General features: G+C 33.8%; 2 protein-coding genes across 3 annotated transcripts; one reads left to right on the forward strand and one right to left on the reverse strand.

Moving 5' to 3' along the window:
- Positions 1-18,763: 18,763 nt before the first annotated feature.
- On the reverse strand, positions 18,764-22,874 carry Fdx1 (Ferredoxin 1). The gene is made up of 5 exons (XM_069834417.1): positions 22,476-22,874; positions 22,350-22,401; positions 21,428-21,534; positions 21,103-21,243; positions 18,764-19,074 (listed from the first exon to the last, which is right to left on the reverse strand). The coding sequence occupies exons 1-5, from the start codon at positions 22,609-22,611 to the stop codon at positions 18,971-18,973; spliced, it is 540 nt and encodes a 179-aa protein (XP_069690518.1). The 5' UTR covers positions 22,612-22,874; the 3' UTR covers positions 18,764-18,970.
- Positions 22,875-36,936: 14,062 nt separating this feature from the next.
- On the forward strand, positions 36,937-113,397 carry LOC138705782 (ubiquitin-associated domain-containing protein 2-like). Of its 2 annotated transcripts, XM_069834418.1 has the most exons (8): positions 36,937-37,141; positions 37,694-37,824; positions 74,734-74,816; positions 78,915-79,064; positions 84,149-84,317; positions 86,802-87,026; positions 100,452-100,569; positions 111,780-113,397. In XM_069834418.1, exons 1-8 carry the CDS (start codon positions 37,102-37,104, stop codon positions 111,917-111,919), a joined length of 1,056 nt encoding a protein of 351 aa, XP_069690519.1. In that variant the 5' UTR covers positions 36,937-37,101; the 3' UTR covers positions 111,920-113,397. The 2 variants fall into 2 exon arrangements, with proteins under 2 accessions (XP_069690519.1, XP_069690520.1); XM_069834419.1 differs by lacking the exon at positions 78,915-79,064.
- Positions 113,398-144,179: the final 30,782 nt, after the last annotated feature.

Raw genomic sequence — 144,179 nt, forward strand, 5'->3', positions numbered from 1 at the left:
TCACAGTATCATAATATGAACACATTATGTAGCTAGTGAGTCTACTGGCGACATGGATGCCACTTATGACTTGAAAAATTCGGTAATTTTTTTTTTCAGTTTTACGTTTGATCTATTCATAAATTAGTGTCGTTTTGTATTTAATTTGTAGGCTAAAGTTGACAATGTCAGAAGAACTAGTAGTAGAGGAGGAGAGCCAGCAAAAATTACTGCAGTTGATGAATTGGTATTAGATTATTAGGAAAAAAATTCTGCATGTGTTGCTGGTCTAGGGCAGAAAAACCAGATGGCATTGGAAAATAATCAACATCCCGATTTGTAGAGCAATTTGTATTTGAAGCTTTGCTGATAATGCATGACTTCTATTTGTTTGTCTTGTTATGGCAGATCCCACTATATTTAACAACTCTCCAAGCTTTTCAGCACTTTATTTAAACCGTTCATTATATTTAAACAATGCTCTCGTAAATGAATAATAAGTGTTCTTTCTCGATATAGTTTTAGCTCTTCTCACAACAACTTCTTCACTACTTCAATCGGAATCACTAAACCACATATATTAAAAAAATAACTACAATATTTTGTTTTATCTGAGAAAGATTGCCACTGGTAACTGATAATATATAAATCACCAATCTTTAGAGTCTTGTAGGAATATTCCTGTTGAATACTAGTATAATCAACTAGATTAGCATTTTGAGAAACAGAATCACTTATGAACTGGTGAAATCGATCAATATTACTAGTCTGTGAACTGGTAACTACTACTTTACCCTTGTAGTTTCTAGAAACACAAACTTGTAAAATAAACTAATATTACTACTGTACAGACTAGTATTACTAGTTCGTGAGTTTTGAGAAACAGGCCCCAGGTGACACTCCTAATAGCATGATATATACAAGTACCAAATACAAAGGATTGTCAGTGATGCGCGCTACATGGGAAGCCTATCTGCAGCAACTCAACATCAACACCAAGCTAGAAAACCTAAATGACCAGCACGTTAATGCTGTACGAAATTACGAAACTATAAGAACTCGTTGCTTGTCGGAACTGCAAGTGAGCAGAGATGAGGCTACAGGATCCATGAAGCAATCAAGGCAACATCTTCGGCACCGTGAATTTAAAATCTGGTGTGCATACCCCCAGAAAGGAAAAGGAGTTGTATTGTTTGAAGAAGTACCTGCAGCCAACTCGTGGATCATCAAGCATGAAGGATTATCAAGTTCTGAGTGGAGAGAAATGCTAAAAATGATTGCGATGGTGGCACCAGTATGTTCTCTCCCTAGTCGCTCTACAGGCACAACCCACTGTAGGCAATGCAGTGAGTATGAAGCTTTACCACATGTGTTTGGGAGTTGCCCAAAGGGAGAAGTACTTAGAATAAAACGTCACAACATCATACATTCTATGATCGCAGATGCACTTCGATCCAAAAATCTAGATGTTCACGAGGAAGTTCATTGTATTGCTGATGGTGGGAGCAATAGTAGAATCGATATCATAGCTATAAATAGGAATAAACAGACAGCCGAAATAAATGATCCTATGATCAGATTTGAAATCTCAGCCACTCAACCATCTGAACTGAATGAAGAGAAAAAGAAAATCTACGAGCCTATGATTCAGTACCTATCAGCGAAATACAACATTGAAAAAATCACAGTTACCAGTCTCTTCTTCGGAGCGAGAGGCACCATTCCGAAAGCCTTTGTAAAGTGGAGGGAAAAAATACAAGCTGATGAGAGATCTTCAAGATGCCATCGTCACCACCATTATAAAATTTTATGTAGCGATATTTCGTCAGCATCTTTATGGCGTACAATCAATTTAAATTATCCTTGGTTCCATTTTTTTCTATGTCTCAATCACTTTTGTCTGAAACCTGTTTATATAATTTTTCATTTTAAATTTTATCGTGAGCTATTCTGTGTCGCAGGGTAAACCCAAAATATTGGGTCAGACCAATAAATTAAATTAAATAGAAACAATAGATGATAATTTGTGAAACAGTTATATGAAATCCTTCCAAGAAATGGTAGCAGTGTAGGCTATTTGTTACTTGCGAAGGTTTAAATCAATAAGTAAATTTCTCAAATGCATACGAGTACTTACCTGCCTTTATATTATCGTGTTTCTTTTTCCTTATTAGTCCATATTGGACTCCAATAAAAATATGATAGAAATACTGTTCTTGTCTTATATTATTTAATACAGGTCTCCAACAACAACTGTAAAACAGTTTTGCAGAAAGTCAATGAATTGATGTCAGAGCTTGATACGAAAATAGAAACTCTTGATATCAATTCAAGATTTGTTAATGACACTGTAAGTAATTTTCATGATCTTCCTATCTCTATCAGTATTGTTTCATTATAGGTTTCTCATGATTTGTTGTTTTAGAATATTTAATATTATTATTCCTTGCAATGATACTATGCTCTTAAAGTTCCTTCACATAGGAAGCTGATGTTAACCTAAGATTAAACTATTCATATCATAAACTTACCTGACAAGAAAAACTACTGTAGTATTAAAACTTGAATATAATAATACGTGCTGCTGTCAGAATGTAGCCTATATGTAAGTTCTGTTCTTCATTCTTAGTTATGATACTGTTAACAATGAGAAAATAAACAGTCTTTGTAATTCAGCATGAGTTTTCAAAAAATTTGTAGTACAATTCAGTCACTGTTCGATGTATAAATTCATTTCATGCCTTAAAATGCACAAATAAAATATAAAATTTGGATTGGCTACTTTAAAATTAATTATGAAATAGAGGTTTCTGAGTAATGTGGAGGAAATTTCTCCTTTCTCCAGATAAATACCGTATTATTCTTTCGGGAAAATGTTAACCAGCTGTCCATTACACTCGTAAGCAATAAATTGTTCTAGTTCATACCTGATGATTATTTTTTCTTCACGGTGTGAAATATCGTTCACACTAGAAATATATAAGTGAATTCATCTATGTTTACCATAATATCATCTCAAATGTACTCATTTACTCAAATAATAAATATTCGTTTGATTTTACATTTTAGCTTCGTTTGGCTGAGAAAATATGCAGTTTGTATAATGAACTCTTACACATTATGAATTTAAACAAGATACAGGATGATGACGTTGTAAGTATTATCAGTGGTTCATGTAGATGAAGTATTTTTTTATATTCGCGATTCTAGCATATTTCAGATGTAAAATGAGAGAAATTTGAAAGCAAAGAAAGAAAAGACTAAGTATATTAATCTTTTAAAATCATGTAGTATCACTCTAATAGCTTTGTCAGAATTTGAATTTTGATTACAACAAAGAATATAAGACTATACAAAGTGTAAAAATACAAGCCTTTGGCAGATGTCAAACTGCTCTGAAAATAATTGCATGTCTCTACAATTTCCATCATAATTTCTAAATTCATGTTGATTTTCAGATAAGCCAATATACATATACGTACACTTGTATCAAACTTTAAATCCATTTTGATCGCATCCTCCTTCAGAAAATAGAAATACAACATAGCATACAGAACAGAAAACACACTACAAAGACATCTCAACACACAAACAACACAAACAAATAAATACAATCACACAAGCGTATACAAACTCACATGCAATAGTTGCGACAGTTTCTACATTGGACAGACAGGCAGATCATTTCAAACTCGATACAAAGAACACATTAAAGCAATAACCAGAGGACACAGTACATCTACATATGCCGAACACATAACTAATGCCAACCATACATACAATAACATAAACACAGACATGGAAATCCTACACATACAACTCAAAAACCAAAAACTCAACACACTAGAACAATATGAAATATACAGGCACATCAAAACACACCCTAATCAAATTCTCAACACACAGATCAATTTCAGAACACACACTATTTGACACAACTCTTCACTACACGAACGCACCCACACAACAAGCAGAGATGTCGAAATGCTGCCAAGAACCAGAAGGCTCTGATGATGTGGCAAGTAACACCGAAACAGCTGTAAGCCACACATGCTTACATAATTAACACGAGTAAGTTCGCCAGTTAATCAATTATTTAAACTTCAAATATTAGTCTTTATGACTTACCATACATTTTTTTCCCTCCGCACCTGTCTTATGTATTTTCTGAGACATAGGATGTACGGAATATATCGAAATACAATAAATTTAGATATTGTTTTTTAATTTTTGTGTGACTCACATTTAGTAATTTACAATTCACGTTAATTTTCAGATAAGCCAATATACCAGTACATATGTACTTGTATCAAACTTTAAATATCAGTTTTTATGACTTATTGTAAGTCATAAAGACTGATATTTAAAGTTCTCAAACTTACACTTGAGTTCATATTCTGTGTAATGCACAAGGTCCAGAAAATGTCGTTGGCCTCGGTAGCATACTTGATATAGCACTGGTCTTCTATGCTCTAGTTTACGGGTTCGATCCCAGCCCAGGTCAATGGCATTTAAGTGTGTTTAAATGCGACAGACTCATATCAGTAGATTAACTGGCATGTAAAAGAACTCCTGCAGGTAACCTCTGCAGTTGTGAGCGTCGTTAAATAAACCATAGGCTAATCCGGATGAATGTCAATCTAGGAGGCGAAAATAATAACAAGAAAGATGATGAGGATGATGGTAACAATAAATAATCATGATCATAAGCTACAGTACCGGTATTCAATATTTAGACAGAATAGCAAATATACAAGCTGCATTTAGATTGGCAACAGGCCATGACTGTTTGGCCAAGCATCTGCATAGAATTGGAATATATCAGTCTCCTAACTGTCCATTGTGCAACTCAAATCAAGAAATGGATTCAGAACATCTCAAAATCTGTGCATCAGTGGCTAACCATGACAATATCTTTGAAATATATTGGAGTGCAAGAGGTCAAATGACTTTATTGTCAAATACCTGGCATTAGAAAACAACAAGCACTAAAATTACTAACTGAATGATGGAAGATGATCTTCGAAAGCAATGGCCAATGTTACGATACTGGTGTGGCATGTCAAAAGTGTCAATTTAAAGAACATTATTTTAAGCTACGGGTAATTGTTTAAAGATAAATTTACATATTTTACATTGATAATTGAATAGATCCAGTGGTGTACTGGTATCGGAAATAAAATAAAAGAAAAACTGAAAAATAAAAAAAATATGTTATATCGGTACAGTATATAATTAAATTAAGGAATGTAGGACAGTTAGGGGTCCTTAGGGAGCAGATTTCCAAGATCTAGCATCGGCTAATTACGAGCCTCCATTGTCTACTTCTGATTGTTCTCAGTTTATATGGTGCAAATAATTACCCATTGCTTTCTACATTGATGATAAGGAAGATGACAGTCGACTATGGAGAGATCATGGAATAACAGCAAGGAAAACTAGATCACTCTGAATACACCTACTCAATAACTGTATTTGCTTTCACTTTTATGTAACCCAGAAAGTTAATGTTGATGATGAATCTCTCTAGGAAATTAATAATATTGTGTCACTTGTTCAATTTGGTGTCTATTTTTCTAAACAGAAAATAAAACTGAAATAGAGAGGAAGAGAAGGCCTAATGGCTTTATCTCTACCAGGTTAAATAAATAAATAAAATAAGTAAATTATTTAACAACCATTGTTCAATTGAACAAATAAATGACAAGTTAGGAGATGAATTTAACAAGAAGTATAAATTTTGTCATCTAATTCTGGAGTTTTATTTGTTGAAATTAAGTTCATGTAACTTCAATGTTTTTTTTTCCCGAATTGCAGTTTACCTAAATCAATTCTGCAACATCAAAGAGACTCACATCAGAAGTCATGAAGAGTGATTTACAAAGATCAAAGGAAATGCTTGAGAGAGCTGTAAGTAATTCCTGTCTTCGGTTTTAATGAGTGCCAGACCTGATAACTCAGATGCTGGCACCAAGAGTAGGAATGGTCTAAACTTATTTTTATCATTGGACATTTCACTGAGGAATCTCATAGATTTGATATCTTATGAATATGATATAATGTAATAGTTTCTGTAGCTTTCTGCACTATTAATACGGACGATTGTGAGTTATGAAAAGTTGGCAAACGAACTTTACTACAATTTCCATATATCGGTAATGTAACAATGCTGAAAAGAAATTCAAAGTCCATCTAAGCTATGGTGAAATTCAAAAGTTATGTAAAAGTTTAAAAAGAGTAAAATTGACTCTAAACAAAAAAAAATTTAAATTATGTTTGCAACTAAGATATCAAGATCAGGAATTATAAATAACTTAGTAATACTTTGTAAATTAGTGAATAAAGGAAATGCTATAAGCATTTGTATCCTCTTAAGGGAGATGTCGATCAAAATGGTCAAAAATTCACAAGAATATTTCATTGTCTCATTTAATAGTACATAATATTAGGCCTACATAGATTCAAGAATCTTCCCTCAAAGTTTGAGGGCCAAATTCGGCTCTGATTATGGATATGGACAATTTTAAGACATACAAAGAGCATAAGGTAGGCTTACTGAAGACAATGTTTAACTTTGTCCGCATTTTCTCATAACTTACATTTTTCAATACTTAGGTACTGTTTTCTCAGGAACCATTTGAGGTAACTGAATGGAACTTTGCATTCTAGCTTTTATTGAGCAAATTCACTGTGTCTTGCTAAAGTATTGTGAAATATGCTCTCTTTTATTTATTACTTTACAAAAAAAAAAAACTGATTTGAAATCTAATTTCTTTTTCCAAAATTAAAAATGTTTATGAAAGATAAAAGGAGAGGAATATGGAAAAGTCTCTGCATAATATGTTATATTTGTGTATTCTTAATGCGCAAAAAAAAAAATTGAAGTTGTTTCATTAACCAATTTCCACAAAAAAGTATATATGCATAATAATGCATGATTTTTTTAATTAAAAAAAAAAAACAAAAAAACTAGATGCATAAAAAATCTAAAAAAATCACAGATCATTACCACATAATCACAAATTAGTATGAAAAATTTCATAATTATAGGTGTAACACATTAGAAGATCTTGCATATTGACCTATGTCTCCTCTTAATATCTGTTAAAAGAAACAGGTCTCCGGTAACTGTTAGTTATGGGGAACTTGAACCAGGGGCGGTTATTCAGGTGAAGTGTCACTTCACGTATTTACGTGTAAAACACAATTTTATCTCATATTAATAATTAATTCTAGTTATTACCGATACTGTATTTCTAAAATAAAAAAAGTTTTCTTTTCAGCCATTATAAACACTGTTTAGTTGTATAAATAGTACCTGTAACAGTCCGCTGAATAGAATGTCAACTGTTACTAGTGCCGAGCAGTGACTATTGGAACTTACAATACTGTAAAGGTGAAATTATTTGGGCTCCCATTCTCATGCAGCACTTGGTTTCCATGGTAACATGACGTCACACACTAAAGAAAGATTGTATGAGTGAAGTGCGTTTCTGAGTCTTTAAGTTACAGAGAACTGTCAGACTTGTTGTAGATAGAGTAACCAGTTGGCAGATCTAACGGTAGAGAAGGGTTGCAGCTGGTCTCCAAGGCCGGGGGCTATTATTTAAGAGTTGTGAAATTTTAGAGACTGTACTACCTGACTCGAGAAAAGTATCCTCATTCCCTGTTTCCAAGTAGTCACCCCTGCAGTGGTAAACTAGCTGGCTTTATGTTATTTTATCAGGAATACACCCCATATACATTCACAAAGTTTAAAAGTTGTTTTTCCGCAGTGTGTATTATTTCTTCTCATGAGCTCATGACCTTGCCAGTTTTGTTCCAGCTCTTGTATTTGAAAGTTTAATGCGCGCGTATATGTACACATGTAGTTTAATACTGTGTACATATATATTAACTTATTATTTAATGTATTTACTGTATATTAGTGATGTGTATATAGTGTATTAATCCTACATCATAGTGTATATTATATGTTTAATCACTATAGTGCTATTATACAAATACTTAGGTACTAGTACAAAGAAATGTTGATAAATGAGTGTGAAATATGTATTCCGAAAATGACACAGTTTGTAATTTATTAGAAATGCCGTTTTGTAGACTTAAATATGAGGATAAAAAAGATGTTTTAAATTCTGGACGACCTACAGTTCCATTTCTTATTTGTTTTAAGAAGTGCTAAGAAAATCGAGAAGTTGTATAAAATAACTTTAAAAAATTCTTCTGATGTAAGAAGCTTTTCTGTTTGAAAAGATTCAAAATTTCACTTGGAATGCTACATCACAGGAGAGACTTTCATCATTAGCCCCATAGCTTTGCATAGAAATAATTATGCTGTTCACTCTGAGTTAAAGTCAGACATTTTATGAAGACATCTTCGACAGGTTTGCTGCTTTAAAATGTAGGAGGATTGACTTGGTATGCAAGAATTTGGGTGAGTCCTGAAATAAATTACTTTTCCTGTTTGCATGTGTTTTAGAACTACTAAAATTGTACGTAGTTTACAAATAGTAGGCCTACTCATTATATTGGTAAAACTGTTCATGTATTTGTGTATGTGAACAGCACTTCACCTATTTTTTTTTACAGCGAGCCGCTACTGACTTCAACAGCAGAAATAACAAATTATTTTATATCAGTAGAGGTAGTGTTAAAAATATGATTTAATTCCATTAGTTGTCAGTAGTCATCATTATTTAAATTTTATTTTTAACCTTCTAACCCTTGAATGCATTTATGACTCTACTACCATATTTACCTTTTGAATGAGATAACTACATGCCAGAATTCTGATTGTCTACCACATTCTGAAGTTGAGTTGAGAAATATGAATCTTACTATTCTGCAGTTTTTTGTAGTTACTGACAGTTTCCATATACAAATGACAATAAAATTTATCATCACAATTTTCATATAAACTCCACCCTACTTGCTGAGTTGTATGTAATATGACATGTTTCTCAGAATCTTGTACGGTGGTTGTACTTACATACTTGGAACATGTATAGGGTCAAAACATGATTTTCAACTTGCTTGCAATTAATTGCTTCTCATTTAAGACAGATTGAATAACCAATACAATACTTTTTGAATGCAACCCAAATGTTATATTTAACTATTAGGCCTACTCCTCAGTAATGTTTTGTTTTTCTTCTTTTCAGAACCTTGCAATCACAGAGAGTGAACTGAAATTATAGTGTAGAAATTAAAAAATACATATTCATATTCATATTTATTGTCATCAAACGTCTTTCAGGTAATGGCTTCCCTCACATTTCTGCATACGGTCCATTTCATCATCCTATATCCTTTATATTTCTCTTATCATCTATGACTCCCCTAGTCTGCCAAATATCTCAAGTTTAACCCTGCTTCTGCCTATCTCTTCTTTCAGATGTACAGTATTTACAACTCTTGACCTTCTATCTCTTCCCTCAATCTAATTTCCAAATACTATGCACTACTGTCCACCTTACTCTTATATAGTAACATTCGCATCTACATCTATTCCTCCACTTCTACTACTATCATTTTCATCTTTCGTTACTGTTATCCCTACTTTTATGTTTAACGTTCAAACCTTTTTATCTCTGACTAGTATTTACTAATATTTCTATTATCTCATCTACTTCATCTTATTATCTAATGTTTGTGCTACCTCCTTGCAATTTCTTGTTCGATTCACTTGTCACTTTTTCACTTTATTGGATAATTTTTAAGGTACACTCTCACTACTTGCACATACTCTCTTCTACTCTTATTAGTCTCGCTACCATATTGCTTTTCATCTCTCTAATTTACTCGTTCATCTTCTATTAACACTTCATTTCTTGATCCTCTATATTATTTGCAGTTCCACTTCAGTTAACTTATTGATCTAATACTCACATTCTTGACCACATCTAATGCCTCAGACTAAGTCAGATCTTTCCTCTAGTTCGCTTTTACACTTCACACGTCTTAGTTTGCACTTCCTTGTCTCTTTAGCACATAATTCGCTGAATTTTTATACAAGTTTCATCTATTTCTTCGCACGTCTTTTTTAGTTCCCTCTCAAAAACCTCCATGATTGCTGGACTTTGACCCTCTGCGCTCTCGTTGTCAATTGTATTCTCGACTTCTTTCTTCTCTTTCCCGCAGTCCCTTTCATAACTTGCACTCGGACCTGCACTCGCAAAGACTCCTTTCCTTATACTCTCCGTATTCCCCTTCGATGATTCTCCTATTATTCCGAACCCTGGACTCCTCTCCTTCTCTTTCCTTCTTCTTACCTCTATTATCCACTCACATGATTCATAGCCATCAGTAGCGCCCCCTCTTCACTAGACTCATTCATCATTACACAACTTAAACCTTTCTTTATCTTATCATTCGCATATTTCTTTACCGCTGTAGCCTTTATGCCACTCTTCTTAGAAGTGTACTTCTCCCTGTCTGCTAGCTTGGTAGAATTATGCTTGGTGATCCGTTTTTTGCTCCCTGGTTCAATGTCTTCTTTCTGTGTGTGTCGACTTCTTGCTCCGACTCCTGATTCATCATTTTCCGCCACATGCTTCTCATTTTCTACATTAGCTCCAATGTTCTCTTTCGACGTCGGTTGCTCTGTTCGCTTGATTTCCTTCTCTACTCCTGCTTTCAATTCCCGCTGCGCGTGTTTGTCAGTCTGCCTCTGATGTTTCTGTGCTATGTTATTTAATCCAAATTCTGGATGATTTATGTTCTTCTCGCAAAACTCCAGGTCATAGTATCTCCCGTTGACTTTCAGTTCGTCTCCTTATATCTTAGCAAAATGTCCCTTATTTCTAGCAGCTTTCATGAACGGTATCAGTGATTTGCGTCTTCTTCTTGTTTCATAGTTTACGTCTTTTTCAATCCTTATTTTCGTCATTCTTAATTTTCTTAAGTTCCTTAAGATAATTTCTCTTGTTCTCATGCTTACGAATGATATTAAAATAGGTCTAAATCTTCCTTTCCCAATTCTATAAGTCTGTTCAATATGGCCCACTCTCACATTGATACCAAAAATCTTATCGCACACGTTACATACAGTCTCATATGTATCCATTTCATATTCATGACCCTCTTCTTCCACCCCGAAGAATATTAAATTCTTCTTTCTTTGCTTATCTTCATAATATTTGATTTTCTCTTTCATTTGCTCATTATCCCATACCAGATAATCAATCTTCGCACTGATGTTATCTATTCTGCACTTCAAGCTTTCTGATGCTATATCCACTTATTTCTTCGAGTTTCCTGTACTGTTCTGCATTTGTAGTCCTCCATTCCTAGCTTCATTTCTCCCCTTCTTTATCACTTCTCGTTGTAGCACTTTTTCCATTTTCTATTGTACCTTCTGCTCTATCACTCGCTCATAGGTCAATGCCTCTATGTGCTGTTCAGTCTCCGCTCCTTCAGCACACGTCCTTACTCGGCTAAAACTCACTGATGACTGTGATTTAAAAAAAAAAAGAATACATAAAAATTAAAGATAATATACATTGAACTAGTTTCTAGTTTCTACTTTATTTATGATAAAAATGATTATGTATTATGGATAAAGTGTAAAATTATACAGTGGAAAAGATAAAGAGTGTGGCAAAACATCCTCCCTAATTTAAAGTTTAAATAAAAAACAGATGGATCAAAATAAGGACACTGTATTAATATGAATTGTATCTAAACAGTGGGAAATTTAGATTTACATGCGTTGCCATAGCGATATCAAATGCCATGCGCAAAACAACAAGAATTGAATAGGACATTGAATACACAGAACTGACATTCAATTAGTGCAAATTGTAATCTGTAACGAATTCCAACTATGCCGTGTACGGTTGAAGAACATGCTCACGCTGTGGTATCGTTTCTGGTAAGTGGTAATTCCATTGTCGCTGCTCAGATGTTTCCCGGACGCTTAATTCCTTCACGTGGCGACGTCCCCTGGCCGGCACGATCACCAGATCTTGCACCCTGTAATTTTTTTCTATGGGGGCAACTTAAGGCTGAAGTGTTCACACATCGGCCGAGGACTTTGCCAGACCCAAGAAATGCAATATGGGAAGAAATTGGTCTTATTCCTCAAGAAATGCTAGTTAGAGTGATTCAGAATTTCCGAAGTCGCATTCAACAATTCATTGATAGTGAAGGACACCACTTGAGAGACACGTTATTAAAAAAAATGAAAAATTCCCTCTGTTAAAATACCACTCATATGAATAAAGTTTCCTTATTTTGATCCATCTGTTTTTTATTTAAACTTTAAATTAGGGAGGATGTTTTGCCGCACCCTTTAGTATCTGGCCTAACGCCATTTTATACACTATAAATTTAATTTGAAATCACTGAAATTTAGACTCAAATCTCCAAAGAGAAAAGCTGATGGCCTAATCATCCAGCTAATGAAGTAAGTTATTTTATGGTGTGGCGAATCCTAGTAATAAAATTCAGGAGTCAGGAGGAAATGTAATTTTAACAATATTTATTATAATTTGGAGATTGTAGAAAAATCTTGTATGCAATGCGTGAGAAGAGTGTGTATATTATGCAATTAACGTCTTGTCCACTAAGTGTTAATCTTCTCATCCAGTGCGTAAATCATACACATTTCGCACCTATTTACATGAATAGCTATTATTACTAAAATATGGATATGACACTGATGAGATAGTCTGTAATGTGACACATTCTTTATTTTCTCTATGTGACTTGACAGCAAAACACTATGCTGTAGTTTTCCAACAACTTAGTGAACAACTAGCAGCAAATATCACTGAAGTATGTTATTATACTAGTACGACCTTGTTTAATTGAACAGACATTCTTCTTTCATAGTTAGTTAAAAAGTTATCTTCGTGGAGTTAATATTTGCAATGGACCACGTAGGACAAAATTTACAAAAATTCAAATTACGTGACTAGCATGTTACCTTCCTGTTTCATAATGCTATAATTTTCAATTGAGAGATGCTTAATAGACTCGTGTTTTGTTAGAGAAGTTAATTGTGGCTAGTGACAGAGAAGAAAATAAAACAAAAGATTTTGTTTAAAATCCTTGTCTAATATTAGATAATTCAACAAGAGTCGATATTATTGTTGGCTAAAATGTAAAGCATGTGCATCTGTCATTAGCTAGAAGTATGGCCAACCACAAGAATTGGGATGTAATAATTAATCTAGCGAACATACACTGTGCTACAAGAGAAAAAGTTTCATAACTAGTGATTAAGGCTGGCAGAAAAATAGATAACATGAACAGGGTTACTTTTTTATACTATAAATATTTATAAAAATAACTTTACACTTCTACAATATTGCTTTTACATTTCATATAACTAATTTCCTTCTAGATTTTTTTAATACATTAGGCCCGTCATTTCTCTAGACGGAGCTCAGCCTTAGGCTTATTGTGCTAACTATATTGTATTAATATCGATTCATTAATCCTGTATCCTTAATTAAGGTATACAGTCCAGTCATGGAAGTCGGTTCAAGGTCCTCTTGTTTTATGGATGCTTTTCCAGAGAAAAGATATCTTCTGCAAATCAAAGCATTGCAGTAGCATATAATGTGATGGGCTGTTTCAGTATTCTTTCCACATAATCTACAGTGTAAATAGTCCTGAAACAGACCCATCCTATTGAGATGCTTTTCCACAGGAGCATGGCCTGTGAGAAAAGCTGATTACTCTCAACTGAAATCTGTTACAATAAAGTAATATTCCAGCTCTTTTCGTACATAGACTGATAATGAATTATTCCCCATGTTTAATTCCTAGTGTTTTGGTCCAGGTTTTGTGATGTTGAGTCTTGGACTACTTTTTAATCGCCTCTCTAACAGATCACCTACGTATACCAAGAGCTGTCTCTGATCCAATATATTTTCTCTTGTAAGCTTATCATTTTTTCATTGCCCTGATACCAAGATGAGTTTTACCTCATTCTGTTCTGCTAGGATCGAGAGTATATTGAGGCAATTTAGTACCAGTTGTGAAGTGACAGTAGGACTACTAAGAGCCATAAGGGCAGCCTGACTATCAGAGAATATAAGGATCTGCTTCCCAAAGTAAGCCCTTCTTTTATTTTCATGAATACATTGGATAATATTGTATTTTACGTTTGGAAGACAGTAGCATATTTACCCAAGGAGAAACTCAAGCTCATCCTTCGTCTGATCCATTCCTTCAAGATTTATAATCCATTGTAGAGCTTCCTGTTTTCTTACAGAACTTTATGACTCATTATTGCTCTCACATTCACCATAACCTGAGTTAAGTTGATCCAATTCACAGTACATTACTGTATGAGTCATTAAAATGTTAAATTCTCATAGTATTCATTTTCACATTTTGAACAACCTTTCCCCACAACCTACTCCACTGAAGTTCTGTAATCACTTCTGATTACAATTATTCATGTGAGATCTCTTGCTAATCACAGCTTCTTGGTTTTATGAGACCTAATTGTAAATATCACGTACAATAAAAAGGCAAAAATTTCTCACTTAATTATTAAACGAAAGTATGTTACCGTAAAATGGGGTGAATAGAAAGGCAAAAATTTCTCACAAATTAAGAGCCATTAACTAATTATTAAATGAAAGTTTGTTACCGTAAAATGGGGTGAATAGGGACGAATTTTTACTATTTTTTTTTCTTTGTGTCAAAGAGCAAATATAATAATAAGAGTGTTTATTTGGTCACTCGTTATGAATAAAAACATAAACACTCTTATTATTATACCGTATCTACTCTGTCACAAAAAAATAAAAAAAAATAGTAAAAATTCATCCCTATTCACCTCATTTTATGGTATAGGCCTATATAATGTAACAATTAATAATAAAATGAATCCTCAAACTTGCTATTATACAGGTTGGATGGTAACCTCTGCACCAAAATTCAAGACGTGATTCTTACTTACTACTACTTATTAAGGAACCCGGAGGTTCATTGCCGTCCTCACATAAGCCCGCCATTGATCCCTATCCTGAGCAAGATTAATCCAGTCTCTACCATCATATCCCACCTCCCTCAAATCCATTTTAATATTATCTTCCCATCTACTTCTCGGCCTTATTTGAAGGATTCGTAACAAGCTGTTTTTTACGGTGATGGGTTGTTAGCCCTTCGCCCAACCCCCAAGCTGGAGGACTACCCGTTATCGGCTGTCCACAACTGCTTATGGTCAATTCCACTGTGACGGGTGTTACTTTCAGAAAGAGATTCTTCGAAATTTAATTGGAATACAATAATTAATAAAATATTTTTACTAGTTCTTTTATACTCCAATGAATCTCCAGTTCTTGCTTGTCAGACACAACTAATTATTTTTTTTTTCTAAACATTATTTGTCAGGTGATATAAGTGAAATAAACAATGTGACGGGTGTAACATGAAAAAGACATGCATAAATTAATGATACAGTTTAACTGATAACTCTGTGAAGTTCACAGTTTGAATTAATTGTGTTACCTATTTTCAGTGAGAGGAAAGTTCAAGGAATCGAGTGATATAATGGATGTAATTAAAATATTAAGTCCTACACTTACAATTTAATTAACCTTATGTGATGGCTGTTACTTAATAATGTGACAGGTGTTACTTGTCTGAAGAAATTTCACATTTGGTTTTTTTTTTGGTTCAAATCATAGAACATATATTTTCTGTAGTTCACTACATAGACTTATGAGTACTGGTAGCCTAATATCAATGGTAGACATATGTTTTCAAAGTGTGCAATTTTTTTTTCTTTCACTTAGTAAATTACAAATATGATGTTGACAGCTTCAAAATTGTACTTCTGACGCTCTAAAGTAAATTAATACAAATATTTAATAGAAACAATAAAAAATACAGCCATAAAATCAAAATAGTGTGGCTAGAAGTACAGATTCGCTTTTGATATTAAACTGTTGTTCCTAACATAAATTTACTTTTTAGTATATATGCTCACTTCAACAAATGCTAAATATAAATTTATATTTCTCACAATGGAATTTAATAAATTTTACTAAAACTGTAATTGCTAAACAAAATACAACAACTTAAGCAGCATCATACTCAGAGCTGTCTCAATTTTTACTATTTGGACAGCTTTTCCTAGTGACTGGAATTTCGTTTCACTGAAAACACTAGTGTTTATTAATGCAGCTTTTCTTGCCCTTTAGTTTCAAACTTTCAGTTTTGTTTTCTTACTGTGAGCAGTAAATTCTTTTCTTGATAGCTTCTTTGTTCTCCTAAGCTTCCTCCCCCCCCCCTTCTCTCTCTCTCTCTCTCTCTCTCTCTCTCTCCTTCTGCAAATTGTCTTCATATCTGTGTTGTTTGGGTAAAGAGAGATGTCATAAAATGAGCTTGGTGATAAATGAAATTTAAACTTGGAACTCTTACTGAAAATACTCTTCTACACAAAACACAACAACTGCTAGTATTCTTTTGATTTTTGCACACTAACTTGTATAATTTAACTTGTGTGTTTATCTGGGGAACAAAATTCCATCTGCACAAAAAATTACTTATCCCCCTTTACTCGAACACCACAGAATTTTATCTTTATTTAATTTTCTTCGCCTAGGGCATTCAGGTTGCCTCTCAGCTGCTGATTTCCCCATTCTGCAATTAAATATATATGGTATCCAGCTATCTCAAAACGTTAAAATAAATAATTGCATGGTTAACATGCAGCTTCGTATATCCTAAAAGTGCTGCAGCTTAATCTGCATTTATTTTTAGGTTATGCTAGTGGTTAATATCTTCAGTAATTCATTCCTTGTTAAGTAAGCAAGAAATAATGTTACAGAATAGAAAAGTACTATGATTAACTAAAATAGAACATAAGTACATTTACCTTTGTAGCCTATAATTTTTATGTAAATCAGAACTCTCGACTAAACATTCAGCTTAATGTAAATTTGGTGGGAAATCTTTCAGACAAGTAAGATTTTGGAGGAAACAGGTATTGACGACTGTTGATAACTTAAAATTCAGATTTACCAACATTTGAAACCTATTTAATAATGTGTTGTGGGAACTACCTGCAATAAATCGAAATACAGAATTCCTGTGTTCTCCGTGCTCTAATTTTGTAACACCCGTCACATTAAAACACTTATTTTTAGTTTTAAAAAAATTTAAAAAATACTGTACTTTTGGCATCATATTTTGACTTTGCTTTCAAAAATTGGTGCCTTCAGGACAAAAACTGAGAGCAAGAGAGTAACTTTAAGCATATTCTGTGATGGGTGTTACATAAAAACACTTATTTTAAAAATAGCAAATTTTTAAACTCACTGACATTCATAAAAGTAAATTGACACTGATTTTAAAGTCTTCTCTTTCTGTTAATAGAATTACAACAGAGAACAGCCTTGTTTATTAATTTTAAGTTATGGTTTGGCAACAAACTGCCAAAGTAAATTTGACAGATCAAAAGTACACACTAAAAATATTCACTTCGGATGTATGTAAAACAAAGATGAATTAAATAAATCGAACTTTTCTGTTAATTTCTGAAAATATGAACTTTCCTGAAGAAAATGATATAAAGAACATAGACTGAACACGAAATTTAATTTTTAACTTCAATGTCCAACCTATCGTGGAATTGACCTTATTCAATATATTCGCACAAGACGTGATTCTACATGTTAAATATAACAAAACTTTTATTACACTTTTCTTTCAATGAAACACCATTAAGCAGGAAAAAAATAGTCTTTGCCCGATGTTTGCAGCACTTTATTGCCATAATGGCCCAAGAGAAATGGCTGATTGCTATACAAACACATAGGTAAAAATAATCTGAACAGTTAATGTCTTGAATTTTTTTTGGTGCAAATTAAACCGTTTGGCCATAAATTTAAATTAAATAATAGCGAAAATTGTTGAAATAAATCTTGCAACGCATTGCACATCGTGTGGTACAGACAGTACAGTAGAGGAGGAGGGGAAGGTAAGGAGTGCAGGCCATGCTTGCTTAGTTATTGCAGCAGCCATGATGTTGCCAAATCTTTCATAGAAACATAATGATTTCCTCTAAAACAGTAGATGTTAAGAGAAAAATCTTGTATAAATTTTTTAAATCTCTTCTCATGATCTATTACCAGTTTCATTTTGGTGCAGAGGCTACCATCTACCCTGTATATAAATGACTCATTATAGATGTTCCAGTCGTCCTCGGTAGCATAGTTGGTATAGCGCTGGCCTTTTATGCTCGAGGTTGCGGCTTCGATCCCGGACGAGGTTGATGGCATTTAATTGTGTTTAAATGCGACAGCCTCATGTCAGTAGATTTACTGGCATGTAAAAGAACTCCTGCGGGACAAAATTCCAGCACATTGGCGACGCTGATATAACCTCTGCAGATGCGTCGTTAAATAAACCATAATTTCACATTTTTTAGATGTTCCAGTTTCTTTCTAGCAGCAATAATAGGTCAGTATAAGATCTTTATTTCTGCTATGTTGTTTCTAACCCAAAACTATAATAAAAAATCATTAAGCATAAGTTAGGAACCTGAGGTGGCCTTAATTCAGTAATGATAAATTCTCTTACGAAATGTTAATTTAATTATCTTCAGAAATATCTTTTAGAATCATTTAATAAAACAATGTGGAATACATATAAAACATATTAATTATATACTACTATTAATAGATAAATATTGTTACTCCATTCAAATGGACTAACAACTGGGTTAGCCCATAGTGTTGGAAACTAAATACATGATCTAATATTATCCCGTTAAAAAGAAACTTATCATACTCAACGCAGAAGAATATGCAACTGAGTAGCAATTATTTTAATTAAACTTCGTTCCACAAAATATAAATGTACAAATAATCTCAGCTTCGCATTTACTAGGTACAAATATTACATTAATGAGCATAAAGTTGGAAAATGTTCCTATTCAACAACCGATTCTATCACAAAACATTATAACAAAATGGCATACTTCCAATAGGAACCTGTCTAGGGAACTACATGTCTTAAGTCAGTGTGGTGCTGGTTTATGGCCATCAACATAGAAGTTTCTAGTAGCTTGTGGCAGCTGCAATTCCATTCCCTCATATTCCTTCTTCAGAATGATCTGACAACCTGTAAAAGTAAAAGTTAATCTTTTCTCAATGACCACACTTTTGTATAAGGGCTGTTGAGAAAAGACCTGTGCTAACTTTGTTGCTTACACAATATTTAAAGCAAAGTTATTTTTCACTACGATTTTCTTAAAGTACTCCATTCCAACTTGTGCCACTACCTCTATCTCTGTACAAACGCATGTACAAGGCCATCTTTGAACAATATTTCTGCATTTCCTCGTATGTTCTTAATGTAACTTGAGTTGAAATGTCGTTGGATAATGAAAGCTAAAAATGAAAGAAGATTTGGGCCATTATGTGATGTAATAATTTTCAAGTTTGATTTTGTCAGAAACACTGCCAAAAGTATGTTTTCTTACGAATATGGTTTTCCAGTTTCTCCAGCACAGGTATATAGTCGCTTCAGAAGATGGTAGTATGTTCTGTGTCTTACCCGACCTGAACAGAGGAGATCTTCTTGACCTTTCCAGTCACTCCACAACTTTAGCTTTCTTTGTGTCTTTGTATTGTGACAATAGACTTTTCCATTGAGAACTGTAGGATCACATTAATATAGTCGTGTTTCATCATGATTCATCAGTAATCATCGATTTCACCAGGTTCAATTATCTTGTTTTAACTTGTTAGCACAATTCAACTCGCACCAATTTTTATTCTGACATGAGTAACTGAAGTAATCATTCTGCACAGACAGAGTTCATGCTTTGAAGTTCTAACATAATCTACACATTAGAATGCTACCAGTCCTTATAAGCTGTGGCAAGGATTTTTTTTAAGTTCCAATGCATCATTTTTCTCACTTGAGACTAAATCTTAATGCAACTTGCTATTTTTCAGCTTTGATTTGCGATTAATAGCTAAGATGATTATGTTTTCTAATGCTGGACACTTGGCGATGAAGCCATTCATCCTCTTGGCCAGGGTTGAAAAACAGGAAGAAAGGGATGGAAGGATGGGGAAAGAGTTTGTTCCCCATCCACAAGGTCGGAGTCTTCAATGACGTTTCTGTGACGTTTGGCAAACACCCATACAATGACGCAGGGGTTGCAGGGAAGGGATGAGTTACGTGTTTCAGCTTATGACGTGTGCTTCAATTGTAGCACAGTTCTGCATCTCTGCTCTTGGCATTCCAGTATTTTTCGTAGATGGTTTCCTTCCGGAGGCTTGGACATCTGGTGAGGTGTTCACAATCCATCTCTTCATTTAGCCCGCACAATGGACATACAGAGAGATAAGATGTATTTGTAAGTAATAGAATGGCTAAAGTATATGCATTGATGGACGCTCCCATATGTAGTTGTTAAACAGAGACAATAGAGTTTTGAATGTGTAATACTTTTCAACTTAATGTATATATGGTAAGGGAAAAATTAGAGCAATCCTTCATTGAACAGCCTTCATGCATATGAAAACGAAGCTTCACCAATCAAGGATACAGATTTATTTTTGTATTACTGAAGTCGCAGTAGGTACTTTCTCTTTACGTATTATGAGAAAGTATACAAACACAACACTGACTGAAATGTTACGTCTTAAAGAGTATGTTAAACTATCTGTAAAAATTGAATACACAATGCATACTCCCAGTCGGGGCAAGTTATCTGGTTGAGGTTTTTTCAGGGGTTTCCCCTCAACCCAATACGAGCAAATGCTGGGTAACTTTCGGTGCTGGACCCTGGACTCATTTTACTGGCATTATCACCTTCGTATCATTCAGACGCTAAATAACCTAGATGTTGATACAGCGTCGTAAAATAACCCAATAAAATAAAAAAAAAATAAAACAATGCATACAATAAGTTATATGAATCAGATGAATTACTCAAATTACACAATTATACATGCAAGTATAATATTAGTACAACATAATGCCCATTACGTCAAAATATATTAAAAAGAAATAGAAAATTGTATAGCTCAATGTTTCAGTGAAACTGTTATCCTACTGGTATCCTAGTACAGAGCCTATTAAATGAGTCTTGACATCAAAATGACAATTCGTTATCTCAAACTGACTGCTTCTCACCTAGTCGTGAATTTTCCTTGAGAAAAGGGGCTAAATCCAAGAGATCATCTTCCTTCTCTTCTGGAGCAGGCAATTTTTCTAAAAAATCTCCAAGAACATAAACATGGCATGTGGTACATGCCAACGATGCTTCACATGCTCCTATCAGAAAAAAAAAAAAAAAAAAGCTTCATATATACATAGATCTATATACTATTTCAAAGTACTATATTAAAACTTTCTGTACCTTTGTAGTTCATATTACAACTAAGCATAATGAAATTCATTCTCAGCAGCCCTACTACGTTCACAGAATGCTCGTATAAAACAGATAAGTTATACACACCTTCCATTTCAATTCCATACCGATGTGCTAAGTAGAGAACATTATCACCAACTTTGCCTTTAACTGGTATTCTATTACCATCTTTATCAATATATGTAATATTAACCCTGGAAAGGAAATTAAACAAGTACATAAATGTGTAAGGATGATTTTGTATTCTGGTACAATATTGTACATTTCCTTTGCAGTCATTTAATACTACAGACTCGACATCACTCTTGCAACGGCTCAACTGCCTTAAATATAGGTCTAGTGAAAATTAAAAATATTTGATTCCAAAGTTCACAAAAAAAAAAAAAAAAAGAGAAAAGAAAGTTATTCATATTCTGTAGGCCTAATTTTCTTAATCTTCAAATGTTGTTAAAAAAAAAAAAAAAGAGTACTGATGTAACACTTAGCCTAAACAAAAGGTACTGGACTACACTTAGACAGCAACCATGATAGTGTTCCAAGGGAAACTTTAAACCTTTGGGGAATGTAGAGTATCCAACGCCCACTGAACGAACCTGTCAAAGAAGCAACAAGTTATACTAAATATGTGTAATATTGGCCTATGTTTCTATAATGGGCGGGACATAAGTAACATTGACCTAAACTTGTTACAGTCCTCGGTCTCCTGTAAATTGTTTCCTCATTTAACCCACTCTAACCTCGTCACAATCTTTAGCCTCCTGCCATTTAATTAGCCCACTCTAACCTTGTTACAGTGGTACCTCAGCCGCCTGTCACTTATCTATCCCCCATCTAATCTTGCCACAGTACTCTGCTTACTGTCACTTTTGTGCTGTTGTGTTATGAAAAGGTAATATTTAACGTTACCGCAAGATCGACTTATCATACTTATTGCTAATGTCGGAATTATTTCAAATTTACGATTATAGATAGGCCTACTTCAATTTTATTATATATAAAAAATACATACACTTCATCTTCTGATTCTGGATCTTTCCACTCGTACTCCCCATGTGATAAACCTGCCAAGACAATAGAAATTATCAAATTCTTAATAGTCTAAAACAGTACTCTCAAATGTAAAAACAATTCTTACTTTGAGTAGTATGCACATTTCGAATTACTAAGTTGTGTTGTGCACATGCTGTAACATTCTGTGTTCTGAATTTCAGTGAACTTATGCCTATAATTTTAATAATATTACTGGCCTTATTCACTAAACAGCATATCATTTCGATAAAAATTGGACAAGTTATAGGTTATGTTGTTAAATTTGGATATAAAGAATTAAATATGTGATCCTTCAATCGCTAGAATTATTTCTAGAGTTATATAGCATAAATTTTAAGAGTATAAAATCCAAAAACATGTTGCCAAGCGAAGTGACATAGCGCCGGGCCTATTATAGTGACGGGTCAGCGAATAGGGATTATAAAGAATGGACACTGAGCGAATTTTCCTGTGTTTTGTTTTTCTGTGCGCCAGCGGATAGTTCCACTTTCAAGTGCTAGAGGTAGTGTAATCGAGCATACGCTAACATAATAATTGAGAATAGAGTTGAGACACAGGATCCAAACATCGCCTATCTCATTGCATAATCCAGTAACGCTTTGCTTCAAATAAATTCAAGTTAACAGCTTTTCCTTATTTCTCAGTGACAAACTAGTTATAATAATATTTTATATTTCAGATATCATAAATTATATTATAAAATAATATAATACATTATAAAATTAAGCATCAAATTCGTTTAATATTTGTATATACTGTGATATAATATAGGTATATGGTTTTACTTCTCGTAAGAGTTTTGTTTTTCCATTTTCAGCGCTAGCAAATCATTACATATTTTAATTGTTGTTGGGGTCAACGTCTGAACTCTCATTATAAAGGAACTCTAGAGTCTAGACATTACAGTTAATGAAGGATTTATTATTTTATGGATCCAATTTATTTTATTTGAGTACATAATGTACCTAGATGTATTAATTATATGTGTTATATTTCCGCTGTGTCGACTGCTAGCCGGTGTGATGTCAGCGCCAACTCTAGGGAGAAAGCAGAATCTGACGCTCTAGCTGGCTTGAAGGCCATTGAAATAGGTCCGGCTACATCAAAGGTACCGACGCGAAGTGTCCATTCTTTATAATCCCTATTCGCTGGATGGGTGGTTCGCGATCGATTAGTTCGAAATTTCTATGGAAGTAGTTCGCGAACTAGATGAGCCGGATCAGTGGGAGTAGTTCATGAACTAGATGAGACGCATCTGTGAATTTGTGGAAGCAGTGCGAGAACTAGATAGAGAAGTAGCAGTGCATTGTGGGATGATCTTCCAACCACTGCTAAGACGTTGCAACGGTTAAGAGATAGGTTGTTTCATGAAACATGAACACACTAGTATCACAGTCTACTGTGCTAGTATGGTAATATTACCTAATATTAACTCAAAAGTATCAAAGTAATTTTGTTAGTTTACTATACAATTCTTATTATTTAGTTCGTTAGTTAACTGATTCTATTTGGGGTTAAGTCGCGGATATGAGTGGTTCAGTCTGGTTACGATATGTTTGCAGCAAAGAGATATCCTCTTTCAAACTCGTTGCTTTGCAGCCAAGCAATAAGAAATGATTTGAGGTCAAGTCTGACAAGTATGGATGGTATTGGTTCCTTACTGAGTAAACAATGGAACAACATATTCCTAGACAATCAAATTATCCCATAAAAGGACACGATTGCTCTATAAATGTATATCCTACAAAACCCAAATGTTCTGATTGTCTCTGACACTCCGTCTGCTGTTTGAGTCAGGATGACCAACATAACTGCTTTCGAAACATTCCCTTCCATATTCAAATACTTTTCAATATGTAGCCTATCAAAAATTACATGAAATATGAAAACAATGATCGGTAAGGAGGGGAGGAATCATATTCAATGCGGTGTGTATTCAAATCGATATGAATACCCCATGAAAACGTGTAACGTATGTACCAATTCATGCTCGAAGTTAAAAATAAAGCAATGAATAATTGTAGGGTTGCCAGATTGGGCTACTCCAAAGCCCGTTTTCGACTAATCGTTACTCCAGGCTATTTGCATCTATGAACTTTGGCGAGTGAAATTGGACGGATGGCAACTCCATGTTATTTTTGAAGATCTTAACTCTTTCACTCGTTTTCCTTTGAGTTTCTATTTGTCACATGGATTTCGATTTCTAAATAATTGAAACCTATGTTACGCCTCCATATATGTAATTATACCACAGTCTACTATACACAGTCGCGAAGCATGAGGTGTTTTTTTTGCAAATCTCGTGATAAAGCGCTCCAAGCGGTTAGCAACTAGAAGCAGTAGACTGTCCATGGTCGACTTTGGACTGTATCGTATTTCTATCGAGTGCTAGCTCGTTGCGTTTTTCACATTGATGCTTGTGAAATGTTCGTTATTGGTTATAATGAAAATTTTAATGCCTAAAATATAATCATTGGAATAATAATATGGGACAAGGAGGAGACGTTTGTAGTGCTATAAATTGTAGCAACAGTAAGAGAATGAGGCCAGAGTTATCATTTTTCCGATTTCCGAAAGATTCAGAAAGGTTCCTGGGTTTCCACAAGAATGCTGTGCAGAAACAAAACTGTTAATTTTGAAGTTCTTTGTGACTGTTAAAATACATTATATCCTTAAATTTCACAATGAAATGTTTCAGTCTAACCGAAAGGACATTAGATACCGGTTAAACTTCTGTCACTTAGGCTGCTAAATTTCCAGAGAAATAAAGGTTAGGTCTACTTTTTTTTTTTTCATATTATATATTTTTAATTGTGACTATTAATTTTGTTATTATTTTTATGTGTTATTTTCTAAAGACGTAGAAAAATTAAGATTGCTTTAATGAAATTTATTTATCACGTTTTGTTTTCAATTCTGGTGGGATTACTATTGCTTAGGCCTACTTTTTTTGTCAAAGGATATGTTTTTAATTATAGCTGTTAATTTTGTTGTTATTTTTATTTGTTGCTTTACTAGAGACGTAGAAAAAGTCTGTTATAATAAAATTTATTGATCACGTTTTATTTCCAATTCTGGTGTGATTATTATTGCTTAACCTCATCCCACTTTGTTAACTACGTAAGCCTACACTACAAGTACCGGTACATGTAAGTTACTCCATTAATTGATATGTGCATTATTGTTGTTGTAAAGGGAAATGCAAATTAATATTTATTGGTTTCATAGTTAATTATCGCTATAATCTTCAATGAGTGAAGCTATTATAGTAAATTTCAGTTCGTTTTGCACAAATAAAAATTATATTAACTTATTTCTTGCAGTTATCTTCGAGTTTATGGTGGAATTTAATATACTTCATTAAAATAATAAATGAACTTTATGCATTTAATATTTCAATAATGGAAGGAAGGTGTTAATTTTTCCAAAAGAACACGACAACAAGTCTGCTGGGAGAGAGATCTGCGATGATGAGGCGATAGTAGCGATCCTAGTGGTGGGCAACTACCCACGCTTGCATTTTTACTACATATTGAGCTTCGCGACTGTATATAGTAGACTGTGATTATACTCGAAGGAGCTTCCTATCCCCTGCTCCGTCACTTATGACGTTATGAGAAACCATTATAATACATATTTAACACTCTCTAACGCCTGAACGTTATAACTAAATCCTCATGTAAATATTTAAATATTCATAAGATATGATGGCTACTTTTAACGATGTAAAGGTATAATCTACGGTACATTCTTTTTATTTTTATTGTTGTGTCCACTAAATGAAATCACCCAAGACTAGAGCAGATGATCGTCTCTGGCAGAAAAAGTGGTATTTACAGAACTCTTCACAACTCACCATGACATTATATTGCCTCTACCACTAAGGCAGAAGATAGTATGAAATGTGAAATTTAAATATTGAGGGATTTTTTCCTCTAATTAATAGAAGACTTTCAAAGGCATTATTTCGAATTTCTGTTAAAAAAAATCTGGCAACCCTGATGTACTGTGGGAAGGTCTTCCCACCACGATAGCAGTGAAAGTAGCGAAAATCATGTCCTTGACCCAGATTGGGGAAAAAAAAAAAAAAAAAAAAGGAAAGTGGATCCCAGTGCAGACCTCAAAGGGTAATAAAAGCTCTTTGTAGGTTTTAAGGGTAGGTTCACAAGAAGCGGGCTTTAGGGCTTTACGTTACGAGAGCGCAGTTTTAATGACTGCATAATGATAAATTAGGACAAAACAAATTTAAGGGATGATAAATTGAGGGAAACATTTTGTAGGCCTTTCTTGAAGCAGTATAAAATCACATGTTAACTATAATACTGTCCACACACATTATCCACTTACATTTTCATTTCATAGTGGGATTCCCATCCATTTTTGAAATGCCATTTCATTCATACATTATATTCTATCATCATTGTAGATTTGTTTAAAGCAGCAATCTAAAGAAGCATTTAATGAGGGACTCCATCTCTTCCTCGGCCGACAATATTGTGTTAAGACTCTCGTTCAATTTGAAGTTATTTTTTATATAATCTATCAAATGAATATGCTTAAGAGGCTATTATTTTCTGCTCCATTATTATTATTATTATTATTATTATTATTATTATTACAATAGAGGTGGTTAGAAGCAAAGAGGTGTAAGTGACATATCTAAAAAATTTATTAGAATGCATCCAGGGTATACTAAACAATTTAAAATTTCTTTTAACAACATCACATATTAACATTTAAAATTAAAACTCCACGGAATTTACGAAAGCTTACTAACTTTTAATCACATTTTCTCGAAAATAACGTACGTACACTTACACCCCTTTGCTCCTGGCTGCCTCAATTAAGGTAACACTTTAAAATTTATATATTTTTATTGCATAAACAGCTTATTAAGCAACTTACTTACAAACAGTACAATTATTTTAATGACACGTACTAAACTTTAAATATTAAATAATTACTTGCATAATTTCGAAGCATGCCATTTCTTAACCTAAAGAGTTAGGTTCACTAATAAGAAACCATATAAATGGTTGCTTACTTTGAATCACTATTCAGATAAAAGAATAAAGAGGCTGATAAGGGCATAATAATGCCAAGAATTGTGTTGGTCCTAGGATCTTTTTGTACTGTATTTTAAATGTGTACCTTGCAATGTTTGTTAAAATAGCATTACATTTAGTAGCAAACACTGTCAGCTTACTGTGTACATGACTTTTTCAACTTTCACCATTATTGTCACATAGGTATTATGTTCTGGAGCTGACAGTCTTGGTAAGGGATTTGTTCATGCTACCTAGGGTCTTCAAACATCTTGTTTAGTTAGTTGTTCTAACAGTGAAGTAGAGGTAACATTGAAAATGAGTGCAGACACAGTAAAACGCAAGAGAAGTTTGATTTGGAATCATTTTAGCCTAACTAAAGATTCTAAGAAGGCAAAATGTTTGTATTGCTTTCAACAAATCAGTGTTGCTTGTGGTTCAGTTGGGAATTTAACACGGCACATCAAAAGTAAACATCCAACACTATCAATTGATAGGAGTGAATCTGTGGTGTGAACCTGTGGTTTCCTTTGAAAGCTATGAAGATGATCCATCTTCACTTCCTGATACTCATACCCACTTCCTGAATTTGTCTTCCACTTCAGTAGCCCTACCTCCCGTTTACCCTACACAAAGCCAACCTTCACCATTGTCTGATCGTCCTAAACAACCTCAACAGCAACAGAAGATTATAAGTTATTATACCAGCAAAAAGCCTGTATCTGTGAGACGGTCTAAGGAGTTAGATGAACAACTTCTAAAATTTGTTGTAATGGGGTTTCATCCGTTCAGCATTGTAGAGGAAGAAGAATTTAAAAGACTTGTGAACATGCTGTGTCCAGGATACCGTCTTCCAACTAGAAAAACACTATCTTCTAGTTTATTACTGCAGGAATATAATATAACATTACAAATTGTTAAAATAAATCTACAAGAAGCAGAGGCAGTATGTCTGACTACAGACACATGGACATCAATCAACAACGAAAGTTTTATAGCAATTACTGCGCATTACTTAAACAGTGTTGTTCAATTGCGTTCTGCCCTACTGTCATGCTTCCAGATAGATAAGAGACACGCCGCTGAAAATCTATCTACTTACCTGCAAAATTAAGTGAAAGATTGGCAGTTAGAAAACAAAGTAGTAGCAGTGGTTACAGACAATGCAGCCAATATTGTTGCAGGAGTAAGAGCGGCGAATTGGCGACATCTTTCGTGTTTCGCACATACAATCAATTTAATAGTTCAAGCCGGAATTTCAGTCTGCGAGGTACATACAATCATAAGCAAAATCAAGACCATAGTTGAGTTTTTTAAGCGAAGTTCTAATGGTCTGCAAAAACTAACAGAAACACAACTGATGGGACTACCAGAACTGAAATTAAGCCAAGATGTAAGTACAAGGTGGAATTCCACTAATGATATGATGGTCAGAGTACTAAAAATGAAAGATGCCGTGGTATCTACGTTAGCAGTACTGCATTCTGACATTAATACACTCAATTCTCACGAATGGGACGTTGCAGAAAAAATATGTAAAGTGCTACAAATCTTCCAAGATGTAACAGTGGAAGTTAGCAGTGAAAAATCAGTGTCATGGCCCAAAATTATACTGTTTATCAGAACACTCAGGAGAAAAATGGAATCTCTCTTGACAGAGCATGCACAGGTACCAGAAATAGTTTCTCTTGTGACTCTACTTAAAGATCAGATTTCAAAAAGATTCAGTGATGTGGAAGATAATGAACTAAACAATCAATGTACTCTGTTGGACCCAAGATTAAAAAAATATTGTTTTTCAGATGATGGGAAAATGAAAGTAGCCCTTGAAAATTTGAAGAAAAAAGAGTGCACAATAAAGATATCCGACAAAGCCAATGAATCTTCATTGTCTTCTGAGGCAATTTCAAGCATAGAATCTCCTTCCACTTCTTTGGCCAGCTGTAACTTGTGGGAAGACTTTGATATAGAGATGAATAAATTTATTTCTGTTACCAGCCCTACAGCCGCTGGCATAATCGAGTTAGATAGGTACATGCAAGAACCCATGCTGAAAAGAACTGAAGATCCATTATCATGGTGGCATGAAAGGAAAGCATTGTATCCTCGGCTTTTCCAACTTGTGAAGAGAAGATTATGTATCATGGCATCCTCAGTTCCCTGTGAAAGAATATTTTCGAAAGCAGGTCAAGTCATCACAGAACGAAGGAACAGACTTAAATCATCAAAAGTGTCACAAATCCTTTTCATTAAGCACAATAATTTTAAAAAGTGAACAAGTGTCGAGTGTAATGACAGTGCTTATTGCATTTGTAATTAAGTGTTGTGACTTAATTCCAGCCTTTTGAATTGAGTTTCGCTTAAATATTTACTTTTGTTCTACAGTTTTTCTCAATTATTAATATCAAAGTGAAGGGAGAAAAGTTATATTTATCGACATTTCTTTTAATTAAATTTAATACCGGTAATAGTTTATTTCATTTTTAGTTTAAAATATTATCTTCACATTATAAATAATTAATGGATATTAACGATCAGCTTTAATCTAATAATGTGTGCAACATTGAAATATTTTGATATAACATTGTTATGCTGTCAATAAAGGTGAAATATTGTGACGATAAACATACAATAATAATGGAACATCATATTCCTACAGACGGGAGGAATCAATAACTAAATTGTGTACAAAAAGTGAAACATTGTGCGCGTTTCTACATTTATTTTATATTCCTATACAATAAGCTATCTTATAAAAGCAAACGATTACTGTCCTACAGAGTTCAAATATTCTAATTTGTAGGATATGCAATATTCGTTTGCTCTTACAAGATAAATGATTGTATTTATTGCCTCTGTATGATTTTCTAATGTTTAAGTAATATTCTACTGCCACTGGACTCCTCTCGGGGCCTGTTTCATAGAACTAATAAGTTAAGTTAATATTAAATAGTGAGTAGTTAGTGTTTACATGAAATTATTAGCTAATATTAGTTATTAGTGTAGAACCTCATAATATCTATATAAATGTCTAATAACTAATATTAGGCCTAGCAAAATATATCATACATCAAAGATAATAAAATTTAATCGTATTATTAATGTTAGTTCCACGAGTGTATTTTAAATATTATAATACCACTATTGGTGAGCTGAAGAGTAAATGCAATTTAGAATTAGACACAATAGTGAAAAAAATTCAAATGGATAAATAATTCTGACTCAAATAGTGATGAAGAGGGCGTGTAATAAGTTTATATGTAAATATTCCACACATTTTTATATAATAGTACGATTTACTCAGTTGTTTGCTGTTAAACACAGTACATCAAAACCTATTTCATAAATTCTAAATTATTAACCATAATAATGAATAAACGTTTTAATTTTTCACAACAAATGTATTTACATCTATTTATTTGTCTATATTTACATCATTGCTGTTCTTTGATAACATAGAGGTTATCATAAAAATCTAGAGGACCAATGTTGAGAATACTTGTCAGTCTTAACCTCAAATCGTTACTTAATGCTGGCTACATTTATTTATTTATTTTTTCACAACAACTATAGCTGCATAATCTTTATTCGTTGAAAAATGGAAGGATTTAGGATATTATACAACTCTGTATTAGACCAATAGACCTACAGCCTACTTGATTATGATTGTCAGATTTAACCTCAAATCGTATAATGTTGGCAGTAAAAACTGAAACCATACACATACTTTCATGTCCATTCGGGCGACGCTTTATTTCTTATTGTTAAAGGTGGCTACAAACGATATATACAGAATTTAGTGAACTAATAAAATTATTTTATACTAGGTAATATTAATGTTATGAAACAGGCGCCTGCGTCAGCCACAGAATAATTTCAAATTTCACCTGCCCTGCCCTGAGCCCTCTCTCTCTCAACTTCTCGAGTGAACTAGATGAGCTGTTCGAACTAAATGATATGTTGCATCTCAAACGAACTAAATGATCTGATTGAACTAAACGAACTAGATATTTGAACGACTCTCACTATCGAACTAGTTCGTCGCGAACGAATCTGTCAATTGAACTGAAATTCCCATCACTCATTCCATAATTTATACAACACTTAAACAGAATAGGAATGCCAACATCCAACAATTGATCAACTGAACAAATGAGGATAATAGGTCATACACAGTAAACTAATATGGCTACTTTTTCCTCGAATGAAAATGCAAATTGGCTATATAGTAATAGTAATAATAATCCGAATGTTATAAAACTGGCACATTCTGTAAATAATGGATATTAATAATATCTGTTTAAAACTGTCATATTGGCAAAACTTATAACCAAAGAACTTTCGAAACCAAAGAGTTTTGTACTGCTAATTTTACAATCTCTGTGATCGAAAACAGCCAGCGCTGTCCTGACCACACGCGGCAAACTAAGGAACATCTATGAGCATCCAACATCTATCATTTTTTTTTTTACTTTTTTTTTTATGTTTAATATTGGTCGACCAGCAAACTTGCTATACAGACCACTGTTAAATTATGGAATATCACATGCAGAATATCATGCTGAGGTTGGCTCTAAACGCTCCTCTAATTAATTTTAATTAATTAATTAAACATTTTTGTGAATTATGTGAACAAAAATATGATGATTTTCTGTGTTAAATTATGAAGAGTCGTAAGTATCACTAAGAAGGATGTCTTGAGGGAGTTTCCTTTTAAGTCGAGATGGCTGACAAGATCTTGCTCCAATGTTATATGTCACAGCTCCAGGAACACCAGGAAGTTTGTTGAAGAAAGATTTTGACATTGAATGGATGTACTGTTCTAGTGGAAGAATTCCCAATTCTTGATGCAGTTGTTGATTTCTTACAAACCAGGGGGCATTTGTTGCAGTACGCAGGAACTTGTTCTGGAGAACTTGTAGGCGATGCATGTGTGTCTTATTTGCAGTCCCCACACTGGCGCTGCATAAGTTAAAAGAGGTCGTACAAGCGAGGTGTAGAGTAGCATTGAATAGTCCAATCAAATTTGTGAACGTCTATTAACCAAAGGGTATAATTTTAGAATTCTAGAAGAGGTTAGTGTAACAATGCGAGTTATATGGGCATTCCATGTGAGTTTCGTGTCTAATAATATTCCCAAATATTTGACAGCTTCTTGACTAGGGAGCCATGTAACTTGTTCATTTAGAAGAACCAAAGGAGGTGGATTATGAATAGGCCTTAAAGAGAAGATTTTAGCTTCTGTTTTGGTAATGTTGAGTAGTAATCTCCAGTCAGAGAACCATTTAGACAGCTCCTGTAAGGATGTCTGAAGAGTGCTGATTGCAGTATTTAGGTTACTATGAGAATAAAAGAGAACTGTATCGTCAGCTATGTGTAACGGTTGTAAACATGGAATGTCATATGTGAAGATATTGAAGAGAAGTGGTGACAGTATAGATCCTTGTGGTACTCCGGCTAAAACTGGACGAAGCGTTGATTTAATGCCATCTATACGTACTGAGAACTGACGCTCAGATAAAAAACTTTTCACGATGCGTGTGAGATAGTCAGGAAAACCAATTCTATATAATTTTAGCATTAAACCATCATGCCAAACAGTATCAAATGCTTGGGCAATATTCAGAAACACAGCGGCAGTATCACAGTCTAATACTTACAGTTACTTAACTCATACGTATAAAATATGCCAACATTTGACAGCTGGCGCGACAGTAGCCCTCTAGCGGCAGGCAAGTTAAAAGTGTGCACACGACATATGATAACACATCAGAAAACGGGTTTTGCGTAATTTGTTTTATATTTTTATGCTATACAGTAATGTGTATATGATTCTTATTAATTTTATTTTAGAATCCTAGAAGAATTTCACACGTAGTTAATCTACAAGTTTCAGAAGCTGGGAATAAACGTAATTCTTTCTGCTCCTTACAACTGAATCATGGCCCTGTTCACATATCATGGTTTGAAATAATATAATTGTTCGGACGTGGATGGTTAATTAAATTCATTCCTAAATATATTTATGAATCATTAGAACTCTATATGAGGAACAACTCTTCAAAACGCATAATGTCCACCCACGGACAAAATTGAGTTTGATATGAAATCGTATAATTTTTAACATGCCCTACACGCTCCTGCATTCAGATTTCAACAAAACGCATTTTAACACTTGTAATAGAGCTTCGAAATGTAGTGGGCAGACCGAATAGCATTTTGTCGTCTAGTGTGAATGCATCGAATAGAATTTTGTCCATTTCTCCTTGAACTAATGTTTTCCTCCAGACACGAAATAATGTGGCGACCATGTTAGACTAGAATTTAAATTCAAACAATCAACGGAATCATACAACAATGTTAGTGTTGACTTTAATTAATAATTTTTATTTTCATTAATTGAATGCGTTGTCGCGATATTTTTAATTCTCATTGTAAAGTAACGTTGTTTGGTGGAAGTTTCTGTACTTTTCTCTATCAGAACAATGGGTCATCTGATGCAAAGTTCTAGTGTTATAGTTGGAGAAGAAAAACATCGAGGTACAAGGAAACGGATAAAGAGAAAATCAAAAAGAAAAATTGAACATGAAAACAGGTAAGAACAATGTAATATGGTATTGCAGAGCCTGAACATATTAAAGGAGATTAAAAATACATAACTCTGCTTACAAAATTGAAGTATTATCTTTGAATTAATTATTTAATTAATTGCTACTTTGCGCTGTATTTTACAGAACATTTACTTTAAACCTCATTACCTAATTTTGACTTACACCACTTCTGCTCTGAGCGGCTCAAATAATCACTGGGAATGTAAAATCAACACCAATAACAGTCATGCAAATTATTACAGAAATGATTGCTTTTATATTAAATTTAAAAAGGCTCTTGAGAACTTAATACGTCTGCCACATGAATCTACACCAACACATCAGAAATCTATCGACACAGTCTGGATTTATTCAAGAAGTGAATATTTTGTAAAAGGATTAGAATACTCCATGAACTCTTGAAAAATTAACACCATGATCCCTACTTGAATGCAGTATAACGTTCAACTTTGAAAAAAATAAAGAAAAAACACGAATACAAAAATTATGGAATTACTTGCATAAAAACTGTAAATACATTATCCAAAATCGGAATGGTTACACATATGATTTCTGCAAGAAAATAATATACTGTAACAGGTATTTACTTTGTTTTTATTTAAACTCTCCTTCCTGACATACAAATAGGTAACTGATAACGAATAAATGTTTTATAGAACACAATACGTAGGCTACCTACAACGTGGATTATTGGTTATGACTGAGTTATGATTTTCTCTTGGTCTTTAGGGAATCTGAAGAACGACAAATTCGGAGATTTAAACTTGTTGTTACTGCAATTTTCGTCATTGCACACATTGCCTTTATTCCGATGCATGATTAAAACGTTATTATAACATCTCTCATCCCTTTAAAGGACGTGCTGGCTGAACGAGACTATGACCAGTGCCTTGCCTGCCGCTTGGGCGCTAGTGTCGCGAATGTTGGCAGAAAAAGTGTTGAAGTTTCGTGACTGTATGTATTAGACTGTGGGCAGTATACGGTTTTTCTTCAAAGACTGTTATAATCAACGAGTTAGAAAGAGAAGACTATAGAGTGGTCATGTTGTCCTGTACAGCGCTCTTTGCGGTGCCACCGCGAAACACGGCAGATCTGAGCTAAGCGCCCACCTTTGTAAAAATTCGTCTGCTTACAATGTTGTATAACGGAGGTAAGAAGCACAAAAAAACGAAGAAAAAACATGCCTGTTGTGTGTGCTGCATATAACTGCAATGTCAAAAGGAAAAAGACAACTGATATATCATATTTCATGTAAATTTTATGAAGTTACGTCCATAGTTTTGTTAATTAGCAGCATTTTTTTCATGCACAAATGTGTAACAACGCCCGGCATAAACAAAATAAATGGTTGACTGGTAATGTACTTAAACTAGATACGGATAAAATCAATACAATTCCGTTTCAGACCCAGTCAAAAACAAATAGTAATACAATATTAAAACTGTATTTCGACACCGGCATCCTTTATTTCTGCTCCTTCTGTCCTCACTGCTTATACAAGAAGACGATGAGCTGTAGCTTATAAGAAGTAGGCCTATTTCGAAGACAAACGATTAATCAAATAAATGGTTCACTAGTAATAAAGTTAAACTAAATACGGATAAAACCGCTACAATTCCGTTTCAAACCTAGTAATAGCAATCAAATATTAAAATCGTATTTCGACACTCGCATCCAAAATAACGCAAAACTCTGGGGTAGGTCGCATTGTTGTTAGTATTTTGACTGGAAGGACATGAAAGAACATAATTGAGCACCCACGTGCAATAATGGGGTAAGTATGAAAAAAATGTTATGTTTTATTTAACGACGCTCGCAACTGCAGAGGTTATATCAGCTTCGCCGGATGTGCCGGAATTCTGTCCCGTTGGAGTTCTTTTACATGCCAGTAAATCTACTGACATGAGCCTGTCGCATTTAAGCACACTTAAATGCCATCGACCTGCCCGGGATCGAACCCGCAACCTTGGGCATAGAAGGCTAGCGCTATACCAACTTGCCAACCAGGTCGACGGTAAGTATGAATATATTTCGTAACTACTTACCCCATTATTGTACGTGGGTGCTCAATTATACACTAATAATTATCTGTGGTGCCACAGCCCTTGAAAGGCTCAGACAGACCAGCCGGCTGTTGGCCTCACGTTCACATTTCGATAATAATTATACTTCACTGTAACAAAAAAACTGAAAGCGTGTTTTGTCATGTTTCACCCACGTTACAAGCTTGGAGGTAAAGGTTGTTTACTACAGATAGGGCCTACTTTCATTCTATATCTTATGGTATAGTAAATAGTTTTGCAACGTGTAGAGACTGGGAAAACAATTTAATAAAATCATCCGAATCATACTCGTTCATTTTATAGGCAATCTTGCAGGTCGCATTTAAAAGAACCTAGGAATATTAACATTTTCTTCAGTATATTTGCTAGGACTTCTTGTCATACTACATGACACTTTTGCTTAGGTTATTCTTTTAAGCATTCCTTCTAGGAATAGCTCAAGTGTTTTAAATTTAGCGTACATAAGTTTAGATTAAGTTCCTAGCACGTATTTGACGAAATACTAGGTTTTTCCACTTCAGTTTAACTGATTTATGCAAACGAAATTAAGTTAGCTGACGATTCTAATGTCAGTTATCACCCCGCCCACTTTGTTTTGGGCGCATAAGTTCATTACCGACGGTCGTTCAATTTTCTTCAAACATGGCGGCGCAATGACCACTCTATATCTTTCTCTTTCTAACTCGTTGGTTATAATGGATTCAGTGTCTCTTAACAACACTACTCATTGATTGATACTTTTGAAGACTTAGTTTTCTCTGCTGACGGTAGATGGTACGACTACATCTCCTTTTAAGATGTCCTGTAATCTATGTCATTAAGAGCAGAGGAATATAGCCAAGATCATGTGGTCAGCAAAATGGCTCCGTACCTTGAATTGACAATTGTCATTTTCGATGGTTTAATCTTCGCTTCGAACTTTCAACGAGAATGAGTGTTATTTAACTGAAGTTGTATTGTTCATGTAGAGATAGAAACATATTTCAATAATTATGGCTGCTATTCTGTCTCAATACAGCACGACAGGATTCTGTGAGTTGACCTTAACAGTAGAGCTTCAATAGCTATTGAGGGTATATTTTGGAAAACTACCTAATATCAGTGGAATAATGCTAGGGTCTACTATGTAGGACTAAAAAAATGGGAAAATTTTAGAACACGGACTGCACCTACCAAATTATGTCTTAAAATACTAAAAAGAGCAGATTTGTCTGCGTTTGTCGAATGCGCATCGTTATATTTACGAAAAGGCACTCTTCAGTGCCAATAATTTATTTTGTGTGCACAAGGTTGGAATTTTGAAGTAAGAGGGAAAGGGTGCAGTCCGTGTTCTGGAGTTTATCCAAAAAAAATAGCCGATTCCATTACAATGAAATATATTTTTCAACGTTTAAGAAATAGGCTATTTGAATTCATGACCTTGATTGGAAAATAAATAACTCGTCGAAAATAATGAACTACGCATTTTATCAAATTATTATTATTATTTGTAAACCTTAATATAAGTGAACACATTTATAAAGTATTCAGATATAATTACTGTTGTGTTATGAATTTTGTGACAGTGTTGACATTTTGTTTCAGACAAAGCTCCTGTATCCAAAGGGCTGATGGGTACCATGTTCCTAACATGTACAGCCATGAATATGCCTCTCCTGGCTCATATGCGCAAGTACTTGCTGTGCAAATTACCTGACATCTTTAAGGAAGGAGAGGTGGGATGTATTAACAAATATAATGTTTATGTCAGTTTTGTTATTCATTTTTGGTCATTGTGAGAAAACTCTAACATGATAAACTCCAGAACACGGACTGCAACCTTCCTGATAGTTTCTTCGCAAGTAGCTCTGAATATCAGTATTTTAATATCTTGCACGAGTTCTTGTATGCTTGCGTCCGTCTGTGTGTGAAATTGCCAACTCACTGCGTTTGGACCGTTAGTATACTGAATAAATGCAGGCCTACCATGTCGGGAGGTCAATCTTTCAGGTAGCATGGCTCTTGTCACTTGTTCGCATAGTTGTGTTGAAGTCCCCTTTAGTGCCTATGCTTTCTCCCCTCTTGTGGCAACTTCCTGCATAAAGCGTAAGAGTTGTCCATTTGATGATTTGTTACCAGATCTTTCGTTTTCAAGATGAGGCCTGTATGACATCAAAATTTGTATTTTAGCGACTTGTTGGAAAAAACAGTTCTTCACCAATAACTGGTGACAAATCTGATGGTTTTTAATGCTGTTTACTTGTCTAAAGTAATAGGCTACTGATACTCATATGAATATGTAGACTAGTTCCCGCCTTTAAATCAGCTAATATCAACCATGCACAAATTTATTCATGCAAGAAGTCGGAAGTTTTAAAAATTGTTGTTAAAATGTCTTAATTATTTCAGAGAGACATTTTAAAACTGTTTGGTAAGAAAATGGTATTTCTTTACAATTCCGTTACCAAAGGAAGGTGCCAGTAGGATGTACTTACATACTTGGCTTCTAGCTGGGTTATACATACTATAAACAAAACACAAATTGAGTGGCGATGCAAATATTGCACCAGAATAAGAGTGGAAAGTGCTGTAAACGTGGTGGCTGGCAGAGGCGAGACCACATGCCTTATATGTAGGCTTTTGTCGATACATAGGTAAAGTATCAGTGACAGATTAATTACGTTTGGTTAGTTGTATGCGACCAAAATCACGATCGCTCTAGGTTGAATAACTTCTTTGTTGAATAGTGAAGTATATTGTTGTCCTTTATTTTTTCCATCTTTTGTGTTTAAAATGTTCCCAGTATTGATGGTGACGCTTTCTTTTCCTGTTTGGAGGGAATTTGATGTGACTGATCTCAGGTTCCCTTGATATGTTTAATTTACACTGAAACAGTGGAGTAAAATAATAAATATATATATATATATATATATATATATATATATATATATTGATATATATGTAACTTTTATAACGTTTAACTTTGATGCAAGAAGGTGTCATCCCTCAATACTATTTTAATAATGAGAAATTAAATTCATCCTTAACTCTTCGGATGTGCCTTCATTTCCAGTCAGACATAATATAATCTGGGTCGTCGATGCTATCATCAGTGTAGTTACTCACGTCATCATTTCAATTAATTAATTTTTTTAGAATCTGTTCATTTGGCTACTTTCTCCTTCCGACTTGGTATAGGTTGGCGCCTTATTGCTCAAAACAAATGACTCTTAACATTGATTAGAAAAAGGATATGCATTTACTGCTACGAAATTTGTACTCATACCAGAGCCATCTTTTGACAGAAAGTGCACAATATTATTCCACGTATGTTTGTGTATAAATCTCAATTTTGACAAAAGTGAGGGTTAGCACCTTATTGCACTGAGCCCTTCAATTACCAAAAAATACCATATATTATCGCGTAATTCCTTCCCTTTTTTCCGTAAAATTTTTGGCTGAGAAACGCTGGGGGTGGGGGGAGGAATTTATGTGAATATATTTTCCGAAGGGTGTATAAAGTAGTTTGTTCTGTATGGTTGTGAAACTTGGACTCTCACTCTGAGAGAGGAACATAGGTTAAGGGTGTTTGAGAATAAGGTGCTTAGGAAAATATTTGGGGCTAAGCGGGATGAAGTTACAGGAGAATGGAGAAAGTTACACAACGTAGAACTGCACGCATTGTATTCTTCACCTGACATAATTAGGAACATTAAATCCAGACGTTTGAGATGGGCAGGGCATGTAGCACGTTGGGGCGAATCCAGAAATGCATATAGAGTGTTAGTTGGGAGACCGGAGGGAAAAAGACCTTTAGGGAGGCCGAGACGTAGATGAGAGGATAATATTAAAATGGATTTGAGGGAGGTGGGATATGATGATAGAGACTGGATTAATCTTGCACAGGATAGGGACCGCTGGCGGGCTTATGTGAGGGCGGCAATGAACCTTCGGGTTCCTTAAAAGCCATTTGTAAGTAAGTAAGTAAGTATAAAGTAGCAAAGTGTTTGTAAACGTAAATATAAGTGAAAGAGGTGAGAATGAGATAGACAGTCCAAAGCCACATTTTTAACAAAAGTGGTTTTTTGTGTGAGGTCAGTTCTTACATATAACTTACAAGGAAGCTACTAGTAAAATATTATAAAAATTACTCAACAAATGACACAAGTTTTCTCTGAAGAAATTATAATGCTGCACCTAATAGCATTGAACTCTAAACTTTTAATACACTTTCCTGTAAAATTTTGTCTTTGTGGTTTAGACTATATCATTCTTACCTCTTGAATTTGTTAGTTCAGTTTGGAACAACTGGATAATATGCACGGTAGACCAATGATGGTAGTTGGCATTACTCGCTGGCCAATATAATCGTCGAACTTTGAAAATGTTCTGCCCTTCAATTTGTTTGTTCAGTTTGGAACAACTGGATAATACGCACGGTAGACCAATGTTGGTAGTCAGCATTGCTCGCTGGCCACTATAATCATCGAACTTTGAAAATGTCCTGCACAGAACTGAGTGTCATGTTGCTATATATCAAGTTGAGAGGGCTGGGTAGAGGGATCAGTCTAGCTGTGTCTGTGCTTGTAGGTATATTGTATGTGTTCAAGTCCATTTTACACAGTATGAAATGAGTCTGCCTTCTGTTTCTGGGCGTCCTTTAAAATGTGGTGTGCATATGATTGTTTATAATGTTGCGCAATACCTAAAATCGTAGAAGAAGGAATTTAAATTAAAGTATAATATCGTGCAGTGCAGTAGTGAAGCCACTGGTGTCTCAACCTTAGTTTACTGAAAAATATTATGAAGGAAGGACCCGGGTCTTTATCTGCGAGTCGACAGGTATCCTTTTTTCAAGTCCAAAAAGAAAGTGTAAAGAAAGAAAAAAGTGGATACGTATGAATAAGTTCTCGGAGGGTCAAGTGAGACGGACAATACACGACTTTTATATATTGAAGAAAACCATGCCAACAGTTGCAAAATTGAATGCGGCATTGAAGTTCGGTGAAGGCTTAAATAGTAGCGATGAATGTTGTAGGAAACTTATACGAAAATTGGGATTCCACTGGAAAAAGTGTGCATCAAAGCAAACAATTTTAATTGAAAAACCTGAAATTTTGGTATGCCATGCTAGATACCTAAGGCAAATTCGAGAGCACAGAAGGAAGAACAGACCTATAATTTATTTAGACGAAATGTACATTAATGCTTCATATTCTATTAATTATTGCTGGCAATCTACACAAGAAATAGGTGTCACGACATCAGTCGGAAAAGGTCAGCGTCTTATTATTGGACATGCAGGAGGTGAGGAAGGTATTGTGAAGGATGCACAATTGATATTTAAATCCAAGCAAAAATTGGGTGACTACCACAATGTCATGAACAGTGCTAATTTTTGTAAGTGGCTTGAAGATAAGGTTTTTATCAAATCTCCCAAACAATAGTGTCGTTGTAATGGACAGTGCCAATTACCACTGCATGCAAATTGCAAAAAGGACCAATGCAGCGACACTAAAAAGAACATAATTCAGTGGTTGAGAACAACGATGTGTCATTTGATGAAAACAGCAGGAAACCCGAGTTATTAGAAGTAGGGGTTGGAGTGCCTAAAGAAAAACATTATATAATAGGCAGAATGCTCAGGATCCATGGACATGATATTTTGCTCCGATATCATGCCGACTTTAATGCAATTGAGGCTGGATAACTTATTTCACCGGCATTATCACCTGCATTTTATTCAGATGCTAAATAACCTAGATGTTGATACAGCATCGTAAAATAACCCAATAAAATAAATAAATAAAAATCCAATTGAGTTGGTTTAGAGTGACATAAAAGGAGCAGTGTTGAAAGAATTAACAGCGGATGCATTAAATTAAAAAATGGTGTTGTGTGAGGATCTATTTTCGAAGTTTTCAGTAGAGAAATGCTGAAGATGCTGCAAGATAGAAAACGCTTATTGGGAATCCGATGTGTTAATGGAAGAAACAATTGAGAGCATTATAATAATGCCAGGAGGTGACACTGATTCGGAAGATTCAGAGAGTTTGAAAAATGATTCTGTGTACTGTAACATGATGCACGAGCTTGAATGTCGTCACTAACCCCACCTCCAGCTTTAGTCACGTGAGTATGATGTATACACAAGGATATTTTCAAAGTTGTCGAGTTATTGTCACTGGGCCATCCTGTGCTGTGTCAAACAATAGACAATCGAAATGGTAGTAGTAAAATTTGGGACTATATTCTTAAACAATTCACTCCATTAATCAATTGCAAGGTACAATGACGGTGTTTTGAATGCACCAAAAGAAAATGTAGATGTAGTAAGATCTTAAAGTAGGTTACCGCAATGAAATAAAGGTAGAAAAAGGTGTGTTTCAGGGAATATCATTCAAATGAAGGAAAGTAATTTCTGGTTGATGTCCACCGAAGTGTTAAGTACGTAATTATGACCGCGTTGCCATTCTATTTGTGGTCTACAGAAAATACTTCGTCTTTTACGAAGAAAACTTCTAGTGGCCATGAAATTATTCACCGCTTTCATCATATTATTGTTTATCAATATTACGAAACAGAATCTATCATAAGGGCCATGACCGACAGGATCATTTTGGCTGCCTGCGCATGCGCGGACTTGGTTAACAAAAACCTAAACTAACCAAACCTAACCTTCGTGTAATATGCAAGACGTGTAACCGGAGCAAGAAAAGATCGTCTTAATTTGATCTGGAATGTACACACGAAAATAAATAAATTCAAGTAAGGATCACGCTGCCACTGCATGAGAGATCTGTGCATGCGTCACAGCGAAACTGTTCCTTCGCGAGGCCTCATCTAAGCCACGTAATCTACTCGAAATATTTATGCAAATACATCTTGCCACGAACAGTGGTGCTATCTCTCAGTAATGTTCAGAATGAAGGAGGTAGAGAGAGAGAGAGAGAACAAATTTCTCTTTCTAACGACACCACAAACCGTCGCATGTCCTATGCTGGCGACATTGTGTAATTAGTTCAATTTGGTCGTAACTATAATGGAATGGTTCAAAGCTACCATAGCATATTCTCCAGTTTAGTGTTCAGTTTAATTATGGATTTTGGCTCTAAGTCTCGGATTTTTTATCTGACATTTAACAATGAGTCTTGTCTGTACTCTGTCATAATTTCCAATGCTTATACAGAGTATTCACAGAAAGCGGCTTTCACTGAGGTAAATGCTGTCAGCCTTTTACTGTTGTAGATCAAAAGCAAGTGCTGAAATAATTTCTACATTTCCCCTGGATCAAGCGAGGCAAGGTTTTGTATTGTGTAGTATGGACAGATAACACAGACTGAAGGGACTCAAGGTCAGAGCATAAGTATACAGCTGACCTCCATTCAGTTCAGTTTAGTTTGTGACAATACAGTACACATTAGGATAGCTAATCTTCATTTACAATATGTATAAAGTGCGCCATGGAATAAATTAAGCTTACGGGAATCGTTAAACAATACAAAATAAACAGTATCATTATTCAGGCGATAAAACTTTCCATGATAAATCATTATACGAAAATTAAAATGCACAGCAAGCTTTCAACTGGATTTTATGTCGCAAAAGGTCTACGACAAGGATGTCCCCTATCACCAATCTTATTAAAAATATATGTACAAAATGACAAAATGCTTTAACAGTCTGAAAAAAGAAATGTTACAAATTGGAGTATTACTAACAGAGGATACAATTTATTCACTACTATTTGCAGATGATCAGTTATTAGTTGCAGAAGTTTATGAAGATATAGAATACATGATACGGAAATTGATAAGAGGAATATGAAAAAAGGGGTTTAAACATTAATCTGATGAAAACAAATTACATGGCAATTGGGACATATTCAAAAGACTTAATGTTAGAAGATGGAAAAGGAACCATAAATTATTGTGAAGAATACACATACTTGGGACTGAAAATCATGAAAAGCGGCAACCATGAAGACATAAATGGAAGAGTAAACAAACGAAGGATAGCAATATCAAGACTAAATAGCATTTTATGGGACCGAGATACTACAATAAAAACAAAAACGAACATTTATAATTCAGTTGTAAAAAGCACAATCACATATGGATGAGAGACATGGCATTTGAAATGAAGAACAATACATAAATTACATTTGACTGAAATGGATTTCTGGCGATGATCTGCAAGGATTTTGAGGAGAGAAAAAATCAGGAACAATGTGATAAAGGAAAAAATGAAGCTGAAAGGATTCCTTGTAGAAGACATTATAACAGCACAGTTAAGATGGTTTGGCCATATAAAAAGATTGACGGAAGACAGATTACTGAAAAAGATTTATGAATGGATTCCGACGGGAAGAAGAAAGAGAGGAAGACTGAACTTAACCTGGACAAAGGAAATAGAACATTGAGTGAGAGAGGTTTAGAGGAGGGATGAAGGTGGGATAGGGCAGAGAAATATTCTCTCTGGCACCGGGATTCGAACCCTGGTTTTCAGCTCTATGTGCTGATGCTTTATCCACTAAGCCACACCAGATTCCAGTTCTGATGCCAGATCGAATCCCCTCAGATTAACTTCTCTCAGTTTTACGTTTGGTGGCCTACCCTCGTGTACTGTGTCATAGAACATGTGACTATGAGTGACTAAGTGGTCGAGATCTGAAGGGATGAGCTCCGTCTTGAATCACTAAATGATTACTTACGCATATCATATTATTATGATGTACTGAAGTACATATGATATTTCCGTGCAGGAATTCTGCGTTATCATATGATGGATGGATAAAACAGAGAAAAATTCTTTCCGGCACCTGGACTCGGAACTCGTGTTTTCAGCTCTACGTGCTGATGCTTTATCCACTAAATCACATCAGATTCTAGTTCCACTTTTTTTTTTGTTCTGTCCATCCTTCATCATATGATAATGCAGAATTCCTGCACGGAAATATCATATGTACTTCAGTACATCATAATAATATATGTGTAAGTAATCACTTAGTGATTCAAGACAGCGGTCATCCCGTTGGATACTGGCCACTTAGTCACTCATAATGAGTGCATCTCTATACATAGCGCTTTGGACATTGTGCCATTGTCACATATTCTGTGACACAGTACATGAGGGTAGGCCACCAAAGGGAAAACTGAAACTGAGGGGATTCGATCCGGTATTGGAACTGGAATCTGGTGTGGCTTAGTGGATAAAGCGTCAGCACGTAGAGCTGAAAACCCGGGTTCGAGTCCCGGTGCCGGATAGAATTTTTCTGTATTCTATCCATCCTTCGTCATATTATGATAATGCAGAATTCTTGCACAGAAATATCATATGTACTTTGGTACATCATACTTACAGACGGCTTTTAAGGAACCTGCAAGTTCTTTGCCACCCTCACATAAGTCTGCCATTGGTCCCTATCCTGTGCAAGATTAATCCACTTTTTATCATCATATCCCACCTCCCTCAAATCCATTTTAATATTATCCTCCCATTTACGTCTCACCTCCCAAAAGATCTTTTTCCCTCCGGTCTCCCAACTAACACATTATATGCATTTCTGGATTCACCCATACATGCTACATGCCCTGCCCATCTCAAACATCTGGATTTAATGTTCCTAATTATGACTTCGGTACATCATAATTATAAAATTAGAGGAGGGAGATTGGGAGAATAGAGATGAGTGGCAAGTGACTATAAATTCTTGAAATGGGTACAGGGAGTTGTTAAAGACATTGTAAACCTGTGAAATAAATAAGTTAGCCTATTATGAAGAAATACTATTTGATTCAACAATCCAGAATTTATTTAAAAGCATGAGAGAAAACTGCTCATTTTTAAATAAGAAAAGGCACATAAATCACGTTCTAAGTGAAGAAAGCTTGATGACATACTGTAGGCCAGTGGTTCTCAGCCTTTTTAGGTCGGGAACCTACCTGGAAGAATAATATATAAGTTCATAAGAGTCACAAGTTAAATTATATAGTACAGCTTAAAAAAAGCTGTGTTATTAGAAAACTGAATTACTCTAACTAGATCCTGATATTTAAAATAAAATGCTCTGTACTCTCCAGACTAGTGTGAGGCCCGCCTTTTTAAGTTGGCTTCAAGATAATGAGGTGAAATTTGAATTTTCTTAACAGTTTAAGCTAGGTATTTAAACATTTGTACAGATATTAGGTCTGTAAATAGCCTTTGTGCAAAGTTTCGTGTCATTTGGTCCAAAATTGTATGAATTATTAACATTTTTGTGAATTTTAATTGAAGAGTCCACTGCAAGAATGATGGATGTCACTTTCTTGTCGAAAATGAACCAAGACTGTCAATGCATAGCTTAAACATATAAAATGTACATGGAGAGTTATATGGCATTAACACTGAGAGTCATTGTCCAGTAATGATCGGAAAATCACAGTTAAGCTTTGAGCACTAAGCATTTCAAACTTTCAATTGCTTCTCCTGAAAAATGTATTCCAAATGACGTCCATCATTCTTGCAGTGGACTCAATTGTATTTTTAAAAGTCACTTCTCTTCCCCTAAATTTAAAACTTTCTGCCTTAAATTTGCTCCACATACCTTTCAAACTCCCTGAAGCATAATTTGGTGTTTATATTGTTCAAATTATTCCTCAAGAGCTGGGAAAGTAATATTTTATGTAGTCAAATGTACAAAATTATGATGTCTAGCAGAAAAAAAAAATTCCTCCCAAAATCTCGAAGTTTAAAGAAAATCGTGATAGCATTGTAGCTGATTGCATTTCTAAGAAGACTCGGAAAAATATCATGTACATGGTACAAAATTTGCAGGAGTAGCATTTTTAGTAAAGCAATAGGCCTACATAAGAAAAATGGATTGTAGCATTTAGAGAGGAGTGGCCGTTTAAAGGACCATCCAGAACATGCAACCTTCTAAAAATGGCGCCCCAAAACAATGATTGACGAGTCCTATCTGCATGGAAATTTGTGGAGAGATTCTCTGAAACATATACTTACTTACTTTTAGAGAACCTGGGAGTTCATTCCCACTCTCACATAAGTCCACTATCGATTCCTATCCTGAGGAAGATTTATCCAGTCCCCAGCATCGTATTCCACCTTTTTCAAATCCATTTTAATATCTTCCCATCTACGTCTTGGCCTCTCCAAAGATCTTTTTTCCTCAGGTCTCCCAGCTAACATTCTATACGCATTTCTGGATTCACCCATATGTGCTACATGCCATGCCCATCTCCATCTCCATCTGGACTTAATGTTCCTAATTATGTTAGATGAAAAATAGAATGTGTGCAGTTCTGCGCTGTGTAACTTTTTCCATTCTCCTGTAACTTCATCCCTCATAGCCCCAAATATTTTCCTAAGAACCTTATTCTCAAATCCCTTAGCCTCTGTTCCTCTATCAAAGTGAGAGTTCAAGTTTCACAACCATACAGAACAACCTGTAATAAATTATAATATTGTTTTATAAATTCTAATTTTCAGTTTTTTTGAGAGCAGACTGGCTGACAAAAGCTTCTCACCGAATAATAACAGGCATTTCCCATATTTATTCTTCATTTAATTATCTCCCAAGTGTAATTTATATTTGTTACTCTTCCAAGATATTTGAATTTTTCCACCTCTTCAAAGGATAAATTTCCAATATTTATATTTCCATTTCGTATTATATTCTGGTCACGAGACATAATCATATATATTGTTTTTTCGGGATTTACTTCAAAACCTATCTCACTACTTGCTTCAGTTAAATTTCCGTGTTTTGCCTAATAGTCTAGTTTATGGGTTTTCTCCTAACATATACGTCATCACATAAACAAGCAGGTGATGTAGCTCATTCAATCTCTGTTTTTCTGGACTTTCATAATGGCGTATTCTAGAGCATAGATGTCCAATTGTAACTCGTACAAGATAACCTTTGGCATAAGCAACCTGCAGTGCATATTCTTTACGGTTGTTTTTTCGATTTTATGTGGAAAGTTATTGACCTGAGCAGAGCATGCTTGACATGCAATATCTCCTGATTCTATAGGTGTTCAGACACCCATGTTCTAGAGAAAAGTTAAAAAGTAAAAGTGATTGAGCATTGTCTTGCTTTGATCCACAGTGAATTGGAAAAGCATCAGACAGAAACAGGCCTGTACAGACTCTGCTGTATGTTTCACTGAGACATGTTTTAATTAATTGAACTAGTTTATTGGGAATACCAGATTTAATAAGAGTATTATATGAACTTCTCTCTTAACCAAGTCATGTGCCTTTTTGATATCTATGAATAAGTGATCTGCTGTGCTCTTATACTCCCGTTTTTCTCCAATATCTGTCGAATAAGAAAAATATGACCAATAGTCGATCTATTACGCCTAAAACCACATTGATGGTCCCCAATAATTTCATCTACATATAGTTAAATCTTCTCAAAAAAATATTGAACAAGATTTTGTACGAGGTCAATAAAAGTGATAGTCCTCGAAATCTACGAAAGGTGGGTACAGCTATGAACTCCTCCATTGTTCTGGTACAATTTTCTTTTTCAAAATAGCAAGTACAAGCTTATAAATTTCATTAGTTAATACGTTTCCACCCTCTTGTAAATTAATTCAGCTGGATTGATCTATACCTGGACACTTGTAATTTTTTTACTTTTCTATCGCAATTTTTACTTCAGAAAGTATGGGTTTGGGTATAAAAAGCTCAACAGTTTGTATTTGAATATTGTCCTAATCATATTTGACCTATGTACATTTAGTAGTTGCCCAAAGTAGTTTTTCCATCTGTTTAGGATGGAATGAGTGTCTGCAAGCAAGTTACTATTCTCATCCTTGATTGTGTTTACCCTTGCTGATATCCTTTCTTAAATTACTTTATACTTTTGTATAAATCCCTAGTGTTTATATTCTTTCTATTTGTTTCTACCTCAGTTTTTCCTTCAAGTAATCTCTCTTTTTGTTCCTAAGTATATGACTTGCTTCCCATCTTTCATTGAAATAATTATCTCTATTCACCTGGACTAAATCCTGTAAGAATTTCAGTTTTGCCTGTTTCATTCTTCTACTACTGTGAAACAATCTTGATCAAACTACTTGTTATTTTTCTTAATTTTATAATAAGCTGTGCTCTGCTCAGCTACAATTTGGATATTAGGCCTATATTTTGATCTGATATTTTCCCATATGCTATTAATATCTAACTCAACTTCGTCGGAACTGTCTAAAGTGGCAAACATAATATTTTAAATTTCAACCTGATAATTTTGTTTAGTTTCCTCGTCTTTTAATTTCTGAATTAATATTAACTTGTTGCTCTATTTGCTTGGGTACTGATAGTCTTTCTCTTAATTCTCCAGTTACAAAATAATGGTTAGAATCACAGTCTGCCCCTCTGGAGGATCATATGTCTACTATACTAGTATGTCTTCGTTTATCTATCAAGATGTAATCTTTTTGGTTGTGTCAGTCCTTCTGGAGAAGTCCAAGTATATTTATGTATATTGTTATTTGGAGGAATGTTATACTTTTGAGAATTAAATTTTTTGATGTGTCAGAGTTGACTAATCTAACTCCATTATCATTACTATTTATGTGTAAGCTCTCTCTTCCAATAGTCGGTTTAAAAATATTATTCCATCCTAGTTTAGCATTGAAATCTCCAATAAAATTTTCATATTATATCTAGATAGCTGATCAAAAGTGTGTTCCAATTCCTCATAGAAGCTATTCTTTATATATGGTCGTCATTCTCTTGTGTAGGGGCATGAGCATTTATAACTATGAAATCGCACCATCTACCTTTAAGTACTATATGCGATAGATAACCTGTCACTGATAAATTCGACTATTTTTACTGCTGATTTTATTCTTTTTTGGATAAAGATTAGATTTATTTGTATTGTCATCAACATTTATATTAGTTAGGGTGAACCATCACATTTCTGTATACAGGTTTCATCATAACTTTCTATTACATTTACCTACAGTTAGTATGCAATCCCAACAGCCTGTTAAACTAATAACTCTTCTACCTCTGCTATTAACTTAACTCAAAACAGTCAATTTCTCCTTATTGATATTAAATATCCGCCATCTGTTCGTGCCACACTTATGTTCCTTCCAGCTTCTATTTTTACTAACATAAATTTATATGTAATTCTGACTTTATACGTTTCATCTTACTCATTATACTTTACAGTATATTATTCTGTTGATCATTATTACTTTATCAAAATATTGTTCTTAAATTTTAACTGACTATCCTGTTTAAAATCACTATACTAACATTACCTATTTAACATTTAACACTTCACATGTTTTTACTCATTGGGATCCTTTTTTCTTCCTAATACACATCATTATAATGTTGTGTCAGTGTGCCTGGGGAAAACCCAGGGAAGGAATACAGATCCTAGCATGAAAGGTTTTTGGTTGTCTCTAACAATAATTATTTTAAGAAAAGGCATCATCAAGTTAACAATTTAATGAACAAAAACCAAACAGTAGAGAGTATTACTACAAATTACAAATACTATACTAAAGTAACAAATTATGAAAATAGCTACACAAAAAATAACCCCGAATATAGGGCTGGTGGCAAAGAATAATTTTAAGGATACCCAAACTGTAATGCTAACTAAATATTTCTTGGAAAGAGAAAACTAATGATTTAACATTAGATGGGGAATAATAATAATAATGATATCCACTGGGAAAAGATATAAATCCTGTGGAATTACAAACAATATCCACACTGGACAAGAGCTGGCTCAAGTAAAAGTAATAAAGTACAGAACTCCAACCTTGGGATGACGCGGATCACAATCCACGTAGCAACACCGTCATAGACATGCACAACTATTACCACACACCAAAATTTTCCATACTAAGAATCTTCTCTAGTTGTGTAGCGATGATAACAATACTCCGCAACTCGGAATATAACCAATAATAGGAAGCCGGCCAAGGCTCTGCTTACGATGAGATGGGTCGTAGCTGGGTCTGTGCGGCTATCACACCAAATAAGCGTCCTGTCGAAGTGAGTCCTCCATATAGTCGACTATATTCCTGTCCAGTTAGCCGGGCAAACCCAAGCTTTGACAATCACGGGCTGCAGGCTGCCAATGAGTGATAAGCTGAAGCTTGCAGACAACTTGTTCTGGGTATCTCCTTCTGCTGAGTGAGCTCGTCCCCACGAGGCAGCTGGTTCCTTCTTCACCAGGCAACGTACAATCCCCCAGTCTCCAATCAGAGACGTGCAAAAAGGGGGTGCATTCAAGAATAGAAAACAACAAGATATAGCCACCAACATACAAAAAATATCCCTGCAGCATGTAAATATAGCACAATAATAATCTTGTTAAATCTTGACATTAGTATCTAGTCACTTTAGCTTAATTATCCATTCCTTAACCACAAGCAACACTCAGAATAAATTATCAAAAATTATAATTACTCTCACTAATATAATCTTTCATAAACTTCACTACATCACTTTCAAAGATTTACTTCTTTACAATAAACTTCTGTCGGTAACTATATTTATTAACTAACTACTGTTTTAATTTCCTAACATCCATTTCAATTCTATCACTTCCTAACTGATCTCTATATCCAAGTTCCCCTAAACACACTTTCATCACACTAAACACGATTTACAACATTAGATCACCAAACTACTATGTTGCAATTCCTTTCATATTTTTATTTATTTCTTACCACTCATGCACCAACTTCTAAGATTGTAACTTTTTTGGCTCTTAAGTCTACTCGTCAGTGATAAAATGCTGCCCTGTGGTGATGAAAGCATAATCTCTTCACCCCTCATCCTCGTCACATCCTGACCTCTTGATCTCCCATAATGCTCCCTCGTTTCTGCTTCTTGCTGACTCATATAGGCTAGGCCATATGTTGCTGCATTGTTTTACTCGGTCTGCTACTCCAATTTGGCTCAGGAGATTCCTGACTGGGTCCTGCTCGGTCGTCACTTTTGTTCATTGGATGTCTGGTCTCTAATGCGGGCTTTAATTCCTTCCATACTTCATTCTGCTGACTCAATCGTTCCTCGCCTTCATGAACCAACTCATCTATAATCTCTTCCGATTGTTCGGTATTCACTTTAGTAGGGAACGAAATATGCATAGAACTATTTTTTTCTTTCATCAGGTAATTTTTACTCTCGGATACCTGGGGTTTCTGTGAATTGAAGTTCCTCTGACAATATTCCAAATCATACAGGTTTCCATTTATCTTTATTTTATCGTTCATTAAGATCACAAACTGACCTCTCGATCTCGCTTCTTTCATAAATAGTAGTAACATCTTTCTCTTACTCCTTGTTTGCACACTGTAGTCCTGCTCAAATTTTATGTTCGTACCTCTCAGCATATTCAAGTGATCTAAGATAAACAATTTTGTCCTCATACTTGTAAATTTCACTAGTATGGGACAATTTTTCCCTCTTCCAATTCTGAAGGCATCTTCAATCTGATCATTGTTCAGATTCAGACCAAAAATCTCATTACACAAATGAGTTACTGAATTGTGTTTTTCTAGTCCATTTTCACGCCGGTCTTCCTCCATTCCAAAAGTAATTTTTTCTTCCTCAGCTGGAATTCGAAGTGTTTTATCTTGTTCTGCAGTTGGTCATTCTCTTGTTGAAGTTTCTTTATGCTCTCAGTATTCTTCACAATTTCTTCCTTCAGTCTGGATATTGTACTGTTCAGTTCATTGAAGTTCTTTTTGTTGCCTTGAATCCCTCTTTCATCTCTCCATGGATTGATAATAAAAGTGAAGTATCTTTTCTATTTGTCGGCCCCGGGTTTAACTCAACACTTCCAATTATCAGTAACATTGTCAATACTATTTCTATTGCTTGAAGTAGTTGATCATAGCCCAAGGGGCTCTGACGTCTTAACACTTCACCCATTTTTATGATGAATCTTCCTATTCTTGCCCGATACACACACAACTCAACCTCCATCATGCTTACTCAATTCATTTGCGAAGTAGCCTATTCAAAATTAACTTAGTGTCCACTGTTGCTCTTGATTAATAATACACACTGTTTTCCACTATATTATATTCCACTTCTATCTAGTGCGAATATTTGAAATATCAATAAACAATGGTACTGTCCCATGAGATTGGAGAGATGCAATAGTGGTGCCAATTTATAAGTCAGGGTCTCGCTCAGATACAAAAAATTACAGACTGGTCAGCCTCACCTCTGTGGTTTGAAAGCAGATGGAACACTTGATTTCAGCATATCTAAGGCAGCATTGGAATGATTCAAATTGGTTACATGACTGTCAGCATGGGTTTCTGGGAGCTACTCATGTGAGAGTCAATTAGTAACTGTATGTCAGGATTTAGCAGACAGAATAGATTCAAATAGCCAAGTAGATGCAGTGACTATTGACTTTTCACGCGCATTTGATGTAGTCCCACACGATATATTGTTGGTTAAACTACAATCAACAGGGATTGACTTCAGAGTACTCCAGTGGATCAAGGAATTTTTAACTTGTTGCACTCAAACTACAGGTGGCGGAGGAATTATCAAACCCAATTGAAATTACTTCTGGAGTCCCACAGGGGAGTGTCTTGGGGCCTCTTCTATTTCTGGCTTTTGTAAATGATCTGCCAGTTAACATCTTGTCCAGGGTTCGCTTATTTGCAGATGATTGTATCATATACAGGGAAATAAAAAGTAATGAAGATACTACTATTCTTCAGAATGACCTCAATAGAATAAATGATTGGGCAATGGCCAACAAAATGAAAATAAATTCTCTAAAGAGCAAAGCCATCAGCTTTACAAGAAAAAAGAAATAAAATAATCGGATCGTATATGTTAGGGGGTGCTGCATGTTGGAATCTTACAGATTAGAGCATATTAAGACGCTGGAAAAGATTTAAAAAATGTGCTCTTAAGTGTTGTCGTAATAATTTACCATTAAAGTGGGACACACTCACGGACAGGAGAACGCAAATTCGATTATGCGCAATGTTCAAAACATACAGAGGTGAGCCTGCCTGGAGAGAAATAAAAAATAGGTTGCAGCCGCCAAATTACTCTTCAAGGAATGACCACTCATATAAATTGAGGGAAAGAAGACAGAGGACGGACACTGGAAAGTTTTCTTTTCTCAATCATACTATCAGGGACTGGAATGCTTTACCTGCGAATTTACTAAAGGTTCTACCAATAACCAAAAATGCATTTAAAAATAGGGTTAAGGACTTTAATAATAGACGATAGTATATTATACACACTATTTAAAGGGTATAATTGATATTTTGTTATTGGAGTGTTGTATCAGTGAAGAAGTGTCTTGTGTCAGTGAAGTGTGTTGTGTCAGTGAAGTGTGTTGTGTCAGTGAAGTGTGTTATGTAAGTGAAGTGTGTTTCTGTGAGTGAAGCTTTATAGATTATAGTGGCAGTGCAAAGTATTTGAACAGTGAAATGTTTTGAAGTGTTAGTGAAATCAGGATAGAATCAGTGAAAGGTGTCGTAGTTCCAGTGCAATGAGTGAGTTGTCAGCGAAATAAGTGTAGTGCTGAAAGGTACTTGTGCAGGTATGAACATATCATACTTATGGGTTTCAGTTCGCTGAAAGGTACTTGTGCAGGTATGAAGATATACTTGTGGGTTTCAGTTCGAACTTAGGGTTAAGATACAAATTAGATTTACTTTAAATGTTACTTTAAGTGATGGTGCTTCATTTAATTTAGGATGCTCCCTGTTATTATTATTATTATTATTATTATTATTATTATTATTATTAATTTATTATTAATTGTATTTTTTATCAATTTTGTTTATTATTAATTGTCATTATTGAGTGTAATTAGTTACCACTGCCACTGGGTATATACCGATTTGCAGTGTGAATAAATACATACATACTTCAAGTGAATGTACTCATACTCGGAGCTATAACCTTACATTGCTGTATCAGCGTCTGGCTCTGCAGAGATCAGTTAAACATGACTATCTTCACTCACTGTTGATTGATGACTGTTATGGATAAAGAATTCTGTTCCTAATTGGTGATTATTGTTTCCTTCCCCGTAGTACAACAAATAATCTTTTATCGGTGATATACCATTCCTCTAACGTAACGTCCTGTACTCCCACAAAGTCTGTTCTATATCTAGCTCGTTCTTTTGCTAGTAATGTTATCCCTCCTGTTCTGTAAAGACTCGTGACATTCCAAGTACCAAATCTCATTACCTTATTTCTCTGCTGTGGTTGCGCCAAAGAATTAGTCCCATTCTGAGGCTTATGTTAGGGTTTCTTAACAAGCTCTTTTTTACGGTGGTGGGTTTTTAGCCATTCACCCAACGCTCAAGCTGGAGACCTCTTATTGGCTGTCCGTGACTGCTTATTCAATATATGTCTGGAGGCTGTCTCCTCTATTTGCAACCTGAGGATGCACCATTCTCATACTAACAAAACACTTGAAATGAGTTGAATTAACTAACTTATGTGTTGGTTAATTCATCAGTTTTATGCGAAAAATCGAACTGTCTTTTACGCTTATAATCACTAGCCATTTCATGGACTTTGTTACAGGAATTAAATTAAACTGTTCTGCGTCTTTTCACCAAACATAATTATAACTGTATCTTTAGTTACAGTAAGGATCAATTCCCCACATACAGGGTGAGGTTTTCCTGCTTTAACAGTATGTAAACTAGCCAACATGATGATTCCAAACCATTGCAGCCACTGACTTTACTTTACAATTATAGATTTTCCCTGTTTAAATTTTATTCATGCACAAGCGAGAAATTCTTCACTTTTATTTTTAACATCTGAATATTTTATTTCTAGGTGTCTTCATAGCGTATTTGGTTTCATGGAAGCATTTAAGAGAACTTTATATTGGTAATGTAGTATACATTGTGGTTTGGTTTGTCTTTATTGCCACACTAAATAAAGCCCAACCTCAGCTCGCATCATATTTATATTGATATTGTTTTTTTTTTTTTTTTTCAATTTGACTCACTCACCGAACTAGTCGCTTTTATATCAGAGTGTGAAGATGAAGTACACACACTGATTTAAGCCAATAGTTATATTTATAAATTCTGAGACAGAAATTAATTCAATATGGAACGAAGGAGGTCAGTAATGCTAAAGCGTGTTTTTATTTTCTTTTTTACCAGATGTTATGCATAGATTGATCATTGTTGTGATATCATTACATATAAATTATAAAATCAGTAACAATAAGATAGTCAATTAGTTCTTAATTTGAATTGATTCTCAAGTGTAAATTCAGTAGTAAGTAATCATTATGAGATTGATTAATATTATTTAAATGCATATATTTCCATTCCAGACACTATTATAATGTTTGCATGTGACAAGAACTGAAAGAATCGAATGTGCATGGCTACAGATAGTGAGAGCAGCGAATAGGGATTATAAAGAATGGACACTGAGCGAATTTTCCTGTGTTTTGTTTCTCTGTGCGCCAGCGGCTAGTTCCACTTTCAAGCGCTAGAGGTAGTGTAATCGAGCATACGCTAAGATAATAATTGAGAATAGAATTAAGATACAGGATCCAAACATCGCCTACCTTATTGCATAAGCCAGTAACGCTTTGCTTCAAATAAATTAAAGTTAACAGCTTTTCCTTATTTCTCAGTGACAAACTAGTTGTAATAATAATATTTTATATTTCAGATATCATAAATTATATTATAAAATAATATAATACATTATAAAATTAAGTATCGAATTCGTTTAATATTTGTATATAATATAATATAGATATATGGTTTTACTTCTCGTAAGAGTTTTGTTTTTCCATTTTCAGCGCTATCAAATCATTACATATTTTAATTGTTGTTGGGGGTCAACGTCTGAACTCTCATTATAAAGGAACTCTAGAGTCTAGAAATTACAGTTAATGAGGATTTATTATTTTATGGATCCAATTTATTTTATTTGAGTACATAATGTACCTAGATGTATTAATTGTATGTGTTATATTTCCGCTGTGTCGACTGCTAGCTGGTGTGATGTCAGCGCCAACTCTAGGGAGAAAGCAGAATCTGACGCTCTAGCTGGCTTGAAGGTCATTGAAATCGGTCTGGCTACATCAAAGGTACCGACGCGAAGTGTCCATTCTTTATAATCCCTATTCGCTGGTGAGAGTGTGATCCACTTAACACGTGATGCATGAGTGGAAGAAATGAGTAATAACACTACTCAACAAATTTGAACTTTTTTTCCATAACTTTAATAAAATAGGCTGATCTTAACTAATTTGCATGTGCTGAACACGAAAATGTCAGTGAAAAGTTCGTAACACATCACGTTTTTGTGTTATAGATATTTACTTGATACACTGAAAAATCAGCATTTTTGACCTATTAAAAATTACTTTGTTATTTTTTGGGTGAAAATTTCCAAAGGCAGCTTAGATATGATAAAACTGATACATTAATAACTGATCAGCTATTAAGGCTTATAAAAACCACTCTTCATGCAATAAAATAGAGAAAGATAAACAAATACCTTCATTTTTTCTCTTATGAGAACTGGAATCTTTCCTTTTTAAAGACAAGCAATAACCGCCCATCATAGCTGGATCCCATATTCCTTGATACCGTTGCTTCATTGTAGCAATGTCTTGGTGAAATCGCTCTCCCTGCTCATCACTTACAGTCCCCAAGTTCTCAGGAAAGAAGTCCTAATGTGAATGTAAGAAGTGGATCTTCAGTGACATACTGCAGGCCGTTTTTTTTTTTTGTAATTTCTTAGTAACATCTCTATTAATTGGCGATAATTTTCTGCCTTGTGATTCCCTAAAAATCCTTTGCAAAAGATTTCCATGCTGGTAATTCCTTGGAGTTAAGTTTTTTCTCAAAAATTCTGTCCTTAAAGAGTTTTCTAATTTATGGATTGACAAATATGCCTTCTTTTAATTTAGCATTACTGATTTTAGGGAACAGAGTCTTTAAGTGTTGAAAGGCTTCTCCACTCTTATCTAGAGCTTTCACAAAATTTTTCATTAGCCCTAGTTTTATATGCAGTGGAGGAAGAAGTACTTTTTCCCGTTGCACTAGCAAGGATATTTAATATTATGCTCATCAGGAATATAACCTTGTCTGATAGACGAGTTCTTCACCACATAATGTTGTGCTGTTGCTCGACTGCCCCACAAACATAGTAAACCCTTTTTGTAATACAAGCAACAAAACTATTACTTTAAAATCCCCACAAATTTCCCAGCGATGTTCATTATAATTTACTGCATTCAATATTAGTGACATGTTTTCATAAGTTTCTTTCATAGTGACTGAATGAGCCACTGATGGTAGGTTTTGTGTTGCCATTGTGCAATAAAACTGTTTTTAAGCTTAGTTTTGATGAATCGATGAACAGTCTCCATTCTCCTGAATTATATTGAATATCTAATTGATCCATAAGCCTGTTCACATTTTTGCAGGCACAAACAGATTTTTCCATTACAAAATAAGTAGTCAGTTCATTGTTTCGTTTTCTTAACATGGAAATTTTGGTATCTTTTGCTAATAAGTCCCATTCTTGTACTCTAGAACCTAATAGTTCAGCGTGTTGCTTGGAAAGATCTGAATCCCTAACTAGGTCATTAAGTTCTGCCTGTTGTATCAGATGTGGTGTTCTATGATGTTCGGGAATGTAGGTGGAATCAGCGGAAGTTGAAGGGTAGTCTGAGGATTCTGATAGTTCGTGTTCCTTGGAATGACATAATCTTCCCCACTGGGCGGAGGGATAGGAATATCAAGTTCAGGAGAATGTGGCACGGGTATTATGGCTGGTGGGAAATTAGGATACACGATTTTATCTTTAGTTTTCCTTGAAAATCTCTGTGGTTTGACAATGCAGAAGTAACAATCTTCCAGATGACTGGAGGGCTGTCGCCAAATCATTGGAACAGCAAAAGACATGTTATTTTTCCCCCGCAACCACTCTGTTAACTTCACGTAACATGTTACACAACACACGTGTGGTGCCCAAATTCTTGTCTTGTTCACCCACTTTATAGCCAAAATACAAGCACTATGCCTTATTTACATTGTCTGTTATTTATCAACGTTGTGATTTCAAAGTTCATTTGCCACAAACAGAGCAGAAACTATTTGGAAAATTTTTACAGGAACGATGATTGCTATCCATTTAACACTATTATAGAATAACTAGTACTGCTCACAACACTTCCACAGTCAGAACCAATCGCTAAATTGTTCATTTCTTGTCTCACAATACAACAGCGACCATATTTCCTCCTTTCCCTTAGTCAGTTACCGGTATAGCCAGATGTGACCTACCCTCCGTGCCACTGCATAATAAGGGTAATAAAATAATAAACCATCGTAAGGATGACACTCATTCAACCCACAAAAGTGAAAGTATGTTTCAAATGGTATCTTAAAAGAACGGAAATGATCGTGTAATTGTGTAAAAGATCTACATTAAAGAAAAGAACCTCTTTCAAAGTGGGTAGGTTTCAACACTTTTTTATACAATTCGCTAACTACAAAATATAAGTTTCTGAGAAAATGTGACGTGTAGATACTTCTTCAATGCCATATTCGTAATCAGGACATACAAATTACATAAAAACAGTTATTCTTGTCCATGTTATGAAAACCTTTTTGAGTAGTATAATTATTGTTGTCTGAGAAGCTACTGTACTCACTGTGAAAAATCAAGGCGTTTATTGAAAGTTATAAATTAAAAAAAAAAAATTATCGAAACAAAAACTAATTTTTAAGACTTTTATGTTTCATATTTGTATGACAATAAAACCGTGTTACAGTATAGGGGTCAGGGAAATGATTTACCTTGTGTTATAACATAATATACTTGTGGTACAGCAGAACTTTTACTCGCTGAGGATATACTGGTATACAGAAATTTAATTAAATATTCTTGTGAACTGCACTTACAACTTATTCACGAAACATTTTTTAACTTTCGTCGTGATTTTTAACCTGTCTTCTGCAATTCGTCTTTGCCTAAAGGTAGGCGTTCACTTACCAGAATGGATTCGTTTGTTGCATTCAGCTTTTTATTCTTTGCATTATTTCAAATGGAGCATCGCCCACTTGGTCGTATCACCTCTATCCACATGACTGAATACCGTCCAGAATTCTAAATGGATTTCTGTACAGGCCAAGATAGAAATAAAGAATGTCATTAAAATTATATATCAATTACAAGGCCTCCAATCATGGTAATATTGAAGGTGTAAATTAAATGACCCAAAGCTTATTTTGTTAGTCTAACAGTATGAAGAGTTTTTTACAATTTGTAAAATTAGAATTATGGCAATGTAATGGAATAAGAATGGAATAAGATTGGGGAAGTATTGAATTGGCCAGGTATATTCTTCACAGTTTATTTGAGAGGCTTGGGCGTAAAACATGGTAACTGACATTTTGGTCCAAAATGAAATATGTAGCATATAATATGGTATCTTAGATTCTGCGTCTAACGCAGTAGGCTAGTTAGTTTTTCAAGATCTCAACAGATGACAGAAGTATACAGATTTCACTTTCCCGGTAACCATACAAACTTTTGCATGTATAAATGTTTACCTACGTAATAACTTCAAAACACTAAAACGTCACTTACCGTATTTTACTCCTGAACCCCTCATTTAAGCTATTCATTTTGTTTCCAGGTTCAGTTCAGAACACTGCAATGAAATAATGTGCTCTAGTGGTAAATAACACTATTTGATGATCAATTTGAAAATGCGGACAAGTAAGCAATACTATAATAAAAATCCGAATGTATCAATTTTTTTTTCTGGTAAGTGAGTGTTTACCTTACCATATCTGCCACTCAACTAATACTGTATGGTCAAATTAAAATCTCGTGTGTACACCTACTACACATACCTGGTCTCTCAATTTGTAATATCACTTCTTTTACTGACGCATCTGAACAACAGACCCATTTAACAGTATGTTAACAGGTAACATATCATGTCAGGCCCACTGAAGGATTAAGAACACACAAACACACCAAGTTTCAAACCTGTATACACAATACAGTAGATTTCTGTAAACGCAAGTGCTGGTGTTCGCACATAAAAATAACTGGAGTTATGTTTCATTTAGCACGTGTAAAATACAAAGAATAGTTTAGAGATTGAAAAACAAAACTAGATTGCGTACACTTGTGGAAATAGATCATGTTATAGACAAATAACATAGACCTCCAACTCAGTGTATATTTTCGAGAGGCTATTGAAGCGAGGTTAAAGCCAAGTTAGTGGTGGCAGAAGTCAGAATTACATCTCATGTTACACAGCCTGATCGGTTTTACAGCTCTCCATTATACAAGCAGTTTTATTAGAGAGAGAAAGAGGAGGGAGAGGGAGAGAGACAATTGTACCAATGGCAGATACCTCATTTCACTCTTATCTTGAAGTTGGGCAGTCTGAAGCATTCTACTTCAAGACATGGATGGACTGAGACCTCTGCCATTGGTTGAATATAAATAGCAATAATTCTTTTCTCCCTCTCTACCGGCACTGTTTACATCGCCTGTCAGACATTATTAAATCAAATGCAGTTTTTTTTTACATATTACTCCCCAAAGGAGTGTAATTGCTTATCAGTTTAAATGAATTGTTTAATCACTTTATGCATACAAGATATGTTTTTTGGTTTGACATATGGGTATGAATATAATGGTTGAACTTAAACTGAAAACCATTGGCAACACATTTCCTCTCTACTGCCCAGCTTATTCAATATTCAAGCATAACAGGTTCGCCAACATTTAATCACTGACCAACTGAACAAATGTGGCTAATATAGTTACATTGTCTCCAACTGAAAACATAAATCAGCTATAAATACAAAAAGACGATTTTATAGTTCAGTAAAAGTATTATGGCCGGTTTGTCCAAGTATTGTTAGAACACTTAACGACTGTTAAACCTTCAACAGATTGTTAAATACAGTTTTTTCCATTTGTTCAACACCAGTTTGGCTTAACAGATTCTTAACTGTTTGTTAACTTTAAATGTAGGATTTCAGGCTGTTAACTCATTTAACAAACAGTTAAACATGGTGGATAACACCACAGCTGTTCAGACAAAAGTTGTGAAAATAACATGTTATGTTTCTCTTTGAGGAATGTTTACAGTAAGGGCCAGTTTCACCAAGCTTCAGTAAATTAGTCCAAATGAAACATTAACTAGTACTGAACATTAAAATATTTACACGAGTACATTTATATGTGCGCTGTCTCCGTAGACTTCAAGCCGAGCAGCTATATGTGCCTCGTCGTGCTGATTACGTCATCACTCTCGATGGAGCAGTCAGTAGCGAGTTGGCTTGCCATCCCAGGGGCCCGTGTTCGATTCTCAGCGATAACTTTTTTTTAATTAACGTAACTAATTTTTATACATGTTACCTTTCTTCATTTTTTTAATTTTGTGTAGTGGAACAAATTATTTCGCAACTCTGGCTCCACTAGGAGAATTTAAAAAACTCTTGGGAGATCAATTTTCTTCCCGAAATAAAACAAAAATAAACAAACAAATTAAAGAAAAATAAAAGAAATACACATGTGGATCTAATACATTGTCCACATGCCACCGGCGTCTATCACTGCCTGGCATTTTCAGGGCATTGAGTCCACCAGATCACGGAAATAGTTCTGGTCCTTAGCGAAATCTTCCCAGGTAGCCAGAACTTGATCCCAGAACTGATCTGGATTTTGAGGTGGGATGTCTCGATATTTGTCAATCCTCCTCTTTTTCATGCTTTTCCGTGAACCGTCTTTGAATGTTTATGGCGGTGTGCACGGGGTGATTATCCTGCTGGAAAATTAAATTTCCATCGGGAAGAAAACGATTATAAATTCCAAGAATCCAACTCTTTCGCTTCTGTTTTAAAGCCAGTGCAAACATATCTTATTGCTAGCTATAATATAATTCTAATAAATGAAAGTTAATATACCAATTAAGTTTTGTTATGTTTGAATGCACATTATGTATTAATTTACTAATATTTCTTAGGTACCGGTATGTAGTTATAATAATCACTTTCATATCTTAAAATAAAACTGAGTCGTATGTTACCTAGTTGACTAGTTTCAGCTTTGTCTCAGCCGTTTTTATGATATTCTAACCTATGATCAGTTTCTTCTAAAATTTTGAGTACTGGTACCACGATCTTTGTGACGCGGTATCTTTTGTGAATTTTTGTGTCATTCAAATTTTCAAAATGATCGGTTTTTAAATGGTTAACATTATCTCCATTTGACTCTTAATTTTCGAGCAGTTCCAGATATAACAATTCCGCGTCGAAACGTTCCGCCATTTTATATTGCAACTAATGAATAATTAAAAATTTAAAGACGGAAATTTCTATCACTAAATTTAATGATAGTTTTACTGGTTCGTTAGGCTAAAGATGCTTGGTGAGATATAAAAATGATTTAATGAACCAGTAAATACATTAATGAATAATTAAAACCTTAATGAAGCTTTGTGAAACCGGCCATAAGACTGGTAAATATAATTTAAAAGATATTTTGGAATATTAATATAGGGAAGATAATCTTTATAAGTCAACTGATTATCATACTGACGCTTATTTCAATGCTGAGCTATTATCCATTTAATATGAGGAAATGTGCGATCTCAATGTGGCAAGAAATTGAAGTCAGATTTGAATATCTTACAAACAGAAATAGGTAGGCCACTTGTTCCAATTCACCAGCTACTATTAACTCTAGATTCTATGTTACTGGCTCTTCAACTATAGCCGATGTCAATAGTGTTTCAAAATACGCAGTGAGTAAATAATAAAATGTTTCAGCAGCAATTGCTTCTTTAGGACGAAATTACATATAATTTATACATGGACCTGAATTAGAGAATTTTATATGATACTGAATTCTCCTCGGGGTTTTGTGTACAGTTGACTACACACACATTCGTGTAATTATTGTCACCTGGTGGTCATAATTCTTAGATTTTTCTAAACAGGAATTCATATTTAGCATTATAAAATATAACCATACTTATAATAATTATTATTATTCAATAGTAGTCAATGCAACTTTCATTTATCAAGTCTCTGTACTGTATGAATTATGGCTACTGTAACAGGTTACGATTTTACACATGTTTCATGACTTACTCTACAGTACAGAATTTAAATAATATCAGCCAATAAGAAGTTGTCTTATATATGCAAAATCATTACCAACTGCTGTTGAGTAGTTAGAATAGTATTAACGACAGTTAAAGTTAAGTGTTGGTTATTTTAAACAAAATTATGTTGTAAAAATGGAAAACATCTTAACAAAACGTTAAAAATAAACCAGCTGTTAATTTAACATTTGTTAAGCCAAATTAAACATTACTTGGAAAAACTGGCCATTAGTGTTATAAAAATGACAAATTCTTTAAATAATGGATAGTCATAATATCTCTTTAAAATTGTCAGATTGGCATCATTTATAAAGTTCTAATTTCTTCCCATCATTCCCATTGGAACAAAGCTACCACACTCCAACCCAGTGCGACAGACAAAGGAACTTATACAACTTGCATTGTGAGTTAAACACAGATACTGTTATTGCATATGTCACACAGTACATAAATTCCTTAAGTATTGGGGGACATCATTGCATCTACGGTATATCTGATTCTGATGTATATCGAGGTATAGTATAATGGGATTTCACTGTATATATATTTTTTATGGGGCCCTTGTGTAACCCAGCAAACGCCCCCTTGGGATCTACCATTGGGTTGGAACCCATAGGTTGAGAATCACTGACATACTGGTAGGCTATAGGTTAGAACAGTCTCCCACAGAATCATAAGAAAGTTAGCTCAACAGACAGATGTATCCAAGACATCAGCTTGGAAAACGACGAAATTGTTAAAGATATAGTAGTCATCCCCGTTACAGGGTAGCAAAAGGTTAAGGCTCCCATCTGAAATTGTTAAAACTAAGATCTTATGAGACAAAAGTCTTCCATAAATGGAATGAAATGGACCATGTGCTTAAGGTTCAATTATATCAGTAGAGATTAAATACAGTGTGTGTCTAGAAATGTTTCCAATCATCCTTCTGACATGTATTAGACCTTTGCTGACCTGTTACGATCTCAAGCAAACCTTTTTTTAAATCTTCCTAACATCCACTTTCCCTTGAGCTGGTAATTAAAAATTTGGCATGGAATTCTTGAGGTGTCCATTTGTAGGACGTGATTTTTCCATCTGTTTCTGAAATCCTGTATGAAACCTAGAAGAGGTGGAATTTGTAGTTCTTCCCGTGTATCTGCATTCCTTTTCTTATACAGTCCATTATGTCCTACTGTTCTTAGGAATCTCATTTCATTAGGCTTTAGCCTTTTCCTTTTTTAGCGCTAATGGTCCATGCTTTGCTGCTGTATTCAGCATAGGACATGGGCTTAAAGCCTAAGTATAAGGATCCAGCCCTTGTGAACTCAATTAGCGTAGGTCAAACCAGTGTTTTATAGACATGTTCTTGTTTGGATTAAAGAAGTTCAAAAAGACTTATTTTCGAAAGATATGTAATGTGTATTAAAGAGGATGGTAGACATTTTCTGCATTTATAATAAGGTAAGGCAATAAATTTACATAATTATGTAATGTATAAGTCGGTAGATTTTATTGCCAAAAGCTTTTTACACTTGAATTTAAGAGACATAATAAGGACCGATAAGCTAATACATTGAATTGGGAATGAGAGGGATCCGTCTATGCTTATCTACATAACAAATAATAAAGTTATTTGTCACATTTTATTAGCTTGAACATTTTCGGCTCAAGGGAGCCATCTTCAGAAATTATGCCCAAGAATACAATATGTGAGTTGGTACATATGTGTTATGTGATACAATGTGAACAGTAAGCAAGTTATGAGCCTCTGCATTAAACAGTTATGGACTCAAAAGTGATTAAAATGTGGTTACAATAGGATAAAAGCTTATATAAGCTGTGAATAATAAAATATTAAAATAATAAAATATAAAATGTTGCTCTGATTATGATTTGCTGAACCATCTGTGATAAAGGCTCCAGTATGGTGTCTTGAGTGGAGACAATTCAACTGTAATAAGGAATGAAATGTGTGTCAATAATCACATTGTAAACTTAAAACAAACCCCACAGATAATTACCAAAAACAGTTGAAAACAGCATTAAAGAATTCTCCTGATCTTATCCAGGCCAATTCGATTAATAAACTAGTTCAGATTAACCCTCAAGCACCCATTTTGAAAGCGTTGCCTAAAATAGATAAATCAGAGTTAGCAATGAGACCCATAGTAAACAGTCAAAATGCTCCCAATCGTAAAATTAATAAATTTTTTAAACATAACTTGATTATGGATGATAAATATAGTCACAAAATACTAGACATTTAATTAAGACTCTTTCTAAATTAAAACCTTCAAAAAGAACTAAATTGTTGTCTGTAGATATTTCCAATTTATATACCAACATTCCCATCAATGTACCTTGAATATAATTAAAACAAAACTTGCTGATGTCCAATTAAATTCCACCTTAATAGACCAAGTTATTCATCTTTTAAATGTTTCTTTAAAGCAAAATTATTTTTCGTTTAACAATACTTTATATCAGCAGAATCAAGGTCTGGTAATGGATGACCCACTGTCCAGTTTTCTAGCAGAAGTTTTCTTGCAGGATTTTGAAAGTAATAATGTACATACCCTCTCAAATCAGTTCAACATCACTATATACCTTAGATATGTAGACGATACATTACTTTTCTATGATAATGACAACAATATTAACGACAGTATTACCAATTCTGTTAATCAATTGCATCCGAATATAAAATTTACTTCTGAATCAGCTCTAAACCGATCCATAAATTTTCTGGATTTACGAATTTCTATAAAGAACTCCAAAATTATCTTTGATATTTTCAGAAAACCCACTTCCACTGACCATTCTATTAGCAACAGCTCTAATAACCACCCTGAAACACACAAGTTCAGTAAATTCAGATTTCTCATTGATAGATTGTTAACAATCCCTTTACGTAAAGCACAATTTAATAAAGAATATGAATATATTGTTAATTTAGCGAGAACCAACAGCTTTAATAAACAGGTAATAGACAAACTACTTCAGAAATGCAAAGGCAAACTCTCTCATAACCAACATACTACACACACACGGTAAACTCTCCTACTATCAGTAAAGTTTCTAACCAACTCAGTAATTTTTTCAGAAAACACTGCATTAGTGTAGGTTTTTGCACAAATAACAAATTACATAATATCATTCCCAATAAGCTCCACACCAGTGATAAATATCAAAGTGGGGGCATATGCATGTTGCAATGCAAGAACTGCCCACATAAATACATTGGCCAGACTCGTAGAAACTTTAGAACTATGTACAGCGAACTTGTTGCCGACTTTAAGCATAACAGAAGAAAGTCTAAGTTCGCCACTCATCTAATCGAGCAGGGTCATGAATTAACCAATATAAATGAGGTTTTGCACATTATTCTCCCTTTGAACAATAGCACATAAACAACTTTAAACAAAACATCACAGAACTTGAAAAAGACCCCACCACACAATACCACAAAACAATATAAAACACAATCAACAAAAGCAAACACGTAATACCGCACAATATGAAACAACAGCTCAAACCCATCAAACCAGCAGCGCCTAAACTCGACGCACTACCCAAGATACATAAAGAAAACATACCAATCAGACCTCCATTCAACTACAAACAGGCACCAGCATACATGGACAAAATCATCAGAAACAACATAAAATTCGGAAAACAGACAACAATAAAAATACACTATAGACCTAGTCAACAAAACAAAACAACACATTCCACACAGTGCAACACTAGCATCTTTCGATATCACTAACTTATACACTAACATACCAATACAAGACACAGTACAGATACTAAAACAAATGCTCATAGACAACAACACACCACAAGAACACATCGAAGAAATCATCCAAATCACAGACATCATAACAAAGCAAAACTACTTCACATACAACAACAAATACTACACCCAAACAGAAGGATTGCCAATAGGATCACCCATATCTAGCATACTAGCAGAGATATTTTTACACAACATAGAACAAACATACATACTCAACAATAACCACAACAAATGTGCAGACAACATAATATACTGGCACAGATACGTAGACAACATACTCATACTATACAAAGGAAACAAACGACAAATACACAAACTACACCAATACATAAACAAAATACACCCAAAACTCCAATACACACTGGAACTTGAAAACAATAACTCCATAAATTTCCTAGACATCACTTTAACAAAAGTCGACAACAAACATTCCTTCAAAATATACTGAAAACCAACCACCACCACGACACACATACACAACACATCTAATCACCCCATACAACACAAACATGCTGCATTCAGGACAATGGTACACAGATTACTCAACATACCCATGAGCCAACATCACTACAATGAAGAAGTGAACACAATCAAATACATAGCACAAGAAAATGGCTATAACCCAAACATAATAGACAACATCATAAGGAAGACAAAACAAAAACTCAACAAACACAAAAACACACAAACACAAGAACACAAGAAATACATCACACTAACATACGAAAACAAAAACACACATAAGATCGCATCCTCCTTCAGAAAACAGAAATACAACATAGCATACAGAACAGAAAACACACTACAAAGACATCTCAACACACAAACAACATAAACAAATAAATACAACCACACAGACGTATACAAACTCACATGCAATAGTTGCGACAGTTTCTACATTGGACAGACAGGCAGATCATTTCAAACTCGATACAAAGAACACATTAAAGCAATAACCAGAGGACACAATACATCTACATATACCGAACACATAACTAATGCCAACCAGACATACAATAACATAAACACAGACATGGAAATTCTACACATACAACCCAGAAACCAAAAACTCAACACACTAGAACAATATGAAATATACAGGCACACCAAAACACACCCTAATCAAATTCTCAACACACTGATCAAGTTCAGAACACACACACTATTTGACACAACTTTTCACTACACGAACACACCCACACAACAGGCAGAGATGTCGAAATGCCGCCAAGACCCAGAAGGCTCTGATGATGGTGTCAAGTAACACCGAAACAGCTGTAAGCCGCACATGCTTACATAATTAACACGAGTAAGTTCGCCAGTTAATTATTAATAGCACATATGTATTTGTTATCAAATCAGAATTTTGAGGACGACAATAAATCACGATGTATTGATGTCTTTTTGTTTTGCACACGTTGAGTCAAGGCTTTCATATGGCATTTGTTTTTGGGGATCTGGAACCATGCTGAATGATATATTTATGGCTCAAAAGCATATTGTCAGGTGCATAGTGGGCGTTGACAGTAGGACCTCTTGTAGGGAATATTTCTTACAGTATAATACTCTCACTGTTTATGGTATATATATTTTTAATGTTTTACAATTAATTTATAAAAATCTGTCTGATTTTCACCAAAATAGTGACTTTCATATGTCTTATGATACTCGTAACAAAAATATTTTAACTATTCCTGTACACCATCTTACAAATATTAGCAGAAACTATACGGTTTTTGGTATCAAAATTTACAATAGTTTGCCTGAGGACATCAAATTTACAAAAAAAATACTAAAAAATTTGGGAATTATATAAAAATGAAATTAATAAATTTGTGTCCCTACAATCTGGAGGATACACGCATGGGCCCGTGAAATGAAATGAAATGAATAATGTATTTTATATTTGACATATTTTAAATTTAATGTAATGTATATATTTGACCATGTCTATGCATATATTATGCCTTCGACAATAAAGTTTTATCTATCTATCATATATTAATGCAGCTGAAGACTTTTATATAGCCCAGGCATGTAATTTAGGCATATTGCTTTTGAATGAACAAGTTCCCAATCTGCGTAACTCACTTTTCAATCTGAATACACACAACCCACGTGCCTGCTTGTCAGTTTATAACCAACCTCTCCCTCTTCCACTGTCAGCGTTACCTAAGCTTAGTAATATCTGTAAATGAAGCATGCCCAACAGTTGCTTCTCTACCTTCATACACTTCGGAACCATCATCACTACATACATGATTGTAAGTTTGTCTATTTATTACTTCTTTCATTTATTATAACCCAAGATAACGCTATTCAGACATATTAATAATTGTTTCGTAACTTATTAAACCCCGCTTAAATTATTTCATAAGTACTACTAATATTAATAGCAACTGTTCTGTGCATTTGCATCCATAATTCGCTGTGCGAAGCTTGTAACTAGATATATTATATTATATTATATTATATTATATTATATTATATTATATTATATTATATTATATTATATTATATTATATTATATTATATTATATTATATTTTATTATATTGTATTATATTATATTAAGCTTGTATAGGATTCAACAGTATTAAGCTTTATGTAACTACATTTCTTTGTTATTAGTTTGTAAATTCCCATTATGTTTGTATTATTCTTATCCGTATTTTTGACACACATTTTATTCCATATTACAGTTGAATTGTCTCCACTCAAGACACCATACTGGAGACTTTATCGCAGATGGTTCAGCAAATCATAATCAGAACAACATTTTACATTTTATTATTTTAATATTTTATTGTTCACAGCTTATATAAGCTTTTATCCTATTGTAACCACATTTTAATCACTTTTGAGTCCATAATTGTTTAATGCAGGTTCTCATAACTTGCTTATTGTTCACATTGTATCACATAACACGTATGTACCAACTCACATATTGTATTCTTGGGCATAATTTCTGAAGATGGCTCCTTTGAGCCGAAAACATTCAAGCTAATAAAATGTGACAAATAACTTTATTATTTTGTTATGTAGATAAGCATAGACGAATCCCTCTCATTCCCAATTCAATTTTTACACTTGGGTATGCAATGACGCTGTATCAACTACTGGGTTATTTAGCTTCTATGGAGTTGGTGATAGCGAGATGATGTTTGGCGAAATGAGATCGAGGATTTGCCATAGATTACCTGACATTCGCCTGATGGTTGCTGAAAACCTCTTAAAAAACCAATCAAGTAATCAGTCCAAGCAGGAACAACCAACGCCTGAGTACAAATCCTAGATTAGTAGGCAAATACGCTATTGCTTGAGCTATGCTGGTGGACTGTCAAAGGCTGGCTTGCTGAATCATTACTAGGTGGGCTATTACTTGTCACTTTTGAGACACAGTACTTAACAAAACCAGTTTTCAAGTGTACACCCGTTATATTACATGTCCGAGATTCAATTAAAGAAGCAATCAGTTCAATGATTAGTCTTACTTGTGTAGTTATGGATGTTCTTATTGTGTGTTGTTTCATGGAGAAGTCTTGAAAGTTATGTAGTAGTAGAGCAGCTGTAGCTTGTGCTATTTAGGTCGTTTGAGTGTAACCATTTGTGCTAATAATTAAAAAGAAATTAATAAAACTCGTATACATAAAAATTTCGGAACAATTGGACAAAAGATAATTGGTATAATGTGTCTTAACGAAAGTTGAGAGAAAAATGTTAAATGAAGTTTGTGTAATTACTGTAAAGTTGAAAATGCGCCAAAGTTAGGCAATATGGAAAAACACATGCTCTAACAAAAAATGTAAAAATATCATTCATTTCAGAGCATTAGCAAGTGTAACCATTTATGTCTGTGCCTCTAGGAACTGAAATAGTGGAAGGAAAGTTAGGGTTGTTTATTGCATAATACAGTTCGTTAAAATGTTAGTGACTACTTAGAAGAATTGTGTGAAGTACCTTTCTCTTATAGTAAGAGCACTAATAGTATTAGAGGTCCATGAAATTCGTGAGATGCAATAATGCAAATTGTTTTCATATATTAAGACTGCGCTTAGTCCATCAGATCCCAGCCAGTTACTCACTCACAAGTGCACCTCTGCACATGTATGGACATTGTGCCATTGTCATACATATATATGATGTAGTGCATGAGGGTAGGCCACTAGAGGGAACCCAAGAGGTGGAACTTAAACTGAGAGGATTCAGTCCAACATCGGGATGGGAATCCTATGTGGCTTAGTGGATAGAGTGTCAGCATGTAGACCTGAAAACCTGGGTTCAAATCCTGGAGCTGGAGAGAATTTTCTCTATTCCACTCATCTTTCATCAAATTGTTTTCATGTTGAAAGTTTTTTACATCATGTCTTTGCACTCCTTTCCATAACCCCAGTAAATGCACTTTTTCTAAATAACGCGAATTCGTTTAATAATGCAAAAATAAATCAAGTTTCTAAACTAATTCCAGCAATACTATTTGTTTTATTCGCGAAATTTTAACAGTAATGTATTTTTTAAGTAATATTTTCATAATTTCTGTCTTTTTTTTTTTTTTTTTGATGACACAGTTCATTTTGCCACTTTATTACCAAATGAATGCAACTATTTTCCTGCTCAAAAACAAACCTCTCACTGAGCGATGGTGTGATCAAAGAGAAAAAAACTAGGATCAGTCTACAATGCGATACAGAGTCAGAATGCAAATATCATAGTATCCTCCAAATATTCTAAGCATTATGGTTTCCCAACAAATTTTATTTATTGTAATTTTGTATGTCATATTGAATTATAAGAAAGAATATAGCAAAATTTTACAAGTAGCAAATGAGAATGGATATAATACACAAACGATAAAAAGATTAATTCAGAAAAAAGAAAGACAAATAAAACAAAAAAATTTCACAACCCATACCATTAAAAACGAAAAAACTCAAAAGACATTTATTATTTATTTATTTAACCTGGTAGAGATAAGGCCATCAGGCCTTCTCTTCCCCTCTGCCAGTACATATGCAACACTTACATATAATAAATATATCTCTAACAGATTAAGTAATTTTTTTGCAAAAGAAAATATTAATATAGCCCACAAACCTAGTAACAAACTCAAAAACAATCTAACTAACGGACTTCATAAACAAAATAAATTACTTAATAACAGCATCTACAGTTGGAATGTATAACTTGTAAAAATAAATGTATAGGCCAAACCTGTAGAAATTTTAAAGTCAGATACAGTGAACATGTATCTGACTTTAAGAATAACCGTAGAAAATCAAAATATGCTATTCATTTAATAGATACCGGTCGTGAATTAGGACTCAATAGAGATACCTTCAAAATATTAAACACATGTTCAGATGTTAAATTAATAAATAGTGTTGAAGAATTCTATATAACTAAACAACAGTTAAAACATGTACTATAATTAAGTAAAACCTTATCCATAACCAAAATCCGTTATACACTCTTTAAATAGAAAAAACATAGTCCCTTGCTTCATCTATTAATATCACTATGCGGACATATGAGCCATACAAAATACGTTACATTTGGTTAGTCGTTAGCAAACACATGAGCCAGTAACTACATTCTGCTTCCGATGCCCAACTTGTAAGTAGATTTGAATATAATTCAAATTTATTTTTCAGTCAGTTATTCACTTTCATAAAAATATTAAATATTTGTTACATATCAAATTGAATACACGATAATATTATTTGGACACCGAGAACAGCTCATTCATTCGAACTGATGTAATGATCACAGCCAAAACATCAACTTTAATTCAACATTTAAAGACACATGTACATTATGATAGACTTCAGAAACTCCCACTGTCAATTCAAGTAGATTTAACCATTTTACATGAAATTCAATTCAATATATATTTCTCCAATTTTCATCTATTTGAGCATACGATGGTTAACACATGAATATAAAAACAACCCACTTGCCCCATCAGAAAAAGTCATTCACACCATTTGACTCCTACGACTCAACATTCAGTAATACATGTGTATTATAAAATAATTCTATAATATATTTATTATTGGTCAATATACTGATACACAAGCTTACACAATATTGTTTTATAAGTCATTATTAATGAAAGTTTGACAATAGCACAATGCGCCTATGATATTATTGTATTAAGATTTAACTTTTGTAAGTCATCATTACTTATTCTTCAGCAACATTTAATAGCCATGTAGGCTTGTGCATTTTTAACATTTGACGTGATTATGTTTTAATAATTTGTATGATCAATATTTGTCACTATGCTGAATACTTACATATATTATCAATACGATTATTATTATTTTTCAAACATAGGCCATATTATTTTAATTGATTTTAAATTCATATTGTAAACACTTCCTACCTGAAGATGCCCCATGAGGGCGAAAATGTTTGTATATTGACACAATACGATGTAAATATATAAAACATTGAATTAATTTGTTTTATATTATAAGTGTTAAGCCATAAGATTGAATAAAAATATTTAAATTCATGGATACATAGCATTAATAAAGGCTTAGCTGACCATTCCAAAAATGAATTGTAAATTAATTAATTAATTATTTCACTTAAACATTTTCAGAATGGACCATAGAGATTATAAAAAAGAAATGATTATAGGGATGTATTCTTTTATTAAGAGCAATCTTTCTGTTTGACAGGTTTGGAGGCTTCTCACATCCAGAATAACTTTCCTGGACACGAAGGATTTAGTATGTGGGGCACTTTTAATTTATTATTTCAGGTAAGAATATGTGTCCTGCAGTTTAATTGTATCTTTGTAGTAGAATTGGTAATTCCAGGGACTACATCTGTGTGTACACTGATGACATCATTATGGCACATGTACATATTCAAAGCATTCCTCTCGAATTATGAAATATTTCTTCAGGTTTTGTTACTTTTCTCCTTACATTTCTTTTCTTCCCTTTCTTATTTAATTTCTTTCACTACTCATAGCTTCTTGTCTTCTTTTTTAAGTCGTCCTCAATGGTTTAGTGATTACTATTTTTGCCAGTGGATCTGAGGTTGAAATCTACCAAGAATTATGGATCTTTAGGGTGATAAAAATCCTTACCATGGTTTCCTTTGGAAGCAAAGTAAAACTTCGTATATTTATTGCAAGTAAAAGAACCCTTATCTGAATGAAGAGAGCATGTATTACAAGCAAAAAAATCCAACAAGGTTCACTTTTTAGCAAGATAAAGTACAATCATCGCTTCTAAAGAAATGTGCGGGTTCTTGAGAGCACGCAGTGCAGGTGCTTTGACATCTCTGACCTGTCACAAGAGCCAATGACTGTCTCCACATGTACATGTAATTCATCCATTTTCTTTGTCTTCCTTCCTCTTTCTCAAGTTCTTCTTTTTTTTTCTTCCTCAGCAAACATTAATTCACTGTAATTTCCAATTTATCACTTCCCTGCTAATTCTTGACTTCCAAATTTTTTAAAATTTGATATCACGAGTTTAATGTTTATATCACTATATTTTTTGTGGAATGTTTCAGATACATTTAATTTCGAATATATTCCTTTAGCTTTTTTTCCCCCCTGTATTCTATTTCTGTTGTATGACAGTTAAATCGTCAAATTAGAAACTGGCGAAAGTGAATTCTGAACTTCTCAAAGTTATTCAAAATTCTCCCAAATGACGTAAAACAATTGGATATGTACAAATTCCTCTTTACGAGATAAGTCAACCATCTTTTCTCTTTTTTTACACGCTTTTAGCATGTGTGGTCGTATCACATGATAGGATCTTTGACTATATCGGTAGGCTGTTTTTACTATTGTTGAGTTCCTGTTTCTACTGTTGTGTGTTATAGATGACTAGTGTTGATGTAACTGATTTTTGATTTCATGAATGTTTATGATATTGGTGATTGAGGCAGTGATGAATCATGGTATGTAAATTCCAATCTAGCATTTGCCTTTGTGACTGATGGAAACCATGAAAACCTCATTCATATTGGCTGGTCAAGGGGTTTGAACTCAGGACTTCCCAAATGCGGGTTTCAAACGTCACTGTTTCAAACAAGTTGCTCGGTGTTTTCTCTTTGTCTTAGCATTTTGATTTGATATAAATTCTTTAGAATATACCACTACCGTTTGTACTCATTGTATTCTCATATTTCTCTGTTATTCTGTTGAGCTTTGGTAATTGCTTCTTACATAAATATGTAGCTATCTGTGAGGACTTTTTATTTGACAGTTTGTATTATGATTTTAAGGGTAGTGTATGTGATATCAAATACTCTCTAACATTAATACTGGAAAGCTTTCCTGTTTAGCATTGCAAGCGGCGGCGAAAAGTAACAGTGCTGCCGTCTAGCAGCTTGAAACGATCGCACACTCCGTACGTCGTGCTGGGTTACATGAGGAAAAGAGGAGAGGTGTGCATTTGATTTCAATAAGAAGCTGCAAAGCAATAAATAGTATACTTTAGAGTCACTTTGTTCATAACATTTTTAATTAATGACAAATTACAAAGTTATTACAATAGAAATGAATTGATAAATTCTCATATTTTCAAATTTGATGAAATTTAGTTGTGCATGACTTTAGCAGCTTTCATACATCGCTTGTTTTGTTTTTTAGCTGTATGGTTGTCCATTTTATTTTTGATGTAACAATTTATTAACACATTGAAATAGTTATCAATGAAGACATTGGGACAGTCACTGCAAATGGACAAGTTAACAGGGAGCACTACCATTTTAAGTAGTTCTTTTTTTACACCAATTCTAGTTTTACAAATAACATGATCAATTTCTTTGAAAACATCAGAACACAATTGGCTGAGCATTAGAGAAACATCATTAGGGAAAACAGTTTTTGAATCTTTACAGTATTTTTTTATTTGCGATGTGCGTTGTTATGTCATCGTTGGGGTTTTCTTTGCAAGATAAATTTCTTCGACAAATTTCGTGATTTATTCTGCTACACACCCAACCTGCAACATAAGCCCTTGCATTTTCTTGCAACACGGTTTCTTCATTTGTATGCTGTACATTTTTGTCATCAAGAGTTACATCCAAATCGGAGACATCTGTAATTCCGCCTTCCCATTTTTTTTCTTTCTTTTTAAGCGCACTTGCGACATAATGAATTCATCATTAGAAACAATTTTGATTAAACCAGTATTTGAACTGGTTGTCTTCAGAGCTCTCACTTCCGCCCGAAGAGATGAAATAATTTTTTTGTGTTTAGATACCAACTTTTGAGCTGCAATCAATTTCTTAGAAAGTGTCTTTATCTGAAGATCTTGAGCCATCTTTGACCTTTTAGGATTTTTTGCATCTTAAAAAATAAACAGGGACTCAATTTAGTGAAATATTAATAACGTCTTGAAAGTCTAGGGCTAGGTAAATAATATTTTGCGAATAACTAACTGAATCAGTTTTTATGAGAAAACATAAGTTCACACACTTTCTTCACAAAATCAATAATTCGTATTTTTATGTTACGTATCACAATATGCATCTATTTAGTTTGAAAAAGTCATGACTTGCACTATTTTATATGGAGAAACTATAAAGAAATTGTGTTTGGTATGATGGAAATAAAGTAGTTTTATGCAGCTTAATAACTGATTCACGTAGCACATAGAACATGTTATTGCTAATGTACTATCTGATTATGAGGCACCTGGTAGAGGACTATCGTCATTTCTGTCTGGAATCGGAGAATCTGTCGCCTCCTCGATGGAAAGTCTAATGCGTTTCTTTGGGGACCTTCGCGGTTCTTTCATCGTACTTTGAACCATATTTTCGGAAGAAGGCGCTGTTAAATTCAGTGAAGGAATAGCTGTTCTCTTCAGTCTGTTATTAAAACAAATATTAAGAATTAACAGGTCTATGACTCATTTGAAACTTCGGTACTTTTCCAATTGCACCTTATTTTTACTTACCCCTGACTTTTCAAATTAGGGTTATTGAATTCCGATAATCTAAAGCAATCCGAACATATTCTGTGATTTTTGTACAGATACTCTGTTCCTCTAGTTTTAAACGTTTCGTCTAGGTCCTGTCTTTTACATTTATTTGCCCATATGGCACATCTATAAGACAAAAACAAATAACAGTAATAATAATAATAATAATAATAATAATATGATGATGGTGAGGACACGAGACCTGTCATGTGAATCGTGTGAGTGGGGAAAGAATGAGCTAACAGAAAGAGAATTTGTTTCATGATTAAAATTATACGAATCTACTGACACGAAAGTTCATCTCAGACTAATTATCTTCCTTCTCCATACCCATTGGTGATAGCCACAACACATGATAAGGTCACAGAACAAGTTATCTACTGTCTCCTCTACTGTAATAATAATAATAATAATAATAATAATAATAATAATAATAATAATAATAATAATCCTGTGGCAGAAAAGTAATAGACTACTCGTATTTATATGACTACTCACTCACCTATCTGTATCTTTCGGAAATCTGAAGAACGATCTAGCATCTTTTTGCCAAGCGTAGTTTTTACAGAAGAAGACAGAACAAACAATTCCACTTTTCCCTGACATTTTGTGGAACAATCATGAGAATAATCCTTATGACTTACACCACGTGTTAGATGCAGTTTACTGTGCTACGTGTCACATTATCCTCACTGTCAACATTCCCTGCCGCTAGATAGCACTGATGAGTCATTCGCCACTCTTATCGTGAACTTTCCAGTATTAATGTTAGAGAGTATTTGGTGATATGCAAATAATAGTTTTTTTGTTGTATCATAATTGACAGAATTTATTTGAACAGTTTGTGACTTGTCCTTTTAAATTCTCTCTTATAAAGATTGCAATTGAAATTATCTGTTTCATTGCAGAATATTTGAAAGGAGATATGGTTCACACAAATTTGCATCATATTTACTTGCAACCTGTACTATTGCTACGATATTGGAAACATCAGCCATACTTGTTTTGCAGCAGCTTGAGATTGACCTGCACAGTGGTGGATATCTTCCACCTGGGCCGTATGTATTAGCTCAAAGTTTTATATCACATTAGCTTTAATTAGATGGTTTCATTAAGTTTGTGATATTACACTATTTCTCTAACTTCAAACATTTTAGTTGGGTCATTCCATGCAAAAAAGTATGTTTTTGAACCATGATGCCTCAAAAGTTAAAAATATTATAGTAGGTTATTCTGTATGTTCTAAATATGAATTTCACGCAATATTATATTTATATTCTTCATAATTTGGCAGCAATCAGCATTTAAAATATTGGTTTAGCCTGGAACATGGTTTCATTCATTGAAGTTTTCTTACTATGTAAAAGAAGATGGAAAAGTGATTTTAATGCAATTCGGAAAAGGAGAGCCTAGTTTATAAATTCCCTCAAAATGAAAAAAAAACATATAATTTTTTAAATAGTTGCCCACCATAAAATAATTTAAAAAAATATAGAACACAAAATGCAATTCATTTTTACAGACGAAAAAACATGTGTTTAATTCTTTAGGATATATTGATTCCACTGTGAAAATTTTAGAATGCAGACTTAAATACCATGCTAGTTTTTAATAAAAATAATTCATCGGAACAAAGAAGCTCAGCAGGTAGGCTATCCCGTTGTACAGAATGTCATTGCTGCGTGATGCTGTTTACACTGCTCCTCTCGCGCCGCAACTTCGCCGTGCACTTACAGTAACTTCTTTGGGTACTTCACATGATGAAGAAAATGTTTTAATAATTTTTTTTTTCTTACAAACTGGAACTACACAGTGAATGCTACGTGTTCCCAGCACTGTCTTCAGCCTGAGAAACTAATCGTTATTTAATTATGTCAGCCTAATTTTCATGTTGTTTTTTCGCTTTAAACGAAATATCAACACCAGGAATATTAGTTTTTGCCCATTCATACAGTTCTTTCGGGTTTGTAATTTGAGTTCCCCATAGACTAGTATATGCAGCAAGCCTCTTTACTGTTCCACCAACACTGTCGCAAAGGCTCTTGGCGTGACTTGTTGCAAAAAAAAATGCCACTCAGCTGCAACCTGAAAGTCCGTTATGTGATAAGATATATTGACAAAATTCTTCCTGTTCTTATATTGCCCTGCTGCAACATTGCTGATATAATACATTTTTTTCACATTCTGAAATTTTTATCCTGGTTTTAGTATTAGTTCTTTTTTAAATAAATGAACCCCTTCAGTATCATGTACTAAATAATTGGATATAAATGCGAAGCACAGATGTTCCACTGAATTATTCTTAATGTTTCTGAAATAAGCAACAAATGGATGTATTGTGGCTTGACTTGTACTCAAGTAGTATCCTTGAATCGCACTGTGTATTACGAATCTGTATTCTCAGAATAATCGCCAATAACGATAAATTCTCCATGTTGGATTGTATTCTTGAGATGTTTTAGATATGAGGATTGAGCTTTTGCAATGAAATTGTGGGCTTTGAATTATTTTAAACAAATTATGAAATAGTATATGTAGTGTTCTGCATTTGCGTTAATTGTTATTATATCTGCTCTGTCAGTTGTTCATTTTTTGTATATAATTTCTTCTATTAGATTTTATTTCATGAAATCATTTATTAATTGGGAAATATTTTGAATTCCAGGACATTTTTCACATTTATTAAGGTAGCAGTTTTCAGAATTTTCACAAACCATTTTTTGTACAAAAAATCAATTTTATTCATTTCGGGATTTACACTTTGAATAATAGCTTCAATACTCATTAACATCAACTTCGTGTTTTCACATGTAATACATATGCAAACATTATGCGTGCCTGGGGCACCCGGTAGAACACCTGGATGCCTGTTCTTAAATTCTTTGTAGAGCTCTTTTAGGGTAGACAAGAGGTGCTGTTTGTTTTGTTTTGTTTTTTTTTTTTTTCACTCTTCTGTCACCCTCTTTCACAAACTTTGTATCTTTAATTCCTGCTAAAATCCTGCTAATATCGTCCGCTAAGTAGAAGTTGTGGACAAGTGTGACAGTTTTTTCAGGGATATGGCGTTGATATTTTCTGTCAGGTACAGACATTATTTCTTTATGGTTTTGTGTCAGTTTAGAGATGCTAGCTACATAAAACAAAACACCGAATTCTGACATTATTTTGTTTACGCTCCAGCTTTTGGGAAAACAGGTTAAAACCTTATATTTTTCTTTGACGAGTGCACAATAGAAAATTCTCCATAAATTGTGCGATCATTTCTTCGCCATCATTACTTTTATTCTCTACATTAAATATTTTACCAACTGTTTCGTTCACGCACTGGCTTTCCTTGCTGCGTATGATTTGACGCGCGTCAACTTACGTTTAGAAAAAGGAGACTGTCCAAGGGGTGTTAATAATTGATTTAAATTGCGTATTGTAGCCTCCTCTTTAATTTCTGGTGGAACATACCCTTCTTCACTAAATTTCGACTCAGTATCAGTCACCAGCACACATTCTTCTTCATTCAATTTCCTCACATCACTTTGTTCACTACAGACCTGGTATGCCATTTTTGATAATTTGATACAACACGAACTGCATATTGCATCACCTATCACTAAATTCGGTATTTTTTCTTGCATCCATTCGATAACTTTCCTATTACCTGTCTTTCTCGGATATCCTTGGGGTCTGAAAGGGTTACAACACCACAAATACCGAAAACGACTTTCAGATTTTGGCATTTTCAATCTAATCAGGCACCACTGCACTGTTAAAAATTCACAGCTTTAAACGAATGCTTCCAGACGTATACTGTCAGCTCCAGCTGCTCCAAGGTCAGGGAGAGGACACATGGGTTTGAGATTACTCATCGAGTTATGTCTCGCGACGCTGTGACTGCCACACATAACAAGCGATTTTCAACCGTCAAAACAAAAATTAATAATTTTATTAATTTAATTACTCCTAGGTTTTTTGAGATTGTCATAAAACTTGGAGATGGATTAAGAATAAGATTTTTTTTAATACGAATGAGATTCGCATGAATTTAAAATGGTGCATTCAAATATAAAACTATTTCTTTTTTTTCAATGAAGCATTTTATGAGCATCCCTTAATATTGTTCGAATTAGTCTTTAAGATATTAAAATATGTTTGTTCAGGTTTACAATGGCGTCTCTTTAGTTTCGATAACACTTCATATAGGGTGTCTAGAATATTTAAAATTATGGATAACATGTAACTGTCACCCATTTGTCAGTCATCCGTATGACTAAAATATCAATGATATGGCGGTCATAGTTGACAGTTTAATTTATTTTTATCATCATCATCGTCCTTGCAAGTATTAGGCCTAGTGGCCTGTTACGGTCTCCATCCATCTTTTCAGGGGGTGTCCCAAAGATCGTCTTCAAAAAGCTGTTGAAAGAAATCGTGGAAGCTTTCTTTAAATCCTTTTTGGTGCATAATATTTTCATTTAGAAAAACATTCACAACTTCATTGAAACTTGAGTCCTTTAGAACAGATTTTGCCCTCTTAGGAATAAATAGCCCCTCTGTCCAAATCAAGGAAATAAGAAGTATAGTCCCCTGAATATTACACTCTGCTAAATACTACTTCACTTATAATGATTGAAATGTGGTATAGGTCACTCGTTATCTCGTGAAACCAAATGCTTGCATGCCCTGTATAGTAAGAACCTTCTAAGTCTTCTTCTCCTGATGTGCAGGTAGGTTTTACGAGATAGTGAATGACTTATATTATTCTTATAATTCATATTTAAGTCATTTTGAAGAATACTACAGGAACTAAAGTGAAATTTCGACTGAAACAGTTTCCTTTCCATTTTTCATCTGTAACTCCTTTAGTGTATTATTACACACATACACAACTTTTGCATTGAGTTGGGGGACAACTACTCCTACACATATAATGATGTTTTCTTCCAGTGAGTGAAGATCCTATTGACTATGAAATGTCAACTGAGAGAGATGAATTTTATTGGCATTATCTAGCATAGTTTCTTTTCGGAAAGGAAATAGAAGTAGGGACCGCTGTTTATAAATTTATAGCACCAAAAATATTTCTATGCTAACTTGGTCACAGTGGTTCTTGTAAACCATGCACTAATTTGTGAACTGCAGTTAGGAGTGTTAATGATCATTAACAGTACCAAAGGGAAATACTGAATGACAAGAATGGCATCTAAAAGAAATGGGAGCATGGTTTGTATATTTATAAACTATAGGGAGTAACAATATTAACTTTTAGGGCCAATAAATTCGGGTTCTATTTGTAACCATATCAGGATGTGGATTGAGGTCATATTCTGTAAGCAGCAAAAGTGTATAGAAAACTTAGAAGTCTACGTATGCCAAGAAACAATAATGTGTGTTGTTTTCTGTAACTAAGACAAGATAGTTTACACAAACAATTTTATATCTGCAGTGTATTATAAGTCATTACAAATTGAATTAAACAAGAAATATAAAGTGAGCAATAAGTGTAGTACACACATTAGCAAATAGTAGACATCAAATGAACACATAAGCAAATAATTATAACAACAATATATAGACATGCTTATGCATGCATACAAGTGTCGTAGTTACAAAAGGTCAACTGAGAGTAATGACATGGCTATTATAATTTAAAATTTGAATTCCAACATAAAGACTAAATGGTTCATCAGTCACTTTTTATTACGACATTACTGATATAAGGCAAGACCCAAGCAAGATGGGTTCTCGACTAGATTGCTTGGAAAAAAGGAGGGAAATGGAAGGGATAATGAAACACAACAACGCTGTCTTGGGTGAGGGAAATGAACACGAATAATGTTTTTTCTGATCTTCCCTCACTCAGCCATTCTGTATCAGCGAGTATTATGAGTGACCCTTGGCAGTTCACAAAATCAGGAGATTCAAGACCTTTGCTTGAGTATCAGAGATGTAATCAGTTTGTAACATGTCCTTTGATGACATTGAAGTGGTTGATACTGTCTGTCAGAGTTAAGGTTGATGCATCCAGACCTTTGTTCTGAATTTTACACTTGATTGTTTAAACACATTTCTATTAGAAAAAGTAACACTTCACATTTCGAAGTTTGTATATAAGATATGAAAGTATTGGACACTTAATTTTTTGTTACAGGTATGGCTTGATCTTCCCCTTATTTGTTAGTTTCTTCTTTGATGTTCCTCGTGTAGCCCAAACACACATTCTAGGCATCCCTGTAACAGGAAAAACATTAACGTACCTGCTAGGACTTCAGGTGTGTTCCACATCAGTAGCAACAGCTATCTCAGGCTTGTGTGGCATTGTAAGTATTCACTGCTTCATTGAATTAAGTCGATTATGTTATAAAGCACTCCAGACACTTTGGATCTGATAAGTTGATAACATTGATATGTACTACAAATACAGGGTGTCCATAAAGTTCTGTATCATAGGGAAATCAGAGAAAATATTACATCATGTGTTTGTTTATTTGTATTTAAGGACATCCGATTCATTGCATATCAGCAACCGACCCAGTTGTTTTAAACTTGTCCACAATGTGGCACACTGTGCTTTGTTGCACATTTTTATTGGGATGTTTTGTGTTGAATTCCTCAGCCACCTATCTCTGTGAACATCCCTCATGTCCAAAGAGTAACACAATCTCAACACATTCTGCTAACAGCATCATCAAGCTGAACCAAACAAACACATGATTTTCTCTGATTTCCTTATGATGTGAGATTTTATGGACATTCTGTAGTATAGCTTTAAAAATATATTCTAAAGTAAACATTATCAACTGATGCATATCATGCATATGCTGGCAACTGTTGTTTGTTTTTCTATCTACTGATTTTGTATAGAAATGAGAGTTCTCTTCACGTCATTTTATCCTTGAATTGGCTAAATATAGAAACAAAGAAAATTGTGTGCTTCTTTAATTCCACGAGTTGTAGATTCCTGATAAAATTAATTAGTTGCGTTCTTACTAATAAAAACATTATTAAGAACAAGTGGATAATTCTGACAGTACAGCAACACCAACTATGCTCGTCACTAGTCACCAGGCCGTACCGTGTCATGTCAAACTAAAGAGAATTGAAATGTTGCTAGTAAATTTCGTGATTATAGCTTTAAGAATTCATTGCATTCGTCAACTGCAAGCTTTATGGGCATAATGGATTTTTAATGCACTAAAACAAAATGCATATTAATTCGGATATATCATAACACATTATCACAGTAAAATGAAGGATAAATGTGATGTGATCCATGCAATATCGTTGAAATCGACTAATTTGAAACACGAAAATCAAAGGGATAATGGACTTAACATTCACTTATGTCATTTTTGCGCAAAGCACTTATCACTAATATAGCCATTCACCAAACTCTGCCATTAATCTATCTCTTCATCTAATCCTATCACTAGACCACGGATTTTTAGTCCTAAAAATATGTTTTAGGTGCCTAAAATAAGCTCTTTCAGTACCTCATTTAGATTTTATGAAACATAGAGTAGACTAAAAGTACTTACTTGCAAATGGCTTTTAAGGAACCCGGAAGTTCATTGCTGCCCTCACGTAAGCCCAACATTGTTCCCTGTCCTGAGCAAGATTAATCCACTCTCTGTCATATCTCACCCGTCTCAAATTCATTTTAATATTATCCTCCCATCTATGTCTTGGCCTCCCTAAAGGTCGGCTCTAAAAGTACAGGATTTAAAAAAAATTAGTACAATGTTAATAAATTATCAAATTTATTCACAAAGGCAAAGAAACATAGAGTTATAAACTATAGGAAATAGTACATGAGTGTCCAAACTGTATTTATATAAAAGATTAAACTTGCGTCAAAGGTACTGGTACTAATTGTTTCAGCTGTTCAAACCATAGTTGGCTTTGGAATAAATTACTAAAACCTTCTCTTAGTGTTCTAGAGAAAAAATTGGGTGCTTCTCAGTGAAAATCAGTTTATAAGCAGAAAAAGAATTTTTTACATCAGCAGATAAGACAGGGGCATACTTTAATTTCGGCACATGTTCAACTAGAATGTTGTTCTTTTGTAAAACGTTTTCCATTTTTGTATGCACTTTTTCTCCCACATCTCCTGGAACTTACTTGATTTTTTGTTTGAACTTCTTCAGTAAAGCCATGTTTTCATAGATAGATTTCCCTGAACCTTCCAATTCCGAAATGATTGCCACAAGAAACGTATAATGGAACCTAATGTAAGCCACATTGTGGAGGATGGAGGGATCTTCGAGTAACTGTTTTGCTGAAGTGGCACAAACAGCATCCTCGGGTAGAGTTTTTACGACTTTCTGGATCTTCAAGAAAATATTCACTATAGTACTCTACTGCTTTTAACCATGTACTCCATTGGGTAAGAACTGGTTGCGGTGGCACATCTGGAAGCTCTTCTCTGAAAAGCTATAACTTTGACAGTGCCTTAACGAAATCATCTTCACCATAGAGATTAATTCCTTGGCTCTAGGAAATTCTACCTGTACTTATTCTGCTACGCAGTTCATACTATGGGCAATACACATCACGTGTAACATGAAAAACATAGAGTACATGAGAACAGAAGAACTAGTGAGATGGTGTGGTGGTAATGGCAAGGATATGGTGGTGATGATGATGCTGATGATGATGAACTTGAGGATGATGGTGGCTAGGGTGGTGGTGATAGTGACAGTGCTCACAGTATTAGTGGTTAGGAGCAAGAGAATTATAGTGATGATGATGAAAACATAATTGATATAGTAACTGTACTGATTTACTGATGTGTTCTGTTCCAGGTGGCTGGTCTCATGTATCGATACAATGTTTTGTACCTGCGTCGGTGGTTTCTGGTGCCAAGGTGGTTAGCAAAGCTGAGCAGTGTGTCTGTTGGCTGGTTACTTCGCTCAGGTGCTCCACAGGAAGGAGCAATAGGTGCTACATTGGAAATTCAACGTGCACAACAGTTAGAGATGTTAGAGCAGCAAGTGTTGCTGAGTCGTGCACGTGATGTGAGGAGGCAGGTTGGTAAAGCATCATTTAGTTGCTGTTAGGGACAAGAATGAGAAATTTCATTTGTACAAAAAAATATAGTTAAACAGGTAGATGCACTGTTAGCTGAACAACAAAAGCATCAGCTTCTAACAATAGTAATCCAGGCTTGAATGCTTGTTAGCTGAACAATGAAAGCATCAACTTCTAACAGTAGTAATCTAGGCTGAGGAGACAAAATGAAACTTTTAGTGAATAAACATGGTGTTGGATCAGTTTCGTTGGTATACTTCCTTTTCCCCTGTCATTAGTTGCATTAATTTTTTCATAGTTCACAGTAATGTCAGTCATCAGTATTGTGTGACTCTTGAGTGTTTCGTTCTTGTATTGAGGAAAGTGTGACAAGTGAGAAAGATGCTGTGTACTATTCGACTACTTTAAATCTGGAGAGGGGAAGCACAGTATTGTTTATCCTAGATGGCTTTGACTAGTTGCAGAAATAATAAGAAATGCGGAGAAGTGAAATACAGTCGGTTTGCTAACCCTAACAACAATTCATCATTCTAATGAGAGCATAATATAGTTAGACAATGAGTACCAAATATATACTATACATCTGTACAGGACGAACCGTAAGTATTGTAATTAATTTCAGGGCATTATTCTTTATGATATTTCAAACAGAAAAGGTTAATATAATTTTGCTTGTTTTTGCTTCCTTTTCGAGATAAAAATTGTTTTATATGAAATATTTCATAGCATGCTTTGGAAAAGCCATTGATTTAATTCCCAATATGTTCAGTCAGTTTAAGAGAACAGTGTATTATGCACAAGGTGTAGAGGACAAATATATACGTATACTGAACAATATAAGGACCACAGCTTTGCAATTTCGACTGGAAGGAGGAGTATGTCAAGGAGACCCAATCTCTCCAAAACTTTTTACCTGTGTTATGGAAGACATATTCCGGAAAATACAATGGAACAGTCAGTACGGAATAAACATAAATGGCAGTAGATTAACAAATCTGAGATTCGCTGACAATGTGATTCATTGCTCCAAAACACCAAGGAAACTACAAACAATGTTACAGTTCAACACACAAAGCAAAATGGTAGGTCTGTCATTGAATAAGACAAAAACACAGCTGATGACAAATAGATTGGAAACTCCAATCACAGTAGATGGAGTAACACGACCATATGTGAAGGAATATGTATACTTGGGACAGTTAATCTATTCAATTTTAACTTTAACAATCATCACAATTGTTAGATCACATCAAAAGGACAAGACAGAAAAAGAGATAAACAGAACATGTGAAAATTCTACAAGTAACATTGATGAACAAATGTGTAACAAAGTGTAGCAATTTAAACCAATCAAGTGACCAAGTGTAAACAGTGAATAAGTGATACAATATAGACATAACACAATACAGACCACCATATAGGCTACTACCACTGAGTACAGTCCTTATGCGATTAGCTCATTGCATTAGAAAACAAGGGCTACCATCTTGCAGGAGCCATTGTCCTTCATAGGAAGACTCAGGCTCATTATTATTATTATTATTATTATTATTATTATTATTATTATTATTATTATTATTATTATTATTATTGTTATTAGTTTTGTCCTTTAAATGTGCAGGAATTTGATTCGAACAAATGTAACATTTTAAAATTCATTTTCAGACCAAAACGTTACATTTGTTCAAATCAAATTTCTGAAAATTTTTAAAAGACGAAACTAAAATATTTTCAATCATTTATTATCATATTATACTGCTCTCTTAAATTGACTGGACATATTGCGAATTCAATCAATGGCTTTTCCAAACCATGCTGTGAAACGTTTCACGTAAAACAATTTTTATCTCAAAAAGGAAGCAAAAACGAACAAATTATTGTATTATGCTTTTTTGTTTAGAATATCCTAACAAATAATCCCCTGAAATTAATGATTAATTAAATATATAGGATGAACCGTAAGTAATGTCATTAATTTCAAGAGGTTATTCTTCGAGTTACTAAAACAAAAAAGTTTAATACAGTTTTGCTCGTTTGTGCTTTCTTTTCGAGAAAAAAAAAATATTTTATATGAAACATTTCATAGCATATTTTGAGAAAGCTATTGAATTAATTCCGAATATACTCAGTCAGTTTAAAAAAGGAGTGTATTATGACAATAACTGATTGAAAGAATTTTAGTTTTGTCCTTTAAATATGCAGAAATTTGATCCAAACCAATGGGAGTTTTCGTTCCGCAAAGAAATTTTAAACCCTGCTGCACTGTTACAACACTGTAAAGCTGCCTGGATAGATGCAGCTCGCATATGCAAGGAATGGATGGGTGAGACAACGAGAAATGGAAACTAATGCAATTGCTTTTAAATATGGCTCGGGAAATTTGATTTTTTGTATGTAAGTTCACTGATTACTATTTTAAAAATTAAAGTGGGAGGTAACTATTTCTAACTGGCTAAAGAAAATGCTCGTAGTACATCAAAAGGAGATTTTTTTAAAATCATTAATTACATTTATATAATGTAAAATAAAGTTTCTTATTTGCTGTGTTCACTGAATATGTAATTAAAATTAAGTTGAAGGGTTTGAAAATAAAACTGTTTGCACATCAGCATTATAAACAGTCTTTATCATTACTGAAAATCGTGCTTAATATGCTACAATATCGTACTATGGCTGTGTGCACCATTCTCGATCATCTAGCCCATTTATCAGCAATCACGGAAACATGGTTAATTCTTGACATTGATCAAGTTACAGATGCGGTGCACCGACATTTTCCCTCGATCAACTCTGCTCTGTACCGTCAGCTGACGGTATGCTTGCTTGAGAAGAATCATCTGAGCGCTAGGTTACCGTGTATAAAATAGTGAACAAACGCACTCTGTCAATTATCACTTCGTTTTTGTTTGTAGGACTGTTTCAAACATCCCCACAGTTTTCAAATAACAAGTTTCAATAATCATGGAAGAAAAAAAGAAAAGAGCACCGAACTTCTCACAGTTCGAAGTGGGAATTCTTTTAGAACTCGTCAGCAATTCTGCATCCATATTAGAGAATAAAAGTACTGACGGAAGTTCTGTAAGAGAAAAGCAGGCTACCTGGTTGGATTTAACCTCACAATTGAACATGAGTTATACGTGTTTACATAATTCCACATAATTTGTAACGTAATTTATACAGTGGTTATTTCATAATATCGATAATAATTGGGAAAATTTCAGTATACGGATACCTCACTGACAATTACCTTGAAATAGGCTACTAAAAAGAGCAGATTTGTATGTGTTTGTCGAATGCTCATCATCTTGCTTACGAAAAGACACATTTCAGTGCCAATAATTTATTTGGGAAAATTTCAGGATACCTCGCTAACAATTATTTTAAAATTAAAAAATAAATAATAATAAAAAAAAAGCAATTTGTCTGTGCATGTCGAATACGCATCATCATGCATATAAAAAGGAAGTTTTTAGTGCCAATTTATTTTGTGTGCATAAGGTTGGAATTTTGGAGTAAGAGGGAAAGGAAAGTATCCTTGTTCTGAAATTTATCCATTTATTTTGTGTTCACAAGGTTGGAATTTTGGAGTAAGAGGGAAAGGAAGGTATCCGTGTAATTTCTCTTAATTCAAGCATAAATAGCCTAATTGTCCAAAACGTCATGTAGGTCCTAATAGGCCTAGTTTCAAATGGCAAATCTATAGCTAATAAGTGATAATCTCGCATTCTACAAAATGGTCATTTAGTTTTACTATATTATTACCGGCATAGAATAACTACTTTATTATTATGTTAACAGAATGGACAGTTAGGCCTAAATAATATTTTGTCCTCAAGCAGAAACATATATCTATTTTGAGAAAAAAAAATATTTTTATTATTCATTTACAAACTTACTCTTTCTACAATAACACCAGTTCTGTTATTTCTGCAGTGATTTGCGTGTTCAAGATGCATCATTTCATCTTCAATTCCATCAAGTACGTCAAATTGTGCCGCCATTTTGGTTTTCTCGACTTGACCATGTTCAATTCAAGATAATCGGTCCCACACCCGTGATCAAATTTGATCATCATCAACTCGCTTGTTTAACTTTGATCGAGATTGATACTCCGCAAATTGGTGTTGAAGTTGGTCAAGTGCCGACTTAACCATGGTCAAATTTTAATCGAGAATAGTGCACACAGGCACTAGTGTCGTAAAATATTACCATGGCAACTATAACATCATGAATTCTATTAAGAAGACACAACTTGTATCGTAAAGTTAACTTACGAAACAATATGCCATTGCTATAATATTTAATATATCAGATTTGTCATAGCAACCTCTTTTTTCATAGACTGTGATATCAAATACACATCATACAAATCTGATGTTATTTCTTTATTAATATTCTTTTATAATACTGTCATACAAAAAAAATAGTGTATGTAGCTCAGTTATAATGTTATACAATTATTACATTCGTAAAAGATAAGAAACTCACTATATTCATTTCATATTTACTCATGTAAAAAACTATAACATTATATTCTTGTTTCATAATATTACTATTTTAATTTTGTTCGCTACTTCAATGTGAAATAAGCATATTGCATTTTCATTTTTTCCTTTACAGTTTTAAATGTTTTAAATTTTTGTTTTTATAATGTAAAATATGCATCATTATTGTTCACGATCTCTAGAATATTCATTTGGTTTAGAAATATTTCTTAATCTTATTCATTTAGTTCGAAAGAAGCGTGTGTCTTATTGCCTGTGTTCTCTCAACATTTAATTAAAATTAGATTGTAGAGTTTATTTTAAATTGTACAAGATTTTGTTTAACTTGAAACAAGAGTTTGTTTAACTTGAAACAAGCAGTGTTCATTCTCCATTATCTAACACAGTTAAAACACAAAAATTAAATGATATATATTGTCTGGATTTTCTCTTACGAGTTTAAATGCAATGTACATGGCATGATGGTATTGATCTTCAACAACCCAGGTGGAGGGGTTTGTTCAGAGCAACACAACTGCCTAATGATTGTAGGGCACAATGTTGCAAAATTCTTGTATTTTAAAATGCACGTTTTTCTGGAAAACTATTCAGAATATAGCAAAACAGTATTTGACTTTTTTGTTGTTCTTTACTCAAGGAATCACCCACCAAAATTATTGACATTACTTACTGTTCATCCTATATGTATGTATGTATGTATGTATGTATGTATGTATGTAGCAGGTGTTTCTGACTACCCATATCAGCCTTTTTTCTCGAAAACTATATGATATTGGTTGTTCATAAAAAAATTTTGATAACGAATACCTATGTAAAGAATCGATTGGTGATAGTACCATTTCCCGTAACAAACCGGAAGTAGCGCTACCTGTGGTCAGCTTCGAAATTTCAAATGAGAACATGGGCCATTGAAGGTACCATTGGAAACTACTTAAAAAAAACAACTTTTACTGAAACTTTTTTTTTCCAACTTTTATTGTTTACTCACAAAGCAACAAAAATTATATCTACTGAGAAATGCTGTATGTTGTTTATGTACGTACACTTTTCATAGTAAGTGTTCAAAATGTACGCCACCCTGTGCTAAACAATGTTCTGATCACCTAACATCCGTGATCACACTTCAGCACAGCTGAGAGACCCACAGGCTTCTCTGATTCTTTGTTTCATGTCTTCTCTAGTTGTTTGACGCACCTGGTAGAACAATGTATTTAATTCTCCCCCACAAGAAAGCTTGCCATTCGATTCAGGATTGCACCATAATACAGTGTTTGGAATTCTGAAAGACAATAAATTTCATTCATACCATATTCATCTACATCAGAAACTCAGGGGACATGACTTCCAGACTCGTGTTGATTTCTGCAACTAGTTTCTAAACACAGACTGTGATTTCGAGCTCAGAATTCTGTAGCCTGATGAGGCAACTTTCATCTCTATAATGCCCATTACTGGTCTCTGGTTAATCCACACTGGTAACGTGACGTGGGTTACCAGCACGTGTGGAGCCTCAGTACATGGTGTGGCCTCCTCAAACACCAAGTCATAGGACCATACTTTTTTGAGGCAAGCTTGAATGGTAGAACGCATGCTTCCTCTGAAATATTATGCACCATTTGCTTCATGATGTTCCCCTTGCACTTCGGTTAATGATGTGGCTTCAGCAAAATGGCTGTGTGGCTCACTTTTCATGTAGGGCTCGACGAATTATTAACCAGTTATTTCCCTTATGATGAATTGGACGAGGAGGATCAGTAGCTTGGCCAGCCTGATCTCCTGACTTCGCTCCAAATGACTTCTTCTTGAGGGAGAGAATTAAATATATGTTCTACCAGGTGCGTCCAACAATTAGAGCAAACATGAAACACAGAATTAGAGAAGCCTGTGGGTCTCTCAGCTGTGCTGAAGTGCAATCACGGATGTTAGGAGGTGATCAGAACATTGTTTAGCACAGGGTGACGTACATTTTGAACATTTACTATGAAGAGTGTATGTACATAATCAACATACAACATTTCTGAGAAGACGGTATTTTTGTTGCTTTGTGAGAAAAGAATAAAAGTTGGAAAAAAAAGTTTCAGTAAAAGTTGTTTCTTTTTAAAAGTAGTTTTCAATGACACCTTCAATGACCCATGTTCTCATTTAAAATTTCGAAGTTGACCACAGATAGCACTATTTCCGGTTTGTTAGGGGAAATGGTACTACCACCAATCGATTCTTTACATAGGTATTGGTTATCAAAATTTTTTTATGAACAACCAGTATCACATAGTTTTCGAGAAAAAAGGCTGATACGGGTGATCTGAAACACCTAAATGCTAAATGAACAAAGGGAGCACTGGCAGGCATGAGCAACATGGTGACATCAGTTGGAAATGTGAAGGCACATGTTATGATATGAGGCCTGCATTTGCAAGGGAAGTCTATGACCAGAGGACCACTGTGAGTCAGGAAAGTGTACCAGCATATTATAGTTGTTTGGCAGAAAGACATTTTCAGTGTGGCCATTCAACACTCGATGATGAAGTAGACGACCATTTCTCACTAAGGAACAGGGAATTGTGGCACAAATGGAAGCGTGATTCTTTCCAATAGGTGCTTAACTATTGAAGCTATTGTTGACGAGGTCCGTATTAGCCATGGGTCAGTTTTCAACATCATCCACAACAAGTTACGAATAAAATTATTTCCAAGACCAGATAAAAGTGAAATAAAAGCCAAGAAGTGTCCTACAGACTTGTGATGGAGAGAATGTGAAACAGTAGAAGTCAGATCCAATAGATCTTCAAAGGAAATATGAAGAAAGCTATCACTATTAATGATTTTGATTTTACTTTGAATGCCTTAACTTGTTTTGACAGCAAAGTCATTGACTCATCTCCAATGGTGTTGGCAAATACACAGTGTTCCTTTCAAAACTCCGAAGTTTTAATCATTGCTAACGAGATACACCAAATTATGGAATGTGAGTGGTACTAAAAGCTAGAGAAACTCAAATAATTCTTATTTAATGAATTTGAAGTTGATTATTCACTCACTGTTGAATCATAATTGTATAATGCAAAATAGCGATTCCGTAGCAGCGCACACAATCTATATTCTGGTATGCAGAGACAAAATCAGTCATTACAGTGCAAAGAAATTACCAGAGAAGATGCATCTGATGGAAAACTGTTGAACTGCCAGGATGCTTAGCGAATTGATTTACGTGGGTTTCACTGATATCTTGCTCGAATTTCTTCCACCTTCTTTTCTGAAACACGTCGACGAGAACCTCCAGATTGTTTTTTAACACTTCCAGTCATCAGAAACTTCTCACACCATGCCTTAAAGGTTTTCCACCAGGTGCATCTGCTCCATATTCTCTCCGGTAATTTCTGTGCACGGTAATGATTAATTTTGTCTATGCATACTATAATACACATTGTGCGAGTTGCTGTGGAGTTGCAATTTTATTTTATGCGATTGCCTCGTAATATAGTGAGTGAACAATCAACTTCAAATTTAAGAAATAAAATTTCTCGAGTTTCTCTTTCTTTTAGTACCACTCACATTCCATAATTTGGTGTACTTTGTTAGCAATGATTAATTAAAATGTGGGCGGTTTGAATGGAACACCATATATTTGATCTCAAAATTCCTGAGACGCAGACACAAGTGAAGTAGAAGTTAAGAAGTGGAACTAGAAACAATGTAACAATTGCATCTTGTACTAATACATTGGTGAGTAACATTACACAGATCAACCATCTGTAGAGCAGTGCGATTTTGTATCAACATATTCTCACTCTTTACTACCAGAGCCCTTTACAAACCATAAAGAAATAAATATGATTATTGAAGTTATACTGTACTTAATAAAATTCATGTGTTCATAATTCTTGTGTTCGCTTCGTCTGCGATGTCCGTCGCGCTGACCACATTACCCCATCCTTCCAAACTCTAAACTGGCTATGGCTTAATGAATGTAGAAATTTTCATTCTCTTGTTCTCCTTTTCCAAGTCCTTCATACCTCTACACCTACCTACCTTGCCTCCCATTTCAGTTACCTGTCATCATATCATAATCTCTTCACATGCACGCAAAATAGCCGCATACTAGCCATACCAACACATAAGACATCATCGTATTCATCATCATACACAATCTCGCTCTTGCGCTTGTGGAATATGCTACCCAGTGACATCAGACACTGTCGGAATTTAGTAGCGTTCAAAAGCAAACTTATTAAGCATTTTCTTACTGTGTAGAGTAGGTTTAATTTTTACTTAGTTAATAAAAAAAAAATTTCTCTCTTCTTAACTTTTGCAATAAACTGTCTAGCTTTTATTAGTCAATTAATCTTTTAGTACTTTGATTTTTATTGTATTTGTAAATTTAATATTAATTGTAATTGTTAATTGTAATTGTATTCTTAATATTGTAGTTGTAATCCCCTGGTAGAGGGGAAGAGAAGGGCTGATGGCCTTATCTCTGCCAGGTTAAATAAATAAATAAATAATAGTGGAAACTCAAAATATATTAAATTTTATGTTCGTAGCACACACACTGCTATAGTGTAGGATATTGATAAGAGCACTGGTATGAAATTTTCGTTGACTATAAATACGAGAAAGAACTTGACATTTTTAAGTTTGGATCTGCACTGTCTTTGTGCGAAGATGAATGAAAGAAATCCTACTATTTGGAGCTCTCATGCAAAAATCCAGATGAGTGTCATCGGACTTTGTGAATGAAAATGAATACAAATTGCGAACTACAGTTACCATTGACGTAAATCTGATCTCCATATAAGAAGCATGAAGCAAAATTTATATTATTATAGGAGTGACATAATACTAAGTAAATATTTCTCTTTTATATTCGTAATTATTGAAAACTACAAACCAAGAAACTGTAAATCAAATCTATACTAATAATAAATCTGTAACAGAAATTTTTCTGGTAATTTCCACTTTTCCAAAAATGTTTGGCGTCAACATGTATAATTAATCATCCTAAAACCAAAAATCGCATTTTTGAAATTTTTGTTTGTATGTATGTATGTCTGTCTGTCTGTCTATCTGTCTGTCTGCCTGCCTGCCTGCCTGTCTGCCTGTCTGGATGTTTGTTACCTTTTCCCACACGATAATGGCTTAACTGATTTAAATGAAAATTGGAATATAAATTAAGTTCGTTCTGACTTGGTTTTAGGCTATATGGCATTAAAAATACGTTACTTAAAAGGAGGGTTGTAAGAGGGGTCTGAATTAAATCGAAATATCTCCCTTACTGATTTTCATGAAAAATGTTACATAACAAAAGTTTCTTTGAAAGTGATTTCCAATAAGTTTTATTTTATGCAAAATTTTGATTGTTCTGGTATTTAATGAGATAAATGAGTTTTAAAATAACAATGTTTTTTTATTATCACCACCTGATGGGCTGTAATGAAATGAAAACAATGACTTCGTGTATAAGGGGCCTTGGACAACAACAAAAGGAAGCTATTCATTTAACACTGTTTTGTACGAATATAATTGCAAGATGAGAATATATAAAATATGTTTATCAATATTAACATACAGAGAATATTTCTGTGTTTGTATGAAGTAATCTCAGAAGCTAATTAACCAATTTGTATAATTATTATTTCACCATTGGAAAGTGTAGTTTCTCTAGATAGACATAATGCTATAATGTTATTACAGTAACTTCTGAGTGAATCGAGGACAGGTAAGATTAAAATAGATTCTTATGCACAGACAACTGTATATTTGTTTCCTGTATTTCCTAAAATAATATTTATGTACCACATTCATTTTCATCTCAGAGAATTAACAAAAAACGAGAGTGTATTGATTTAGTATGCAGTAATAGTACGTTAGCTTAGCATTCCATTATTTTATAATCCAAATTTTAACTATGCTCAATTGAAGTGTGTTAAAATAGAGAAAATGAATGAAGTCTGCAATAAATGCAATGCAAAAGAAATTGGGTAATGAGCCTAGCAGATTATGTTGTGCTGTTGTAAAAGTTGTTCCTCCTGAGATTTAAGAGCCCCCACAACAAATTAAAAACTTACTTATCGGCATACATCTGTTATCAACAGATTTTTAAAATAATATAATGTAAGACAGTACATCTTATTTCAAGTGGCATCGTTTGGTGCAAAAGAATGCATAAAGTCAATAATCTACGCTATCATTTGAAGTTCAAGCATAGGCTTATTATTTAATTGGAAATCTTCTTCCAGCTGAAAGTAAGCCTTCAGTTCTTACAAGTATATTTCATTTCATATGCTGACCAATTGTCTGTTAGGTCTAATATAGTATAAATTTTTTTTTACTTTTTTTTTTTTTTTGTAGGTTATTTTACGATGCTGTATCAATGTCTTAGGTTATTTAGCGTCAGAATGAGATGAAGGTAATAATGCCGATGACATGTGTCCGGGTTTCAGCTCCGATAGTTACCAGGATTTACTCTTATTGGGTTGAGGGAAAACCCCCAAAAAAAACCTCAACCATGTAACATGCCCGACCGGGAGAGTATAAATCTTAAAAATAGAGTTGACTGTACAACTCCAGGAGTATTGCATGCTAATAACAGTTAAATTCATAGTTTTAAATACAACTTTCAAAATGATTCAGGAACAAACGACTTGCTATTATTCACTAAGTAATTACAAAACTGTATTTAGATTTGTCAATATTTAATTCTAAGAAGTACAATGAAGCACATGGGTATGGCTAGTTTAAATAATATTTTCAAGATACATAGGTAAGTGAAGTAGAACCTAAGAAGTGGGACTTCATACTGTGTCACAGTTGCATATTAGTCTATATTTTTAGGAGTAATTTTGAATAGTGAAATAAATTTGTAAGAATTGGGAGATACTCTTCATCCATTGTGCCAGGTGCTGGAATACAACTGCACAACAGTATTTCAAATTTTTCTTGGAAACATTATGATTTCAAAATAAACAGCCAACTTCTTTTCACACCTAGGAAGATATTGTAAGCATAGAGTATTGCTTAAATACTAATTGGCATACTTCAATGAAATTAAAAAAGGAAACATTTCAATACTTCAATAAAGCATAGACAAGCCATTAAAAGCCATCCTTTAAAGAGAAATCGGTCCATTGTAAATGTAGTGTACTTGACTATCTACCCAGAATTGAAGATCATAGAAAATAGGCAAGAATGACATAAAACATAAAGTCAATTTTAGAATCATCTGTGTTTTTGTATATAAATTTTTTCAGCAAATGTAATCAAACAATACAAATCTCTCTTCACCATTAAGCTAACATCACTGCTTCCTATCTTCAAAGTGTACTGATCAGTTTACACTTTTCTATTTTATATTGGTGATATTGTTAAGCTGTGATATTTGATAGCTTTTCCAAGTGTAGACTCGACTTACCACACACAGGATTAAATGGAATTTGATATTGACATCCTTTGGTGATATTATTAAGCCGTAGTTCATGTGAGTTATGGTAAATTAATCCCCTTTTGTACTTCTAGAATTTCTTTTCAATTGTGTTACAATAGATAGGTAGGCATCTTTTGGTGCCATTATTAAGCCATGATATTTGATAGTTCTCCCATTTGTAGAGTTGACTTACTGCAGAAAGGATTACAGTAGAATCCCTCTTATCTGGCACCTAAGGAACCAGGCTAGTTCTGGATACGAGATTTTTCCGGATAATTGAATAATACTGGTATGTACAAAAAAAAAGTTCGTTTTCATGGTCCCAAATGTCGAAACTGCAGTCATGTGAAGCTTATTTCTCTGTCACTTGCTCATAACTGAATAAACATAAAAACTGTATTTTCCTTGTTAAAACACATCACACAACACAAATAATACACTAATTTTAGGTTCGAATATTCACAGAAAACGAAAGTTCGTGCGAACATCCTACTGTGTCACCACTGATGGCCCGAACATAATTAAATAAACATAAAAACTGTGTGAATTTTCTTTATTAAAACACATCGCACAACACAAATAATACATAGTTTTAGGTTCTGAAAATGAAAGTTTGTGGCAGCTTCCTAATGTGGCAAAACTGATGGCTCAGACTGTGGTAATGTGGCAGATTTAAACTTTTTTTTTTTTTTTTGGCCCAGCCAAAAGTGGCGTTGTTTTGGTATTGCCGGTTATTTGGGTGATGGTTACAAGGGATTTTATTGTATATGGAATTTGACATTGACATTCTTTCAGATGTTGTAATCAAACGATTTTTTGTACGGAAGCAACTTTGTGTGAAATATATGCCCAACAGTTGTCTAATAGTTGTATAGCTACAGTGGAGGTTTTAGAAACAGTACTCTTTCCCCTTTCCTCATTGTTCAGTAGTAAGTATTTATATGACCACTGTTGTGCTCATGTGTCCCCCTTCAAAGATGTATATCATTTTACCATCTGCAATGTATAATGTAGAAGTGAATTTCCATCAAGGATGACGATGATGATAACAGTGGCATTTAATAGAGAATTGTAAGTGGAAGTGTCCTGTAAAAACCAGACTCAACACTGTATTTGTCCATCACATATTTCACTTGGACTTACTGAGATTTTAGCCTAGGTCTCTCTCATGGGAAGCTGATGCTCTAATTATTCAAGTAATGAAAGCCTATTAAAAATGTTATATGTAATGAACATAAGGTTTCTCACAATATCTGTTATTTCTCATACTTGTTTTTCCCATAGTCATAATTTAATCAGGTCGTAGTAATGTCATGACTCACTTTTTATTGTTTAATATTAATTGTCCGCCAAATTGTAGATACAAATTTTATATACAATTATGTATAGAAAGGAATTATTGCATTAGTTTGTAAAAATTCCATGTTGTCTTTTCTCGCTAACAATGTATATTATATGTTTATTTAATGTTTTATTAATCTTGATTTATTTTTATTCAGCAGGGACAGGGGTTTGCAGAAACATTAGTAGGCCCCGAGAACTATTGGCCTAATGAAAATGGAACCATTTTTGGAGGCTTTCTTCGAAACAGAAGGCACAATGCTGTAGATCCAGAAGGTGGGAAATAAACTTGCTTTTCTGTTCAGGATATATTTAGTAGAAGTATGCTAAAAGTGTTTGTTGTTAACAAATGCCTGGAGTTTGGATTACACGCCTCATGTCTTATTTTGTAGTCCAGGGAGGGGTTGAGGATATGCGGGAAATGTACTTTTCTTTCTACAATAAAATTACAGAAATGGAAAGTCTGTATACAAACAATTTGTCAGGTTCACGTGAGTGATGCATCAAATTGAAAGCACTTCAGGGAAATATTTGTTTATAGATTGATTTGCGGATTTATATCTTAAGAAAGGTAATTACTTCGGCTATGATAAACAAATTACCTTTCTTAAGATATAAATCCGACTATTTAGTAATAGGAGGAGATATCAATGTAAGAATAGGAAATAAAACAGTAAGAGGGGTAGTTGGCACAAATGGAGAAGATACTATTAATGAAAATGGCAAGATGCTTATTAATTTCGCAGTTTATAATCGATTGAAAATAACTAATTCGTTTTTTATACATAAAAGTATTCACAAATTTACTTGGGCTGAAAGAGGCAGCAAATGTATTATTGATTACATATTAGTTAACAGGAAATTAGCAGCACAGGTTACAGATACTAGAGTATATAGAAGTTATGACATCAGCGCAGATCATTATGTGATTATATCAGATATAAAACTAAATAAAAGATGGTGTAATTATTCATCTAATAAGAGAAATCTGATATATAAACAATGTTATAAGATAAGTCTGCTACAAGATGACAGCATAAGGAAATTATACTGTCAACATCTTGACAAGTATTTAGATCACCGAGTCTTAAGTCTTGACGTAGATATGGAATGGCAGGATTTGAAGGTCTTCTTAAATGAAACAGCATTTGAAGTATTGGGGAAAAGACCCAAAGTAAGAAAGAAGCGAGGATTAAAGGTATGGAATGATAATATAGCTGATGTTATTAAGCTGAAAAGGGAAGCATACTTAAAGTATTTGAATTCTAAAGATGCTGCTGACAAAATTGAATTTAACAAAAGAAGAGCCATAGCTAAACGCGAAGTTAAGAAGCTAAAACAAGATACTGTAGTTGGGACAAATTTATTAGTAATATAGAGAATGACATACATGGTGCTCAAACAAATGCTTATAAAATAATGAAGTTTTTAAATAAAGAGGAGAAAGATACAGCACAAATAAATAATATATCAGAAGATACTTGGTTAGAATATTATAAAGAATTATGGTACAATGAGGCAGAACAAAGAAATATACAACAAGAAGAGAATATAGAATATGTAGATCCCATAACATGGACTGAATTCATAGAAATATTAGATGTTAGTAAGAACCGTAAAACCCCTGGTGAAGACGGTATAAATTTAGAACTGTTGAAGTATTCATCAGAAAGATTAAAATTAAGATTATTAAATCTCTATAATATATGCTGGTATAGAAAGAAAATTCCAGCGGAATGGAAGAAATCATGAATAGTCCCGATTTTTCAGAAAGGCTTAAGACAGGATTGTAACAATTATAGCCTCCTTAACAGTGCATATAAAATATATGCAAAGATTATAACGAGACGGCTTAATATGATATCCGAAGTACTTACTCAAGAAGACCAACACAGTTTTAGAAGAGGTTGCTCATGTGCTCTGTATTTATAGTACGCCAGATTATTGAAAAACGACGAGAACACAATTTAGAAACACATATATTATTCGTAGATTACGTCAAAGCATTTGATAAAGTATTCAGAACTAAGTTATGGAATATAATGAGAAATAAAGGATATCCTGGACATCTCATTAGTCAGTAGTGTCATTCAGAGCTTTTATGATGGCACTTTTATTAGTATTGACAAAGGCAATGTGGTAAGCATAAAATCAGTTATCATAAATCAAGGAGTAAGGCAGGGCTGCCCATTGTCCCCTTCTATTTTTAATATATATATTGACGCTGCCGTTGGCGGATGGAAAGAAAAATTAAATGAGAATTTTAGATTGACAAATTTAAAATTAGATACAATACTATTTGCAGATAACCAGGTTATATTCGCCGGAACAGAAGATCAGCTGCAAAGAGCTTCCTTACAACTATATAATACTATGGCTACTTATAATCTACTTATTTCAAATACTAAGACAAAAGTAATGGCCTTTATAGGTAAGCAACCAATCAGATCGAAAATAATAATCAATAATGCAGCAATAGAGCAAGTTTCTCATTTTAACTATTTAGGTTGTGAAGTGTCATACAATAAAGATAATGATATAATACAAAAACTATGTAAATTTCAATACATGTGTGGCACTATAAGTAGAACATTGAAGAATAAGACAAGAGTTGATACACAGCTAAAATTTTATAAGACTATGGCTGTTCCAATGTTGATGTATGGATTTGAGAACTGGGCTCTAAATAGATCTGATGTTAGAAAAGTTGAAACAAGTGAAATGAAATTTCTAAGAAGAGTAGCAGGCCTTACCTTACATGACCAAGTGAGCAACAATGAAATAAGACAAACATGAGGAATATATGACTTAAAAGAGAAAATATATACAAGTAAAATTAATTGGTATAATCATATACAAAGAATGGACCATAATTCTGTAACAAAACAGGTTTTAAATTATAATCCAAAAGGTTATCGTGACTTAGGACGTCTGGTAACCAGATAGAGAGATTCGAGTCGGAACAGGCCATGAGACAGCCTACCATGAAGAAAATGATGATGATGATGATGATGATGATGATGATGAAGAAGAAGAAAGGTAATTTTGATTTAAAATATTCATGTGAGCATTGATTCGAGTTTAGTAACATTTGTTGTGCTGGGATAGTTTGTGTTTTAAGAAAATAAGCACAAATAATAATAATAATAATAATAATAATAATAATAATAATAATAATAATAATAAAAATAAAAATAATAATAATAATAATAAAAGGTAAAGGTATCCCCGTAACATGCCATGAAGGCACTTGGGGGGCATGGAGGTAGAGCCCCATGCTTTCCATGACCTCGGCACTAGAATGAGGTGGTGTGGTCGGCACCACGCTCTGACCGCCTTTTACCCCTGGGAAAGACCCGGTACTCAATTTTATAGGAGGCTGAGTGAACCTCGGGGCCATTCTGAAAGTTTGGCAACAAGAAAAAATCCTGTCACCACCTGGGATCGAACCCCGGACCTTTCAGTCCGTAGCCAGCTGCTCTACCAACTGAGCTACTCGGCCGCCAATAATAATAATAATAATAATAATAATAATAATAATAATAATAATGGTGGTGGTGATGGTGGAGAACAGCAGAAAATTTTGACATGATGTATGATGAAAATATCCTTGATTAAAACATAAATGTTCAATTATTTAAGTTATACAATATCATAGCTAGAAGAGAAAGACATACCGTAAAGTGGGGCAACTTTGAACGCCGAGGTGACTTTGAACAGTAATTTAGCGCCTTTCTAAATTAAATGCTGTACCCTAGGTGAAAAAAAACTGTTTAAGTTGTCAATAAACTAGTTCAGTTTTTCGCAATAGGGTACAGCATTTAATTTAGAAAGGTGCTAAATTACTGTTCAAAGTCACCTCGGTGTTCAAAGTCGCCCCACTTTACGGTATCACTAAAGATTTTAAAGTTTATTAAAATTACTGCTGTAATAAATCAAATATTCAAACCATCACAATTTCAACGACATACCAGTCTTAATATCTTCAAAATTTTAGCTCGTCTGATCTTACTTTATGGTAGTGAAGCATGAACACTTAGAAAAATAGATGGATGATTGATATGTGCTGATATGTGTTTCATGAGATGGACAGCAGGATATACACTTCTAGACCATTGAAGAAATGAAGACATACTCCAGGAGCTGGAATTGAACCAATTTTGCAATACATCCATAGTTATAGAACTCAGAACTCAATGGAAATATCATGTGGCTAGAATGAGCAACCTTAGGTTTCCCAAATTAATCTTCTCATTACACCAAGAGGTCGTTGACTTCCTCAAAGGCCTAAAAGGAGATGGCTATAGCGCTTTCAGAATAAGAAGGCATATGGCCTACGCCAATTGAGTATTAGCAACAGTACGACGTTGTCACACAGTGCACGGTCCACGAGATATGGAAGACAGAGACAACAGATAAGGACAGAAACTATCAGTCACTCCTGGCTGCAGCGAGCGGCGGGTCAAGACCTGTTCCTTCTTTATGTGTAATGTTTAAATATAATTACTCTTACTGAAGTAATTTTCATCCCAATCTTTAGTACTTCTTCACTTCACAGATCAGTAGATTTTGGAGTCACTAACTTTCGAAATAAAGTGACATATGTAGAAATTTACTATGCTAATGTCAGACAAAGAATGTCTTAATTTTAAAAAAAGAATGCTGCATATTGTATTGCACTATCTGACATGTGGAAATACTCTCCTGAAAAAATTGAGGGCGACAAAAGTTATCCAAATGTTCAGACTTCCTTGTACAAAAATGTTGAATTTATTATTGTTTATTTCTCCAGAGGAAAGATGAAATAAAGTTTGTTTGTAGGGGTAGCCTACGAATCTAGCAATAATAAAATGTAAACATATCTGTAGATACGTAATTTAGTATTGATATTGAAGTTGAGAAGTATTCTATTTTTCTTCTTCTGAATGAAGCCTATATAATTTAATTTAATTCTCAAGCTTATACCTACCTAGGTGTCCAGGGTTCTATATTCTTGTTACGAATCTGGTTATAATGTAACGTAAGCATAATATGTGATCATACATAATTCAGTATTCATACTGAAACTGTAGATTATTTTATTTTTCTCTGTTAAACTAAGTCTATCTAATTTTATTTTATTCTATAACTTTTACGTATCTAAAGGCCCAGGATTCTATAGTCTGGCTAAGAATCCGGCTATAAGAATATCTGTAGGCCTAATTCAGTACTCATACTGAAATTGAAGATTACTTTCTTTTACTTTGTTAAATCAAGCCTATCTAATTTCATTTAAACCTCAAGCTTATACCCACCTAGAGGTCCAGGGTTCTATGTTCTATCACTCTGGCCTGGGCAGTATAAGCCTACGAGTGAAAGTAGTTCTATATAAGTGAATATGAAAACCCTAAACCAATAATATAGTTAATATATTGAAGATAAATTTGTATATTAGAAAAAGGTATATAATGTAACATTATTATATACAACGCAAGGTTTTTAAAATAGAAACTGAGTTTTGGAATTATAAAATCTCCTCGTTTCTAGCATTCTTGTATTTATTTATATTTTTTAGTAGGTTATTTTACGACGCTTTATCAACATCTTAGGTTATTTAGCATCTGAATGAGATGAAGGTAATAATGCTGGTGAAATGAGTCCGGGGTTGAGCACTGAAAGTTACTCATCATTTGCTCATATTGGATTGAGGGAAAACCCCGGAAAAAGCTCAACCAGGTAACTTGCCCCAACTGGAAATCGAACCTGCCTGGTTTTGCGACCAGACGTGCTAACCGTTACTCCACAGGTGTGGACCGCCTGTGTTTATTTTAAAAGTGAAATGTAATTAAATTGCTTCATCTTATAAAGTTTTCAATGCTTTTAAGCAAGAATGTTGTTAATACTCTTCGTATGGTTCATCGAAAAAGAGGCAGGAATGTTTATGTTTACTAATATAGTCTATTTAAAATATCGTACAATGAAGTAATACACGATTCTAAAAATCGTCAAATAATTAACACGTTTTGCGTTATTTTCCAGGAGAGGTAAATACAGGTACAGTATACCACCTATTTGCCCTGTCTGAGAATACGAGATAACGTATGTACTTCTAAATCACATACCTCTGCAGTCAGATTCTTTGTTTCTAAAAAACTGACACGCACTGTATCATAAGCTAATTCTTCAGAAAAATTATAATACAGAAAATACAATACTGTGATTGTAGGACTATCCTTTTGTATATAACAGATGAAATACCAAAGCCACTTACAATTTCTTCAAGAGACATTGTTACAGTAAGTTACACATCACACAAGAGAAAACAGTCCACCTCTGAATTTGAAAATAAACAGAATCTATCTTCGTTTACAGAAAGGGACTTTAGAGCAAAATATGTTGTATGCTCTAGGTTGGATATCTCTGTTTAGTCTTAAAGCGATAACATGCAAGCCAGTTGACATACAATTGCCATTCTTGTACAGTTGGATTCAGAATTCGGAGCTCTATCGAATGGCACAGCTTAAAATTCATTCCTAGCCATAAATATTGTGCATGCAAGAAAGAAACTAATACGCGATGCTTCAGCGAGACTTCGCGATGATTTAACTAGGCAACACCACTTCACTGTTACTGGCTAGTCGAGCTAGATCAGCCTGAACTAGCTCCGCCTTATATGCCTTCTTATTCTGAAAGTACTTTAGAGACAGTAATAGGCCTGACTTAGCTTCGAAAGGTAGAGGAACTTCTGACAATGTGAAATACTGTTTTGTTTCTGCAAAATAAAATTAAATGCCTTGAAGGAAACTGTATCTTTCTGTGCTAATTCATAATTTAAAAAAAATTATGTAACTTGCTATTTGTAGAACTTCTTAAATTGAAATACATTTATTTTATTTCAGAGATTTTTAGATATACTTATTTGGGAGTAATAATGAATAGTACAAGTAATAAGGAGTATTTTTGCCTTTTTTCTTAAAGGAATTAGCTATTTATTTATATTTTATTAATCAGAACTGAGCAAATCATTTCACACAAAGAAACTAAAGCCTGCTTGCTAAAATCACACACATAAACAAGATTTTTTCAACATGAGCGCAGGCACTAAGGTCTCACATCTCACATTGCATGCACTAAGCCTATTTCTCTCTACTGGGGTCCTGGGAATATTTCTGTGAACAGAAGAATTAATAATCTGCATTGTCTTCACTGTGTGGTTGGTGTGTCTCCGTGTGTATAAAATACAAACCCAGTTTGAAAATTTTTTATTGGTTATCCATGTTTTAAGTGTGTATCTTGGGCAGAAATTATTGTAATCGGAGAAAAATATCATTGATGCTGGACTATCACAATTGCACATTACAGAATTTGACTGTTTTCTAATGTTGATACAGTGAAATGCCAGTATAATGAATGTGAGAGGGTACTGTAATTATTTTCGTTATAGTGAAATTTCGCTAAACCGAAAATTGATTAAATTTGACTATAAATTCTTTTCCATATATGAAATAACAGATACTTCACCTGGGTTAGGTCATACTGTATATTCATATTATATTGCAACTTCAGTAAGAATCGGTACTATAATGATAATTATGCATATTCGACAACTGAATAATTATTCTTGCATATTTTACAATATTTGTCATTCATCATGGCCTTGTTAGGACCAAAAATTAAGTTATACAGAGGAAAAAGTATGTTGAATAGAGTTATATAGGTTAGGTGTTGTTACATTTGCAGCCATCTTGTCAAATCAAGTTCTCGAAATATTACGATCTACGAGATTGGGTTCTGAATCGATCACTCGAAATATTACCTTTGAGATTAATATAGTAATACCACAGTCTAGTATATACAGTCACGAAACTTGAATTGTGAGGGTGCTAGGAACAATAGGCTGTGCCAGTATTATTTCGCATTGTCTGTAATGAGGCGATCTTAGCGATCCTAGTCATTAGCAACTATCTATGGATGCATATTTACTATGTATCGAGCTTCGTGACTGTATATACTAGATTGTGATAATACCACAGTCTAGTGTATACAGTCACGAAGCTTGGGATGATTTTTTGCATTTCTCGCGATAATTGCTAGCTGCTTGGAGTGCTGTGAGTACTGGGAACAATAGACTGTGCCACTGTCATCATGATTTAATAAAGGCTGTAAAGCAGACCATGTGGCTCACTTAACCCGATCACGAAGGGTGGCGTTTCAACCATACAGTATAAATTAGTTGAAATGCATAAACAGTAACATATGTTTCTCTAAAATGTAGTGTAATTGCATTAATAAAATTTAAAACAATGATTATGAGACACTTCAGACATAATTCACTTGCGAGTTAAGGTGTAATATTTTTGGTGTGAAATTTACGTTGTTCGTATGTGTAATACCTGCCTTTATTTCTATTTAATATTGCGAAATTCTTGTACACATATTTAGGCATGATTCAATAATTTTCAGTTGCACCGCACGGATAGTTAGATATGTTGAAATTATAGATTATGTTTACTGTACCAGTTGCCCCTTTCTGTCTAATTTTAGTGGTGTCCAATGCCCTGCCATTCATATGGAAATTATAGGTTATGTTTACTATATTTAACTTATATTCCTATATTCGCAATTATACATTATAATTAAGAATAATGTTATGTATGATACCCCTCACATTCAATTTGCCTGTATTTTAATACTACAATTGTTTAATATTATTGTATTTATCTACTACCTAAGAGACGAAGTAACACAATCATACGTACACTAATTTCCTAGGAATGGTATGGTAAGTTTTCTGTCTACTTAAGGAAGGTAGATTTGCTAAATTAAAATCACAATATAAATTCTTTTTTATTAAACCTCAAAATAGCTTCCATTCTAAACTTAAAATGTTGATGCGAACAGATTATGACTAACATTCTCTTCACATTAGAATAACACAGTTATGTAATTATTTTTGCAACATATCATGCAACAAGAAGTAAACGGAACTTATAGACACATTACACTAAATATAACTTAACAATGATACGCAATAAAGTTATAATATAATATTTCACTGAGCTCCATACAGTGAAATAGAAAACCCGAACATACATTACGGCCTGGTCTAGTTCAAAAAGGCATTGACTGTGCCGTATTTTGCATTGTTGTGAAAAGTTGTGTAAACTGTGAAATGTTTATCGGTTGTAATAACTGTAAATGGCTAAAATGCAATAATTTGAATAATAATATGGGACAAGGAGATGTTTTAATTGTAAGAAAATTGTAAATTGTAAGAAAAAGAGGTCAGAGTTATCCTTCTTACAAAAGATCCAGGAAGGTGAGTTTATAAAATATGATATATACTTTATGAAAATAATATACAATAAACCTTTTTCAAAAGAACACAATATCGAAACATTTTATTGTCTGCTAGGGAAAGGGTTTGTGATGAGCGATAGTAGCGATCCTGGTGGTTAACAACTATCTATGGATGCATATTTATTAAGTATTGAGCTTCGTGACTGTATATACTAGACCAGCATTTCTCAAACTATGGTCCGCAGACCACCTTTGGTCCTCGAGGTCTGCCCTTATGGTCCTTCAAAAAAGACAGAAGAAAAAATAAAATTCAAACGAATTCCGTATCACACTATAGTTTAAAATCTCAGAGTTTGGAAATGACACATGGCAATCGAATTTCACTTTTTCTCCCAGTACTGCATTTTATGAAATTTATTACCCTACCCGTCTATCAACTTCCCATTCTACTCTCAGCAGCAAAAGAGGGATTTAAACACTATATACGTGGTGTTTCTCGACATCTTTTCCCTGCACATCTGGCGCTGCGCCTGTAACCCAGCCAGGGACAACCCGAATTCATAACAGAGGACCAGAGTACCAAACCTTAATTCTATTTTAAAATATAAGTATATTGGCATTAAAATATGCTACGAAAGTGATAAATTTGCTTTCGAAGGGAACAAGAGTAAGGTGGTCCGCAGAACTGTTCTGACTTTAAAAAGTGGTCTCCACTTCAGAAAAGTTTGAGAAACACTGTACTAGACTGTGGTAATATGTATTATTTGACAGTTTGACTTCTTTTTTGTTTGAGGTCCAGTGGCATCAGATTCAATACTTTTCTCAATTTTTACTCTGTCTTTGAGAAATGTTGAAGTGTCGATGCACTTATGCCATATTTCCTTGCGACTTCACTTTTCTTTTCTCCTCTATCTACTTTTCCAATGTTTTTTCTCTTCTCATCTAGCTAAAATTGCTTTTTTATCTTTTATTCTGCCATAATTGCTTCTTCAATTCTTCCCTCAACAACATTTAGGAACAGACTGTCTTCGAACGTCCGATTTTATTAGGTTTGTTCGTACAGCAAGTTTGTGATGGTTTGAGAACTGTTTGTAAACTGTTCCAACCTCACCTATTGCGCATGATTGGTTTGAAAACTAATTTCAAACCATCCGTGATTTCAGCTGTAAGAACGCATTTTCAAACTGGTTGGATCCACTGCCATCTAGATAAGTGTTTGAACTTATGACAGCAGAATCAATTAATTAAAATATTGCGATACTTCAGATTGTTGAAAGAGATCCTCTGCTACATGGCGGGTTACATGAAAATAATAAATTTGTTGTTATTGTACCTAGGGATAATATGTTGAAAATAAGTTTCATTTTTGGGCCTGTCTCTTTCCTCAAATAATTCCAGCAAGCCTAACACATCCCCACTGGATCTTTATTCCATATTGTTATCACTAGATGCGTTTGAATGAGACATCTAAATTAATGTATCTTATTTGAAATCAGAAACATGAATGGTGAATTTGATATCTCTTGTAAACATTTTTGCATATAATGAAGACATAAATGAAATGAGTAACATATTATGTCTCCAGATTCCTTATGCTTCAGGAAATGAATAATTATAAGCAGAATTGTTTCTGATCATGGGATAGCATAATAAGCAGGCACGTCTTATAGAGGTTTTACTGTATCGGTTTTCGTAAATAGGAATGATTACAGTATGCAAATGCCTATTTTATGTAAATTTCTGAAAATAAATTGTACATGTCTATTTACATCATACAGTTATTTTATAAATGAAGTCAAATGTTTTATTTCTGAGATTATTGAGAATGCCCTTTGTGTATAACCCAGAAAATGAGAGTTCATCATCATGTTTGGATGCATATTAAATAATTTCGTATAGGTTCAAGAAAACAAAGTATATAAGGGATACTATAATTCACAATATGATAAAAGAACTGAATTATTCTGGAACAAATCAAATGTATAAACAGAAAGTATGTCACCTTCGTGACACTTTTTTTTTTACCAGGTGACTTACAATTTCAGTGCTACTTGCAGTAGAACCCACTGGAAGTACCTGTATATAGCTTTTGTATTTAATTTACTGTACTTTATCGTGTTTCTAATTTTTGTTACTGCAGTAGATTTGTGGTTTCAAATTTAATGTTATAATTGATCGAAAATAATTCATTTTCTGGCCTATTTCAGAAAACAATGTACAGCCATCAGAAGAACAAGTGCAGACTTTAATGGAAATGGGATTTGAGCGTGCACGAGTTTTGAGTGCCTTGCGCAGTGCAAACAATGACATTCACAGCGCAACAAATATCTTGCTTCATGAATCCTGAAGGTAGACATAGAAAAGTGACTTAAAAAGTGTCATGCATTTATAAACAAGAAACACAACGACACGGTTAAAACTATAAGTTTTATTTTTACTGTCCTAATGGTTGTACAGGATTGATAGCGGTATGATGTTTGTGTGGTTGCAATAAATGTTAAAACATTTTTAGCACGAGGTGAACTGGCGCTGCTGAGTGAACATGCTGTTATGCTACTAAACCGTGCTGTACCACAAGAACTGAATGTTGCTGGTCGTGTTACACCCAGGTTCACTCATCTTATTGTCTTGACTGTGCACCTCATTTGAACATCTGTAAGACTACTTAGTATTATTCCCTGCTATCTTGCATTTTTTTCTGTAAAATAATACTTGAATTCAAAATTATCAGAGATTAGGGGGAGAAAGGTCATTTGTACATAATCTGTAAATGTTTACTTCAGGATATTCACTCTACTTTACGAGCATTGGTGTTAATTTAAGATATTGAGTAGTTGACAGAATAAATGCACACTTCACAACTTGTAGCTATCCTGTAGTTGTTCTGTATACCCCTTATCTATGTTCAAATGGTGGTTCAGTGCAGTAGTAAGTTGGGTTCAACACACCAGTATTTAGTATCGGCTATTCTCTTCCACATTCTCCATATTTTAAAAGAAGATTGACATTAGATCGATTCGAATTTTAAATTTTTGTGTCCTGGAAGGTTTGAATTTTTATTAGTCTAAATGAGACTCAATTGTAATAATGAATCAAATGGACCACATATGTGCACACATGTGATAAAAATGTGCACTACAGACTAATACTGTTATCTCGAGTACATTACGAAACCAATATATATGTCGGTGCCACCCACAAATTGGGATTGGTTTTTTCTCTCTGGTTTACTGAGTGTTCTCTTGTACCAGTTACAGCTGCACAACTGTTATGACTGTAGCCGACAGACTGCAATAAACTCCTTTTTGGTAACACATTATGTATCTACTTGGTATTGGAGATGTCTAAATATTTATGTTTGTAAATAACTGATTATTACTGGACCAAATTATCTGCCATATCACTGCAAGTGAAGTGTACCAAATTGAGCGGGCATATCCACATATGTGCTTCATTAGTACTGCCGGACAGACTAGCAGTGGTACTGATTAACCAGTAAACTCTGTACATATGTTTATTTATTGAAGAGAATATTTGAAGTTAGTGATTTTATACATATATATCTCGTGTAGAAATTTCATTATTCAAAATCTAAAAGAAAATTAAGTAATACCCATATATTATAGAATCTCTCTCTGCATGATGACACAAACTGGTTACATTAGAATGATTGTCAGTTTTGATTACGTGAATGGTACAGTATTTTGTCTAAACAAAGCATAGTGTTGTTAATTTTCAGTTGTATTGTTGATATTCTAATGTTTTTAACTTGTCACATATGTTTGGAAACTTATTAAAGTACAGTGTGTGATTTTGCATATGCAATTTCGTTGTTTTTTTTTTTTTTTCTTGTACAACAGCTCTTAAATTCTTGCAGATAGACTGCATCAATTTAAAATACACTGAAATGCATACTTTCTTCTTCATATGTCCAATATAATCACCAATCGAAACTACTACTTCATCTCATCTTGCACAGAGTTTAGGTATATTGTACTCTTCCGATCCACAGATTACACTGGTCAACAAATTTTTTAACAAGTTGCATGTATTGGAAATAAAACCAATCAGTTGCAGTGTAATTTTACCTTCTAAATTCGAAAATAACGAAAATGCTTAGATGGTTTTTGTTTTCAAGATATTTTGAACTTTATAATATATTACAAATGATTTTCTCATTCGACATCAAATAACAAGTAAATGTTTTTTTCGTACCTCCGAGGTTAAGGTAGCTGATTCTTATGGAAATTGATGTGCTGATTCCGAAAATGTCATTGAATTTTTTTATCAGGCCTAGTTCAAAAGATGTTCAAGAAAAGATATTCAATAAAAACCAAAATTCTATAAATTTTAAATATTATGTTACATTAAGTGCATACTTTACAGACGTGGTTTTTTAGCCTTTCTTCTGTATTTTGATTCTGGGGCATCCCTTATTACTGACCAGCAATAATGAGCAATCATTGTATAGTGCTCCATTTACCCTGACATCTTCTTTCTAGAGTAGTAATATCTTGGTGAAAACATTCCCCATGTTCATCACTTACTTTTCCGAGATTGTCAGGGAAGAAGTCTAAGTGGGAGTGGAGGAAATGCATTTTAAGAGACATGTTGCACCCTATTCTATTGTATGCCATTAGCATATTGTCCACTAATTCCCTGTAATTTGTTGCTTTGTTGTTTCCAAGAAAATTATATAGAACTAACTGGAATGATTCCAAAGCGATTTTCTCCTTGCCTGTTAGAAGTTCATGAAAATGTTCATCAAACATTAACTTTCTAATTTGTGGACCTATGAAGATTCCCTCTTTGATTTTAGAATCACTGAGTCGTGGCAATATATGAAAGAGGTACCTAAAAGCTTCTCCATCTCTACTCATACCGTTTACATAGTTTTTCATAAGTCCAGATAATATGCAATGCTGTTAATATTATTTTGGTAAAATATCTCTCTTTGGCATATTATAGTCACGACACTGTTATTCCCGGCGTGACTTCTCCTCTTTGCTTACGTCTTAGGAAGCCAAGGCTCTATAAAGTCTAGGTAGGTAGTATCGTTCGCCATTTTTGTTCTTTCGTTGCCGAGCTACCAGATGAGGGATCTGTTTGCCACACCGTTAAACATTATCATGGTCTAGCTCTTATGATAACAAATCAAATGCACTGTAATTCAGCAAATAATTGAGCGGCAAATAACATCGTGTGCTTTATGCCAACAAAAGAGCCAAAATGGCGGGCGATTATATTATTAAGTATTTATCCAGCTTTAGGAAATGCTTAACATCTTCATCAGCGAAACACAACACGCACACATTTAAATGTAGCCGACCTACAACGTGATTGGCTGCCGGAAATTAGAGTGATGGGACTATAATATCCAAATTTTGTAATTGTGTGATAACTGATTTATAAATGTATACACTGTGTATTTATATATTTCTTACTGTGTTATTACACTATGTGTTTATCGACATACATATAAATATAAATAATGTATAAAATGTAAATAAATATCATCTCGTGAAATTCGAGCAAAAACGCTATGTAAAATCGAAATGAGAACTAATCTACTAAAATGAAGGTCATTTTCACTAGTAAGAAATTACTAATTTCATCTCCGATACATTTTGGCTGTTGACCAGTGTTGTTGAGGGATCGGAGTTACTGAATTCTCTCATTGTTCCACTTAATTTTGTTAATATTGTTTTAACTTCTGTAAGTCAACTATATATGTGATTTAGTGCTTTCATTCTTATTCTTTCAATTGTTTTATATCCTGCTGTTTGAAGAATCACAACACGGAAGATTCTGTTTAGTTAGTGTGTGACAGACGACATTGCTAGTATTCGATTACATTTTAAAACTTTTTCTGTACTACAATTACAAAGTAATTTTTCTGTTAATTGTCCCCCATAACTAAATTTCAGCAGTTTAAATCTCAAACTAAGACTTTTATCATTGACTCAATTAACATTTTAGATAATCGAAATTGCTGACCTATTTAGATGTACGAAATACTTAAATTTTGGTTGAAAAATGATCAGATTTATGTAGCACATGCAATTTCTGCCATAAAGTATCTTTACCATCAGTTCGTCTAGAGTTGGCCACCTTGTAGTTAGCATAATAAATCTCTAATAATTCTTTTCAAATGACATTTAACAATGCGATCTCAAATTTGCTGTGAATATTTAGATTTCACTCGCATTGCATTGGGTGATAACTAAAGCTGAGACATCTAGGACGTTTGTCGTTAAGTTACGTGCACCCAAACTATAGCATAGCAAGTAAAGAGAGCATGGGAGGTCAGTGTACAGACTCTGTACGCTGTCCTATAGAGTAAACAACAGAAAATAAGGTGTATACTCACATGACAAATAAACTGGAGCTCAGGTCATGTCATCATTACTGGATTTTCGAGTCTGTTGCAGTAAACACTACCTGCGTTTTGATTACGTCTTCAACCCTTTTATAATGTGTAGCAAAATAGACTGCAGCATCCAGCCATGTCCACCATCTAATTACAACGGGTTGCAGCTGTAGAGGGGCTCCAGGAGATATTTCACTGAATTTAATAACCCGTCCTAGTGCCTTAAACATATTTCTTTGACATTCGATATGAAACTGTTCACATCACTGTAGCAAGAGCGATCTTCTTCGACTATTTGATGTAGTCCATGGGCTAGGATAACTTTCGGCTAAAGTAGTTGAAGTTCCTTACGAACTTTTAACATATAGGCTAGCATCTGTGATGAAAATAACTATACATTATCATTTTTTATTTTGTCTGGCCATAAGAGGGTAATAGGCGTTTCAAAACTTTGATTATATTTAAATGATCCACTTTCTCAAGAATTTCGGAGTTTAATAAAAAAGTTTTATTGGGTTTGTGTGGTGGAAGAATGTCCGTAACGACGTTTGGAACAAATTGTCCAGTGGCATCTGTGCTTTCATTAATGAAATACATATTTTACTATCTCCTATACTTAGTCGTATGCGAGATAGGTATAACATTATAATAGCATTTCGGTGTATAGTATTTCTGCAAAGTTGATTGACTAGGGAGTTTCCTTTTCACGTATTTCCGCATAAAGCTTCTAAAGTGTGTATTTTCAACGTTATTTACACATACCATCATTTTACATAAATCGTAAAAAAAATATTTTTGTGTGGTACACATTTAATTCAAACTTAAATGCGATTCTTGTCCTTCCTCAGTTGAAACTGTCATCTGTGTTTTATGTTTTTCGTGTTACAATGTTGTGTTACGAATTTACATCTTTTACCTTCAATTTCTGTGCTACATAAAGTTCATAGAATATTTACCCCACTTACTGCAAAATGTTGTGTATCTAATTCCTCCATCAACCTGTTTACTATTCATATACTTGATGATTTTGCCATTATAAATATTATACGTTACATAAGGTAGATAATACAACCCTGGAGGTCTGTTCACTACACAGCGTAAATGTGTTCTGTTGCCCGAGTCGCATGCCTGTACCCAACCACTCCCCCACCCCTTCATACTATTTACCTTCGACAAACATCGCAATACAGTTAACTTGATATTGTCCTGCAGTCCTACATGTCTCAGCTTTAGTGATAACTTCTCGTAACAATACAGGCTTTTATGATAGTGAATTAAAATTACCAAACAAAAAGTTTGTATTAAAATTTGTATGTCTAACTTTGAATTATATGAGCGTGTTCTATATATCATATTCACTTCATTATTATCCACTGCTGCTACATTTTATCCTAATCCATTTATAGTAACAACAGTTAACACTTGGTTATAATACATTAAAATGAAGTTTGGATATTCATTCTTCATTACACAGTTTTCACACATGTATATCACTAATGATCTGTTAAATTTATCTTACTGTGTTAATATTGAAACTTTTGTGGTTTTTTTACCTTAATGATCTGAAAGTGGTGTACATTCCTGCTGAAACTAGTAATTTATGTAACAAACTATAATAGTTTCAATATTAACACAGGAAAGTTAAAAAGTTGTTAATTTAACAGATCATTTGGAATGTAATTCCAGTCTAGAGGCAGCCACCTGCTTGATTACATCCCTTGTACGTTTTATGTTCTCATTATTATTTGTACTATATATCACACGAATTATTTTGTTGCTGTACCTACATGGATTAAGATATCAGACAACTATCCTGATATCAGTGTAGCATTGAGGACCGCAAATCAATAAAGGTGAAGGGAGAAGGATTTCACGTTAATTTTCACTGACATTGTAGAGATACGAAACTTAAATGGTCAGAGGTTGAAGACATAAATCTAATTGACTACGATCAAGTAGAATGGGTCATTCCATATCAAATCAACAAGGCACCCAACCCGATCGACTCAGATTTCTTTCAAATTTTGAGGGTTTGTTTTACATGCCGCGCTAACTAAAACTGCCGAGTTTCATATGTCCTGTGCTTTTCGTTTTCTGTCAGTGGCGTTTCAAACATGAAGAAAAATCACATTTTTGTAAGCACGCCGCTTCAATTAAAATTATATATCTCAACAACGTCTCCAGATAAATTTACAAAAATTGGGTGATACATTCTTAATATGTGATAGTTTTTATTGCTTATATTGTTTTCTGCATGTATTCAATTACACTAAAAAAAAAAAACATGGTGAAACAATTTTCATATATTCATATTTAAAAATGCAGGGGTTCTATTTTAATGAAAAAAATATATAGTACGCCTCAATTAGTGATATAATGAACTGATAAGTTTCAACTTGGAATCATCATAGGTTACAAAGATAAAAATTATTATGTCACAGCAAGTGTAAGCTAACCGTATAAGTCGCGATAATTATGTCCCACACATTCGTTGTATTTAATTATATTTGATCATATTCTTGAATGTCACTATGTAATTTAACATGTAGTACATAATTCGAATTTTTTTAATTATTACCTGAAATAAATTATTGTCACATGGATTTTGTTAAACCTGAAGTTCTGTAAGAAATGCTTACCTTTCATTGCTGAGATGAAATAGCCTGATCATCTTTCCAGACAGGATGCTGCGTTGTTTTAGCTGCCTTTTAAAACTGCTTAGCAAGTATAATACCCATCCTAAACAGCAAGACTGTATGAAACTTGTGTTCCAGGCACTGCGGTGGATTTTGCAAATCGAAGAGCAAGCATTTTTTCCTCTTCGGTATAACCTTTTTTAGTCGCATAAACGGTAATAATGTTTGGGAGATGATCCCTTGTCCAGTCGTACAATTCCCCAGGTGTAGTTATTTGATTATCGGATGGTCTCTGCAAACTAGCACAAGCCGCAAACCTTTTAAGTGTCCCACCTACAACGTCGTAGGTCTTTTGCCATGCGATATGCAAAAATAATGCAATTCTGTTGGAAATCCAAAATCTTCTCCATGTAATGTGAGGTTCAGGAAATTTTTTTCTATTTTTATACTGAGCAGAGAATCCATCGGAGAAATATATAATTTTTGTGGTGAATTACAGATGTTTGTTTTAATGACTCCATTAGATATTTTTGAAACAGATGTACAGCTGTAGTGTCATATTTCGGGCAGTGTGAAATTATTACCAGATTTTTAATAGAGACTGTATCGGATGACGATTCGTTATAATATATTGCGAAAGTATGAATGGTTGTCTGCACATTAGTCCTGTGATATGACTGAATTTCATCTTGGATTACGAAATAATAGTTTTCAGCGAAGTCGCATAACACAATAAGCAGGCATGGCTGTAGAAATGATTTCATATCACGTAGAAACTTACTTTGTCCAGATGATATAAATGAGTGAGTCAGTAAATCACCAAGTTTCTCCAAGAGACAGTCGAAAAATTTGTCTGTGGGTTTCATTATAGTCTCAAGCGTTGATCGGTCAGTCGTCATCCACTGCTTGTAGGTCACTGATTCACGAAGTTTTATACGAAACATTTCTCTAAACCCTCTCTTATTTTGAATGGTTCAGGACATCCTGTACATTTCCTGAACAAGCAATTTATATGAGGAAGATTGCACCCATAGTAGCCAAGAAATGTTAAGTTGGAAAGTATAAAGAAAAATTTTCTTGAAATCCATGTAGACCTGAAACTTTAATAAATTGCTTCCGGCATAAGTTTTACATTCTGATAAGGACACAAACACAGACAGTATAGTCCACTTACTCCAGCTAGAATACAATTTCTTGGTCAGGGTTAGAATTTTTAAACACTGCATATAATTAATTTCTGCTCATGTGATTTACTCCCTGATTCTTTAATCACAACAAATATTTCTTACCAGGCATCATTCTGCTTATCTCGTCAGAACAACAGAATTCTTTAACTTTACCAGCAACAGCTGCGAGCAAGGGTTTTCCAGGTTTCGGATTTGGCGAACACAAAATTCCCTTTCCCTTTGCCAGGACTTTGGCTTTCCGAATTATGTATTCGAAAGCTGAAAGAAACTCTTTTTTATATTATTTACGCTCCAGCTTTTAGGTAGTAGTGTTAAAATGGTGATTTTCTCACTTTTACCTGAATTTTGAAAATTTTCCTGCAACTGAGACAAAATTTCAGAATCAGAAAGGTCCTGGTTCCTCGGCATCTTTAATATTGAAGACTTTGTCTTTTACAATATTTTCAAATTTCTGTCTCTTACATTTCTCTTGTTGTAGCCTTTCTTGTTTAATAAGGAACACACCTTGGCCAAAAAGACTTGTATTTAATGAACTTACATTTGCTGTAGAGTCGACGTATTCTTCATTACTAGAGTCATTATGAGGATTCTGCGTAATAGCATTATATTATATTTTTATTTCTTTGCGATACATAGCGCACACCTTTTGTTCCTGTTTTAAATCAGGAAATACATTAAGCATCCACGATATAACACTTTTTAAATTTTTCCTCTAATTACAATGCCTTGATTTCTCGAAGGGATTGCAGCAAACATAGACCTATAACTTAAAACGCGACTCCATTACATCCCACAAAACTACCACATACTACGAAAACTAACGACACTGCACTTGAAACAGATTGCACGTTTTGTATAAATTGAAGACTGTATAAACTGCCACTCATGACGGCCTGACAGATCTACGACGCAGCTTATCAGACAAGTACGAACTCGCGCGCATGCAGTGTTGGTGTAAGACGGGTTTAAGTGCTACAAACCAATACATTGATGTATTTTTTTTACTGATATTCCTGAAACGTTTCCAAAATGAAACTTACACCAAGGTGAGAATACTCTTACCTCTATAACATACATTTTTCGCGAAATAATTTATGTCCCGCATTTACAGATATTTAATGTTAAAATGTGTTTCACGTGACCATTCAATAAAGAATTCATTACTTTGATGCAAACCTATTTTTATTGAAATGTATGATCCCTTAGCTTTAAAATAAGCCCAAGTTTAAGATTCTACCTCAATTAGAAGAGAAGTTATGAATTATTTTTATTGACATAGTATGCGACATTTTTACATTTTTTCTCGTATTGACAGAATTGCTGTAGGGATATCGTGCATTATTGAGGGCTAAAATTTTACATAATTACTTAACTTAAGGTTCTTTACCATCCCACCAAATTTAATGAAAATCTGAGGTGGTCGGGTTGAAAAGTCCACTTTTTTGTGTTGATTTGACATGGAATGCCCCGAATGTAGGTTGGACTCCCTAAATATGAGAAGAAAATTCATTTGAAGTTTGTCATTGACTTCCATGGATATAGTGTTAACTGGCACTCCTTCGATAATTGTAATTTTCTTTTATTATAGATAAAAAGTAATTGTTATACTGTAATCTAAAATTATTTTTTGTTTTTACATGTTTCATTTATCCAGTTCATTGTTTTCACCAAAATTTGTAATGAATGTTGTACATGTGACTGATTTTGTGTAAATGTTTATCCTATAAACATAGCAGTAGTGAATATGAAAGTTCTCTTAATTTTGCAAGCATCCTTTCCTACTAAATAAAACAGGAACTTCACTGTGATATGGTCGAAACATGCTGGGGGGAAAAAAAAGAGCTTAGCATTATTATTCAGTTCAGTGAAGTGGCTGACTTAACAATTCTCTGGATTGAGTTGGACATGCAAGTGCCACTTGAAAGTTCAGCTACAAGGCATAATATTTCTTAGGTTGAGAAAGTTCCAACAACACATTTAGTTTTTGCGATATTAATTTCGTTCAGTGTGCAGGGTCAAAAGTGTAAAAAAGAAGTGGCCAACTCCAGACAGATTGACAGTTCTTTAGAATCACATGGTTATTTGCAATTAGAAGAGCCCTTATAAAATCTTCTCTGATATATTTAAATTTCCTTGACATTCCGTTATTACATGATACAAATGAGGATTGAAAAGAGCAGTTTGAATGATAATAGTTGTCACTGTTAGAATGTCAACTGGGAAAAAAAAAAAAATACACACACACACACACACATTAATTTCAGAGCACCTGGCATTTGCTGATATTTTACACACGTTTAAATAATTAATATTCTTAATAAATTTGTAATCTTGTAATCAGTTAACACATAAGCAAAAGATTAAAAAACTTATTGAAAACTGAAGCAAAATTTATGATTTATAAAATGATAGCTTTAAGATAATTCAATAACTGGAATGCATAATATACCTTTACCATAGTTCTTCTACACATATAGCAATACTGGTAATATAAAATTGTGTTTAATTTGATTTTGCATACATAGTCTTTAAAACGTGTACACTGTTTTTACATTAGAAATGGAGTGCAGAGCATTTTTAAAACTTATTTTCACAAGATAAACTTTTTTATTGTTCTTTAATAATTAAAAAAAGTTATTCTCCTGGTAAAATGTTACACTGCAATGTTTTCTGGATGGAAACTTCTTGTATGCCACATATAACTAAGTAAATGTGATTCACATTAAGAAAAGTAAAAATAATTGCTTCTAAAAATCCACAAAGAGGTGAAAAGTTATTGAAGATGAAGTTCAACCTAACTCATTGAAAATTTTAAGTACATCTTTGTAATCGTTTTGTGTAAACTAATATTTGAAGATGTACTTTTGATCGAGTTTAGAAGTAGCAAATGCAAAAAGTAGTGTTGGCATTAAGATAGTCTGAGAAGAATATCAGTTTACATTTACATCTCTTTTTATATTTTAATAAAAACCTTATATGCAGATATTTGAGTTAGCAAATGAAGTAACTTTCTCCTATTCATTTTTCAGATGACGTACCAACTTAGTACACTTCTTTGTTTATCCCACTTTTTCATTTGTAGTACCAAATATCTAGTTTCTTTTTCGAAATCTTGTTAGTATTACAACATAGAGTAAAGGGTATAAAGTAATCTTCTACATAAATTAAAAAAAAAAAAAAAAATGTGTGTAATCCTTTTACAGCTCCTATAAAAATTATAGGTGTCATCATTCAGTTGTTTATTGCTTTGAGACTTCAATTTTTGAGCGCAGCAATATTATATCAACTATTTCTGTTGTCGTAAATAACCTTTTTAGTTCTTGAATGCAGCAGTGTTAATACAAAGTCTCTCAGAAAACTTGCATAATGTATGTCAGCTGACTTTCAATAAAACCCTCATATTACTGCAGCTTTTGATCTCTATGAATGCAGCATAATTTCATCATGGTTTTGTTAACGTTATGAGCTGTGGTCTTGTCCTGCTGAAAATATGCAATGAAACATTCCATGCACTAGACTTTACTTTCGTAATTGGATGCTATAAAACATTAATAATAGGGAAATTTTTCCCAAATGCATTTTGTTTTCTGATGAAGCTTGAATTCATCTGCATGACCACATTGCATCACGTAATAACAGACATTGATGAGCAGACAAGGCCAAGAATCGTGAATGAGGTTCCACTGTTTGATGAAAAAATAGGAGTTGTGATGTGCTGTCAGTATCCATAGAATTGAGGTGCCTAGTATTAAAATCGGCCAAGCCAGAAGGCAAATCTTTCAGTATTCAGCAAAAACGTCAAGTGGCAAACAGATGATAATTATGAAAGTTTTTTTTTTTTTTTTCATTCTTACATAATTAATTGTTGTACATTTAGTTTAGTTTCCCTTGATATTTAAAATCTATTTCGAGATTAATATACTTCTTTTCTTGTTTTTAATTTTGACTTGACTAGTTTTGTTGCCACTTCATACAAATTTACGGTTTTTTTATTATAAATCTTCTGAAAAATGGTAATATTTTCTTAAATTACACGAATTTAATATTACCATTTTATTTTTCTTAAATAATAAAAAATAAATTGCAGCATTAAAATGACTAATGAAATATGACTAAAAACTTTATAAAACTTAGAAAAATACTGTACACAGTTTTCTCTTTCACTAAAATCATTTAAAACTTAAACACAACATTAGAAACTTACATACAAATAGTGGGTAGTCTGATATAGTAGGGATATTATGATAGACACTGTTTACGGATGGATACCAAGCATTTCTTTTTTAGTTCTCAACTAGTCCTCACTTATTTCACATGAACCACTGGCACAGACATCAGAGACTGTACAGGAACCCCATGATCAGTGAAAACACTTACACCAGTTAATATTAAATGTAAACTTCATTTTACGATGTTGTAAAACTGCAATGACTGAAGATCTTCCTATGTTAGACCAAATTGTCTCTCCAAGAGGTTTTTTTTTATGTCTTTAGTTTCAGATACAGAGAGAGAAGTTTCTTCACTCACTGTGTTAGGATCCATTTAAGCCATTGATTCTGATACTTTCCAGTATCGTGGTAGAATACTTTAACTCTTACAAGTACAGTAAATGGTGTTTTGTTTGTTTCCTTAATAATAATTCGTTTTGCCTTGCCTCATAGAGAAAAATGCCAATCACTAGCAGAGTTCATTATATCAGCAGTCTCAGATTTCCAGTCATAAAATTTGCAAGCCACACCCAGATGATAAACAGTTCCATGGTGAGATAACAGTTCATATTCATCAGGGTTTGTAAGGGTCTCATGCTTTTTAAATTATTTTTCAATCCTCCCAAAAACACAGTCCAGGGGTAGAAACAAATGGCCTACAATAAAATTGGGAAAAGGATCTGAATTTGTGTGACAGTATTAAATCTGTTAGGCACGTGTTTCACTACAAGTTACAAAAATTTTGAAGACTAAAAAGTCTACTAGAGATTATAACCTATTGAAACATAAATGTGGCATAACCATTCGCTAAGCCCAGTCTATGAACCACAGTTCCTCAGTCGCAGAGTTGAATCACCTCCCTCTTGGTCGTCTGTAGGTAATGCTATCTATCACAATCATTGGAACTCAAATCAACGATTGAAATGATTTCTGCTACTTACGAGTCGAAATTCGACTCATGATTCTGCAATGTATTCGTAATCATTCTTACTGTGGCAAGATTTTCTTGACCAAAAAAAAAAAGTTGTTGGTGAACTATGAAGGTGATAGAGCTTAGTTTGGTCATTGAAGACCAGTAGTCAGTAGTTCATGTATCCTGCAGAACACCTCAAAATTAACCATTGCATCTTTGGAATACCATGGACTGAAAGCAGGTAAGACGAGTGACCTCTGAGGCCGTGCCAGTCAACTAATTTCGGTGATTCCAATGAAAGATCTTTCGTTTGTAAATAATGAATGTAAAACTCCGAAAGTTGAGTTGTCATTAACAGTGCAAAACTTCACAATTTTTGTTACCTATATTGCACAAATGAACTATAAGGATTTGAAGAATAGACATATGTTGCTGATTTTGAATTCACTGGCTGAGAGACTTGGCCCAATCTGTTGCACGACCCTGTGTTCAGAACTCTGTGATATGACGTGGCCGATTTTGTAGCAAATTATTGTTTCATTATATATAGATACACTGCTACTTTCAGTTTACAATTAAAACTTTTTTTTTTTTTTTTAATTTTGTGACTTGGCCAGTTTTGATAGTTTATTTAATTATTGAACTTTTTTTTTTTAAAGAAAATCATCTGTGCAGATCTTTTTAAGAAACAATCATCCATGTAGACTCTTTTTTAAAGAAAGAATTATCCATGATGTCATTTTAGAACTGTTGTATTATGAATTTCAGCATAATAACGCCACAACTCATAATGCTAATGTATCCATGAAGAAATTGCACCAAGCGTTTGTGAAGGTAAACAGTGGTAGTAGTATGGGGGCCTTAACTGCTAGTCAGCTAATGTATTTTATGTCAGTTTTCACTGAGTCTCTGTAGTTTGTTGTCGTGGATAGAGATTTTATTTTTGAGTGCAATAGTTTTAAAAGTTGTTACTTAATTTGCATCTCCTACTGTGTATACCAAGGATATTGCTTTAGTTGTACCATTCGAATGAATGCTACCTGCATTTTATAATTCTATGCTGTCATTAAGAGAGAGATTAACTTTGGTGTTGAAAGAGGCGCTGAAATTCATATATGCAATTCTGTATGAACTGTATTTTAGGAGGCGTTATCCATATGCAGGGCCGAGTATTTATGGAGATGGCGAAAATCACGACATAATATATATAAGTTACAGTAGATTTTTACTAATCTTTACGAATTAAGTGATTCTGATTAATAATACGCGGATAAAACAATCGTGACAAATCACGAAATAGAGTTCTAATAGCGAAATATGAACACATTCACGAATTATTACTATTGCGTTTTTTATAGCGAATTTCATATTCTGAGTTTTTTTCGGATTCTTTTTTTCACTTGAATTTGTTATATATCCAAGTAGGCTACATTACATGGTATTCCAGGTGATTCTGATTACATTAGTGAACTCAAACGACAGAGAATTCAACATTTCACCAATAATTTGAAAGTGTTAATTTGAGGGCTGCAAGTTTTTTTTAAATTTTTAATGAATTTGTGTTAAATACAATCTCAATCCAACAAATATTGTCTACTGGTCATAACACACCTTTACCAGAATACAACAAACCTTTAATTTTAATTATTTGGAAATACTGAGTTAATATTCCAATTCCAAAATAATTGTATTTTCTAAAATTTCCATTAATCTCCGCCAAGAATACAAATCAATCTCCAACAATCTTCGCTGACACCAGTATTAAAAAAACACAAATGATAAAATTAATCTTCATAAATACTTGCCCCTATCCATATGGCATTCTGGTTTTGTAGTACAGTATCTAATATTTTGATTCTGTAAAATTAGGTGTTTTTATTCAAAATTGTGTAAATTTGATTCTCTTTCTGTAAGCTTCACTATTTTACAGTAAAAATATATTTTGTATTGATTTTTTCAGATTCATTGCTGAACTTCTACAATGTTTCCAATCACATGTTGAAGAAAATAAAGTCATCTGTTTAAGAGTTGAGATACGATTTAATTGTCAAAACAGCTTTTTCGTCTTCAAATTAAAAATCAGCTACAGTATTTACATTTATAACAAGTTTATATTCTATTAGAAAACTGTACAAGTAGAAGTATCATTGATGGAACATTTATTTTTTTTTTCATTTAATATTAGCTATTCCTGGATTTTTTATTGAATGAAAGCTCAGATTCATTACTAAAAAAAAAAAAATGAACGCATGTAGGTTTTTCATTATTGGTTATTTGAATAGCTAATTTGAAAAATGATGATTTATTTAAATCTTGATTTTATTTTATGAAGTAATAGTATGGACCCAACATTTTCCAAAGCAATAAAATTTCACTCGAAGTTATAAAAGTAATTCTGAAACATGTAGCAATTATTAAATTTTAACGAGCAAAACAAGTAAGTGTAATTTGTTATTGAATGTAAGAAGAAAGAAAATCATGTATTTCGGAAGAAAATTGATTGAAAAACTTCATGTAGAATAAAACTTCACATACTTCTTAAATTAGATTGAATCTTCTTGGAAACTGCTGGTTTTGGATTTCACTATTAAACAATCATATGAATAAAAAAAGTTTCTGCTTACTGTATAAATGTTTTAACATTTAAACACTCACATGTAACCTCAGTGATGGTATCAAATTTACATTATTAATTAAAAATGATATATTTAATACAATTTAAAAATAAAAACTGCAAAATTCCTCAAAACATGTATATAAAAATCTATGACCATTGTTAGTACAGTGCAAAAGTAAAGGTATGTTGATTGGTAAAGTAAAGGCAAAAGAAATAGGCGAGTTTTTGGTTTTGTGCGGAAACTACTCACTCCACACTCTCTAGCGGTTTATGACCTGAACAAAGGACCTTCCTGTCGCTGCGTTGAATGCTGGTTGTTGACAAGAGGTCGTCTGTGATACTACTGTGTTACAGCTTGTTCACATATAATAATAAACAGCATTTTTGAATACTAATCATCCAAGTAATCACTATCATGTCTCAGTCGAGTCCTGATATCAGAAGTCATACTAAAGGCATTATTTACCAAGTTTAGTGTTTCTTGAAAGATTCAGAGAATGTGTGCAGAACGATTTTTTTTTTTAGTCATACTTATTGTGTTATTTGTTTTGTTAAGCTAAGCCGTTTTTAAGTGTGCTTCTAATACATAAGTATTTTTTTGTTACGAAACTCGTTTGTGTTTTAACAACATGTACATTTTCTACACACAGTAAAAATATATTAATTTTTTCCACTTTAATTTTTAATTTTCTCATGATTCACAAAGTTGATAACTGTATAAACATTATTTAATATTTACTATTTCAATAGGCCTACAATATTCTGAAAAACATAAAAACAAAATATTTTATTTATCATATTAGGTTTACATCATATTATAGTAATTATTATTAATGTGAAATGGCTAACTTGCGAAATATTATAAATGATGATAACATCTAAAGTCTGATTAGTGTAATATGTTACTATTCAGCAATGTATGCAATGGAGGGGGAAAGAGAACTAGCCACCATAATCCATTGTCTCCTGGCTTAGTTACCGTACCTCATGAGTAATGCCTTATTGTTGTCACTTATGAGTTTCAAACCTGTGTTCGGACAATTGACTAAACAAAACAATAAATTATTCAGTAAGTCAGGTATTTCTAATTACTAGAAATCACGTTATTATTTTACTTGTTGTTTTAAGTTTTCCTATAGTGCAAAATGTGTGAATGGAGGAGTAAGTTATTTTGGATAGGACCATACACCAAGCAGATTCTGAGGGGTGTAAGAGTCGGGATAGTGAATGAGAGGTTCACTATACCCGCCTATTTCTTCTGCCCCTAGTATAATAAAAGTGAGTGTACTAATCTAGGTAAGTACGTAACATTGAAAGTTACATTCCTCACATGTTCACAAGAAATTTTGAATATTATTGCCAGGCTGTTGAATATGGGAAGTTTCATAATGGGACATTTACTTACGTTTTATTGCTCATTGCATTAATGATAAATACAATCACTTTAAAACATGTCCAGTAAACCAATGTAACTCTTGTGTTGAGATATATGTAGTTCACTGTGAGAAGAAAGATCATATGTTTCATTGTATTGGTTGATTTTTTTTCTGTAAGATATTATTTTTTAAATTATCATAAATTTTCAAAATTTTGTATAATCTAATCAAGTATGATTGTATTTTTAATTTTATCCACGTATTTATATATGTATAAATGCAGAAAATCTTCGATAGAGGTACATTTGTGTCTTTAGAAGCTGTTAAAATTTTTAATTTCTGTTTTAATAAAGTCACAAATTGGTCATGACATTACTCCTAAAATACGATGCAATTATGAAATAAATAGATTTTAGAAAAGGAAGAGAGTTTATTAATATCTGTTATATAAGATTTTTTAAGAAAATTTCTGTTTCTTTTGTGTAATTTCCAACATATTACAGCAGTGCAGAATGAAAACATCCCCCAATCACATTTCTCTTTGTAAATAATAAATTTCTAAGTCTGAAAACACTATTGTATATGAAAATTTGGAAATTAAGTCTAAAAAAAGTTCTAATTGGCAGACGTACTGTAGACTGTAGTGTGTATAAAACTTGTCTCAAACCTTGGAATGAGTGCCATAACAAAATATGAAGAAAAATCAACAATTGAAGTGTTACCATTATATGAGTGATACTGTACATATTTAATGGTATCATTAAACTAAGAATAACAGTGGTATTGGTTTTAAATTTGGCTATAATTATTGGAGTAAATAATATATGTTGCACTTGAAACAATTAAGTATTTCCAAACAGGTAATCATTAAAGCAATATGAGATAACTATTTGTTTTGCATGTAAAATGATGTTAAAATTATTCATGGCAAAACTTTGTGTTGATGATAATGTTTTAAGAACATGAGTAATTGCTGAAAGTTAAGAATTGTTAAATTAACAAATGTTAAGTAGTTTAATTTCTTTGGTTTGTATAATTTTCTTTGCCATTTACTTCCATTTTAGACATAATTACAACACTGGTAGTTGATTTCCCTGACTCTCATCACATTTTAAGTTATAATCTCTTCAGTTTTCAATTGTTTTTTGAGTAAGATATTGGTATTTCAGAAATATTTTTTTTTCAACTGATTCTATTACATTGATTCATGTATATGTTTCTTTTCCATACTGTTTCTTACTTTTCCTTACTACTTCAGATAATGTCCTCCTGATAATCTTATTTATAGCATCTGATCCTTCATTGGTGTTTCTGTTTGTTTTCCGTTGTAAATATTGTTGATAGAGTTGATATTTTTTTAAAGATAGTGCTTTAAATGTTTCTTTTTCTTATATTTTAGACTTCCTTAATTTCTTCCAACTTGCTGACAGGTGATCTTTACTATCAGTCACTTCCTCGATAAACCCCCATGTCCAGTAATAAGAATAACATTTTTGTGTTGAACAGGAAATTATCTATGATTTTGTGGTATCCTTTTCTAGTCCAAATAAATTAACATCTTTGTGACGGAAGTTTGTGTTCAAAATTTTCATATTGTTAAACTTCATGAGATGATTTTAATATGTAATATTATTGGTAATATAGAATGATGGACTTTTCCGACTGTCATTGTATTGGCTTTAATGGTATAGTATTGTCAGTGATTTATTTTTAATATTATTAATTATTATAAATTATGGTGTTGCGTACTTTACCATAAAATGCTGAATTAAAAAAGGAACCTTTGCTCATTTGCTCAGTATTATTAATCTAATCTATATTATTACAATTGTTTGCTCTTTCAGATGTTACGTGAAGTGATATTTATAAAATACGTACAAGTTTATTTCTTATGTTATTGTTACCAGTTTACTATAAGAAAGTTTGAGACAAAATCTCTCGTGTTCGTGAAATTTAAATATGAGAGTTTTCTGAAAAGAAAGGAACTCCTGTTTTTTCCCGAGAGTGTTTAATAAGAAAAATTTCAAGAAAGAAGTGAACATGACCTACCTCTCCACATATTCTCCAAATGTTGCAATTGATCATCATAACACTTGAATTTTTCAGTACTTATTGGAGAACCCATTAAGCACTGTTACACTATCAAATTTCATTCATAATGAAATGCCCTCTTGAAAAATATTTGGGGTGGCCGAACAAACAATAGCCTGAAGGTGCTAAGTCTTGGCTGCAAGAGAGGTGCAGCAGAAGTTTCCAATTTTTATTTCATAGCCACTGATGAGTAGACCGTGAAATGTGTTTGATAGCATTGTCATGCAATAAAATTTCTCTCCTCGTCATAACCAGATCACCAGAAACGAGAATTTCATGCACTATAAAATCCCAAAATACGTATGCATTCATGCTCTATCAAACTATGAAACATGCACAATCAAGCGAAAAATGCATTAAAACATGCACTTTCATTTTTGTTCCAAATTTCTTATTTCACTTGGCTTTTCTTTTTTGCACATTTAACAACTAAGGTTCCTGCTCTTGTCAGTCAATATGTGTTTGTAGACAGAAAGTGACCTCTCTACATCGCGAGAAGTTAAGGGTGCAAATTTGAATGAACCTTTTCTGTTATTTATTTTTTTTCTTTTCCTTTTTCAGTCTTGATTCCTGAAGCTAAAATGAGGATCATAAAAATCGAGAAACTGAGGTGTCCACTCAAAACCATTAAAACATGCATTTAAACTGAATATAATGTATATTATATGTATGATTATGCTAAAAATTGCTTAAATATGCATTATGCATGTTTTTATCCCCAAAAAGGCCAAAATATGCAAACATGCAAAAAAAAAAAAAGTACACACATTTGGAACTGGAAAGTAATGAAATGGAGAAATACTAAGTTTGAGCTATGTCTTGTGTTCCTATAAAAACATGCATTTGCATGGAATTCTCGTCTCTACTGATCACTTTGTCGAATCTTGGTTTTCAGTTTATCTGATCTTGCACTGTCAAGTACAGTATTGCTACTGACAAACTATCAGCACAATTGTTGTGACAAGTTAATAAATTTATAAATAGTTATGTGGAGAAGTAGGCCATATTTACTTCTTGCTTGATGTATTGCTCCAGTTTTCTGTTTTTAAACATTCTTGTGAATAGAAAATATGTTATTCACTTTTCACAAAACCCTTGTGTGTAACTGCAGAGATTGTGAAGTTCAGGAAATATCTTTTATTTTAATTACAAAGAAACAGTGATATCACTATTTATGTAATACATACATACTGTAGACATTTGAGTAAAATATAGAAGTTGGTATTCAAGTAATTATTTCCAATATCTATTAGTGAGTCTACGTTAATGCTAAAGGTTTGTAACAGTTCATGAAGGTTAAAATACAGCTTGGGTGAGGGGGAGGGTAGATTTTATATATAGGATATTTCAGAAGGAATCTATACTAATGATAAATCTGTAAGCTAAATTTTTCTGGTAATTTTCGCTTTTCCAAAAATAATTGGTGTCAACATGAATAATTAACCATCCTGAAACCGAAAATCGCTTTTTTGAAATTTTTGTTTGTATATCTGTCTGTCTGTCTGGATGTTTGTTACTGTACCTTTTCACGCGATAATGGCTGAACCAATTTAGGGGAGAGGACGATATTTTTTGATGAAAAATGAGTAAATGTTAAAAAAAAAAAAAAAATCTTTAGAATACCCTATAATACGTGTGAAATGCATTGCATAACATTTTGTGGGTATTTGTGCCCTTAGCAGATGTTGAGACGCCATTTTTAAACTTTCTGCGCTATGGATTTTTAAATTACACGTCCCCTTTCATTGTCGTTTCCGGTAAATTAAATTAAAAAAAATAAATAAATAAATAAAAATTCTTTGAAATACTCTTTGATATGTATGGAATGCATTGCATAACATTGTTTGGGTATTTATGCCCTCATCAGATGCTGAGACGCCAATTTTAAACTTCCTGCACTATGGATTTTTAAATCACACGACTCCTTTATCGTTGTTTCCAGTAACTTCATTTTTTTGCTACATTTCCAGATAAAAATGAATATAATTTCTGAACTATTAAAGATACACACATTCTTTAGATTATTAGGAAACTTTTCTCTGTAACAGAATTTTCTTAATAGATTTCATTTTTAAAATATGCCCATTTGTTTGCGAAAAATGAAATCAAAAAGGTGTTATTAAATTTAATTGTTTATTTTACAAACGTAGGGACCAATATCAAAATTATGTTACAGGCAGACTGTAGAGCATGCTTTTGCAAGTACATTGCAAAAAATTGTTTGAATCTATCTTTAAAAATGGTTTAGATATACCGGTTTTAGTGAAATCCTGCATTGGGTATATATTTTTTTTTTCAAATCTGGACAGCCAAATAATTTTTTTCAAAATATTTATATTTGGTTGATTTGCTACAGCTATGAGCTCTCTACATACAAAAAATTAATATTTTACACCAAATAGGAAAAAAGTTAAAAAAAAATACCATTCTCTCCCCTTTATATGAAAATTGGATATATATTAATTAAATTCGTCGTAACTTAGATTTTAGGCTATACAGCATTCAAAACACTTTATTTAAAAGGGGGTTATGAGAAGGCCTGAATTCGAAATATCTCCATTATTATTGATTCTCGTGAAAAAGTTACATAACAAAAGTTTCTTCAAAAATGATTTCCGATAAGTTTTATTCTATACCAAATTTTGATAGGACTGATATTTAACGAGATACATTAGTTTTAAAATAACAGTGCTTTTTATTTCACTGCCTCCTCAGATTATACAAGTAATAAAGATAAAACAAATGACTACATTTACTTAAAGTGGCCTTCAGCAACAGTTTGATTAATATTCATTTAATAACCCTTATTTACTTACTTATTTATTGGCTTTTAAGGAACCCGGAGGTTCATTGCCGCCCTCACATAAGCCCGCCATTGATCCCTATCCTGAGCAAGATTAATCCAGTCTCATATCCCACCTCCCTCAAATCCATTTTAATATTATCTTCCCATCTACGTCTCGGCCTCCCCAAAGGTCTTTTTCCCGCCGGCCTCCCAACTAACACTCTATATGCATTTCTGGATTCGCCCATACGTGCTACATGCCCTGCCCATCTCAAGTGTCTGGATTTAATGTTCCTAATTATGTCAGTTGAAGAATACAATGCATGCAGCTCTGCGTTGTGTAACTTTCTCCATTCTCCTGTAACTTCATCTCTCTTAGCACCAAATATTTTCCTAAGAACCTTATTCTCAAACACCCTTAATCTCTGTACCTCTCTCAAAGTGAGAGTCCAAGCTTCACAACCATATAGAACAACCGGTAATATAACTGTTTTATAAATTCTAACTTTCAGATTTTTTGACAGCAGACTAGATGACAAAAGCTTCTCAACCGAATAATAACAGGCATTTCCCATATTTATTCTGCGTTTAATTTCCTCCTGAGTGTCATTTAAATTTGTTACTGTTGCTCCAAGATATTTGAATATTTCCACCTCTTCGAAGGATAAATCTCCAATTTTTATATTTTCCATTTCGTACAATATTCTGGTCACGAGACATAATCATATACTTAGTCTTTTCGGGATTTACTTCCAACCCTATCGCTTTACTTGCTTCAAGTAGAATTTCCGTGTTTTCCCTAATCGTTTGTGCATTTTCTCCTAACATATTCACGTCATCCGCATAGACAAGAAGCTGATGTAACCCGTTCAATTCCAAACCCTCTCTATTATCCTGAACTTTCCTAATGGCATATTCTAGAGCAAAGTTAAAAAGTAGAGGTGACAATGCATCTCCCTGCTTTAGCCCTCAGTGAATTGGAAAAGCATCAGATAGAAACTGGCCTAAACGGACTCTGCTGTAAGTTTCACTAAGACACATTTTAATTAATCGAACTAGTTTCTTGGGGATAACAAATTCAATAAGAATATCATATAAAACTTCTCTCTTAACCGAGTCATACGCCTTTTTGAAATCTATGAATGACTGATGTACTGTACCCTTATACTCCAATTTTTTTCTCCAATATCTATCGAATACAAAAAATCTGATCAATAGTCGATCTATTACGCCTAAAACCGCACTGATGATCCCCAATAATTTCATCTACATATGGAGTTAATCTTCTCAAAAGGATATTCGACAAAATTTTGTACGACGTCAACAAAAGTGATATTCCTCGAAAGTTACCACAGTTGGTTTTGTCCCCCTTCTTAAAAATAGGTACGATTATGGACCATTTAATAACCCTACGAATGATATTTATGTGTGTTTATAATATAGGCCTACTAAATATTATTATAAAGAGAGGGTGTTTGTATGAGGCAATCTTAGGAAACTATTTGGATAATTCTTTCATCATTGGAAAGTGTAGTCCTTCAGATGGATATAGGCTTTATGTCACTACAGAAGCTCCAGGGTGAATCGAGGACTGGGCACAAATGCATGATAAGGTATGATTAAAACGAACCCTTACACACAGAAAACTTGTTATACTATCAAAACTAACGATGAATGAGCGATATGTAGTTAAATTTAATGCTATTAGAAGGTAATAAAATTTTATGTCTGCTTTGCATTACATTTATTTATGAACCAATGATAGTCAGGGATGGTATAATTTTACAAATATATTGTACACGCAACACATACATATTAAGTACAGTATTAATTATTCAGTAAGATAACAGTAAATATTTTTATTGCTTAACTAGCCATACCCGTGCGCTTTGCTGCACTTCTTAGAATTAAATGTTGACAAATCTAAATACAGTTTTGTAATTAGGCCTACTTAGTGAATAATAGCTTTTGTATCTTGTAAGTCGTTTGCTCTTGAATCATTTTGATAGTTGTATTTAAAACTATGCATTTAGCTATTATTATCATGCAATAATTTCAGGAGTTGTTCAGTCAACTTTACTTTTAAGATTGATATTCTCCTGGTCGGGGCACGTTACCTGGTTGAGGTTTTTTTCCGGGGTTTTCCCTCAATCCAATATGAGCAATTGCTGGGTAACTATCGGTGCTGGAACCTGGACTCATTTCACCAGCATTATCACCTTCATCTCATTCTGACGCTAAATAACCTAAGATGTTGATATGGCGTCGTAAAATAACCTACTAAAAAAAAGTAAAAAAAATTGCTACTATATTAGACCTAATAGATAGTTAGTCAGCATCTGAAATTAAATAATATACTTGTAAGAACTGAAGGCTCTTACTTTCAGGTGGAAGATTATTTCCAATTAAATGAGAAGCCTATGCTTGAACTTTAAATGATGGCGTAGAATTGACTTTATGTATTTCTTTTGCACCAAACGATGCCACTTGAAATAAGATGTTGTACTGTCTTACATTATTTTATGTTATTTAAAAAGTGTGTTGATAACGGATGTTCTCTGATAAGTAAGTTTTTAATTTGTTGGGGGCTCTTGAACAACTTTTACAACAGTGCAACATAATCTATTTGGCTCATTACCCAATTTTTTTGCATTGCATTTATTGCATAGTTTATTCATTTTCTCTATTTTAACACAATTCAGTTGAGCATAGTTAAAATTTGGATTATAAAATAATGGAATGCTAAGCTAATGTACTATACTGCATACTAAATCAATACACTCTCGTTGTTTGTTAATTCTCTGAGATGAAAATAAATATGGTATATAAACATTATTTTAAAACATGCAAGAAACGAATATACAGAATAGCCTTCAAGTTTTCTGTGCACAAGAATCTATTTTAATCTTACCTTCCCTCAATTCACACAGAAGTTACTGTAATAACATTATAGCAGTATGTCCATTTAGAGAAACTACACTTTCCAATGGTGAAATAATAATTATAAAAATCGGTTAATTAGCTTCTGAGATTACTTCATACAAACATAGAAACATGTTAAATGAATAGCTTCCGTTTGTTGTTGTCCAAGGCCCCTTATAAACGAAATCATTTGTTTTCATTTCATTGCAGCCCATTAGGTAGCGATAATAAAACACATTGTTATTTTAAAACTCATTTATCTCATTAAATATCGGTACTACCAAAATTTTGCATAGAATAAAACTTATCGGAAATCATTTTTAAAGAAACTTTTGTTACGCAACATTTTTCATGAAAATCAATAATAAGGGAGATATTTCGATTTATTTAATTCAGGTCCCCTTATAACCCCTTTTTAAATAACTTACTTTAAATGCCTAAAATCTAAGTTAGAACGAATTTAATTTATATTCCAATTTTCATATAAATTGGTTCAGTCATTATCCTGTGAAAAGTTAATAAAGAGACAGGCAGACAGACATACATACAAACAAAAAAAAAAAAAAGCGACTTTTGGTTTCAGGATGATTAATTATACATATTGACACCAATTATTTTTGGAAAAGCGAAAATTACCAGAAAAATTTCGGTTACAGATTTATTATTAGTATAGATTACATATTTGGATGAGGTATGGTTATGTATATGGTATACTTAAACTTTATTTGGTCCATGTAAAATATTACTTTTTACTAGATTTTATTTTATTTTATTTTTTTTTTGTCCATTGAATATAATCGTATTTTTACGAATGTTGTCGTAAAAGATAAATGGACCCATTTCACCTAGACAAAAAATAAAAAGAAATTGATTAAAATTTAGTAACTACTGAAGCTTTCCTGGCGACGTGATAATTCGAAATTTAGTATTTTTACCTTGGAGCTCACTAGAGCTGTTAATTTTCTAGGTTATCCGAGTCATTTTACAGACTGCATGAAACGGCGTTCTTTTGCTCATTATGTACCCACATTTGTTTCCTATGGTTTTTTAAATATTATTTATGTACTGGTACCATGTTAACTTTAATGTGTTTTTATTTATGTAAACAAAGATGCGCGATAAGGCCAACAAAAAATTACCTTCGTACACAATCTACGCTATATTCATATTGGTTTGGAATGGTTTATTAAGGAATGTATTCAAGACTAATTTAGAAACATGTTAAACGAATTATTCTTGCACAAAAAACGGATGCTCCCTGAACCAAATAATCGTATTTTAATTACGTAATTACTTCATAGTTCTATCTGCTATTGTATGACGTTATGACCGAGATACCTATTGTTAATTGTTTTTACTCATAAAATTAGGTCATAACAAGCAGAGTATATAAGATCTCGCGGACAGAGGGGTGAAGTTCGAGGTTTGGAGTGGCCTACAAATCGTACTGACGGTGTTGTTTTGCTAATATTATTAAATATGAAGTGTTGTGCACTACACAGAACTTACCTATTAAGTATATAACTTTCTCAGTTATCACAGCGTGTCAGTAGAGTAGTATGTTATAATTTTGAGGTTAGTTTCATTGATTTAACTACTTTGTGGTGTGAGAGGATATCGAAGTTTTATCTTATTTTGTTAAGTAAGTTGGACATTAATAAATAATGTGTCCATTTTGTAAGTTCTATATACTAGAAAGCATTCGCCTACATAATGTAGATCGACCGAGAGACGCGTGACTGGCACGAAGGCCATGCAACATGCGGCAAACCATCTCGCATATGCTCGTCAGTTTTATTATTACTGAACTTATCTGGAATATAAGAGATATTGGAAATGATGACCTGCTGCTGCAACACATCTCTGATATATCTTTTAAGAATTTTAATGGCTTCATATGCAGTGGTTTTAGAGGCGCCAATTTTTTGCACGAGATGATGGAGATATTTTTATGAGGTGTGATCCAATCTTTCTCAAATTTCATCCAGTTTTTCCTCAGTAAGTACACAACGTGGTGTTTTGCTGCTTTTATTCAATATTGACCCAGTTTCTTTAAATGTTTAATGAGGTTGTGTAGCCTATAGTGTTGACATGTGAAACAGTAACATTAGAAAATCTTCTTGCAAATCATCCTTTAACCTTTCCAGAATCACTCTTTTTCTTTGCCTTAATGTAAATTTTAAATTTCTGTGGTGTTATGTGAACAAGCTAATCTAAACACTTCATTAACACAATTAGAAAAATAACACGCAATCTAATGTCAACACAGCCACTCTAACAGATTTACTGAAATGGATTGTTCAGTGTCCAAGAGACGGTTTGCCGCGGGTTGCTAGGCCTTCATGCCGGTTGACACCACGCGATTGTGCCCTGCTCTACTGAGAATCATGGCAGACAGTACTCAGGCTTCGCTGCCTGTTTGAGAAGCAGTAGTACATGTGGTGTTTTGAATTTGAATTGTGTTTCGTTCATTTAATGGATAAATATAAGTTGGACATTAATAATTTCGGATAGTGTTCTGTGAGAAAAGATTTTATACTTTAACATTGGGCAGGCAGGCCTATGCTGTTTGAAAATGCCAAACAAATGTTTCAGTTAAACCGAAACAGTTCTGCCTGAATGCAAAACAAAATTCGGAGACTTGATAACAGTGAGGAAGAACAGGAGAACTCTTTGATTGACATGCCAATAAGAGAGTTCGAATTTATCAGGATCGAAAAAGAGAAAATTGTGCTGAACATTCTCAGAGAATTAACTAACAATGAGAGCATATTGCTAGAACTGGACAGCGTAGTAGAGAGTTAATACACGTGTTAATATGTATGTTAGCATTCCATTACGATCTAAATATCGATTATGCTCATTTTAATTATATTTAAATAAGTATGACAGATAAAATGAAACACAAAATGGGGTAAAGGAGCAAACAAATTATGTTATGCTGCTGAAAACGTTATTTCTGAGATTCAAGATCCAATACAACCATTTAAAAACTTATAGTAGTACATCTGTTATCAACACACGTTTTAAATAATATAAGACAGTGCAACACCTTATTCCAAGTGGTGCCATTTGGTGACAAAGCCTTTTTCCAGTTGAAAAAACAATCCTCTGTTGTTACAAATATATTCTGTTTCAGACGCTGTTAAGTCGTAATAATAAATAAATAAATAAATAAATAAATAAGCCCACTGTATCCCATTAGGGCAAGGGCTTCCTGCAACAAGCAGGGTGAGCTCTCCTTATACTCGCTTGGGGAGCTATTCCTGACGAGTCTGTTGTACTGGTTAAAAAAGTTATTATCCTCATGCTTAACTGTCTCTGTCATTTACTGTCTCTAATGTTTGTCCATTTTCAGTCACTGGAGGTTATGCACTGATAACAGACTTTTGATGTCAGTCCACTTTCCATCACTTAGGGTCTGTCCATCTTCTTCCGAGCATCTGCCATGTTGTCCTGCATGCTGCTATTCTTGTCCACTGTCTACCAGCTTTCCTCCTGAAGAAGTCGCTCCATCTGGTCCTCGATCATCCTGCTGTCCTCTTCCCCATTCTTGGATTCCACATGATTGTCACATATGCCCATCACGACGTCTTGTAGGCTTGTCATCTTTCTTATTGTTGTGGCTGGCACTTTATATCTGAAAGAGATTTTGGCAATCCTACATTCCATTTTTCGCTGGTATTTTTGTAGTTTTAGTTTTTCTCTTTCTGTGAGCAACTATGTTTGGCACCCATAGAGTAGCGTGGGTATTATACAGTGCTTGAGTGCTTGTTCTTGATGTTCAAGTTTGAAACTTGTCTTCAGAAATAAATTTCATGCTCCAGTACTTCCTCCAAGCTAAGGCTATTCTCCTGTTGATTTCTGTAGAGCATGCATTCTCAAATGACATCATCTGTCCAAGGTAGATGTAATCTTTCACGTATTCTAGGGTTTTCCCACTCACTTGTACTTGTGTTTCCATGCCGTTTGTCATCAGTTTTGTCTTGCTTGGGTTCATGAGTAGCCTCGCTTCTCTACTCACGTTCAGTTCTTCAAGCATGTTTGTCAGTCCTCTAGCTGATCTTGCGAACAAGACGATATCGTCTGCAAAGCGTAGATTTGATGGCATCCTTCCGTTTATGTTGATGCCGAAATTTTCCCATTTGAGCTTATGGTGAACAGCTTTGGCGAGATTGGGTCTCCCTGCTTTACTCCTCGTTGTAGTGGAAATTCTTCTCCCTCTGTATCTAGTCTGATTTTTGCCTTGGAGTTTCTGTATAGGCCTATTTCCTCCAATATCCTAACGTACTTCTCCTGGATTCCTTGTCTACTCAATGCTCGAAGAACTCTGAACTTATCTACAGAGTCAAAGGCTTTCTTGTAATCTACAAAGGCTATTTAGAGGTTCAAGTTGAATTCTTGGGCTTTATCGAGCACTTGATTCACAGCTTGGAGGTGGTCGGCCGTGCTAAAACCTGATCGAAATCCTGCTTGCTCTGGGGGTTGATTCTCGTCTAATACCTTAGTGAGCCTCTTCGTTATGATTTTGCTGAACAGCTTATAAAGACCAGACATTAGGCTAATGGGCCTGTAGTTGTTGATGTCATCCTTGTAAAACTTCTTGTGGAGTAGAATAATGGTACTGGTTCGCCATTGATGGGGGATTTTTTCCGATTGTAATATGCGGTTGAAGAGTGCTGTAATTTGCAGCACGATGTCTTCCTCCGCCATTTTTAGGCATTCGTAATACGAAGCTTAAAAGTAGAATTAATTGAACAACTCCAGAATGTATTGCATGATAATAACAGTTTCATCCATACTTCTAAACACAACTTTGAAAATAATTCAGAAGCAAACGACTTTTAATAAACTAATTACATCTATTCCTTAATGATAACAAAGCTGTATTTGGAAATACAACAGATTTAAGTCAATGATATTTATTTACAACAAGACGTGCAGCGAAGCGCACGGGTATGGCTAGTAGTAAATATTTTGGTTTGGTATGTTGTAGTATCGATAATTCTGAGTAAAAGAGTTCATATGGACATTTATCTATCTATCTATCTATCTGTCTGTCTGTCTGTCTACCTACCCACCCACTTATTTAAACTTCACCACCAACAGAAACAAGCTTCCAATAATTGATACATATACAATATACATAATAGTGGGGGAGGGGGAAGTAACATGAAAGAAAGAAAGATACATAATGGATGCTAGAAAATAACACTGCAGTTAATATTAGTACCAAATGGCAATATAATAGTACAGAATTATTTCAAAATTCGAGTAAAAACATTATAATACACTTATCCATCATTTAAATACCTAAGGAAATATAGTTCTTTTTAATACTGCATGAAATGTTTTAACTGATAATCTGAAATCTGAATTGAGAATCACAGTGTAAAGAGCGAGAGTTGTAAGTATTACACATAACAAACAATGGAGAGTTCTTGAAGAAAACAGTTGTAGGAATTGGAATAACAGAAGGTTGACTATGGCGTAATTCTGTTCTTTTTATATTGAACTGAAGGAATTCAATTAAATCACAGTTATTGAATATACCATTAATGGTCTTATAAAGTAAAATTTGGCTATTTATTAATCGTTTATATTTTAAGGTTTTATAATTAAATTCAAAAAGTAACATATGAAATTTGCTTTTCATAAGACGGCACGTGATGTTTTTAAAATATAAGTAACATAAAAATCTTTTCTGTATCCTTTCTATTTGCATCTGATGGGACTGGAACTGAGGTGACTATGTTATAGACGCATACTCTAGTTTACTTCTAACTAGAGTGTTATATAGAGTATCAATAGTATTTATATTTTTAAATTCTTTTGTATTTCTGATTATAAATCCTAATTTTCTACATGCATCAACTGCCACGTGATTTAAGTGCATTTTAAAACATAAGTTATGTCTAAAATAAATACCCAAATCCTTTAATGATTGCACTCTAAGTAATTTCACACTATTAATTTCATACAAATTTTGAGCAATTGTCTTATTTTTAGAATACATTATAAAACAACGTTTATTAGGATTTATTATACTCAATCTATACAGTCTGTCCAAATCATGTTGTAGATCAAAAGTGTCTTGTTGTTTGTGTCCAATTGTATAATGAATGCAGAGATACAGCTATTTGAATCTGGTGCGCAGAAGCTATTATACGTGAGGTATTAAAGAACGATAAATTCGTTATTGTTCATGTTTAAGGACTGCCAAACCACACACAGTTAAGAGCTCATAGTAATTGTTCTATAATTCCATGTTATTTTACGTATTTTTCTTCTTTGATCACTTTGACATACTTTCATGAAGCAGCACTATCAATTATGTGAGCAATCAGATTATCTGTTTTATTTACATTTTCTTTGTATACTTTGCTTTTTATTTATCCCCACAAACAAAAATCTAAGGGAGTGATAGCTTGGAACCTTGGTGGTCAATGAACAGGAGGGAAAGTACAGTTTAGATATTGGGTTGCTTGACGACTGTAATGTACAGGAACTCTGTCATGATGAAAGAACATATGACGCCTTTTAGGCAAGGGAATAGTGTAAGTTCATTTTGCAGAAATTGTATATAAATGGACTCTGTAAACCAGCGACACAACAGACCCAATCAAATGGTTGTTGATCGTATTGCACCACTTGTTTACAGAGAACCAATGCTGCGAATTGTTCCTGCAGTTTCATTGTGCCACTAATGCGAGTTAATACGTGTTTTTGATAGCATTATGAATGAAGGTACAGTAGCGTGCAAATTAATCCGAACACGACATATTTTTACATTTTCTGTCATTGTTGGCCTCACGGCTGCTCATACCGCTTTAATTGACATCTGTAGTACGTGTAATTCCATTGTTGAAGGTCTATCGTTATTATTTTTTTTATAATATGGGACATTTTGCCTGCCGTTTTGTACTTATAAGCATTTCAGTTGTGTTGAAGACTTAATACTGCAATCCTGTGTACATTCTGTCGTCTTCACAAATGGATACAACTCCACGAAAACGGTCTAAAATTATAACACTAGCAGAGCATTCTTCTATGACACAGAGGCAAATTGCTGCAGAATGTCACATCTGTTTGGCTACTGTTAATTCGATCATAAAACGATACAGGGAGACTGGATCCATCACACTCCAGAAAAAAGGAAACTGTGGCCGGAAAAGGAAGACTTCACCTGCAGATGATCGTTTAATTGTCAGGAAAAGTAAATTAAATCCTAGACTAACTGCTGTCGACTTAACCCGCGAGTTAATGTCTACCACTGGGTCGAATATTCATGTCACAACAGTGCGGCGTAGGCTTTTAGAAGCTGGACGAGGGGCTCGTAAGCCTATTAAGAAGCAACTGCTAACCCCTGTTATGTGCAGAAAAGGCTTAATGTGGGAAAAATTACATCAACACTGGACAGTGAATGACTGGAAGAATGTACTTTTTTCCGATGAGTCTCATTTCGAGGTCCACGGCCACCGTGTTTCTTACGTATGAAAAGG

The sequence above is a fragment of the Periplaneta americana genome, chromosome 9 (assembly GCF_040183065.1).
Source record: "Periplaneta americana isolate PAMFEO1 chromosome 9, P.americana_PAMFEO1_priV1, whole genome shotgun sequence".
Taxonomy (NCBI): domain Eukaryota; kingdom Metazoa; phylum Arthropoda; class Insecta; order Blattodea; family Blattidae; genus Periplaneta; species Periplaneta americana.

Excerpts from the sequence above, each read along its gene's own strand:
- Fdx1 (XM_069834417.1), bottom strand. The coding sequence starts at position 22,611 with ATGATATGCTGTTTAGTGAATAAGGCCAGTAATATTATTAAAATTATA. Across the intron at positions 21,535-22,349 it reads CCAGAATCAGAAGATGAAGT|GGTTAATATTACATATATTG; the intron begins GTATGTATTTTT and ends TTTCCTTTCCAG. Across the intron at positions 19,075-21,102 it reads CAAGGAAAATTCACGACTAG|GTTGTCAGATCATTCTGAAG; the intron begins GTGAGAAGCAGT and ends TTACTTTTACAG.
- LOC138705782 (XM_069834418.1), top strand. The coding sequence starts at position 37,102 with ATGGCTGCTATTCTGTCTCAATACAGCACGACAGGATTCT. Across the intron at positions 84,318-86,801 it reads TCTCAGGCTTGTGTGGCATT|GTGGCTGGTCTCATGTATCG; the intron begins GTAAGTATTCAC and ends GTTCTGTTCCAG. Across the intron at positions 87,027-100,451 it reads CACGTGATGTGAGGAGGCAG|CAGGGACAGGGGTTTGCAGA; the intron begins GTTGGTAAAGCA and ends ATTTTTATTCAG.